At 36.2% G+C, this 107590-nt stretch overlaps 1 protein-coding gene across 1 annotated transcript; it reads right to left on the bottom strand.

The window, feature by feature from the left end:
- Nucleotides 1-466: 466 nt before the first annotated feature.
- LOC149791881 (uncharacterized) lies at nucleotides 467-69953 on the bottom strand. Its single transcript, XM_089969490.1, has 38 exons — nucleotides 69770-69953; nucleotides 68767-68883; nucleotides 60159-60272; nucleotides 52107-52229; nucleotides 47335-47448; nucleotides 46278-46391; nucleotides 45716-45829; nucleotides 44674-44787; nucleotides 43389-43502; nucleotides 42732-42845; nucleotides 41454-41567; nucleotides 40789-40902; nucleotides 38619-38732; nucleotides 37582-37695; nucleotides 37036-37149; nucleotides 35950-36063; nucleotides 34658-34771; nucleotides 34021-34134; nucleotides 32076-32189; nucleotides 29894-30007; nucleotides 28849-28962; nucleotides 28303-28416; nucleotides 27233-27346; nucleotides 25953-26066; nucleotides 25320-25433; nucleotides 24034-24147; nucleotides 23369-23482; nucleotides 21205-21318; nucleotides 20168-20281; nucleotides 19622-19735; nucleotides 18560-18673; nucleotides 17271-17384; nucleotides 16634-16747; nucleotides 15354-15467; nucleotides 11478-11591; nucleotides 10928-11041; nucleotides 9915-10019; nucleotides 467-2704 (listed from the first exon to the last, which is right to left on the bottom strand). Exons 1-38 carry the CDS (start codon nucleotides 69951-69953, stop codon nucleotides 2475-2477), a joined length of 4521 nt encoding a protein of 1506 aa, XP_089825616.1. The 3' UTR covers nucleotides 467-2474.
- Nucleotides 69954-107590: the final 37637 nt, after the last annotated feature.

Raw genomic sequence — 107590 nt, 5'->3', positions numbered from 1 at the left:
AAATTATTATTATAAATAATGCCACTAGTGATCTTATTTCCCAGTTTTAAAGAAAATTGCATCCAAGAAAAGCTATTGTACCTTAAAAATTGCCAAGAGGAAAACAACATATTATTGCCGGAAACGATAATGAAATAGTTGTCGCAACTTGCAGATGTCTACTTATTCGTAAGCACTTTAGTACAACTTGATAATCTCTCTACAGTTTTTAGATGACACTATCTGCTATTGGTCAGTATATGTTAGATGCTAGAATATAATGGAAAGAAGAAGAAGAAAAAATCCTCTTCATATTCGCTCAACACTGAAAGATCCCACGAAATGATGCGAATAGAAGGACGAAAGATCCCATTACATGATGCGAATAGAAGGACTATCTCCGATCTTGAAATTGTTGACAGTAATCTTGGTATAAATTAAATAGGTGTTCATGCTTCTAATTGAAAATGAAAAACATGATAATGTAGAAGATAAAGTAGAAGTTTATTTCTAATAATGGACCCACAATTCGCAAAGATAACAACAAATACAACGAAAGCCGAAGAAAGCAATAAAATACAAGATCTAATAGGAGACAACATGTGGTATGGGGAAGATGTACCCACCCAAAAACACATCATGCAATGATATTCACACACATACAAGATAAGAAGTTTATTCCGTAACAGAGATTTAAGGTAAGTAAATACAGTTATTCCACATATTGTTTCAGAGAAACTTAAACTTCTCCAATGTAAACCCTATCCTATATGACTCCTGCTTGAAAACGAGACAAACTCAAAACTGAAAGAAAATTGGACAATTTAACAAAAAAAGTAGTGGATTTGTAAACATAGGTGAGAATAAATGAACGACATGTTAAACTGATGTTTGGGTCCATGGGGAAACAAGAGAACAACCCAATTTAATGCTTCTAGTTGTAGATATCAAAGAAATGATGTATGAAGGTAGTAACATAGCACAATAATGGCTATATGGTGCCAACTAAAGGTAGAGAAGGGATGATGATCATGTACAAGTTTCATTCGATTAAGAGATTTGTTGTAATCGTAAATAATAATAATAATAATAATAATAATAATGTGGACTTAAATCAGGACTTAATCATTAGAAGAACCCAGTGCATTACAATATTAATTACCCCATAATAACATATCTAGAGACAAGATTAAAAAAACAACCACCGTAAAAATAAAAACCAAAAACAGGCTGAACATAATTAAGGTAAGGAAACATTCTAAAATCATATCACAGTTCCTGATGTCAAAATATGTGCATTTTTATAGCACTCTCAATTCAGATAAGGGTGTCATTATGTCTAAGGTTAATAGGCAATTTGTTCCACTGTTAACTGGACCCTAGTATGCGAATTAACTTTTTCTGTAGGTTTTGATAACTGCAATAACAAAAACTACTAGTGTCAGAAGAGGAGCGTAAGTATCAAGAGAGGGTAAACACGTGGATAACGTTAGATAGTCATTTTGGACTGGATGCAGTCAACGAAATGCAGCATAGAGAGCTTCTAGAGCAAACGGATAGCCAGTGAAATGTACAGAACAGAGCAAGGGGAGGAGGTCGGTGTGCTCCCTTCTCGGAAATCTAAGGAGATATGAGTAGTTGTGTTTTGAACTTTCCGAAATGATATTTGTAGGTACTGAGACGAACCAGACAAAAGATAACTACCATAGCCTAGTCTACAAAGCACTAAGGAGTACAAAGTTGTTTTAGTGGTATCAACTGAAGAAAATAACGAATGAAGCTGATGCTACTCAGTTCCAAATACGCAACCTCGCGTATGTTCATGACATGTTGGTATATTGAGATAGTACTGTTGTGACTGATACCTAGGTTTTGTACTGATTGTGTGAATTTAATTGTTGGTATTTGTTATACTTAATGTTTGAGGTAATGGATGGGAATGAGAAAATCTTTGTGGAGTGATCAAATTGGCTTCAGTTTTATCATCATTCTCTGCCATTTCTTACAAGTCATCCATGAAGTTACATTGAAATGCACCTTTTCTTGAATGGTAGCAACAACTTCAGCTGGGTGGCTAGATTTGTATATTTAGGTGGCAACAGCATACAGTTGGCTAGACAATCAATGACAATTGAGAGCAGCTGTGTGTACAGAGTAAAGAGAATGGGTTCAAGAACATAGCCATGTGGAACACTACAACACAGATGAACTGGGGAGTCCTGTACGGAACCTCTTGTTTCAAACAAATTTTGTAATAGTACAATGAAATCAAATATATGCGTCTGAAGGCTAAACTCAGCCTGCAAATATAACTTATATCTAGATGCATACAAAAAGTTTTAAAAATAAGAAAATAAAACACTAGGGTTGAATACACCGTGAAGCATTTAAGTTATATTTAACTAAACTACTTTTGATGACGTGATTCATGCAGCTGCTGGTGAAGTCTTCTTAGTTAAGATTCAATCTATTGCATCTCTTTTAAGATATTTCTGTCACTGGTCATACCCTACCCTGGTAGAGTCCATTTCTACTGACACACAATACTGGTCCTCATTGCCCGGATCAGTCGCTTGAATATAACGTCCTTGGAGGAAAACCAGAAAGGCTTTACGTTTGCCATGCACAATGACATAGACACACACCCCTAGAATGACAATTACTCCAAGAATTCCAACACTTATACCAACTATTTGTCCTGGTCCCAAAGTCATTCCCGTGTCTTCTGAAATTATTGAAAAATATATGATTAACTCACAAACATGGAAATTAAACAATTCTGTCATGCACATATTACTCCAACAATGTTAAATTTATGACATTCTTCCATGGTAAGCAAATTATCATCTAAAAGTACAAATTTTCGATTTGTTTTAGGAAAGCAGTTCTTTTTAGTAAAATATATTTTTAGGCAACAAAGGTAACTGACCACATAGGCGCTGGCAAATAAATAGAGTGATCTTCTCTTGATACAAGAGTGGTGCCGCATCTCATGAATGCTTCAGTTGGTGCTATAGTGGAATGCATGTGCTCTTAGAAGGATGTAACAGCATGGAGATTACAAGGGTGCATCCAAGTTATGATCCGGTAAGTATTATGAAGAAACTTCTTTTCACTAGAGAGGTAGGATTAGATGGTGTTTCCTTCAATGTACTAACTGAACTCGTCTCAGGTACCATTTCAGAGCTCTCGCTCTCAACACTGAGACGAAAGGTTCATGGTAGAAAGAGGTTTCACTAACTAAGACTGTTTACCCATGAGTGGGAGCCGTTTTTGGCAATGAAAGCAGGGAAACTCAACGTATTTTCAGTCAAACAACAAGGCATGCATTTCTTTGTTTATGTCTGCCATTGCTTGAGCGAGTAGGAAGCGGGTATTATACGGAAGGGAAAGAAATGAAGCTTTATAGAGTGGCTCCAGTGGTGGCTTATTCAGCTAAATTAAAACTCATGACAGATTCCACTTAGGGCATAGCACCAAAACCTTTGGAAGTGTTAAATCAAACACTGACAGATGATTGGATAAGAGGCCCAATATCCTCTCTTTCATGTCATGCAGAGTGTCAGAGATCAATGAATTATAGCCTTTTATTATACCTGCAGCTGTTTCTCATTACAGAAATGAAGTAGGATGCTTGCTATTAGAGCTATCAATAATTTCAGCAGTGAAATAGTTTTACGCTCACACCATTGGGAGAAAACTCTCTACTTTCTTTAGTATGGTTTCAAAAAGGGAGGTGTTCTCATGATTCTCTCCACTATTTGTTGAGGAACTGTTTGATCTTGAGGGCTTGTTAAATTTAATCCAGATTTGCAGGTTCAACAACTCTGTACTGGGACAAAATGTCCGTCATTGTGGTTGCTTCGGAAAATGAGAAAAGGACTCTGTTTTCCTTTGGATTTCTCCCGCTAGATTTGTTTTGTCATCTTTCTGTGATTTTTCCCACCTGAGTGTAGACATCAGGAGGAGACGACACTCTGTTTCTCTTTCCTTCTATATCATCTTCGGAATTAGAGGTGATGAGGGTAAGCATATACGTCCACGCCATTCTTATCTATGGAAAAAATCATTGACTGCTCAGGCCTTCAGATCTGGACTGGTGAGACCAGCGTGGGGCATTTTACATTCCACCTTGTCACAAAAAGGTCTACCAGTGATAGATCTCAGCATGCACATATGCAAGTGAATAACAACAGAATGAATGTATTAATGGACAGCATTGTCAGCCCTGACACCACCTTAGAAAATCCCAAACAATAAAAGAAAGGTCTGGGGACTTGGTTTGCCCTTAAATTTTTATACTATTTACCACAGTGGACTTCTTGGACAGAATGAGAACACCCTTTCCATTGTAGTTTGTGCCACCAATGAAGCTTCTTTCACGACGGCTTTCATCTTGAAGATATTGAAAAACAAACCATGATCCTAAGTGGGTTACACTCCAATGGCCTCCTGGAAGTATGCAAATGATATGCGCTCTATCCCTCTATGCCTGCATCATACCATCCGTCATTTCCAGAGGCTGTACCAGCAAGGGAACACGTGACATGAACAAATTGAGGTACTCTCATCTTCTGCGATGGAACCAGATGTGCACGGAGATTGGTACTGGTTGGTCCAGGGGGCGAAGTCCCAGCATCCATTGCGACAACAGAACATTTGTAATGGTCTCATAAAATGGCAACAAAAAACAATGAGGTTCGATGCTGTTTTAAGATAACCCAAGAGAAGGAAAATGAATTATTGGACTGCGAGACTGTCCTGTGTAAGAACTGAAGCCATGATTGAACAGATTTTCTTTTGACGTTTTAGAGTGAGACACACTCTGTTTAAATGAGTTTTGAACGCCATATTCATTAGGATAAAATGCCCAGTTGATATGATCTCTGGAGTTTTCTTTCTTGACATTGAATCTAGGGCTGATAGGAGAGTAACAAGGGAGATGATGTCTTGCTGCAAAATATAATTCTTCTGCTGTTCTTGAAGATTACCTCCAAGTTAATTGGATGTTGCTGCTATGAAGATAATCCTGAAATAGGCCATTACAATGTCCATTAGAAGTATTATAACCCAGAAATTGATATCGATTATGAAAGGGAATTCCTTCAACGGGTAACTTTTGTCTTGAAAGAAAACAGCAGAAAGATGATAAATTCTAGACTGGTTGAAAACTAACCTTTGGGACTAGGAGCAGTCATTAATAAAAAGATTGATTTATCATTGTGAATGATCTCTGCTGCTCTTTCTGGAGAAAGGTTGTCAATTTATTACTGCATAGCATCTGACATGAACAGATCTTTGTGGAATTATGTAGATGAAGGCGCCTGTACAATTGAGGAGGTGCAATGAATGTGATAATGAAGCTATCTGAAATCACTAGATGGGTCCATTGACCATTCCGGCAAATGCTTTCTCATTCAACAGAGAAGTATAGGAGACTCACCACCATGAGGATATCTGACAAGGGCGGTATGAAAATGGTGTCATTTGTTGTTACATATAAAGTCTCTATGGCAAAAACAATTGCTTGTCTCTGCCTCTTAAGCACTTTCAATCCTAAGAACTGTGGCACTTTACGTGGTATAGGATTGGAAGGACTGCCTCTCTGTCTGGTGTGTCATAGGGGCATCTTTACTATCCTTTTATTGACTTCCCTGAAAAGTCATCCTCGGTCTTCGAGGCTGTGTGAGAGGGACATTCTCTCTTTGTGGTTGTTTATGTATTTCTTTGACCTAACTACTGAAGAGGAGGTTCAAAGGGAATGGTTGTCATCACAGCTTGTGGTGGTCTTTCACAAAGTTGAAAGTGGCGAGGACAGTACCTCTTTTTGTCTAATGATGGTCTTTCGCTGCTATTTATAGGATTGATCAGGGTGTACTTAGCAGCCCTGTTGAGGATGCGTGCCATCTGAGAATGAGACTCCCGTGTATATGATGTGGGATTCAAGGTGGGAGATGATAAACTGTTTTATGCTTGATGAAAGGTTGCCAACAAGTCCAACATAAAAACAACTGTCTTGTATATCATAACGGGTCTTCTAGTCCAGGCATACGGAGCAGGGTTCTGCCATTACCAAAGTTGCAGTGTCTCTGTCTACTGCTGTGGAACACAAGTGAAACACACAAGTGTGAGTCGTATAGAAGCTCATACAACATTTTTAAAGAAGGCCTCACTTTGAAACATAACTTTCTGTTCAGACTTGAATCCTATATCTGTATAAGCGACCCAAAACGTCAACAATGCTACCAGACTGTGGTTGCAGTTTGAACACCAGTTGTTCTTTTTTACCAATAAGTAAATTGATGCCACAAATTTATACCAGGTTGTTGAGTGAAGATCATGGGTTAAAGCTCCTTAGACAACAAGCAAAAATCTTCTTCAATGATAAACAAGAATGCAGAATCTTCTTTTGTTATCGTGAGATCTGGCAAAAATAATAGAGCTTGCGACCAAAGATCATCCAATATATGCAAATTAGGTGATACCAACACCTATTCTGCAATCTGAGAGATAGCTGGAGAAGAGTGTCTAAAGGGGAGGCCCATAATGCTTGCAGAAGATCCTAATTGGGACACGGTTACTTCTTAAAACGATCACTAAGTAAGTGCTCCCTTTGAGTACCAAACGCATGAGAGAGATGTGAATCCACACACTGTCTGCACTAGGCTGCATTGAGTGACTTGAGGTTCTATTGTTGTTGTTGTTGTTGTGGGGTTTATCGCCATATTTCAGCACACGATAGGCTATGCATGGCGGCCAGTATTAATGGTGGTATTAATGGTGGAGGAAGAACCCGGAAAATCCCCGGGAAGAACCACCGACCCACGAGAAGCTACTGGCGAGCTTTCTCACGTGTCACTATAGTGTGAATGCTGATGCAAGAGAATGCCTTTGTGGTGTAGGAAAGACATTCTCAAAGACGTTTTTTTCTTTTGGCTTAAATTGTAAGATTGACAGTGGTGATAACCTGCTGTGATCTGATAGAAAAATTATATTTATCCTCCATGACATTATACAATTCTTTATGTTGAGACGGGCAATTGGAAATATGATCCAAAGTACTTCGCAACGTTTCCCGCAGGAAGGATCCGTGTGGAAGTATACACAAGTAAAAGTACTGAAGGCTCGCTATTAACACTTCTGAAGTGGATGCTGCAAAAATAAATTCCAATATAATCTGGCTTGTAGGAGAGGCCAAATAGACTGTCTATATAGGTAAAGTCACCGACGCAACGCTTTTTAATAACTATGAAGTGGACACCATGCTTACATATGTATAGAAATCTTCCCATTCCCCATTAAAACATTCAAGCATATATGTCAAAAGGAGAAACATTAACACATTCATAACAAACGTATGGGAGAATAGATCGAAAATTATCTCCTTAATATTTTGGAAGAAAGGTACATACTTCGTCAATTAAGTATGCAAAAGTACGATTGATATCATCAAAAATGAAAAATGATTTTTAAAAACATTCATTCTGGAGACCGGGGCAGCAGAAAGAGATTCGGGTGTTCTTTAAAGGCAATCTGTTCAGAATTTCGAAAGCAAAGTTGTATGAAATAGTTTTTCTGAATTACTTAATTCTTACCATGATCGTTTTGGTTTTGTTTAATTATGCGTCCATAGGTTTCTAAATATCCACAAAACTACTGCATCGTTCCAAGCTGCATTAATCAATATTCAGAAGGCATTCTACATGTATATTGACAAAACTGCATATGTGTTTTTCTTTCAATCAGATGGAGAGAAAGTTTGATACTACGTAGGAATGGCGATGCCTTAAAAAGCAAATTCGTTCCCGTGCTCACAAAAAAATACTCATAAGGTTTTGTACATATCCCTTTTATTTTCACAGGTTATTTTAAAAACTATACAATGTATATATACTACTAAACAGTGGAATTTTTAGTTTCATTAAAGATATTATTAAACCCTCAACATGTATACGTACGTAGCCGGGGATAAGTCTATATATACATATGGATCCGAAAGACAATATCCTATCAGACGAAAGTGATTATCGGAAGCTTGCAAAGAACATCTTATGGAAGAATACAAGTGTTTAGAAGATTTATCTTGATCCCACACATTTCATATCAGCAAATTTCATAAGGATTACCTGTCGAAAAGTTCTTTCCTGGGCAACCACTTGGTCAATTGCATGAGTAAGAACCATTGCTATTAATGTAGTTGAAATCATGATTGCATGGAGAATTCAAACATTCATTAACGTCTGAAATTATGTGGCTTCACAAATGATAAACGTTCAAAGACAGTGACCTGAATATGACACACACACACACACACACACACACACACATTGTTTACATTCTGTGAGATCATACTCATAAAAAATACAAAATTCCATGGAATGAAACATTTCTGTTATTACAAAGTTTTGAAATGCTGCACCGCAATCAATATAATTCAAAATATTTTATCACAATGATTTTTTATGTTTCTTTAAAATGTCAATATATGTGAAGTCTTAGTAAAATGTACATGCATTAAAAATACTGCTATCCTACATTGCTAAATACATACATACCTACCTTGTCAACCTGATCTATCTACCTGCCTATCTACCTACGCACATACATAGAACGGATCCTCTTAACATGCCCTGTTAGAAGTATGACATTATATGAACCTACGAAAAATAAATCCTACGTTGTACTAACAACTCTTTGGAAAATGCAACTTCATTTCATGCTGACAATAAGTTTCTATAAAAATCAGCAGATTACATAAGGTTTGCCTGTCGAACAGTTTTTTCCATGCCAAACGATTGGACAATTGCATGTAAAGAACGGTTGGTTTTATTACAGTTGCCACCATTTGTGCAAGGAGAATTCAAACATTCATTAACGTCTGAAATTGAATGGTTTCGTAAATGTTAAATTTTGCAAAGAGAATAATCTTAATATAACGAAAATATACTGATCTACTCCACGGAACAACTCCATATAAATAATGGATTCCACAATCAAGAAACGAACTGTTGTTATTATGAAATTCTCAATGTGATGTTTTGCAACAAGAGAACGAAAATGCATTTTGTAAGAACGTTTTCCAATCTTTCTCACTGTCGACATCAGTGAATTCTTACTAATATCTATCCTCGCCAACCAATTGGACAATTGCATGTAAAAGAACCGTTGCTATTTATACAGCTGCCACCATTTTTATACGGAGAATTCAAACACTCGTTAGCGTCTGAAAGTATATGGTTTCACAAATATTGAATGTGCAATGAAAGTCACCTGAATAAGACAAATATATATTTGTTAAATACATTACGTAGGATCACATACAAAATTAATTCCATCATCATAATTCAATGTCTTATTCAAAATAATTTGAATGTGCTGAAGAACAATTCAAATTACGAAATAACATTTTTTTCAGAATATTTCTTTAACGTCGATATCTGTGAAGTACTAGTAAAATACGACATACATACATACATACATACATATGATCTGATCGATGAATATATAATAACAGACGTAAGAGATTCTAGAAAGTTTGTAAAGAAAACCTTATGATAAAAGTTGTCCTTTAATCGAAAGAATATATTGATTTCATTCTAAGTTACATCCATGATGTAAATACACTCTTAATATCACTATACCACATTGATGTGCATACACTGTTAATATTTCAATCTCACGTTTCCAAAAACACACATAACATACCTACGTTACCTACTCACCTGCATACCGTCCTCCCATCCTAACTAACTACCTACCGACCTACCTAACTAGCTATCTACCTACTCTCGATAACATACCCTGTTAGAAATATGACATTACAGAAACCTACGAAGGCATATCCTCTGCTGTAATAACAACTCTTTGGAAAATGCAGCTTGATTTCATGCTGACAATAAGTTTTAATAAAAATCAGCGAATTACATAAGAATTACCTGTAGAACAGTTCTTTCCTTGCCAACAATTGCATGTATAAGAACCGTTGCTATTAATGCAGCTGCCACCATTTTTGCAAGGAGAATTCAAACATTCGTTAGCGTCTGAAAGTATATGGTTTCACAAAATGGAATAAAAGATAACTGAACACGACAAATGTATATTTATTGAATACATTACGCAGGACCACATACATAATCAATTCCATCATCATAATTCAGTGTGTTATTGAAAATAATTTGAATGTGCCCAAGAACAATTTAAATTACGAAATAGCATTTTATCAGAATATATCTTGATCTGTCTTCAACAATGTCGATATCTATGAAGGACTAGTAACATAGGACATACATACAATCATACATGCATGAATGCATGAATGCATGCATGCATACATACATACATACATACATGCATGCATTATAATTAAGTGTGTCGCTCATAAGAATTTGAGCGTTCTAAAGAGCAATTTATATTACGAAATAGCATTTTATCAGAATATTTTCTCATCTCTCTTAAACAAAGTCGATATCTGTGAAGTACTAGTAACATAGGACATACATACATACATACATATGATCGGACCTCGACGAACATATTATATCATACGTGAGATTTTCTAGATACTTTGTAAAGAAAAACTTATGGTAAAAATTGTTTTAATGGAAAGGACATATTGATTTTATTGCAAATATAATATTCAGCCATTATGTACATATACTATTAATATTACCATCTCACATTGATCTACATGCACTATTAATATTACTATTCCACATTGCTAAATACACACATACCTACTTTACCTACCTACCTGACTACCTGACTGCCAGAATAAGTACTTTCCAAAATGCCTACCTAGCTATCTGCCAACTCTCGAGAACATACCCATATAGAAGCAAGACATTATGTAAACCACTAAAGAAAATCCCTCGCTGTAATAACAATTCTTTGGAAAATACAGCTTTACTTCATGCTGACAATCAGTTTCAAGGTTTAACATAAGGTTTACCAGTAGAACAGTTCTTTCCTTGCCAACCGATCGGACAATTGCATGTATAAGACCCGTTACTATTAATACAGCTGCCACCATTTTTGCATGGAGAATTCAAACATTCGTTAACGTCTGAAAATATATGGTTTCACAAATATTGAAGGTGGAATAAAAGATAACTGAACACGACAAATGTATATTTATTGAATACATGGCGCAGGACCACATACATAATCAATTCCATGATTATAATTCATTGTGTCGCTCATAAGAATTTGAAGAGAAATTTATATTACGAAATAGCATTTTATCAGAATATTTTATCATCTCTCTTAAACAAAGTCGATATCTGTGAAGTTCTAATAACATAGGAAGTACATACATGCAAACATACATACATACATACATACATACATTGTTTGGATTCTTCATAACATGTCCTGTTACAAGAATGAGATTATCTAAACCTACGAAATGAATCTGGATTGTAGAATGAGGATATCTGGAAACTTCAATTTGATTTCATCTCTTTCACTAAAACTTAATCAGCAAATTGCGTAACGCTTACCTGTCGAACAGTTCTGTCCTTGCCAACCGATTGGACAATTGCATGAGTAAGAACCATTGGTATTTGTACAGTTACCACCATTTTTACATGGAGAATTCAAACATTCATTAACGTCTGAAATTGAATTTTTCGTAAATATTATATTTTGCAAAGAGAATAATCTTAATATAACGAAAATATGTTGACCTAATCCACTGAACAACTGCATATAAATAATGGATTCCACAATCAAGAAACGAACTGTTGTTATTATGAAATTCTCAACGGGATATTTTGCAACCACGAGAACGAAAATGCATTTTGTCAGAATGTTTTCCAATCTTTCTCAATGTCAACATCAGTGAATTCTTGCTAATATCCACATACATCATCACACTTATCAGCCTCGTCAAAATTTATTTACAAAGATTTCAATTATTAATTTATTGTATCCATTCCAATCATTTATCTATTTTCAAAGTATATGCTAAAGGTTTGAACCTCGAGGAAATCGTTTTGGAAGTGTGTAACCCATCTTCGGATTTGGACTGTGCATTGCATTTGTTTCTTTCAGAAATATATTTTGAAAATTTGTGACTATTTTATATTTCATTTTATTATGCTATGCTTGATGTTTGCACTTTATTCAAATGGTTCATGAATCATCTGCACGAAATGTTCTCCTCAAATCCTAATTGCATATTATGAGCCTTTGTCTTTATTTTGTTTAATATGACCACCATTGTGGTGTGCTTTGGTAAAACAATTTCCCTTTCCTACTAATCCACATACATACATATATAAATACATACATACATACATACATGCATCCATCCATCTATCCTTCATACATACATACATACATACATACATACAAACATACAGACATACATATATACATTGCATGGATTCTTAATGACATGTCCTGTTACAATAACGGGATTATCTAAGCCTACGAAAAGAATCTTGTAGAAGGATTATATTATGGAAACTTGAATTTGATTTCATCTCTTTCACTCAAGCTTTATCAGCAAATTAAGTCACGGTTACCTGTAGAACAGTTCTTTCCTTGCCAACCGATCGGACAATTGCATGTATAAGAACCGTTGCTGTTAATACAGCTGCCACCATTTTCGCACGGAGAATTCAAACATTCGTTAGCATCTGAAATTATATGGTTTCACAAATATTGAAAGTGCAATGAAAGTCACCTGAATAAGACAAATATATATTTGTTGAATGCATTACGTAGGACCACATACAAAATTAATTCCATCATCATAATTCAATGTTTTACTCAATGTAATTTGAATGTACTCAAGAAAATTGAAATTACGAATCAGCATTTTATCAGAATATATCTTGATTTCTCTTCAACAATGTCGATATCTGTGAAGTACAAGTAACAGATAACATAGTTACATACATACATACATACATACATACATACATATATACATACGTACGTACGTGCGTACGTACGTACGTCCGTCGGGGCCCCGAGTGGCCGAGTGGTCTAAAGCGCTCACCGTTCTGGATCACTGCCATCTCACCTCTGTCTGCGTGGGTTCGAGTCCAAGGCTCGGCTAGCGTGGGTATGTGGGAAAGCCTGCCAGTAGCTTCTCGTGGGTCGGTGGTTCTTCCCTGGGTTTTCCAGGGTTCTTCCTCCACCAGTTATACTGGCCGCCATGTATAGGCTATCTTGTGCTGAAAAATGGCGTTAAACCCTAGAACAACGTACGTCCGTCAGTCCGTCAATCCGTACATAAATACATACATACATACATACATGCATTGTTTGGATTCTTCATAACATGCCATGTTACAAGAATGTGATTATATAAACCTACGAAATGAATCTGGATTGTGGAATGATGATATTTTGGAAACTTCAATTTGATTTCATCTCTTTCACTACAACTTCATCAGCAAATTAAGAAACGGTTACCTGTGGAACAGATCTGTCCTTGCCAACCGATTGGACAATTGCATGAGTAAGAAGCGTTGGTATTTGTGCAGTTCCCACCATTTTTACATGGAGAATTCAAACATTCATTAATGTCTGAAATTGAATGGTTTCGCAAATATTACATTTTGCAATGAGAATAATCTTAATATAACGGATATATATTGACCTACTCCACTGAACAACTGCTTATAAATAATGGATTCCATGACCAAGAAAAGAATTGTTGTTCATATGAAATTCTCAATGTGATATTTTGCAACCAAGAGAACGAAAATGCATTTTGTCAGAATGTTTTCCAATCTTTCTTAATGTCAACATCAGTGAATTCTTACTAATATCCACATACATCATCACTCTTATCAGCCTCGTCAAAATTTATTTACCAAGATTTCAATTATTAATTTATTATATCCATTCCAATCATTTATCTATTTTCAAAGTATTTGCTAAAGCTTTGAACCTCCTCGAGGAAGTCGTTTGGAAGTATATAACCCATCTTCGGCTATGGACTGTGCGTTGCATTCGTTTTTTTCACCAATATATTCTGAAAATTTGTAAGTTTTTTACATTTGATTTTATTATGCTATGCTTGATGTTTGCACTTTATTCAAATGGTTCATGAGTCATTTGCAGGAAATCTTCTCCTCAAATCCTAATTGCATATAATGAGCATTTCTCTTTATTTTGATTCATATGACCACCATTGTGGTGTGCTTTGGTAAAACAGTTTCCCTTTCCTACTAATCCACACACACACACACACACACACACACACACACACACACACACACATACATCCATACATACATATTATCTGATCTCGATGAATATATAATAATAGACATCAGATATTCTAGAAAGTTCGTAAAGAAAACCTTATGGTAAAAATTGTTCATTTAATCGAAAGAATATATTGATTTCATTCTAAGTTACAGCCATGATGTAAATAAACTATTAATAATACTCTCCCACTTTGATATGCATATACTATTAATATTACTATCTCACATTGCCAAATACATACATTACATACATACGTTACCTACTCACCTGCATACAGTCCTCCCATTCTACCTAACTACCTGCCGACCTACCTAACTAGCTATCTGCCTTCCCTCGATAACATAATGTGTTAGAAATATGACATTATAGAACCCTACGAAGATACATCCTATGCTGTAATGACAACTCTTTGGAAAATGCATCTTGATTTCAGTCTGACAATATGTTTTAATAAAAATTAGCAAATTACATAAAGATTACCTGTATTACAGTTCTTTCCTTGCCAACCGATCGGACAATTGCATGTATAAGAACCGTTGCTGTTAATACAGCTGCCACCATTTTCGCACGGAGAATCCAAACATTCGTTAGCGTCTGAAATTATATGGTTTCACAACTACTGAATGTGCAATGAAAGTCACCTGAATAAGACAAATATATATTTGTTGAATACATTACGTAGGATCACATACAAAATTAATTCCATCATCATAATTAAATGTGTTATTCAAAATAATTTGAATGTGCTCAAGAACAATTTAAATTACGAAATAGCATTTTATCAGAATATATCTTGATTTCTCTTCAACAATGTCGATATCTGTCAAGTACATACATACATACGTACATACATACATACATACATACATACATTACTGCATGCATACATACATACCTACGTAGGTACGTACGTACGTATGTGCGTGCGTGCGTGGGTGTGTGCGTGCGTGCGTGCATGCATGCATGCATAAATACATACATACATACATACATTGTTTGGATTCTTCATAACATGTCCTGTTCCAAGAATGAGATTATCTAAACCTACGAAAAGAATCTGGATTGTAGAATGAGGATATCTGGAAACTTCAATTTGATTTCATCTCTTTCACTAAAACGTCATCAGCAAATTAAGTAACGGTTACCTGTCGAACAGTTCTGTCCTTGCCAACCGATTGGACAAATGCATGAATATGAACCATTGGTATTTGTGCAGTTGCCACCATTTTTACATGGAGAATTCAAACATTCATTAACGTCTGAAATTGAATGGTTTGGCAAAGGTTAAATTTTGCATAGAGAATAATCAGAATATAACGAAATTATATTGATCTACTAAACTGAACAACTGCATATAAATAATGGTTTCCATGATCAAGAAACGAACTGTTGTTATTATGATATTTTCAATGTGATGTTTTGCAACCAAGAGAACGAAAATGCATTTTGTCAGAATATTTTCCAAATCTTTCTCAATGTCCACATCAGTGAATTCTTACTAATATCCACATACATCATCACTCTTATCAGCCTCGTCAAAATTTATTTACCAAGATTTCAATTATTAATTTATTATATCCATTCCAATCATGTATCTATTTTCAAAGTATTTCCTAAGCTTTGAACCTCGAGGAAATCGTTTTGGAAGTGTGTAACCTGTCTTCGGCTTTGGACTGTACGTTGCATTCGCTTCTTTCACAAATTTATTTTGAACATTTGTGACTATTTTATATTTCATTTTATTATGCTATGCTTGTTGTTTACACTTTATTCAAATGGTTCATGAGTCATCTGCACGAAATCTTCTCATCAAATCCTAACTGCATATTATGAGCCTTTCTCTTTATTTTGTTTCATATGGCGACCATTGCGGTGTGCTGTGGTAAAACAGTTTCCCTTTCCTACTAATCCACATTCACACACACACACACACACACACACACACACACACACACACACACACATATACATATCATCGCATCTCGATGAATATATAATAATAGACATCAGATATTCTAGAAAGTTCGTAAAGAAAACCTTATGGTAAAAATTGTTCATTTAATCGAAAGAATATATTGATTTCATTCTAAGTTACAGCCATGATGTAAATAAACTATTAATAATACTCTCCCACTTTGATATGCATATACTATTAATATTACTATCTCACATTGCCAAATACATACATTACATACATACATTACCTACTCACCTGCATACAGTCCTCCCATTCTACCTAACTACCTGCCGACCTACCTAACTAGCTATCTGCCTTCCCTCGATAACATAATGTGTTAGAAATATGACATTATAGAACCCTACGAAGATACATCCTATGCTGTAATGACAACTCTTTGGAAAATGCATCTTGATTTCAGTCTGACAATATGTTTTAATAAAAATTAGCAAATTACATAAAGATTACCTGTATTACAGTTCTTTCCTTGCCAACCGATCGGACAATTGCATGTATAAGAACCGTTGCTGTTAATACAGCTGCCACCATTTTCGCACGGAGAATCCAAACATTCGTTAGCGTCTGAAATTATATGGTTTCACAACTACTGAATGTGCAATGAAAGTCACCTGAATAAGACAAATATATATTTGTTGAATACATTACGTAGGATCACATACAAAATTAATTCCATCATCATAATTCAATGTGTTACTCAAAATAATTTGAATGTGCTCAAGAACAATTTAAATTAAGAAATAGCATTTTATCAGAATATATCTTGATTTCTCTTCAACAATGTCGATATCTGTCAAGTACATACATATCTACATACATACATACATCCATTAATGCATACATACATACATACCTACGTTGGTACGTACGTGCGTGCGTGCGTGCTTGCATGCATGCATGCATACATACATACATACATACATACATACATACATTGTTTGGATTCTTCATAACATGTCCTGTTCCAAGAATGAGATTATCTAAACCTACGAAAAGAATCTGGATTGTAGAATGAGGATATCTGGAAACTTCAATTTGATTTCATCTCTTTCACTAAAACGTCATCAGTAAATTAAGTAACGGTTACCTGTCGAACAGTTCTGTCCTTGCCAACCGATTGGACAAATGCATGAGTATGAACCATTGGTATTTGTGCAGTTGCCACCATTTTTACATGGAGAATTCAAACATTCATTAACGTCTGAAATTGAATGGTTTGGCAAAGATTAAATTTTGCATAGAGAATAATCAGAATATAACGAAATTATACTGATCTACTAAACTGAACAACTGCATATAAATAATGGTTTCCATGATCAAGAAACGAACTGTTGTTATTATGACATTTTCAATGTGATGTTTTGCAACCAAGAGAATGAAAATGCATTTTGTCAGAACATTTTCCAAATCTTTCTCAATGTCCACATCAGTGAATTCTTACTAATATCCACATACATCATCACTCTTATCAGCCTCGTCAAAATTTATTTACCAAGATTTCAATTATTAATTTATTATATCCATTCCAATCATGTATCTATTTTCAAAGTATTTCCTAAGCTTTGAACCTCGAGGAAATCGTTTTGGAAGTGTGTAACCTGTCTTCGGCTTTGGACTGTACGTTGCATTCGCTTCTTTCACAAATTTATTTTGAACATTTGTGACTATTTTATATTTCATTTTATTATGCTATGCTTGTTGTTTACACTTTATTCAAATGGTTCATGAGTCATCTGCACGAAATCTTCTCATCAAATCCTAACTGCATATTATGAGCCTTTCTCTTTATTTTTTTTTCATATGGCCACCATTGTGGTGTGCTGTGGTAAAACAGTTTCCCTTTCCTACTAATCCACATTCATACATACATACATACATACATACATACATACATACATACATACATACATACATACATACATATGATCTTATCTCGATGAAAAGATGATAACAGACGTAAGAGATTCTAGAAAATTTGTAAAGGAAACATTATTGTAAAAATTGTTCATGTAATCGAAAGAATATGTTGATTTCATTCTGAGTTACTTCCATGATGCAAATACACTATTAATAATACTATCCCACTTTGATGTGCATACACTATTAATATTTCAATCTCACGTTTCCAAAAACACACATAACATACCTACGTTACCTACTCACCTGCATACCGTCCTCCCATCCTAACTAACTACCTACCGACCTACCTAACTAGCTATCTACCTACTCTCGATAACATACCCTGTTAGAAATATGACATTACAGAAACCTACGAAGGCATATCCTCTGCTGTAATAACAACTCTTTGGAAAATGCAGCTTGATTTCATGCTGACAATAAGTTTTAATAAAAATCAGTGAATTACATAAGAATTACCTGTAGAACAGTTCTTTCCTTGCCAACCGATCGGACAATTGCATGTATAAGAACCGTTGCTATTAATGCAGCTGCCACCATTTTTGCAAGGAGAATTCAAACATTCGTTAGCATCTGAAAGTATATGGTTTCACAAATATTGAACGTGGAATAAAAGATAACTGAACACGACAAATGTATATTTATTGAATACATTACGCAGGACCACATACATAATCAATTCCATCATCATAATTCAGTGTGTTATTGAAAATAATTTGAATGTGCCCAAGAACAATTTAAATTACGAAATAGCATTTTATCAGAATATATCTTGATCTGTCTTCAACAATGTCGATATCTATGAAGGACTAGTAACATAGGACATACATACAATCATACATGCATGAATGCATGAATGCATGCATGCATACATACATACATACATACATACATACATGCATGCATTATAATTAAGTGTGTCGCTCATAAGAATTTGAGCGTTCTAAAGAGCAATTTATATTACGAAATAGCATTTTATCAGAATATTTTCTCATCTCTCTTAAAAAAAGTCGATATCTGTGAAGTACTAGTAACATAGGACATACATACATACATACATACATACATACATACATACATACATATGATCGGACCTCGACGAATATATTATATCATACGTGAGATTTTCTAGATACTTTGTAAAGAAAAACTTATGGTAAAAATTGTTTTAATGGAAAGGACATATTGATTTTATTGCAAATATAATATTCAGCCATTATGTACATATACTATTAATATTACCATCTCACATTGATCTACATGCACTATTAATATTACTATTCCACATTGCTAAATACACACATACCTACTTTACCTACCTACCTGACTACCTGACTGCCAGAATAAGTACTTTCCAAAATGCCTACCTAGCTATCTGCCAACTCTCGAGAACATACCCATATAGAAGCAAGACATTATGTAAACCACTAAAGAAAATCCCTCGCTGTAATAACAATTCTTTGGAAAATACAGCTTTACTTCATGCTGACAATCAGTTTCAAGGTTTAACGTAAGGTTTACCAGTAGAACAGTTCTTTCCTTGCCAACCGATCGGACAATTGCATGTATAAGACCCGTTACTATTAATACAGCTGCCACCATTTTTGCATGGAGAATTCAAACATTCGTTAACGTCTGAAAATATATGGTTTCACAAATATTGAAGGTGGAATAAAAGATAACTGAACACGACAAATGTATATTTATTGAATACATGGCGCAGGACCACATACATAATCAATTCCATGATTATAATTCATTGTGTCGCTCATAAGAATTTGAAGAGAAATTTATATTACGAAATAGCATTTTATCAGAATATTTTATCATCTCTCTTAAACAAAGTCGATATCTGTGAAGTTCTAATAACATAGGAAGTACATACATGCAAACATACATACATACATACATACATTGTTTGGATTCTTCATAACATGTCCTGTTACAAGAATGAGATTATCTAAACCTACGAAATGAATCTGGATTGTAGAATGAGGATATCTGGAAACTTCAATTTGATTTCATCTCTTTCACTAAAACTTAATCAGCAAATTGCGTAACGCTTACCTGTCGAACAGTTCTGTCCTTGCCAACCGATTGGACAATTGCATGAGTAAGAACCATTGGTATTTGTACAGTTACCACCATTTTTACATGGAGAATTCAAACATTCATTAACGTCTGAAATTGAATTTTTCGTAAATATTATATTTTGCAAAGAGAATAATCTTAATATAACGAAAATATGTTGACCTAATCCACTGAACAACTGCATATAAATAATGGATTCCACAATCAAGAAACGAACTGTTGTTATTATGAAATTCTCAACGGGATATTTTGCAACCACGAGAACGAAAATGCATTTTGTCAGAATGTTTTCCAATCTTTCTCAATGTCAACATCAGTGAATTCTTGCTAATATCCACATACATCATCACACTTATCAGCCTCGTCAAAATTTATTTACAAAGATTTCAATTATTAATTTATTGTATCCATTCCAATCATTTATCTATTTTCAAAGTATATGCTAAAGGTTTGAACCTCGAGGAAATCGTTTTGGAAGTGTGTAACCCATCTTCGGCTTTGGACTGTGCATTGCATTTGTTTCTTTCAGAAATATATTTTGAAAATTTGTGACTATTTTATATTTCATTTTATTATGCTATGCTTGATGTTTGCACTTTATTCAAATGGTTCATGAATCATCTGCACGAAATGTTCTCCTCAAATCCTAATTGCATATTATGAGCCTTTGTCTTTATTTTGTTTAATATGACCACCATTGTGGTGTGCTTTGGTAAAACAATTTCCCTTTCCTACTAATCCACATACATACATATATAAATACATACATACATACATACATGCATCCATCCATCTATCCTTCATACATACATACATACATACATACATACATACATACAAACATACAGACATACATATATACATTGCATGGATTCTTAATGACATGTCCTGTTACAATAACGGGATTATCTAAGCCTACGAAAAGAATCTTGTAGAAGGATTATATTATGGAAACTTGAATTTGATTTCATCTCTTTCACTCAAGCTTTATCAGCAAATTAAGTCACGGTTACCTGTAGAACAGTTCTTTCCTTGCCAACCGATCGGACAATTGCATGTATAAGAACCGTTGCTGTTAATACAGCTGCCACCATTTTCGCACGGAGAATTCAAACATTCGTTAGCATCTGAAATTATATGGTTTCACAAATATTGAAAGTGCAATGAAAGTCACCTGAATAAGACAAATATATATTTGTTGAATGCATTACGTAGGACCACATACAAAATTAATTCCATCATCATAATTCAATGTTTTACTCAATGTAATTTGAATGTACTCAAGAAAATTGAAATTACGAATCAGCATTTTATCAGAATATATCTTGATTTCTCTTCAACAATGTCGATATCTGTGAAGTACAAGTAACAGATAACATACATACATACATACATACATACATACATACATATATACATACGTACGTACGTGCGTACGTACGTACGTCCGTCGGGGCCCCGAGTGGCCGAGTAGTCTAAAGCGCTCACCGTTCTGGATCACTGCCATCTCACCTCTGTCTGCGTGGGTTCGAGTCCAAGACTCGGCTAGCGTGGGTATGTGGGAAAGCCTGCCAGTAGCTTCTCGTGGGTCGGTGGTTCTTCCCTGGGTTTTCCAGGGTTCTTCCTCCACCAGTTATACTGGCCGCCATGTATAGGCTATCTTGTGCTGAAAAATGGCGTTAAACCCTAGAACAACGTACGTCCGTCAGTCCGTCAATCCGTACATAAATACATACATACATACATACATGTATTGTTTGGATTCTTCATAACATGCCATGTTACAAGAATGTGATTATATAAACCTACGAAATGAATCTGGATTGTGGAATGATGATATTTTGGAAACTTCAATTTGATTTCATCTCTTTCACTACAACTTCATCAGCAAATTAAGAAACGGTTACCTGTGGAACAGATCTGTCCTTGCCAACCGATTGGACAATTGCATGAGTAAGAAGCGTTGGTATTTGTGCAGTTCCCACCATTTTTACATGGAGAATTCAAACATTCATTAATGTCTGAAATTGAATGGTTTCGCAAATATTACATTTTGCAATGAGAATAATCTTAATATAACGGATATATATTGACCTACTCCACTGAACAACTGCTTATAAATAATGGATTCCATGACCAAGAAAAGAATTGTTGTTCATATGAAATTCTCAATGTGATATTTTGCAACCAAGAGAACGAAAATGCATTTTGTCAGAATGTTTTCCAATCTTTCTTAATGTCAACATCAGTGAATTCTTACTAATATCCACATACATCATCACTCTTATCAGCCTCGTCAAAATTTATTTACCAAGATTTCAATTATTAATTTATTATATCCATTCCAATCATTTATCTATTTTCAAAGTATTTGCTAAAGCTTTGAACCTCCTCGAGGAAGTCGTTTGGAAGTATATAACCCATCTTCGGCTATGGACTGTGCGTTGCATTCGTTTTTTTCACCAATATATTTTGAAAATTTGTAAGTTTTTTACATTTGATTTTATTATGCTATGCTTGATGTTTGCACTTTATTCAAATGGTTCATGAGTCATTTGCAGGAAATCTTCTCCTCAAATCCTAATTGCATATAATGAGCATTTCTCTTTATTTTGATTCATATGACCACCATTGTGGTGTGCTTTGGTAAAACAGTTTCCCTTTCCTACTAATCCACACACACACACACACACACACACACACACACACATCCATACATACATATTATCTGATCTCGATGAATATATAATAATAGACATCAGATATTCTAGAAAGTTCGTAAAGAAAACCTTATGGTAAAAATTGTTCATTTAATCGAAAGAATATATTGATTTCATTCTAAGTTACAGCCATGATGTAAATAAACTATTAATAATACTCTCCCACTTTGATATGCATATACTATTAATATTACTATCTCACATTGCCAAATACATACATTACATACATACGTTACCTACTCACCTGCATACAGTCCTCCCATTCTACCTAACTACCTGCCGACCTACCTAACTAGCTATCTGCCTTCCCTCGATAACATAATGTGTTAGAAATATGACATTATAGAACCCTACGAAGATACATCCTATGCTGTAATGACAACTCTTTGGAAAATGCATCTTGATTTCAGTCTGACAATATGTTTTAATAAAAATTAGCAAATTACATAAAGATTACCTGTATTACAGTTCTTTCCTTGCCAACCGATCGGACAATTGCATGTATAAGAACCGTTGCTGTTAATACAGCTGCCACCATTTTCGCACGGAGAATCCAAACATTCGTTAGCGTCTGAAATTATATGGTTTCACAACTACTGAATGTGCAATGAAAGTCACCTGAATAAGACAAATATATATTTGTTGAATACATTACGTAGGATCACATACAAAATTAATTCCATCATCATAATTAAATGTGTTATTCAAAATAATTTGAATGTGCTCAAGAACAATTTAAATTAAGAAATAGCATTTTATCAGAATATATCTTGATTTCTCTTCAACAATGTCGATATCTGTCAAGTACATACATACATACGTACATACATACATACATACATACATACATTACTGCATGCATACATACATACCTACGTAGGTACGTACGTACGTATGTGCGTGCGTGCGTGGGTGTGTGCGTGCGTGCGTGCATGCATGCATGCATAAATACATACATACATACATACATTGTTTGGATTCTTCATAACATGTCCTGTTCCAAGAATGAGATTATCTAAACCTACGAAAAGAATCTGGATTGTAGAATGAGGATATCTGGAAACTTCAATTTGATTTCATCTCTTTCACTAAAACGTCATCAGCAAATTAAGTAACGGTTACCTGTCGAACAGTTCTGTCCTTGCCAACCGATTGGACAAATGCATGAGTATGAACCATTGGTATTTGTGCAGTTGCCACCATTTTTACATGGAGAATTCAAACATTCATTAACGTCTGAAATTGAATGGTTTGGCAAAGGTTAAATTTTGCATAGAGAATAATCAGAATATAACGAAATTATATTGATCTACTAAACTGAACAACTGCATATAAATAATGGTTTCCATGATCAAGAAACGAACTGTTGTTATTATGATATTTTCAATGTGATGTTTTGCAACCAAGAGAACGAAAATGCATTTTGTCAGAATATTTTCCAAATCTTTCTCAATGTCCACATCAGTGAATTCTTACTAATATCCACATACATCATCACTCTTATCAGCCTCGTCAAAATTTATTTACCAAGATTTCAATTATTAATTTATTATATCCATTCCAATCATGTATCTATTTTCAAAGTATTTCCTAAGCTTTGAACCTCGAGGAAATCGTTTTGGAAGTGTGTAACCTGTCTTCGGCTTTGGACTGTACGTTGCATTCGCTTCTTTCACAAATTTATTTTGAACATTTGTGACTATTTTATATTTCATTTTATTATGCTATGCTTGTTGTTTACACTTTATTCAAATGGTTCATGAGTCATCTGCACGAAATCTTCTCATCAAATCCTAACTGCATATTATGAGCCTTTCTCTTTATTTTGTTTCATATGGCGACCATTGCGGTGTGCTGTGGTAAAACAGTTTCCCTTTCCTACTAATCCACATTCACACACACACACACACACACACACACACACACACACACACACACACACACACATATACATATCATCGCATCTCGATGAATATATAATAATAGACATCAGATATTCTAGAAAGTTCGTAAAGAAAACCTTATGGTAAAAATTGTTCATTTAATCGAAAGAATATATTGATTTCATTCTAAGTTACAGCCATGATGTAAATAAACTATTAATAATACTCTCCCACTTTGATATGCATATACTATTAATATTACTATCTCACATTGCCAAATACATACATTACATACATACATTACCTACTCACCTCCATACAGTCCTCCCATTCTACCTAACTACCTGCCGACCTACCTAACTAGCTATCTGCCTTCCCTCGATAACATAATGTGTTAGAAATATGACATTATAGAACCCTACGAAGATACATCCTATGCTGTAATGACAACTCTTTGGAAAATGCATCTTGATTTCAGTCTGACAATATGTTTTAATAAAAATTAGCAAATTACATAAAGATTACCTGTATTACAGTTCTTTCCTTGCCAACCGATCGGACAATTGCATGTATAAGAACCGTTGCTGTTAATACAGCTGCCACCATTTTCGCACGGAGAATCCAAACATTCGTTAGCGTCTGAAATTATATGGTTTCACAACTACTGAATGTGCAATGAAAGTCACCTGAATAAGACAAATATATATTTGTTGAATACATTACGTAGGATCACATACAAAATTAATTCCATCATCATAATTCAATGTGTTACTCAAAATAATTTGAATGTGCTCAAGAACAATTTAAATTAAGAAATAGCATTTTATCAGAATATATCTTGATTTCTCTTCAACAATGTCGATATCTGTCAAGTACATACATATCTACATACATACATACATCCATTAATGCATACATACATACATACCTACGTTGGTACGTACGTGCGTGCGTGCGTGCTTGCATGCATGCATGCATACATACATACATACATACATACATACATTGTTTGGATTCTTCATAACATGTCCTGTTCCAAGAATGAGATTATCTAAACCTACGAAAAGAATCTGGATTGTAGAATGAGGATATCTGGAAACTTCAATTTGATTTCATCTCTTTCACTAAAACGTCATCAGTAAATTAAGTAACGGTTACCTGTCGAACAGTTCTGTCCTTGCCAACCGATTGGACAAATGCATGAGTATGAACCATTGGTATTTGTGCAGTTGCCACCATTTTTACATGGAGAATTCAAACATTCATTAACGTCTGAAATTGAATGGTTTGGCAAAGATTAAATTTTGCATAGAGAATAATCAGAATATAACGAAATTATACTGATCTACTAAACTGAACAACTGCATATAAATAATGGTTTCCATGATCAAGAAACGAACTGTTGTTATTATGACATTTTCAATGTGATGTTTTGCAACCAAGAGAATGAAAATGCATTTTGTCAGAACATTTTCCAAATCTTTCTCAATGTCCACATCAGTGAATTCTTACTAATATCCACATACATCATCACTCTTATCAGCCTCGTCAAAATTTATTTACCAAGATTTCAATTATTAATTTATTATATCCATTCCAATCATGTATCTATTTTCAAAGTATTTCCTAAGCTTTGAACCTCGAGGAAATCGTTTTGGAAGTGTGTAACCTGTCTTCGGCTTTGGACTGTACGTTGCATTCGCTTCTTTCACAAATTTATTTTGAACATTTGTGACTATTTTATATTTCATTTTATTATGCTATGCTTGTTGTTTACACTTTATTCAAATGGTTCATGAGTCATCTGCACGAAATCTTCTCATCAAATCCTAACTGCATATTATGAGCCTTTCTCTTTATTTTTTTTCATATGGCCACCATTGTGGTGTGCTGTGGTAAAACAGTTTCCCTTTCCTACTAATCCACATTCATACATACATACATACATACATACATACATACATACATACATACATACATACATATGATCTTATCTCGATGAAAAGATGATAACAGACGTAAGAGATTCTAGAAAATTTGTAAAGGAAACATTATTGTAAAAATTGTTCATGTAATCGAAAGAATATGTTGATTTCATTCTGAGTTACTTCCATGATGCAAATACACTATTAATAATACTATCCCACTTTGATGTGCATACACTATTAATATTTCAATCTCACGTTTCCAAAAACACACATAACATACCTACGTTACCTACTCACCTGCATACCGTCCTCCCATCCTAACTAACTACCTACCGACCTACCTAACTAGCTATCTACCTACTCTCGATAACATACCCTGTTAGAAATATGACATTACAGAAACCTACGAAGGCATATCCTCTGCTGTAATAACAACTCTTTGGAAAATGCAGCTTGATTTCATGCTGACAATAAGTTTTAATAAAAATCAGTGAATTACATAAGAATTACCTGTAGAACAGTTCTTTCCTTGCCAACCGATCGGACAATTGCATGTATAAGAACCGTTGCTATTAATGCAGCTGCCACCATTTTTGCAAGGAGAATTCAAACATTCGTTAGCATCTGAAAGTATATGGTTTCACAAATATTGAACGTGGAATAAAAGATAACTGAACACGACAAATGTATATTTATTGAATACATTACGCAGGACCACATACATAATCAATTCCATCATCATAATTCAGTGTGTTATTGAAAATAATTTGAATGTGCCCAAGAACAATTTAAATTACGAAATAGCATTTTATCAGAATATATCTTGATCTGTCTTCAACAATGTCGATATCTATGAAGGACTAGTAACATAGGACATACATACAATCATACATGCATGAATGCATGAATGCATGCATGCATACATACATACATACATACATACATACATACATGCATGCATTATAATTAAGTGTGTCGCTCATAAGAATTTGAGCGTTCTAAAGAGCAATTTATATTACGAAATAGCATTTTATCAGAATATTTTCTCATCTCTCTTAAAAAAAGTCGATATCTGTGAAGTACTAGTAACATAGGACATACATACATACATACATACATACATACATACATACATACATACATATGATCGGACCTCGACGAATATATTATATCATACGTGAGATTTTCTAGATACTTTGTAAAGAAAAACTTATGGTAAAAATTGTTTTAATGGAAAGGACATATTGATTTTATTGCAAATATAATATTCAGCCATTATGTACATATACTATTAATATTACCATCTCACATTGATCTACATGCACTATTAATATTACTATTCCACATTGCTAAATACACACATACCTACTTTACCTACCTACCTGACTACCTGACTGCCAGAATAAGTACTTTCCAAAATGCCTACCTAGCTATCTGCCAACTCTCGAGAACATACCCATATAGAAGCAAGACATTATGTAAACCACTAAAGAAAATCCCTCGCTGTAATAACAATTCTTTGGAAAATACAGCTTTACTTCATGCTGACAATCAGTTTCAAGGTTTAACGTAAGGTTTACCAGTAGAACAGTTCTTTCCTTGCCAACCGATCGGACAATTGCATGTATAAGACCCGTTACTATTAATACAGCTGCCACCATTTTTGCATGGAGAATTCAAACATTCGTTAACGTCTGAAAATATATGGTTTCACAAATATTGAAGGTGGAATAAAAGATAACTGAACACGACAAATGTATATTTATTGAATACATGGCGCAGGACCACATACATAATCAATTCCATGATTATAATTCATTGTGTCGCTCATAAGAATTTGAAGAGAAATTTATATTACGAAATAGCATTTTATCAGAATATTTTATCATCTCTCTTAAACAAAGTCGATATCTGTGAAGTTCTAATAACATAGGAAGTACATACATGCAAACATACATACATACATACATACATTGTTTGGATTCTTCATAACATGTCCTGTTACAAGAATGAGATTATCTAAACCTACGAAATGAATCTGGATTGTAGAATGAGGATATCTGGAAACTTCAATTTGATTTCATCTCTTTCACTAAAACTTAATCAGCAAATTGCGTAACGCTTACCTGTCGAACAGTTCTGTCCTTGCCAACCGATTGGACAATTGCATGAGTAAGAACCATTGGTATTTGTACAGTTACCACCATTTTTACATGGAGAATTCAAACATTCATTAACGTCTGAAATTGAATTTTTCGTAAATATTATATTTTGCAAAGAGAATAATCTTAATATAACGAAAATATGTTGACCTAATCCACTGAACAACTGCATATAAATAATGGATTCCACAATCAAGAAACGAACTGTTGTTATTATGAAATTCTCAACGGGATATTTTGCAACCACGAGAACGAAAATGCATTTTGTCAGAATGTTTTCCAATCTTTCTCAATGTCAACATCAGTGAATTCTTGCTAATATCCACATACATCATCACACTTATCAGCCTCGTCAAAATTTATTTACAAAGATTTCAATTATTAATTTATTGTATCCATTCCAATCATTTATCTATTTTCAAAGTATATGCTAAAGGTTTGAACCTCGAGGAAATCGTTTTGGAAGTGTGTAACCCATCTTCGGCTTTGGACTGTGCATTGCATTTGTTTCTTTCAGAAATATATTTTGAAAATTTGTGACTATTTTATATTTCATTTTATTATGCTATGCTTGATGTTTGCACTTTATTCAAATGGTTCATGAATCATCTGCACGAAATGTTCTCCTCAAATCCTAATTGCATATTATGAGCCTTTGTCTTTATTTTGTTTAATATGACCACCATTGTGGTGTGCTTTGGTAAAACAATTTCCCTTTCCTACTAATCCACATACATACATATATAAATACATACATACATACATACATGCATCCATCCATCTATCCTTCATACATACATACATACATACATACATACATACATACATACATACAAACATACAGACATACATATATACATTGCATGGATTCTTAATGACATGTCCTGTTACAATAACGGGATTATCTAAGCCTACGAAAAGAATCTTGTAGAAGGATTATATTATGGAAACTTGAATTTGATTTCATCTCTTTCACTCAAGCTTTATCAGCAAATTAAGTCACGGTTACCTGTAGAACAGTTCTTTCCTTGCCAACCGATCGGACAATTGCATGTATAAGAACCGTTGCTGTTAATACAGCTGCCACCATTTTCGCACGGAGAATTCAAACATTCGTTAGCATCTGAAATTATATGGTTTCACAAATATTGAAAGTGCAATGAAAGTCACCTGAATAAGACAAATATATATTTGTTGAATGCATTACGTAGGACCACATACAAAATTAATTCCATCATCATAATTCAATGTTTTACTCAATGTAATTTGAATGTACTCAAGAAAATTGAAATTACGAATCAGCATTTTATCAGAATATATCTTGATTTCTCTTCAACAATGTCGATATCTGTGAAGTACAAGTAACAGATAACATACATACATACATACATACATACATACATACATATATACATACGTACGTACGTGCGTACGTACGTACGTCCGTCGGGGCCCCGAGTGGCCGAGTAGTCTAAAGCGCTCACCGTTCTGGATCACTGCCATCTCACCTCTGTCTGCGTGGGTTCGAGTCCAAGACTCGGCTAGCGTGGGTATGTGGGAAAGCCTGCCAGTAGCTTCTCGTGGGTCGGTGGTTCTTCCCTGGGTTTTCCAGGGTTCTTCCTCCACCAGTTATACTGGCCGCCATGTATAGGCTATCTTGTGCTGAAAAATGGCGTTAAACCCTAGAACAACGTACGTCCGTCAGTCCGTCAATCCGTACATAAATACATACATACATACATACATGTATTGTTTGGATTCTTCATAACATGCCATGTTACAAGAATGTGATTATATAAACCTACGAAATGAATCTGGATTGTGGAATGATGATATTTTGGAAACTTCAATTTGATTTCATCTCTTTCACTACAACTTCATCAGCAAATTAAGAAACGGTTACCTGTGGAACAGATCTGTCCTTGCCAACCGATTGGACAATTGCATGAGTAAGAAGCGTTGGTATTTGTGCAGTTCCCACCATTTTTACATGGAGAATTCAAACATTCATTAATGTCTGAAATTGAATGGTTTCGCAAATATTACATTTTGCAATGAGAATAATCTTAATATAACGGATATATATTGACCTACTCCACTGAACAACTGCTTATAAATAATGGATTCCATGACCAAGAAAAGAATTGTTGTTCATATGAAATTCTCAATGTGATATTTTGCAACCAAGAGAACGAAAATGCATTTTGTCAGAATGTTTTCCAATCTTTCTTAATGTCAACATCAGTGAATTCTTACTAATATCCACATACATCATCACTCTTATCAGCCTCGTCAAAATTTATTTACCAAGATTTCAATTATTAATTTATTATATCCATTCCAATCATTTATCTATTTTCAAAGTATTTGCTAAAGCTTTGAACCTCCTCGAGGAAGTCGTTTGGAAGTATATAACCCATCTTCGGCTATGGACTGTGCGTTGCATTCGTTTTTTTCACCAATATATTTTGAAAATTTGTAAGTTTTTTACATTTGATTTTATTATGCTATGCTTGATGTTTGCACTTTATTCAAATGGTTCATGAGTCATTTGCAGGAAATCTTCTCCTCAAATCCTAATTGCATATAATGAGCATTTCTCTTTATTTTGATTCATATGACCACCATTGTGGTGTGCTTTGGTAAAACAGTTTCCCTTTCCTACTAATCCACACACACACACACACACACACACACACACACACACACACACACACACATACATCCATACATACATATTATCTGATCTCGATGAATATATAATAATAGACATCAGATATTCTAGAAAGTTCGTAAAGAAAACCTTATGGTAAAAATTGTTCATTTAATCGAAAGAATATATTGATTTCATTCTAAGTTACAGCCATGATGTAAATAAACTATTAATAATACTCTCCCACTTTGATATGCATATACTATTAATATTACTATCTCACATTGCCAAATACATACATTACATACATACGTTACCTACTCACCTGCATACAGTCCTCCCATTCTACCTAACTACCTGCCGACCTACCTAACTAGCTATCTGCCTTCCCTCGATAACATAATGTGTTAGAAATATGACATTATAGAACCCTACGAAGATACATCCTATGCTGTAATGACAACTCTTTGGAAAATGCATCTTGATTTCAGTCTGACAATATGTTTTAATAAAAATTAGCAAATTACATAAAGATTACCTGTATTACAGTTCTTTCCTTGCCAACCGATCGGACAATTGCATGTATAAGAACCGTTGCTGTTAATACAGCTGCCACCATTTTCGCACGGAGAATCCAAACATTCGTTAGCGTCTGAAATTATATGGTTTCACAACTACTGAATGTGCAATGAAAGTCACCTGAATAAGACAAATATATATTTGTTGAATACATTACGTAGGATCACATACAAAATTAATTCCATCATCATAATTAAATGTGTTATTCAAAATAATTTGAATGTGCTCAAGAACAATTTAAATTAAGAAATAGCATTTTATCAGAATATATCTTGATTTCTTTTCAACAATGTCGATATCTGTCAAGTACATACATACATACGTACATACATACATACATACATACATACATTACTGCATGCATACATACATACCTACGTAGGTACGTACGTACGTATGTGCGTGCGTGCGTGGGTGTGTGCGTGCGTGCGTGCATGCATGCATGCATAAATACATACATACATACATACATTGTTTGGATTCTTCATAACATGTCCTGTTCCAAGAATGAGATTATCTAAACCTACGAAAAGAATCTGGATTGTAGAATGAGGATATCTGGAAACTTCAATTTGATTTCATCTCTTTCACTAAAACGTCATCAGCAAATTAAGTAACGGTTACCTGTCGAACAGTTCTGTCCTTGCCAACCGATTGGACAAATGCATGAGTATGAACCATTGGTATTTGTGCAGTTGCCACCATTTTTACATGGAGAATTCAAACATTCATTAACGTCTGAAATTGAATGGTTTGGCAAAGGTTAAATTTTGCATAGAGAATAATCAGAATATAACGAAATTATATTGATCTACTAAACTGAACAACTGCATATAAATAATGGTTTCCATGATCAAGAAACGAACTGTTGTTATTATGATATTTTCAATGTGATGTTTTGCAACCAAGAGAACGAAAATGCATTTTGTCAGAATATTTTCCAAATCTTTCTCAATGTCCACATCAGTGAATTCTTACTAATATCCACATACATCATCACTCTTATCAGCCTCGTCAAAATTTATTTACCAAGATTTCAATTATTAATTTATTATATCCATTCCAATCATGTATCTATTTTCAAAGTATTTCCTAAGCTTTGAACCTCGAGGAAATCGTTTTGGAAGTGTGTAACCTGTCTTCGGCTTTGGACTGTACGTTGCATTCGCTTCTTTCACAAATTTATTTTGAACATTTGTGACTATTTTATATTTCATTTTATTATGCTATGCTTGTTGTTTACACTTTATTCAAATGGTTCATGAGTCATCTGCACGAAATCTTCTCATCAAATCCTAACTGCATATTATGAGCCTTTCTCTTTATTTTGTTTCATATGGCGACCATTGCGGTGTGCTGTGGTAAAACAGTTTCCCTTTCCTACTAATCCACATTCACACACACACACACACACACACACACACACACACACACACACACACATATACATATCATCGCATCTCGATGAATATATAATAATAGACATCAGATATTCTAGAAAGTTCGTAAAGAAAACCTTATGGTAAAAATTGTTCATTTAATCGAAAGAATATATTGATTTCATTCTAAGTTACAGCCATGATGTAAATAAACTATTAATAATACTCTCCCACTTTGATATGCATATACTATTAATATTACTATCTCACATTGCCAAATACATACATTACATACATACATTACCTACTCACCTCCATACAGTCCTCCCATTCTACCTAACTACCTGCCGACCTACCTAACTAGCTATCTGCCTTCCCTCGATAACATAATGTGTTAGAAATATGACATTATAGAACCCTACGAAGATACATCCTATGCTGTAATGACAACTCTTTGGAAAATGCATCTTGATTTCAGTCTGACAATATGTTTTAATAAAAATTAGCAAATTACATAAAGATTACCTGTATTACAGTTCTTTCCTTGCCAACCGATCGGACAATTGCATGTATAAGAACCGTTGCTGTTAATACAGCTGCCACCATTTTCGCACGGAGAATCCAAACATTCGTTAGCGTCTGAAATTATATGGTTTCACAACTACTGAATGTGCAATGAAAGTCACCTGAATAAGACAAATATATATTTGTTGAATACATTACGTAGGATCACATACAAAATTAATTCCATCATCATAATTCAATGTGTTACTCAAAATAATTTGAATGTGCTCAAGAACAATTTAAATTAAGAAATAGCATTTTATCAGAATATATCTTGATTTCTCTTCAACAATGTCGATATCTGTCAAGTACATACATATCTACATACATACATACATCCATTAATGCATACATACATACATACCTACGTTGGTACGTACGTGCGTGCGTGCGTGCTTGCATGCATGCATGCATACATACATACATACATACATACATACATACATTGTTTGGATTCTTCATAACATGTCCTGTTCCAAGAATGAGATTATCTAAACCTACGAAAAGAATCTGGATTGTAGAATGAGGATATCTGGAAACTTCAATTTGATTTCATCTCTTTCACTAAAACGTCATCAGTAAATTAAGTAACGGTTACCTGTCGAACAGTTCTGTCCTTGCCAACCGATTGGACAAATGCATGAGTATGAACCATTGGTATTTGTGCAGTTGCCACCATTTTTACATGGAGAATTCAAACATTCATTAACGTCTGAAATTGAATGGTTTGGCAAAGATTAAATTTTGCATAGAGAATAATCAGAATATAACGAAATTATACTGATCTACTAAACTGAACAACTGCATATAAATAATGGTTTCCATGATCAAGAAACGAACTGTTGTTATTATGACATTTTCAATGTGATGTTTTGCAACCAAGAGAATGAAAATGCATTTTGTCAGAACATTTTCCAAATCTTTCTCAATGTCCACATCAGTGAATTCTTACTAATATCCACATACATCATCACTCTTATCAGCCTCGTCAAAATTTATTTACCAAGATTTCAATTATTAATTTATTATATCCATTCCAATCATGTATCTATTTTCAAAGTATTTCCTAAGCTTTGAACCTCGAGGAAATCGTTTTGGAAGTGTGTAACCTGTCTTCGGCTTTGGACTGTACGTTGCATTCGCTTCTTTCACAAATTTATTTTGAACATTTGTGACTATTTTATATTTCATTTTATTATGCTATGCTTGTTGTTTACACTTTATTCAAATGGTTCATGAGTCATCTGCACGAAATCTTCTCATCAAATCCTAACTGCATATTATGAGCCTTTCTCTTTATTTTTTTTCATATGGCCACCATTGTGGTGTGCTGTGGTAAAACAGTTTCCCTTTCCTACTAATCCACATTCATACATACATACATACATACATACATACATACATACATACATACATACATACATACATACATACATATGATCTTATCTCGATGAAAAGATGATAACAGACGTAAGAGATTCTAGAAAATTTGTAAAGGAAACATTATTGTAAAAATTGTTCATGTAATCGAAAGAATATGTTGATTTCATTCTGAGTTACTTCCATGATGCAAATACACTATTAATAATACTATCCCACTTTGATGTGCATACACTATTAATATTTCAATCTCACGTTTCCAAAAACACACATAACATACCTACGTTACCTACTCACCTGCATACCGTCCTCCCATCCTAACTAACTACCTACCGACCTACCTAACTAGCTATCTACCTACTCTCGATAACATACCCTGTTAGAAATATGACATTACAGAAACCTACGAAGGCATATCCTCTGCTGTAATAACAACTCTTTGGAAAATGCAGCTTGATTTCATGCTGACAATAAGTTTTAATAAAAATCAGTGAATTACATAAGAATTACCTGTAGAACAGTTCTTTCCTTGCCAACCGATCGGACAATTGCATGTATAAGAACCGTTGCTATTAATGCAGCTGCCACCATTTTTGCAAGGAGAATTCAAACATTCGTTAGCATCTGAAAGTATATGGTTTCACAAATATTGAACGTGGAATAAAAGATAACTGAACACGACAAATGTATATTTATTGAATACATTACGCAGGACCACATACATAATCAATTCCATCATCATAATTCAGTGTGTTATTGAAAATAATTTGAATGTGCCCAAGAACAATTTAAATTACGAAATAGCATTTTATCAGAATATATCTTGATCTGTCTTCAACAATGTCGATATCTATGAAGGACTAGTAACATAGGACATACATACAATCATACATGCATGAATGCATGAATGCATGCATGCATACATACATACATACATACATACATACATACATACATACATACATGCATGCATTATAATTAAGTGTGTCGCTCATAAGAATTTGAGCGTTCTAAAGAGCAATTTATATTACGAAATAGCATTTTATCAGAATATTTTCTCATCTCTCTTAAAAAAAGTCGATATCTGTGAAGTACTAGTAACATAGGACATACATACATACATACATACATACATACATACATACATACATACATACATATGATCGGACCTCGACGAATATATTATATCATACGTGAGATTTTCTAGATACTTTGTAAAGAAAAACTTATGGTAAAAATTGTTTTAATGGAAAGGACATATTGATTTTATTGCAAATATAATATTCAGCCATTATGTACATATACTATTAATATTACCATCTCACATTGATCTACATGCACTATTAATATTACTATTCCACATTGCTAAATACACACATACCTACTTTACCTACCTACCTGACTACCTGACTGCCAGAATAAGTACTTTCCAAAATGCCTACCTAGCTATCTGCCAACTCTCGAGAACATACCCATATAGAAGCAAGACATTATGTAAACCACTAAAGAAAATCCCTCGCTGTAATAACAATTCTTTGGAAAATACAGCTTTACTTCATGCTGACAATCAGTTTCAAGGTTTAACGTAAGGTTTACCAGTAGAACAGTTCTTTCCTTGCCAACCGATCGGACAATTGCATGTATAAGACCCGTTACTATTAATACAGCTGCCACCATTTTTGCATGGAGAATTCAAACATTCGTTAACGTCTGAAAATATATGGTTTCACAAATATTGAAGGTGGAATAAAAGATAACTGAACACGACAAATGTATATTTATTGAATACATGGCGCAGGACCACATACATAATCAATTCCATGATTATAATTCATTGTGTCGCTCATAAGAATTTGAAGAGAAATTTATATTACGAAATAGCATTTTATCAGAATATTTTATCATCTCTCTTAAACAAAGTCGATATCTGTGAAATTCTAATAACATAGGAAGTACATACATGCAAACATACATACATACATACATACATTGTTTGGATTCTTCATAACATGTCCTGTTACAAGAATGAGATTATCTAAACCTACGAAATGAATCTGGATTGTAGAATGAGGATATCTGGAAACTTCAATTTGATTTCATCTCTTTCACTAAAACTTAATCAGCAAATTGCGTAACGCTTACCTGTCGAACAGTTCTGTCCTTGCCAACCGATTGGACAATTGCATGAGTAAGAACCATTGGTATTTGTACAGTTACCACCATTTTTACATGGAGAATTCAAACATTCATTAACGTCTGAAATTGAATTTTTCGTAAATATTATATTTTGCAAAGAGAATAATCTTAATATAACGAAAATATGTTGACCTAATCCACTGAACAACTGCATATAAATAATGGATTCCACAATCAAGAAACGAACTGTTGTTATTATGAAATTCTCAACGGGATATTTTGCAACCACGAGAACGAAAATGCATTTTGTCAGAATGTTTTCCAATCTTTCTCAATGTCAACATCAGTGAATTCTTGCTAATATCCACATACATCATCACACTTATCAGCCTCGTCAAAATTTATTTACAAAGATTTCAATTATTAATTTATTGTATCCATTCCAATCATTTATCTATTTTCAAAGTATATGCTAAAGGTTTGAACCTCGAGGAAATCGTTTTGGAAGTGTGTAACCCATCTTCGGCTTTGGACTGTGCATTGCATTTGTTTCTTTCAGAAATATATTTTGAAAATTTGTGACTATTTTATATTTCATTTTATTATGCTATGCTTGATGTTTGCACTTTATTCAAATGGTTCATGAATCATCTGCACGAAATGTTCTCCTCAAATCCTAATTGCATATTATGAGCCTTTGTCTTTATTTTGTTTAATATGACCACCATTGTGGTGTGCTTTGGTAAAACAATTTCCCTTTCCTACTAATCCACATACATACATATATAAATACATACATACATACATACATGCATCCATCCATCTATCCTTCATACATACATACATACATACATACATACATACATACAAACATACAGACATACATATATACATTGCATGGATTCTTAATGACATGTCCTGTTACAATAACGGGATTATCTAAGCCTACGAAAAGAATCTTGTAGAAGGATTATATTATGGAAACTTGAATTTGATTTCATCTCTTTCACTCAAGCTTTATCAGCAAATTAAGTCACGGTTACCTGTAGAACAGTTCTTTCCTTGCCAACCGATCGGACAATTGCATGTATAAGAACCGTTGCTGTTAATACAGCTGCCACCATTTTCGCACGGAGAATTCAAACATTCGTTAGCATCTGAAATTATATGGTTTCACAAATATTGAAAGTGCAATGAAAGTCACCTGAATAAGACAAATATATATTTGTTGAATGCATTACGTAGGACCACATACAAAATTAATTCCATCATCATAATTCAATGTTTTACTCAATGTAATTTGAATGTACTCAAGAAAATTGAAATTACGAATCAGCATTTTATCAGAATATATCTTGATTTCTCTTCAACAATGTCGATATCTGTGAAGTACAAGTAACAGATAACATACATACATACATACATACATACATACATATATACATACGTACGTACGTGCGTACGTACGTACGTCCGTCGGGGCCCCGAGTGGCCGAGTAGTCTAAAGCGCTCACCGTTCTGGATCACTGCCATCTCACCTCTGTCTGCGTGGGTTCGAGTCCAAGACTCGGCTAGCGTGGGTATGTGGGAAAGCCTGCCAGTAGCTTCTCGTGGGTCGGTGGTTCTTCCCTGGGTTTTCCAGGGTTCTTCCTCCACCAGTTATACTGGCCGCCATGTATAGGCTATCTTGTGCTGAAAAATGGCGTTAAACCCTAGAACAACGTACGTCCGTCAGTCCGTCAATCCGTACATAAATACATACATACATACATACATGCATTGTTTGGATTCTTCATAACATGCCATGTTACAAGAATGTGATTATATAAACCTACGAAATGAATCTGGATTGTGGAATGATGATATTTTGGAAACTTCAATTTGATTTCATCTCTTTCACTACAACTTCATCAGCAAATTAAGAAACGGTTACCTGTGGAACAGATCTGTCCTTGCCAACCGATTGGACAATTGCATGAGTAAGAAGCGTTGGTATTTGTGCAGTTCCCACCATTTTTACATGGAGAATTCAAACATTCATTAATGTCTGAAATTGAATGGTTTCGCAAATATTACATTTTGCAATGAGAATAATCTTAATATAACGGATATATATTGACCTACTCCACTGAACAACTGCTTATAAATAATGGATTCCATGACCAAGAAAAGAATTGTTGTTCATATGAAATTCTCAATGTGATATTTTGCAACCAAGAGAACGAAAATGCATTTTGTCAGAATGTTTTCCAATCTTTCTTAATGTCAACATCAGTGAATTCTTACTAATATCCACATACATCATCACTCTTATCAGCCTCGTCAAAATTTATTTACCTAGATTTCATTTATTAATTTATTATATCCATTCCAATCATTTATCTATTTTCAAAGTATTTGCTAAAGCTTTGAACCTCCTCGAGGAAGTCGTTTGGAAGTATATAACCCATCTTCGGCTATGGACTGTGCGTTGCATTCGTTTTTTTCACCAATATATTTTGAAAATTTGTAAGTTTTTTACATTTGATTTTATTATGCTATGCTTGATGTTTGCACTTTATTCAAATGGTTCATGAGTCATTTGCAGGAAATCTTCTCCTCAAATCCTAATTGCATATAATGAGCATTTCTCTTTATTTTGATTCATATGACCACCATTGTGGTGTGCTTTGGTAAAACAGTTTCCCTTTCCTACTAATCCACACACACACACACACACACACACACACACACACACACAAATACATCCATACATACATATTATCGGATCTCGATGAATATATAATAATAGACATCAGATATTCTAGAAAGTTCGTAAAGAAAACCTTATGGTAAAAATTGTTCATTTAATCGAAAGAATATATTGATTTCATTCTAAGTTACAGCCATGATGTAAATAAACTATTAATAATACTCTCCCACTTTGATATGCATATACTATTAATATTACTATCTCACATTGCCAAATACATACATTACATACATACATTACCTACTCACCTGCATACAGTCCTCCCATTCTACCTAACTACCTGCCGACCTACCTAACTATCTATCTGCCTTCTCTCGATAACATAATGTGTTAGAAATATGACATTATAGAACCCTACGAAGATACATCCTATGCTGTAATGACAACTCTTTGGAAAATGCATCTTGATTTCAGTCTGACAATATGTTTTAATAAAAATTAGCAAATTACATAAAGATTACCTGTATTACAGTTCTTTCCTTGCCAACCGATCGGACAATTGCATGTATAAGAACCGTTGCTGTTAATACAGCTGCCACCATTTTCGCACGGAGAATCCAAACATTCGTTAGCGTCTGAAATTATATGGTTTCACAACTACTGAATGTGCAATGAAAGTCACCTGAATAAGACAAATATATATTTGTTGAATACATTACGTAGGATCACATACAAAATTAATTCCATCATCATAATTAAATGTGTTATTCAAAATAATTTGAATGTGCTCAAGAACAATTTAAATTACGAAATAGCATTTTATCAGAATATATCTTGATTTCTCTTCAACAATGTCGATATCTGTCAAGTACATACATACATACGTACATACATACATACATACATACATACATTACTGCATGCATACATACATACCTACGTAGGTACGTACGTACGTATGTGCGTGCGTGCGTGGGTGTGTGCGTGCGTGCGTGCATGCATGCATGCATAAATACATACATACATACATACATTGTTTGGATTCTTCATAACATGTCCTGTTCCAAGAATGAGATTATCTAAACCTACGAAAAGAATCTGGATTGTAGAATGAGGATATCTGGAAACTTCAATTTGATTTCATCTCTTTCACTAAAACGTCATCAGCAAATTAAGTAACGGTTACCTGTCGAACAGTTCTGTCCTTGCCAACCGATTGGACAAATGCATGAGTATGAACCATTGGTATTTGTGCAGTTGCCACCATTTTTACATGGAGAATTCAAACATTCATTAACGTCTGAAATTGAATGGTTTGGCAAAGGTTAAATTTTGCATAGAGAATAATCAGAATATAACGAAATTATATTGATCTACTAAACTGAACAACTGCATATAAATAATGGTTTCCATGATCAAGAAACGAACTGTTGTTATTATGATATTTTCAATGTGATGTTTTGCAACCAAGAGAACGAAAATGCATTTTGTCAGAATATTTTCCAAATCTTTCTCAATGTCCACATCAGTGAATTCTTACTAATATCCACATACATCATCACTCTTATCAGCCTCGTCAAAATTTATTTACCAAGATTTCAATTATTAATTTATTATATCCATTCCAATCATGTATCTATTTTCAAAGTATTTCCTAAGCTTTGAACCTCGAGGAAATCGTTTTGGAAGTGTGTAACCTGTCTTCGGCTTTGGACTGTACGTTGCATTCGCTTCTTTCACAAATTTATTTTGAACATTTGTGACTATTTTATATTTCATTTTATTATGCTATGCTTGTTGTTTACACTTTATTCAAATGGTTCATGAGTCATCTGCACGAAATCTTCTCATCAAATCCTAACTGCATATTATGAGCCTTTCTCTTTATTTTGTTTCATATGGCGACCATTGCGGTGTGCTGTGGTAAAACAGTTTCCCTTTCCTACTAATCCACATTCACACACACACACACACACACACACACACACACACACACACACATATATACATATCATCGCATCTCGATGAATATATAATAATAGACATCAGATATTCTAGAAAGTTCGTAAAGAAAACCTTATGGTAAAAATTGTTCATTTAATCGAAAGAATATATTGATTTCATTCTAAGTTACAGCCATGATGTAAATAAACTATTAATAATACTCTCCCACTTTGATATGCATATACTATTAATATTACTATCTCACATTGCCAAATACATACATTACATACATACATTACCTACTCACCTGCATACAGTCCTCCCATTCTACCTAACTACCTGCCGACCTACCTAACTATCTATCTGCCTTCTCTCGATAACATAATGTATTAGAAATATGACATTATAGAACCCTACGAAGATACATCCTATGCTGTAATGACAACTCTTTGGAAAATGCATCTTGATTTCAGTCTGACAATATGTTTTAATAAAAATTAGCAAATTACATAAAGATTACCTGTATTACAGTTCTTTCCTTGCCAACCGATCGGACAATTGCATGTATAAGAACCGTTGCTGTTAATACAGCTGCCACCATTTTCGCACGGAGAATCCAAACATTCGTTAGCGTCTGAAATTATATGGTTTCACAACTACTGAATGTGCAATGAAAGTCACCTGAATAAGACAAATATATATTTGTTGAATACATTACGTAGGATCACATACAAAATTAATTCCATCATCATAATTCAATGTGTTACTCAAAATAATTTGAATGTGCTCAAGAACAATTTAAATTAAGAAATAGCATTTTATCAGAATATATCTTGATTTCTCTTCAACAATGTCGATATCTGTCAAGTACATACATATCTACATACATACATACATCCATTAATGCATACATACATACATACCTACGTTGGTACGTACGTGCGTGCGTGCGTGCGTGCGTGCTTCCATGCATGCATGCATACATACATACATACATACATACATACATACATACATACATACATTGTTTGGATTCTTCATAACATGTCCTGTTCCAAGAATGAGATTATCTAAACCTACGAAAAGAATCTGGATTGTAGAATGAGGATATCTGGAAACTTCAATTTGATTTCATCTCTTTCACTAAAACGTCATCAGCAAATTAAGTAACGGTTACCTGTCGAACAGTTGTGTCCTTGCCAACCGATTGGACAAATGCATGAGTATGAACCATTGGTATTTGTGCAGTTGCCACCATTTTTACATGGAGAATTCAAACATTCATTAACGTCTGAAATTGAATGGTTTGGCAAAGATTAAATTTTGCATAGAGAATAATCAGAATATAACGAAATTATACTGATCTACTAAACTGAACAACTGCATATAAATAATGGTTTCCATGATCAAGAAACGAACTGTTGTTATTATGACATTTTCAATGTGATGTTTTGCAACCAAGAGAATGAAAATGCATTTTGTCAGAACATTTTCCAAATCTTTCTCAATGTCCACATCAGTGAATTCTTACTAATATCCACATACATCATCACTCTTATCAGCCTCGTCAAAATTTATTTACCAAGATTTCAATTATTAATTTATTATATCCATTCCAATCATGTATCTATTTTCAAAGTATTTCCTAAGCTTTGAACCTCGAGGAAATCGTTTTGGAAGTGTGTAACCTGTCTTCGGCTTTGGACTGTACGTTGCATTCGCTTCTTTCACAAATTTATTTTGAACATTTGTGACTATTTTATATTTCATTTTATTATGCTATGCTTGTTGTTTTACACTTTATTCAAATGGTTCATGAGTCATCTGCACGAAATCTTCTCATCAAATCCTAACTGCATATTATGAGCCTTTCTCTTTATTTTGTTTCATATGGCCACCATTGTGGTGTGCTGTGGTAAAACAGTTTCCCTTTCCTACTAATCCACATTCATACATACATACATACATACATACATACATACATACATACATACATGCATACATACATATGATCTTATCTCGATGAAAAGATGATAACAGACGTAAGAGATTCTAGAAAATTTGTAAAGGAAACATTATTGTAAAAATTGTTCATGTAATCGAAAGAATATGTTGATTTCATTCTGAGTTACTTCCATGATGTAAATACACTATTAATAATACTATCCCACTTTGATGTGCATACACTATTAATATTTCAATCTCACGTTTCCAAAAACACACATAACATACCTACGTTACCTACTCACCTGCATACCGTCCTCCCATCCTAACTAACTACCTACCGACCTACCTAACTAGCTATCTACCTACTCTCGATAACATACCCTGTTAGAAATATGACATTACAGAAACCTACGAAGGCATATCCTCTGCTGTAATAACAACTCTTTGGAAAATGCAGCTTGATTTCATGCTGACAATAAGTTTTAATAAAAATCAGTGAATTACATAAGAATTACCTGTAGAACAGTTCTTTCCTTGCCAACCGATCGGACAATTGCATGTATAAGAACCGTTGCTATTAATGCAGCTGCCACCATTTTTGCAAGGAGAATTCAAACATTCGTTAGCATCTGAAAGTACATGGTTTCACAAATATTGAACGTGGAATAAAAGATAACTGAACACGACAAATGTATATTTATTGAATACATTACGCAGGACCACATACATAATCAATTCCATCATCATAATTCAGTGTGTTATTGAAAATAATTTGAATGTGCCCAAGAACAATTTAAATTACGAAATAGCATTTTATCAGAATATATCTTGATCTGTCTTCAACAATGTCGATATCTATGAAGGACTAGTAACATAGGACATACATACAATCATACATGCATGAATGCATGAATGCATGCATGCATACATACATACATACATACATACATACATACATGCATGCATTATAATTAGGTGTGTCGCTCATAAGAATTTGAGCGTTCTAAAGAGCAATTTATATTACGAAATAGCATTTTATCAGAATATTTTCTCATCTCTCTTAAAAAAAGTCGATATCTGTGAAGTACTAGTAACATAGGACATACATACATACATACGTATGATCGGACCTCGACGAATATATTATATCATACGTGAGATTTTCTAGATACTTTGTAAAGAAAAACTTATGGTAAAAATTGTTTTAATGGAAAGGACATATTGATTTTATTGCAAATATAATATTCAGCCATTATGTACATATACTATTAATATTACCATCTCACATTGATCTACATACACTATTAATATTACTATTCCACATTGCTAAATACACACATACCTACTTTACCTACCTACCTGACTACCTGACTGCCAGAATAAGTACTTTCCAAAATGCCTACCTAGCTATCTGCCAACTCTCGAGAACATACCCATATAGAAGCAAGACATTATGTAAACCACTAAAGAAAATCCCTCGCTGTAATAACAATTCTTTGGAAAATACAGCTTTACTTCATGCTGACAATCAGTTTCAAGGTTTAACATAAGGTTTACCAGTAGAACAGTTCTTTCCTTGCCAACCGATCGGACAATTGCATGTATAAGACCCGTTACTATTAATACAGCTGCCACCATTTTTGCATGGAGAATTCAAACATTCGTTAACGTCTGAAAATATATGGTTTCACAAATATTGAAGGTGGAATAAAAGATAACTGAACACGACAAATGTATATTTATTGAATACATGGCGCAGGACCACATACATAATCAATTCCATGATTATAATTCATTGTGTCGCTCATAAGAATTTGAAGAGAAATTTATATTACGAAATAGCATTTTATCAGAATATTTTATCATCTCTCTTAAACAAAGTCGATATCTGTGAAGTTTTAATAACATAGGAAGTACATACATGCAAACATACATACATACATACATACATACATACATACATACATTGTTTGGATTCTTCATAACATGTCCTGTTACAAGAATGAGATTATCTAAACCTACGAAATGAATCTGGATTGTAGAATGAGGATATCTGGAAACTTCAATTTGATTTCATCTCTTTCACTAAAACTTAATCAGCAAATTACGTAACGCTTACCTGTCGAACAGTTCTGTCCTTGCCAACTGATTGGACAATTGCATGAGTAAGAACCATTGGTATTTGTACAGTTACCACCATTTTTACATGGAGAATTCAAACATTCATTAACGTCTGAAATTGAATTTTTCGTAAATATTTTATTTTGCAAAGAGAATAATCTTAATATAACGAAAATATGTTGACCTAATCCACTGAACAACTGCATATAAATAATGGATTCCACAATCAAGAAACGAACTGTTGTTATTATGAAATTCTCAACGGGATATTTTGCAACCACGAGAACGAAAATGCATTTTGTCAGAATGTTTTCCAATCTTTCTCAATGTCAACATCAGTGAATTCTTGCTAATATCCACATACATCATCACACTTATCAGCCTCGTCAAAATTTATTTACAAAGATTTCAATTATTAATTTATTATATCCATTCCAATCATTTATCTATTTTCAAAGTATATGCTAAAGGTTTGAACCTCGAGGAAATCGTTTTGGAAGTGTGTAACCCATCTTCGGCTTTGGACTGTGCATTGCATTTGTTTCTTTCAGAAATATATTTTGAAAATTTGTGACTATTTTATATTTCATTTTATTATGCTATGCTTGATGTTTGCACTTTATTCAAATGGTTCATGAATCATCTGCACGAAATGTTCTCCTCAAATCCTAATTGCATATTATGAGCCTTTGTCTTTATTTTGTTTAATATGACCACCATTGTGGTGTGCTTTGGTAAAACAATTTCCCATTCCTACTAATCCACATACATACATACATACATACATACATACATACATGCATCCATCCATATATCCTTCATACATACATACATACATACATACATACATACATACATCCATACATACATACATACATACAAACATACAGACATACATATATACATTGCATGGATTCTTAATGACATGTCCTGTTACAATAACGGGATTATCTAAGCCTACGAAAAGAATCTTGTAGAAGGATTATATTATGGAAACTTGAATTTGATTTCATCTCTTTCACTCAAGCTTTATCAGCAAATTAAGTCACGGTTACCTGTAGAACAGTTCTTTCCTTGCCAACCGATCGGACAATTGCATGTATAAGAACCGTTGCTGTTAATACAGCTGCCACCATTTTCGCACGGAGAATTCAAACATTCGTTAGCATCTGAAATTATATGGTTTCACAAATATTGAAAGTGCAATGAAAGTCACCTGAATAAGACAAATATATATTTGTTGAATGCATTACGTAGGACCACATACAAAATTAATTCCATCATCATAATTCAATGTTTTACTCAATGTAATTTGAATGTACTCAAGAAAATTGAAATTACGAATCAGCATTTTATCAGAATATATCTTGATTTCTCTTCAACAATGTCGATATCTGTGAAGTACAAGTAACAGATAACATACATACATACATACATACATACATACATACATACATACATACATACATACATACATATATACATACGTACGTACGTGCGTACGTACGTACGTCCGTCGGGGCCCCGAGTGGCCGAGTAGTCTAAAGCGCTCACCGTTCTGGATCACTGCCATCTCACCTCTGTCTGCGTGGGTTCGAGTCCAAGACTCGGCTAGCGTGGGTATGTGGGAAAGCCTGCCAGTAGCTTCTCGTGGGTCGGTGGTTCTTCCCTGGGTTTTCCAGGGTTCTTCCTCCACCAGTTATACTGGCCGCCATGTATAGGCTATCTTGTGCTGAAAAATGGCGTTAAACCCTAGAACAACGTACGTCCGTCAGTCCGTCAATCCGTACATAAATACATACATACATACATGCATTGTTTGGATTCTTCATAACATGCCATGTTACAAGAATGTGATTATATAAACCTACGAAATGAATCTGGATTGTGGAATGATGATATTTTGGAAACTTCAATTTGATTTCATCTCTTTCACTACAACTTCATCAGCAAATTAAGAAACGGTTACCTGTGGAACAGATCTGTCCTTGCCAACCGATTGGACAATTGCATGAGTAAGAAGCGTTGGTATTTGTGCAGTTCCCACCATTTTTACATGGAGAATTCAAACATTCATTAATATCTGAAATTGAATGGTTTCGCAAATATTACATTTTGCAATGAGAATAATCTTAATATAACGGATATATATTGACCTACTCCACTGAACAACTGCTTATAAATAATGGATTCCATGACCAAGAAAAGAATTGTTGTTCATATGAAATTCTCAATGTGATATTTTGCAACCAAGAGAACGAAAATGAATTTTGTCAGAATGTTTTCCAATCTTTCTTAATGTCAACATCAGTGAATTCTTACTAATATCCACATACATCATCACTCTTATCAGCCTCGTCAAAATTTATTTACCAAGATTTCAATTATTAATTTATTATATCCATTCCAATCATTTATCTATTTTCAAAGTATTTGCTGAAGCTTTGAACCTCCTCGAGGAAGTCGTTTGGAAGTATATAACCCATCTTCGGCTATGGACTGTGCGTTGCATTCGTTTTTTTCACCAATATATTTTGAAAATTTGTAAGTTTTTTACATTTGATTTTATTATGCTATGCTTGATGTTTGCACTTTATTCAAATGGTTCATGAGTCATCTGCAGGAAATCTTCTCCTCAAATCCTAATTGCATATAATGAGCATTTCTCTTTATTTTGATTCATATGACCACCATTGTGGTGTGCTTTGGTAAAACAGTTTCCCTTTCCTACTAATCCACACACACACACACACACACACACACACAAATACATCCATACATACATATTATCGGATCTCGATGAATATATAATAATAGACATCAGATATTCTAGAAAGTTCGTAAAGAAAACCTTATGGTAAAAATTGTTCATTTAATCGAAAGAATATATTGATTTCATTCTAAGTTACAGCCATGATGTAAATAAACTATTAATAATACTCTCCCACTTTGATATGCATATACTATTAATATTACTATCTCACATTGCCAAATACATACATTACATACATACGTTACCTACTCACCTGCATACAGTCCTCCCATTCTACCTAACTACCTGCCGACCTACCTAACTATCTATCTGCCTTCTCTCGATAACATAATGTGTTAGAAATATGACATTATAGAACCCTACGAAGATACATCCTATGCTGTAATGACAACTCTTTGGAAAATGCATCTTGATTTCAGTCTGACAATATGTTTTAATAAAAATTAGCAAATTACATAAAGATTACCTGTATTACAGTTCTTTCCTTGCCAACCGATCGGACAATTGCATGTATAAGAACCGTTGCTGTTAATACAGCTGCCACCATTTTCGCACGGAGAATCCAAACATTCGTTAGCGTCTGAAATTATATGGTTTCACAACTACTGAATGTGCAATGAAAGTCACCTGAATAAGACAAATATATATTTGTTGAATACATTACGTAGGATCACATACAAAATTAATTCCATCATCATAATTCAATGTGTTACTCAAAATAATTTGAATGTGCTCAAGAACAATTTAAATTAAGAAATAGCATTTTATCAGAATATATCTTGATTTCTCTTCAACAATGTCGATGTCTGTCAAGTACATACATACATACATACATACATACATACATACATACATTACTGCATGCATACATACATACCTACGTAGGTACGTACGTACGTATGTGCGTGCGTGCGTGGGTGCGTGCGTGCGTGCGTCCGTGCGTGCATGCATGCATACATACATACATACATACATACATACATACATTGTTTGGATTCTTCATAACATGTCCTGTTCCAAGAATGAGATTATCTAAACCTACGAAAAGAATCTGGATTGTAGAATGAGGATATCTGGAAACTTCAATTTGATTTCATCTCTTTCACTAAAACGTCATCAGCATATTAAGTAACGGTTACTTTTCGAACAGTTCTGTTCTTGCCAACCGATTGGACAAATGCATGAGTATGAACCATTGGTATTTGTGCAGTTGCCACCATTTTTACATGGAGAATTCAAACATTCATTAACGTCTGAAATTGAATGGTTTGGCAAAGGTTAAATTTTGCATAGAGAATAATCAGAATATAACGAAATTATATTGATCTACTAAACTGAACAACTGCATATAAATAATGGTTTCCATGATCAAGAAACGAACTGTTGTTATTATGATATTTTCAATGTGATGTTTTGCAACCAAGAGAACGAAAATGCATTTTGTCAGAATATTTTCCAAATCTTTCTCAATGTCCACATCAGTGAATTCTTACTAATATCCACATACATCATCACTCTTATCAGCCTCGTCAAAATTTATTTACCAAGATTTCAATTATTAATTTATTATATCCATTCCAATCATGTATCTATTTTCAAAGTATTTCCTAAGCTTTGAACCTCGAGGAAATCGTTTTGGAAGTGTGTAACCTGTCTTCGGCTTTGGACTGTACGTTGCATTCGCTTCTTTCACAAATTTATTTTGAACATTTGTGACTATTTTATATTTCATTTTATTATGCTATGCTTGTTGTTTACACTTTATTCAAATGGTTCATGAGTCATCTGCACGAAATCTTCTCATCAAATCCTAACTGCATATTATGAGCCTTTCTCTTTATTTTGTTTCATATGGCGACCATTGTGGTGTGCTGTGGTAAAACAGTTTCCCTTTCCTACTAATCCACATTCACACACACACACACACACACACACACACACACACACACACACACACATATATACATATCATCGCATCTCGATGAATATATAATAATAGACATCAGATATTCTAGAAAGTTTGTAAAGAAAACCTTATGGTAAAAATTGTTCATTTAATCGAAAGAATATATTGATTTCATTCTAAGTTACAGCCATCATGTAAATAAACTATTAATAATACTCTCCCACTTTGATATGCATATACTATTAATATTACTATCTCACATTGCCAAATACATACATTACATACATACATTACCTACTCACCTGCATACAGTCCTCCCATTCTACCTAACTACCTGCCGACCTACCTAACTATCTATCTGCCTTCTCTCGATAACATAATGTGTTAGAAATATGACATTATAGAACCCTACGAAGATACATCCTATGCTGTAATGACAACTCTTTGGAAAATGCATCTTGATTTCAGTCTGACAATATGTTTTAATAAAAATTAGCAAATTACATAAAGATTACCTGTATTACAGTTCTTTCCTTGCCAACCGATCGGACAATTGCATGTATAAGAACCGTTGCTGTTAATACAGCTGCCACCATTTTCGCACGGAGAATCCAAACATTCGTTAGCGTCTGAAATTATATGGTTTCACAACTACTGAATGTGCAATGAAAGTCACCTGAATAAGACAAATATATATTTGTTGAATACATTACGTAGGATCACATACAAAATTAATTCCATCATCATAATTCAATGTGTTACTCAAAATAATTTGAATGTGCTCAAGAACAATTTAAATTAAGAAATAGCATTTTATCAGAATATATCTTGATTTCTCTTCAACAATGTCGATATCTGTCAAGTACATACATACATACATACATCTATTAATGCATACATACATACATACCTACGTTGGTACGTACGTGCGTGCGTGCGTGCGTGCCTCCATGCATGCATACATACATACATACATACATACATACATACATACATTGTTTGGATTCTTCATAACATGTCCTGTTCCAAGAATGAGATTATCTAAACCTACGAAAAGAATCTGGATTGTAGAATGAGGATATCTGGAAACTTCAATTTGATTTCATCTCTTTCACTAAAACGTCACAAGCAAATTAAGTAACGGTTACCTGTCGAACAGTTCTGTCCTTGCCAACCGATTGGACAATTGCATGAGTATGAACCATTGGTATTTGTGCAGTTGCCACCATTTTTACATGGAGAATTCAAACATTCATTAACGTCTGAAATTGAATGGTTTGGCAAAGATTAAATTTTGCATAGAGAATAATCAGAATATAACGAAATTATACTGATCTACTAAACTGAACAACTGCATATAAATAATGGTTTCCATGATCAAGAAACGAACTGTTGTTATTATGACATTTTCAATGTGATGTTTTGCAACCAAGAGAATGAAAATGCATTTTGTCAGAACATTTTCCAAATCTTTCTCAATGTCCACATCAGTGAATTCTTACTAATATCCACATACATCATCACTCTTATCAGCCTCGTCAAAATTTATTTACCAAGATTTCAATTATTAATTTATTATATCCATTCCAATCATGTATCTATTTTCAAAGTATTTCCTAAGCTTTGAACCTCGAGGAAATCGTTTTGGAAGTGTGTAACCTGTCTTCGGCTTTGGACTGTACGTTGCATTCGCTTCTTTCACAAATTTATTTTGAACATTTGTGACTATTTTATATTTCATTTTATTATGCTATGCTTGTTGTTTACACTTTATTCAAATGGTTCATGAGTCATCTGCACGAAATCTTCTCATCAAATCCTAACTGCATATTATGAGCCTTTCTCTTTATTTTGTTTCATATGGCCACCATTGTGGTGTGCTGTGGTAAAACAGTTTCCCTTTCCTACTAATCCACATTCATACATACATACATACATACATACATACATACATACATACATACATACATATGATCTTATCTCGATGAAAAGATGATAACAGACGTAAGAGATTCTAGAAAATTTGTAACGGAAACATTATTGTAAAAATTGTTCATGTAATCGAAAGAATATGTTGATTTCATTCTGAGTTACTTCCATGATGTAAATACACTATTAATAATACTATCCCACTTTGATGTGCATACACTATTAATATTTCAATCTCACGTTTCCAAAAACACACATAACATACCTACGTTACCTACTCACCTGCATACCGTCCTCCCATCCTAACTAACTACCTACCGACCTACCTAACTAGCTATCTACCTACTCTCGATAACATACCCTGTTAGAAATATGACATTACAGAAACCTACGAAGGCATATCCTCTGCTGTAATAACAACTCTTTGGAAAATGCAGCTTGATTTCATGCTGACAATAAGTTTTAATAAAAATCAGCGAATTACATAAGAATTACCTGTAAAACAGTTCTTTCCTTGCCAACCGATCGGACAATTGCATGTATAAGAACCGTTGCTATTAATGCAGCTGCCACCATTTTTGCAAGGAGAATTCAAACATTCGTTAGCGGCTGAAAGTATATGGTTTCACAAATATTGAACGTGGAATAAAAGATAACTGAACACGACAAATGTATATTTATTGAATACATTACGCAGGACCACATACATAATCAATTCCATCATCATAATTCAGTGTGTTATTGAAAATAATTTGAATGTGCCCAAGAACAATTTAAATTACGAAATAGCATTTTATCAGAATATACATACATTACATACATACATTACCTACTCACCTGCATACAGTCCTCCCATCCTAACTAACTACTTACCGACCTACCTAACTAGCTATCTGCCTTCTCTCGATAACATAATGTGTTAGAAATATGACATTATAGAAACCTACGAAGATAAATCCTATTCTGTAATAACAACTCTTTGGAAAATGCAGCTTGATTTCAGTCTGACAATATGTTTTCATAAAAACACAGCAAATTACATAAGAATTACCTGTAGAACAGTTCTTTCCTTGCCAACCTATCGGACAATTGCATGTATAAGAACCGTTTCTTTCACATATATATTCTTTCTCATATATATTTTTAAAAATTGTGACTATTTTATATTTCATTTTATTATGCTATGCTTGATGTTTGCATTTTATCAAAATGGTTTATGAGTCATCTGCACGAAATCGTCTCATCAAGTCCTAATTGCATGTTGTGAGCTCTTTTCTTTATTTTGTTTCATATGACCACCGTTGTGGTGTGCTGTGGTAAAACAGTAATCATTTTCTACTACTCCACGTACATACATACATACATACATACATACATACATACATACATGCATATGGGTGGATCTCGATGAATATATAATAACGGAGGTAAGAGATTCTAGAAAGTTTGTAAAGAAAACCTTATGGCAAAAATTGTTGTTTTAATCGAAAGGATCTTTTGATTTCTTTCAAAATATAAGTTACAGCCATGATGCACTTACACTATTGATATTACTATCCCACATTGATGTGCATACACTATTAATAGTACTATCTCACATTGCTAAATACACACATACCTACGTTACTTACCTACCTTCATACCTGCCTGCCATCCTAACTAACTACCGGCCTGCCAACCTAGCTATATACCTACTCTCAATAACATTCCTTGTTAGAAATATGACAGTATAGAAACCTACTAAGGTAAATGCTATGCTGTAATAACAAATCTTTGGAAAATACAGCTTGACTTCATGCTGACAATAAGTTTCAATAAAATTCAGCAAATTATATAAGGATTTCCAGTAGAACAGTTCTTTCCTTGGCAACCAATTGGACAATTGCATGTATACGAACCGCTGCTATTAATACAGCTACCAACATTTGTGCACGGAGAATTCAAACATTCGTTTTCGTGAATGTGCAAAGAAAGTCACCTGAAGAAGACAAATATGTATTTGTTGAATACATTACGTAGGATCACATACAAAATTAATTCCATCAGCGTAATTCAGTGTGACACTCACAAGACTTTGAACGTGCTGAAGATCAATTTATATTACGAAATAACATCTTGTCAGAATATTTCTTGATCTCTCTTAAACAAAGTCGATATATGTGAAATACTGGTAACTGATACATACATACACACATACATACATACATACATACATACATACATACATACATACATACTTAAATACATACATATAAATATAGATCTATACATACTTATGATCGCATCTAACAGATCAGACGTAAAGGATTCTAGAAAGCTTCTAAAGAAAACGTTTTGATAGAAAAACATATTATTTTAAATGAAAGGATATGTTGATTTCATCATGAATATCAGTTATACCGAAGATGATTAGAACAAATGACATAAGGATTACTTGTCGAACCGTTCTTTCCTTGCCAACCGATTGGACAATTGCGTCAGTAAGATCCATGGATAATTGTGCAAGTGACTCAATACGGATAATTTAACCATTCGTTAACGACTGAACTAAGAAACGTACAAAGAACGTTATCTGAATTTGACATACATACATACATATATATATATATATATATATATATATATATATATATATATATATATATATATATATATCTGAAATGAAGTTGAATTTTCCAAAGAGTTGTTATTACAGCGTATGATTTACTTTCTTAGGTGTCTATAATGTCATACCTTTAGCAGGGTATATTATCGATAGTAGGTAGATAGCAAGTTAGGTTGGTTGATAGGTAGTTAGTTAGGATTGGATGACGGTATACAGGTAGATAGGTAACAAGGTATGTGTGTATCTAGCAATGTGGGATAGTAATATTAATAGTGTATGTACATCAGTGTGGAATAATAATATTAATAGTGTATGTACATTAATGTGGGATAATAATATTAATAGTGTATGTGCATCAATGTGGGATAATAATATTAATAGTTCATCTACATCGATGTGGGATAATAATATTAATAGTGTATGTACATCAATGTGAGATAGTAATATTAATAGTGTATTTACATCAGTGTGGGATAATAATATTAATAGTGTATGTACATCAATGTGGGATGATAATATTAATAGTGTATGTACATCAATGTGGGATAATAATATTAATAGTGTATGTACATCATTGTGGGATAATAATATTAATAGAGTATGTACATCAATGTGGGATAATAATATTAATAGTGTATGTACATCAATATGGGATAGTAATATTAATAGTGCATGTACATCAATGTGGGATAGTAATATTAATAGTGTATGTACATCAATGTGGTAAAGTAATTTTAATAGTGTATTTACATCATGGCTTTAACTTACATTTAGAATCAAATCAATATATCATTTCGATTAAAAGAATAAATTTTACCATAAGGTTTTCTTTACAAACTTTCTAGAATCTCTTACGTCCCATATGAGATATTATTTTCACTGCGATCCGATCATATGTATATGTATGTTTGTATATATGTATGTATGTATGTATGTTTGTATGTATGTATGTATGTATGTATGTATGTATGTACGTGGATTAGTAGGGTAGGATTTGTGTTTTACAACAGCACTCCACAATGGTGGCTATATAAAACAATATAAAATTCACAATATGCAATTAGGATGTGTATTATCTAGTCTTTCGTTCCCGGAAAATCCCATGGATTGTTATAACTGTGCAATATATTCATTTATCAAACATAGTCAAATGAAATTAATGTCAATAATGATATAATTTTTTTATATTTGCTCTTTTACAGTGTACACATTCCATGATAATACGCATATGATTAAATAATGTATTATAAATTAAATTATTCAGCTAATGACTATGATTTTCATTACTCGTTTTTTCATGACCATTCTTGTGTGTTTGCATATACATGTGTGTGTGTGAGAGAGAGTGAGGGCAAGAGATTGAGACAGGAAAGGAATAAGAATGGTCATAACAAAAACGTTTTTAGAAAAAGAAACTGGAATGGAGGGAATCTTTTGAGGTCTATCTTTCACATCTCTGCCATTGTTCATTTCCTGTTTTTTGAATGTTATATACCTGTCTTTTTATAAATTAACATTTATATATGTGCTGTATGAGTGCTTTTGAGTTTATCATTGCTGCCATTTTTTCAAATAAAATTATAAACAAAAAGTTCAATGGCAGACCTAACCACTTGTCTAGAAATATCCTTATATTTGAGTAAACAACATATTTTATAAAATCGTGATGACCCTGAAATCTGTGTGTGTACACTGTGTGAATGTGTGTGTGTGTGTGTGTTTTAGCCGGACACACAAATGCGAAAATGTAAATAAATTTATTTTATGCATGAATTCCATATTTATGCATGCACAAAATATTTAGACCATTTTTCACACCATAAATGTTGACAAGTTTCCTGTTTAATTGATCATTCTAACATTGATAAACGTGCCATGCGTCATTCTATGTTTACATAATTACAAGAAAACAGATGTCACCATGTCAACTTGAAATTCAATGCCATATGACCTAGTTCATTAAATGTACAAGGGTTCGGGAATGCAAATCTCATAAGGATCAAATGCTATTGTGTATAACTGTACATTTATAATGTACCATCTGTAATTTCAAAGTCATTTAAAATAAAATTTCATAATTCCGGGGACATATGTGCAGTTACGTGGCACAATTTTCTACAAAAGCTAAATCTAGAGCCGTTTCCTGATTATGTTTACCGCTGCATATATAGAAGCTTAGGTGATAAAATACCATGTATAACTTCTCTTAAAAATTAGATAACGTTGAGTTCTAATTGGGTATACACAACAATGATGTCGGTGACAAGATAACGTGTAGGGTAGGCATTGTGCACTGGAAGAAATACATACAAACTATTTTGTCTTAATCTAATTTTTTTTTATTTATACCATCCAGTTTGGAGACCCATTTGGTATATAATATAAACATGTACCAGTTCCCTATTCCTTTTGACAAAACATGTACAAAATAGATACTCTCGGTCGCTGCCATAACAAACATGTGTCATATATGTTGAATAAGTGCCTCACGTACTGGATATTTTACCGTTGTTTAATTCTTCCCCCCCCCCCATTCTCTCTCTCTCATATAAAAATAATGGAAATATATCAAAATTGAGGATTGATTATCATCAAAAGGAATATTTTTGTTTAAATGATTAATAACATAAACTAAATTTATCCCCCAATCGATAAATCAAAGCAGTTTTCATGGGCAATATTTTCAACATCTTTCATTGATCTCTATACACCGTATTAACATTTCGCACTTTTTTTTTGTTTGAAGAAAAGGATCAATAAATACATAAATTGTCTTTTCTGGGGCGATTGTGGAAAGAATACAACAAATGGCTAGTGATAAAACATAGAGGTGTGAAGCATTTTAAATGAATTATACCTTGTTTCAAAACAACAAAAAATTCTTTTCACCTATCTCTCATATTTACAGTTTACAGTGTCTTTCCCTATTATTATGCAAGAAACAAACTTTTGTACTAAAATATCTTTCTTTGATAATACCTACCCGATCATAACTCCTTATGAGTCCTAAAATTACCTATGAAATCCAGCTCTCCCAGGCTAAATTATTGCTATCTGCCCACATGGGTGACATTCAGGATGTGATCCCCCCTTGATATACAGAATGGCGATAAATCTCATGAATTTAGTTATAAGTTATAACAGGAGCAGCATTCAAGTTCTCTATACTTATAGAACGGTTAAGATGCAGCAGCGGGGTGGGGGTGGGGTGGCTGTGAGGGTGTATGTGTATTATGATCAGGTATCATCGAAGAAACATATTTTACTCTAAAATTTGATTCTTTTTAAAATATTTTACCCAAGACGAAGACAGTAGAAAATAGACAAATAGGAAGCGGTAGAAGAAGTTACATCGACTTTTTTAACCTGGTGAGGCTCACTTGGGTCTCCAACGGAATGTGAGGGATCCTCTACATTGAGAACCTCGCTGGAGAAGTGACCACGTATGATGTGACATGAAAAGGGAAAAATTGTCCTTCCACAAATCCAGCAGAAGTCATTGAGCTGTCTCTGTAAGAAGCTGCCAAATGATCTCGCAAGGACATATACTGCACTGTAGTGATATATACCAATAAGTCTAAATGAGCCTTCAGGGATACAAAATCTCTAAGGAAGAAGCTAGAAAAAGTCAACCTTATCCTCTATGATAAAACTTGCATAAGGGCCGCTAAGGAACAGTGTCATTTGAATGCAATACTAGTTGTAACTACCTTAACTTAAATAAGGAGAATTGTTTAGCATTCTCTTTCTATCTTGGGTTCATACTCCTTATGTAGAATGGAATACCCATCTATCTAGGACAACATAGCCTGTACTGATGTATCTTCATTTCCCTCTTTCAATGGTTTGAATAGATGGGATATTCCTTTTCATACTGGCTCGGTAGTTCCTAAGTGCCTTTTCAAAGCTCTCGCAAGCTCCACTGATGACCTTAAGTTGAAGGGTCCAGGCTCAACAGAGGTTTCACCATAAAAGAGAGAGCGCCTGTGAGTGATAGCCTGCGCTGGGCAATGAAAGCAGGGGCCATCCTGCACGATACTAACATAACCCATCAGACATGTAAGTAATTTGGGGAAAGTGACAAATCGTGCATTTCGCTGACTCTAGCTGCTGATAGGAATACAAGTAGGAAGCAGGTGTTATGTGAGAGGTGAACAAATGAAGCTCCAAACAGTGCCTTATTCAGCCAGGTCAGAACCCATAATAGATTCCACTTTGGAAATGTGAACTGAAAGGCATAAGATAGGAGAAGCTTTTGTTATGTTCTATATCCTCTCTTCCATGATGATGTAGCATGTCATATATTGTAGATCAATAACCATTATCATGATTGGAGCTGTTTCTGTTCAAAGATCCAAATTAGGGAGTACTCGCTTTGGGGTATTGATGCCCCAAGCTTCAAACAACGCTATTATTTTTATGATACTGACAATGAATTGACTTGGATCACTTGAATTCAATGTACTGTATCAGTGCTTGAATATATTTGTATGAAACGGGTTAGGGTTATTACAATTTTCAATTAGCAATATTGTTTCTGCTTTAATTCACAATGAACTCATTCTTGTCGTGCTTGGCATACTGTTTCTGAACTAGGAAAGCTTTAAAAAGAATGGTAAAATGTAAACCCTTGTTTTCCTGGCATAGTACAAAAAATACAAGTTACCTTTCTTCTTGCAGATGTAATCCAATTCTTTGTTGCATGACAGATCATTCCATTTATATTCACCGTATGACTCTATTGAACCACAATTTTCTACATGTTGATTATTGGGCTCCCCTGAAAATCAAAGCAATAGTAAACATCCTGTTTATATCATGAAACTATGAGGACGTTGAGTGTACCTTTTTAAACTAATTTAAAATTAGAGCAACTACAATGGTTTGCTTTGCAAAGTCTCACACTGTTAATTGTATGTCATACCTTACCTCCCCAAGCACCCACAGATAGTGACTCAGGTATCATAATATAAAATTAGACATTTATATGATGCATCTTCTGATATGTACAGCATATGTGAATTTCTGTCAAAACATTTGGAAACTTTCATTGTAATACAAATTTTTGCACACCTGACCTTTGACCCTATCTCCGGTGCCTGGAATGTGAGCCACAAACGGTACCACTCTTGCTGATGGATACAGCATGGGCAAGACGACTACGTAGTTTTGTGAATTTCCACTGACTAGTTTAAGAGATAACAAAATAAGTAACGAAATGACAGATCATAGTACAATGTCCGATGATTCTCTAACCAACATATCAATACCACAGTAATAATGGGTAAATTGTGAATAACAAAACTGATGATGTACACGAAGTTCTGGAAGCCAAATATGTGTACAAAGACACATGAGCCCTTAAACAAATCTTACATCAGCATTTCCTAGTCACCTTTTGTTTACTGTGGGTAAATGTGTATCCCCTTATTTTTATAATTTATAGTGTAAACTCGTACTTCGATAAAGACTTAGCGGCCTGTTATCAACCATTTTTGATTATAAACAAAGCACAATTTTATCAGAGATGCATGAACTTTTATAAATTTTCAATAATTCGTGGAGATTATATATAAACTTGAGATTCTGGAAATGTAAATTAATCAAATAACCACGTCTTAACCACACCACAACATTCAATTTCGACCATACATCGTTTGAACTAGTCCAAACCACACTCACACTGGAGCAAAGGTCAGTCCATTTTTTCTGCCAATTACCGCCTTCCTCCTAGTATAAAAAAAAAACCAAGCTAGCCGACTTTCTCTTTTTTGAGACGTTTCCAAATCTCCTGGACTATGGAAATTCGATAGGTGGCAATCTGATTATTCTTGGAGATTTCAACTGTCATTTTGACTGTCATGGAAACCCAGATACATAAAAACTCATATATTCCATTAATGTCTTCAACCTCAAACAGTCAGTTAACCAACCTACCCATAAACATGGTCACATTTTAGACTGGATTCTTCATAGACCTGATGATAACATTTTACGGTCCTCCCTGGTATCCCATGACCTTGCATCAGATCACCTCTGCATTATATGCCATCTTGACATATCAGTCCCTAACCCTAAACCTTCATCTACTACTAAGAGAAACATCCGTATGATAAATAGAACCAAACAAATGCAAGACATCCAAGCTAACCTAACAACTTGCTTACCTCCTACCGCAGAACAACTTGATAACTGCTTGCGTTCATTGCTTGACAAACATGCCCCAGCTACCAAGTGCAGATTATCAATTCAAAAGTGTTCTCCAGTGCTAGGGACCAGCTTCGCACTGCTAAAAGAGACCACCGTAAAGCTGAGAAGCTTTGGCTTTCCACCCGACTCATTATTCATAAGCAAATCTATGAAGCCGCTAAGAAGCATGTCACAAATATAGTCCATGAAGCGAAATCAGCCCACTATACTACTAAGATCATGGAAAGTTCCAGCTGGAAAGAGCTCTTCGAGATTACTAACAAGCTGATGTCAAGAAACAAATCTACACCAGTTCCAGCTACCTTCTCTCCAGTCGACCTTCCGGACCTGTTTGCAAATTTCTTTCGTGACAAAGTACAAACAATTAGAGATAACCTTGACACCACAGTTTCAATTGACTCGTCGTCACCATACAGTTGGGATACAGAATTTAAGCGGCAACCATTAGCAGCATTTGAACCTGTCTCTATGGATTTCGTACGTACAATCGTGATGAAGAGTGCACCAAAGTCATGTGAACGTGATCCAATTCCATCATCACTGCTGCTTGAGTGCTTAGATCCAGTATTGCCTTCATTAACTGATGTTATTAATACCTCTCTCTCTCATTCGGGGAATTCCCATCGTTTTTCAAAACTGCCATTGTAAAGCCTTTGCTGAAGAAACCAATGCTAGACCATAACGATTTAAAGAACTACCGCCCAGTTTCTAACCTCTCATTAGTATCAATATATTAGAAAATGTTGCTATATCCCAGCTTGTATCTCATCTAAATTCAAACAATCCTTTTAGAAATGTACAATCTGCATGTCGCCCTTGCCACAGTACTGAAACTATTCTAATAAAAGTAGTTAATGACATTTTCTCTGCGTTGGATAGCGGAAAGATTACGGTCCTCGTCCTCTTTGATTTATATGCAGCATTTAACACAATAGACCATGATATATTACTTCACCGTCTCTAGAATGTATTTGGCATTCATGCTACAGCCTTACTGTGGTTCAAGTCCTACTTGGTCAACAGGACACAAATTGTATCTGCAAATGGAATACACTCCAACCCAGTTGATCTATGTTGTTTTGTTCCACAGGGGTTTGTTCTTGGACCTGTTTTCTAAATTATGTACACTCAGTCGCTCTCAAGTGTCATAGATCATGATCGAGTGTCTCACCAATTATACGCTGATGACACCCAAATATACAAATCTAGGCACCAAACTGAAGTTGATGCTACCATCCAAGGTGTAGAGAGGTGCATTTCTGATGTGAAATCATGGATGACATGTAACAAGCTGCAGATGAATGATGATAAAACTGAAGCCATTCTGATAACAACATAAAGACTTTCTCATTCACATCCTTTACCTCAAACAATAAATACCAGCCACACCAACATTAAATTCACACAATCAGTACGAAACCTACGTGTTACTCTGGTCAGTACTTTCATATTGCAAGAAAATGTCATGAACATATGCAAGGCTGCATATCTTGAGCTTAGACGCATCAGCTCAATTCGCAAATATCTTTCAGTTGATGCCACTAAAACACTTGTGTGCTCATTAGTACTTTCACGAATGGACTATTGTAACTCAATTCTGACTGGTTCATCTCAATATCTGCTCCAGAAACTTCAAAACGTTCAAAACACAGCTGCTCGGATCGTGCTTAGAGTACCACGATCAGAGCACAACTCCCCGCTGCTCTGTACCCTACACTGGCTATCCATTCGATCCAGAATCAAACACAAAATTTGTTCTCTGTGCTACGTTTCACTGTCGGACTCTAGTCCAACATACCTATCCGATCTCACCCATGTGTACACACCAGCAAGATTCTTACGCTCCTCTTCTGACAATCGTATACTCATTATTCCCACCATGAAATCAAAGTAATATGGACGGCGATCTTTTGCATACCAGGGCCCAGCAACGTGGAATCAATTGCCCACTGAACTTAAACACAAAGACACAGTAATCACATTCAAGAGGGCTCTCAAAACTCACTTATTTCGACTGCAAGAACAAACTTAGGGACCTAATATTGTTTTCTACCTTGAATGTTCTCGGCATGTTTTTTTTAATGTTTTCTAATTTCATGGTGTTTGTTTTTGTAATCATATCATTATATGTTTTTTATGTTATATGTGTTGTCTAATGTTGTAAAGCGCTTAGAACTTCTAAAGATTAGGTGCTATACAAAGTCCTCATTATTATTATTATTATTATTATTATTATTATTATTATTATTATTAGTTTTAAAACAGTCAGCATACAGGATAATCTCATAAAGGCTAGTGAATGATATTAAGTTGTACAAACATTCAAACATACAAATTTTGGATCATATACAAGAGGAACCAAACATAATTATTTTATTATAACAAAGCAAGAAATGTACATTCAAGTCAGCTAGTGGCTATATAAGATTTATAAAATTTGGAGTGTGTAGAAAAACAATTTCAGCCCCACCTTTAATACCGAAGCAAGATACTTTTGAAGTAGCATTTGGGCATTCTTATTTCAAAATTAAACGGAACACTCATGTCTACTTCTGATGAATATATTTATATATTTATCAATAGTTTGTATTGGATATGATCAGACATTTAACCCATGCTGCACTGAATTATATAATCTACTTGTATTAGCACCTGTAAATGGATTTGAATGGATGCATGACAATTGTGCAGAGATCTTGTCACGTCATTATGATTTTGCATAGGTCAGCAATTCCGCTTATTCAGTTATTAACGAGAAGAATGAAGATCCTCGCCTATGAAGACAATTTGTAGCCTAATGAACAAACTTGATATCTGTCATTATCAAAACTAGGTTAGATTTTTTTATTTTGAAGATGCTAAAGTCAGGATCAATAAATATCAGCAATTCAACATGGAGGTGGCGCAATGGTACATGTCAGTTAATATCTTGATATGAATAACACTGGAATATCAACCCTAGCTAAACTAGAAATGCTCGCATTGGAGTTAAAACAATTAAATGTTTCCATCTGTTATAGATCCGTAACATCCTCTACGGAATGGTATGAAACTTCTCAATGAGTGCTGAAAGATTGCAATACAAAATGTAACAATCTAATTGTGATGGGAAATTTCAAAACTAATCAATTTAATAAATTTAAACTTAAAACACGTCAGGAATACTCATAAGCTGTATCAACTAATTGCAAGTTCAAATGATAAAATGAAGTATGCAGTTTAATTGATGATGTCTACATGTTTAGCATATACGTGTGTCGATTCTGGAGTTAATTCCTTTGGGATTAGTGATTGCCATATGGTGTATTAACTTAGGAAAAGGACGAAGTTAAGGAAAGCACTGAACAAAGTAAAACAACAGAATATTCTCCATTTCTTTATCTGATATCTGGTTTTATTTTATACTCAAGAGGTAGGCATTATAGGTCCACTCACTCACGCAAAAACTACAAAGTCAAAGTTTAGAAGTTGTAAGAATATAACACATATAGTATCCTAGTTATCGTATAGCTAAAGTTCATCTACATTCCCGAAGCATGACAAGGTCTATACCTGGATGCGTGATTGCAGGATCCAAGCAAGTTGCTAGTAAACAATGTGCCCAAAGATCAGCTGAATGTGTGAAACTTAATTTACCAACTCAAACTCTATATCATTGGTAAATTACTCATATATTCAGGAAAATCGCCACCTTTTGAAACTGAGGGGAGACTTTCAGTTCTAGAATATATCCAGATCTTAATCTTCAAGGTTCTATAAATTCAAGACCAGGGTTGGAACACCAAATCAATTGTCATTACACAATATAAAATGTCCTTTGTATGTATGTATGTATGTATGTATGTATGTATGTATGTATGTATGTATGCATGCATGCATGCATGCATGCATGCATGTATGTATGTATGTATGTATGTATGTATGTATGTATGTATGTATGTATGTATGTATGCATGCATGTACAGGAGTGTATTGGAGGGGTACCACCTCTGGTTGGGGAACAGTCGTGCCTCTTCAGGTTGTAGCTTGTCCACCGTTGGTCCCCTTATGCACCCAGCTCTCACTTGCAGCTCTTTCTTGTAACATGCCCTGCAGGCACACACCTTTAAACCGCTTCAACAGGCGGGCTCAACCAGGTGAGCGTAGCAATAAGGTCTTAAACACCACTGCTGTATGTATGTATGTATGTATGTATGCATGCATGTACAGGAGTGTATTGGAGGGGTACCACCTCTGGTTGGGGAACAGTCGTGCCTCTTCAGGTTGTAGCTTGTCCACCGTTGGTCCCCTTTTGCACCCAGCTCTCACTTGCAGCTCTTTCTTGTAACATGCCCTGCAGGCACACACCTTTAAACCGCTTCAACAGGCGGGCTCAACCAGGTGAGCGTAGCAATAGGGTCTTAAACACCACTGCTGCCAGTGAAGAATGATATTATGGTCTGAGCTTCCTGTGTGCAGATTTGCGGCTACGACAGTCACTGTATCCAAACATGACGCTTTGTCGCACGTCCGACTCCACCTGACTTTGGGAAGAAGGGTGAACAAGTGACATGAGCATTGCCTTTGTTTAAAGTGACGAAGAGTTGAGCGTCATGGACCTCACTCACTCACTCGTCTGTCTTGGATCCAGTAGCAAGAGAATCTCAAGACGGCTGGAGACGGAATCGGATGCAGTTGATGACCAGGAATACCTGTTTCTTCCGCGCAGTCAGCCAAATCCAGTCTTAAGATGGTTGGGTAGGCAAGCCCTAACTCACCAAGGGTTGAAGACCCTATTGATACGCTCATCTGCTTGAGCCCGCCTTGGCTGACTGCGCGGAAGAAACAGATAGCTAGTTGTACGGGCAGAAAGACGATTCTCAGCAACTTGTTGTGGAACGCATATAGTATGACGATGCATTTAGGTATTCCTGGTCATCAACTGCATCTGATTCCGTCTATTGCTTCCGACCTGTGCAGGACATGAAACGCTCATCATCAACACCATATTCCGTCTCCTTTCCCGCAAGAGTACGATAAGACTACATCTCCGATCTAGGCACTGTCATTTCATCGTATATGTCATTGTCAGAAAGAGAAACAGGCAGGATATATTTACATATTGGAGGGACAGGCAGGATATACGAGTAAAAACGTCTATGTGTGGTGCAGACTACTGGACTGACCACTGCTTTGTAGTCTCCAAGCTACACATCCATATCCTACCGAAGAGACGCTGGTAAGGCAAGATGATTCCAAACGTGCCTTATCGCTGGGACAACATTCCCCAGTTGAATCTCTTTATTCACATCAAAAGTGATCCCCATCCCTGAATGAGTCCATGAATCACTAAAAATGAATGCTCCTTATGAGTGAGTGGCAAACATATTTAATCCATCGCAGCATTAGCATTTTGTAAATCCAACCTTTCTTTAGAACTGCAATTATTGTACGAATATATATCATCTAGTCATCTTGAAATCTCAGACATCAATCAAAACAATTTTTGACAACTCCATTGTTTTGATTAAGCAAGCTCTGCCCATTGTGAAGCTACCCAATGCTAGTATGAAAACAAAACAAAAGAGAAAAGAGGTCACGTTTCTTTACGAATTTCAGCAGAGTACATACTCACATTACCTCATCTGTTGCTACTGCTTATGTTATTCACGCTTCTAAACGCATAAAAATAAACAAATCTCTCACTCTCGTTTCGTTAAGGCAAAGACGTATTTCTAGTCTCGTTGCTAAAATACTCTCAGAATCATAATTCGAATTTTTTTTCCTTGGTTTGTTTTTTTATTTACACAGAAATAAAACTTGTGGATATTTGTGAGGTAGATTTGTAATGATCACTGGTTAGCAGGGGGTTAAACAGTGGCATGAAAGATTACTAATATGGTAGTTATGCCTCAAAACACCAAAAATAACCATGGCTCTCATTCGTGTATGGCTGCATTTTCTTGAATTGGCTGTGCAAAATATTTACGTATCCATATTAATAATACCTTATCCTGGTCCAAACACTTTGATGCACTCGTTATTACAGTACCTGAGAACATAGGAATTATAAAAAGATCTAGACGTTTTATATTACATCATCTGAGTGTCAAATCGACAAATGTAGTTGATTGATAGAAAACAACGACTTATGCATGGCAAAAGATGAGCACAACTTAATAGTAATGAATTATAGAGCGAAAACCCGTACTTATTCTTGAATACAGTGGTTAATATATCTTACAGAAAGGAACAAATACGGTGATTTTAAATTTCAAAGGTAAAATCACATTTGTTTCATCTCTTTTTAACATTCTTAGATTGATACCAGTTAAGGATTACATTATTGTTTAGATAATTACAATGATTAATGAAAGAAATGTTTTGACTTTGCCTAACATAGCTTCTTGAAAAAGTTTGTGCCATGATATTTAACAAGGAGTCGACGTTTCAGGTTTTATTAACCTTTACAAATATTGTAATGTGTAATCCTGGTTTTATTACATTATAGTACATTGTAGTTTTCATATATCTGTGTGATAACATTTTCATAATCTTGTATACTTTGTACTAATTTATTTTATAATTGTTTTCTCTTATGCAGAAGATACTAACGTTGTAGATCTTTATAATTGCATGTGTGTTTGGTTCAATACAGGGACAAACATGTAAACTAGCTGTTTGGCAATAACCCTACCCTGGATAAATATAGGATATTATTATTATTATTATTATTAGTAGTAGTAGTAGTAGCAGTAGTAGCAGTAGTATCAAAGCAGTAAAGTTGAATTCCTGGTTCAGAGATGTAAATAAGTCACAAATGACATCTACGAGAAAATGGGTTGATAAATGAGATTATTACGTACAGGAATATATGTCAATTATGTAGTCTTTTCAAAGCGGGAGGTGTCTGTCAGAAGCATTTATGTTTTGCTTGTGCATATGAATGTATATTTGCACGCCTGCCCACAATCGTCATCAATAAGAACCAGATTGTATTTATGTAACTAAATTTTAGTGAAAACATCAGTAATAATTTTTCGAACATAGCTATTTCCACAGCCTGATAAATGTTTCATTCCTACCTGAGCGCCAGCCACGGTAGACAAATGGGTCGCCATTTGACCATCTCCAGACATTCTCAGCTCCAAGATCATTGGCTCCTATCCAGAATTCTCGTGTGCTCGGGGAATCCAAGTGCTCTACAAACGAGATTTTGTCTAAATATTAGGTTATTAGCAAATGAATTAAATGGAGATTGACAAATTACGATGTGCATTTCGCTGGATAATGCGTATGAAAATGTTTCATTGATTCGGTTTATGATGACTTCAGTGAAGTAGAATAGACACATCACGAGTAGTAACCTGCATTATACGTATTCGATGATAATACATTATTTTGTTTATAATTGTTTAGTTTTCTTTTGCTCATATTCATTAATTTGCAATTTGCTGGCTAATGAGCACGGCAAAACTCGCCAATTATTCTGTTCCATCCATTATTGTCTGATAGGGCAAGACTTTTATTCTGAGCAAAGTTGCTTAAATAATACATTTAAAGTAGCGAATCCCCCCTGATGAGGTGTATACACTATGACACTGGGCTATAAATTGTCTAAAAGATAGTTAAATACAAAGTAAGGATTTCTAACGAGAATGACGACACAATATAATAGATTATTCTGTGTCTTAATATATGGTTTGTGAATTCCTGCAAGCTATGACTAAAGATTTCAGGATGAATAATTAATATAGCAACCCCTTCCCAAAGAAAATGTATAGAAAAAAGATAAAATGAGACCTGCAAGAAAATATATCCATGGAATATTTGTTCCTTAATTGGAATGTACAGTAATGCAATGATTACAAATGAAACAGCAGTCTCAAAAGTATACAAAGTTGATAATTCAAACAGAGCCCTGATAGATGTCTCTAACCTTAAATTGAAGATCAACTTGAACCAAGCTTAATTTTCAAAATTACATTTATTACAGACAAACCACAGAGAACAAGTTTCAAGACATATTCATAAAGATCAAATGACTTTTAATTATATTTCACTCCTTTGACACGTAATGGGACTTACCATATATATAACGCTTTATATATTCCTGTTCATTCTCTGATGTAATGCTAAGCAGATCTCCCCCATCTCGTTGGCATCTAGTGCGAGCATCTGTCCAAGTTTTTCTGACATCATTAAACTGGTAGCAGAAGTTTTCAAACAGTATGGCTGAATACATGCTGCCACAACGTGAATCCCAGGCCATTACTAAAACGAGTATCATTACTCCAACATAAAGGATTTGTCTAGCAAGATGAAGTTTTCATTTGCACACATATATATATATTGATTCGTTGAAAGCAATATATAATGCTTTAGAAACAAAAGATTGCTTTTTTGTGCTATATTCAGTCGGAGCTTAATCTTTCGACTGAATATGTACGTAAAGAATCCATGCCAAAACGTTTGTGTAACAGAGATGAAAAGTGTCAACAAAAAATATAATAAATCCGATTCAGTAGAGCTTATTTTATTCAGCCCCTTTATTTTTTATATTTGCGAATCTGTGTACTTGCAAAATTGTATATCTACAAAGCTCTGATGTTGGACTACCTACGGCCTTACCTGTACAAGCCAACTTCAGTACTAGCCTACAAAACGTGTGCTGTGTTAAAAAGATTTTCTGCTCTCAAAACATTAAGGGACAATCATAATTGTTCATAACGATATCGTCTTAGTTATTCAAAGATGTTTTGTTTTAATGGCTATATCGATCCAAACAAAGTGTTACAAGATTGCAGAAGAACCCCAGATATGAAAGTAGTTACTGATTGTTTAACCTTTTTTCTAACATTTCTTAACTGGATGGAAAAGGACTAAATTTACAACATTATAGTGGCCCTCACTACCTTAAACTTTGTTCAAATCAACCAGACTGTCATGCAAATCAGATTGAAGGATTAGTGCTATAATTCCTCTCACCCCAATATACAGTCAATGAACGGTGTCGTTTCTCGTACCAACCACAGACTCGACAGACCAAAGTGTTCGTCAGTTATCATGGCAAATAACTACCAAACAATGTATCATCGCACCAAGACACGTATTCATAGGGTTTAACACTAAGGGTGGGGTGAACAGGCCAGAAATACGATAATATTTGATAGGTTAGAAGTGTCTGAAGCTTCTCTGCCGTTGTTTGCATGGAAAGGGGTTAATAAACCCTTGTATACGCTCAATATAATCTCACCGAGGGACAAATATAAATCAGTAGTTGAGACCAACGTAATCTACCAATACTCCTCAAGGCCAGCTTACAATAATCGCATTTGCACGCGAAAATGCCCGGTCGCTGAATACAACGTCAGACTTGAAAACATCCAGGGACTGCTTCTACGACGATGAAGTGGAAGTGGAATTCACCGACAAATCCACTACGATAGCATTCTCGTCAGTTATATCGAACAACCAATATCAACTCGATCAACTAAAGAAAATCCCAGACTAGTATTCACCAATGACACACTTGTCCATGCAATAGCTCTAGGTCAAAACGAAACCGATTGTTGGCGACACCAAGAAGGGCGTAATCAATGCATGAGACAAACATATTTCCCAGTGAAGAAACATAATTGATTGTAAGTGCATATTGCACCAGGCCGCGATGCGTCTGGACTAGGTTTACGTGTCGAATAATTCTACTTCATAGTGACATTATTGATCGAACTGTGATGGATCCTTAAGGCTTTCGACGCGAAATACTAATGAAGCAGAACAATAGCTGCGAGATGAAATCACCAAAAAGGCTGCCGTACTCGTGAACTATAAACGGTCCTGTATTGTCGTAAATGGTATTAGCGGAACCGCCGCCTCAACCACGGTTGGCCTTTCTGCTTGAAACGCTACCACGACAACAATCATAGGAACACGTGTGGGATTTTCTGTAGAAGTTATAACGATAGCAACCAGTGCTGCCTACGCGGCAGGCAAAATATTTTTAGTATTGTTGCATTCGCGAATAAGTGTCTGTTCGGAAATACTAGCTGTCGCCCTATGCCGTCTTAGCAAAATTACCAAGCCATACTCGCTGCCATGGATAAAACAATTACCGTGGCGGAGTCCGAAATAGTGCTAGCCTAAATGGAAAACTTCCGATGATTCCGTGTGCAAATATAAAACGGGATCGCTCGCGCGAGACAAAACTGAAACAAGGATGTTATTTACAAGCAGTAAAAGTCGAGTAAACGTTTGGTAAATGTAGTTTCCATGGAGAGGTGGCACAGGAGTTTTCTAGCGTGAGGTTCACCGCGAACGCGACATTGGACCTGACGGGACACTGGCGATAGTTGATAAAGGTAAAGTATGGGGATATTTAAAGCGTTGACCCAGATTAGTATACTGGTCAAAAATCCTATCAGCACACTACTACCCTCTTCTATTTTACTCCTTGTATCTATTTAACGTTTCTAATTTAGCACATGTACAAATCATATACAGTTTGTGCTTTTTTAAATTTAAAGTTTTAAATTAGTCAAGTCAACATTATTGGTCACAAATATGCAAAGCAAAGTTGCAAACTACTCAAATATGTCCTTCTGTTTTCACATTATTTTTATTTTCTGGTCTAACTTTAGATATGCACTAGTTTTTACCAACTGTTATTCGCCGTCTATGACTTGTGGCATTTTCCACAAATCAATTTTAAAAGAAATAATAAATAAATTTGGCATTTACTATTTTCTGAAATTATTACTATATTTTAACTTAGATAAATATTATTAATAAAGATTTGCCAAACTATGTAACCAATACCACAGAACTGGCCATGCATTCCGAATCAATCAGTGTATTGGTAAAACGTTAAAACATGCAAAAGCTTTATAAGGATTATCAGGGCAGCGCCTATACCTTGAGGCATTTTCGCTTCAATACATTTTTTTAAAATTCAAAGGTTGGCAAACTCCAATCACTATTAATAATTAAAAGAAAGGAATATATCTTCATAAACATCAAAATGTGAAACATTTGCAATGAAAGATAATACATGGTTTTAATAAAGGTAAAGTTTGTGGGTATGTATTCAATTATTCATCAAATCACACTTAGTTCTTGATTCAAAATATTTTATAAAATTTCAGAGAAATAGAATTTATCAAGCATTTTTACCAAAAGGTAGCACACGTTACAGATATATCTGTTCTTTAAATAGTTGTACTGGTCATACATTAACCATTCAAAAGTATTTTTCGAAATTATCTTGGTATGTTCGGCATCAACACATTTTAACAATAATTTTTATCTTTTTAATTTCATTATTAGCAACAAAGAAATGATTTAAAGTATGGAAATTTCCGTATATTCTGAATTATCTATTTAAGTCCATACATATTAAATAAATCTGGAAATGTGGGTCCATATCCACATACATGTAGAATGAAAGATACAATTAGTGCATCACTGAGAATTTGAAGAAAACAAGTAATAAATAAAATAAAAATATTTAATAAAATTCTGCTCCAAAAGTTGCATATGCTTAACAAATGGCATGCATCATTCATGTAGAAACCCTATAATTTTGCAGCGATTTTCGTTTTACATTTTTTTTTCGTCATAACAATAATACATTCTTGGTAAAAAAGTAAATGACCTTCATTTCCAATGTTTTCAGCTCATTTTCTACCACAAATGTTATTAATAATGTGATAAATATGAGCCATTGTCTTAAAGTGTTTGTTTCCTTTTAAATCACTTTTTAAATTATTATTTTCATAACAATTTTATATTAATTTTAGTCATCTTTCCATTATAAGATCGTTATTATTTATCAAAATAATTGCCAAGCAAAGTTGTAGAAACCACGTATCTACATCGTTCATTTCAAAATCAATCTTTGAAAAGTCACTTTCGATTAGGTCTTTGCAAGTCATTTGCAGACGATCTTCGAAATTTGTATTGTCATTCATTAAGAGATGCTTCTCGTAAAGTCTTGCTCGTCGCATTTCGCCAGAGTATCTGACCTGCCTAGTATATGTTACATAATCCCTTCGATGTAGTTCCCTAAATACCAGTAAATAAGTCTGAGAACTCAGTACAGTGTCTTACATTAATGAAAATATGCAAATATCATTGCGGATAAACTCACCATACGTGACAGCAAAGTGAAGAAACAAAGCCCTAGTCACCCTCATCATGCTCCTGCAGTCTTAGGACTTCATGTAAGAAATTATGTTCACTCTCAACTATGCCTGATTAATTATAGGCGGGTTTTTTGTCGTGACGTCATAAGCGATTGTTTCCCTTACCAGGAAAATCTCGTTATAAACTTATGTGCGGCAAAGGAACCGATCTTTACCGATATATACAAAGAGGACATTTTATTGAAACGAGTAAATAAAGGGCATATTTTCATCGAGTGGGTGAAAAACGTTCTATTTAAATTAAAGCGGTGAAGAAGTAAAATATCCGTTATTAACTTGCAGCAGGCAAATTTTCTTTTCATTTTATGCTCAAACGTATTAGCCAGCAAGATTTGTAACAGATATATATATATATATATATATATATATATATATATATATATATATATATATATATATATATATATATATATATATATATATATATATATATATATATATATATATATATATATAAGTTGTCAGACGTAGCCGTTTTCGTATAGCATCCCGCTCGATGTCATCGGTTTTCCATTACTTGCGCTGTGTTTTAAGCTTATTATCAAAGAAAATATAAACCGTAACATAATTCATAATTCTCCCTCCCGATTTAAAGTAAAGTACCACATCAAAAGGAAAACACGTCTTGTTGGATTTGAATTCGAGTCGTCCATAGTGGGAGGCTACCATGCTTACAGTTCTTCTCCGTAAGCACTCTGGATTAACTTTGAATTTCATGATTATCGTGTTATCTGTCTCTATTGACGGCCAGTGAAAACCTGAAATTTTATTTCTCATTCCAGCTAAATATCAAACTTTTTCTATGAGAAAATCCAGTGATGTACTTCCTAGAATAAAATAAAATGATATTTTCATACATTTTTAAAATCACAACATTCAAGTTTGGTACTAGCATATTGTCTTAAACCCTGGTCAAATAATAATGTATTATTTAATACTCGACGGAAAAGATCTAGCTTCGTAGTACCTATGCTCAAAGTTATTTTGAAAAAAATACGTTTTTAAGGAGTAATATTAACATTAACAGGAGTCCCAAATTTTCATATTCATATTTTCCACCATAAACTCTAACATAGTACGTCAGGAGATGGCCAAAAACTTGAAATCAAAAAGTAACAAGTTTCGGACATTTGAAGATCGGCAGTTTGTATCTTGTACGATATAGTACTTATTTTGCAGAATGAGTCTGTGCTCCATCTCTGCCTGGTCTGATTGGTGTGCCTCTGTTTGTAGGCTACTTCCCTTGGAGTTTTCACATTCCAGATCTCTGCTTGGGGTAATTTCCCCTTCCTCGTTTCATTCCTCCCCTACTCCCAACACACACTGCGCAAACTGCTTGCGCGCGAGCTTATGCAGTTCGTCTTTGAGAACTTTCAGTTCCAAAAGATCTTCTGCTGACTTTATCATTTTACCCGGCATATCTATGCCTAACTTATGTTTGGTGCAAATGATGCCACGCACAATAGCTCGGTCTACACGTTCTCTGAAATTTTCTGGCTTTAGTGTTTTAAGTTCCACAGCATGACTCGATCGCATCCCGCTTGTCGTAGGGATGATCTCGGTAACAGATATCGTGCTGCATGGCATCAACGCCGTTATAAGGATCCCGACCTGGCAGTGGTTGATCTTATTCATCTAGTTGTTGTTCTAAGGGATTCCACGGTCCGGTGTACTTATGACCTGGTAACTTTCTTCCTCCCCGAGGTATGCGAAATTTTCCAGTCAGAACGTCAACATCCTTGGCTTCCTCAATAATTTGCCATTGTCCACAGCCTGTTCAGTCTGCCAGGCATGGTGTTCTTTCTACTCGAAGGTTATTGCAGCTCGTGTTGATCTCGCCATGTCTGCAATGATTGATTTTGTATACAAAAGTCATGACATTAAGCTTTATCAGTGGCAATGTGTGTTTTTTTTAGAACCTCGCACATTTCAACTTGATCATGTGTCAACGATTTTTGGTGACCATCTCGACTTGGTCGAAACTCTCAATTTTGGCTTTCCATTTGAGACACCACGAGATCATGATGGTTATATGAGGAGTGGATTTTTTTAATGTTTTAAAACAACTTGAGCGGGAGATTGTCCATCTTGTCTTTTTTGGATGTAGTCGATGCATTCCCAGTCACAGATGCCATCGTTGACGTTTTAAGTTGTAACAAGTTGTACACATCTCCTGTATGCGCTGTTTTGAGATATCGCACGACTTCATTGGGAGAAGGTGAACCAAACGAATCGAAACATTCCACATCATCCAAATGAGGATTGTTGACGATGGCGACCCAGTGAGTGACATGTTCATCGTAATAATTTTGCAGGTTAATGACGTCGGAAGTGATATGAAAAGACACCTCTGAAATGGGAACACTGGATCCTAAGAGGTTCTCCAGGGCGAAATTGCTCAACACCATTTTTTCGTATACCTTTACCAAGCCTGGTTTCTGACAGCTCGTGTCCTTTTCGTAGTCCGAGTAATCCTGGCAGTAAAGGTCAAGCGATTCCTGCTGATGTCCAATAAATCATCATTGTTTGGATAGCTGAGATGCAGACAAGTTCAGAACGATACTTTTCCGAGCTGTCTTATGTTTAGTGACATAAATAGCTTGATGTGTCAGAATGATCCGATGAGTGCAGACGCTTTCAGTCGGATTGACGCAGGTCTTTAATGTGTGACTGCTACAGCTTTCCTTTTTCTGCTGTGCTGACAGCGTTACATGGACTGGACGTACGAAATGGCTATATCTGAAATGCTATTTTTTAAAATATTTTTTAGCATTGGTCAAGGTGGCTCGTTTGCCCATCACCGCTTTTGAGTAGCTCCGGTAATGGCTCCCGTGACTGCAGCCAATCATAAATGTGCAAGAACAGAAGCCAATAACTTGGAAGACATGGTCTTGACGAAAGGAATGATGGCATCCATTATTCCTTGACCGTCACGTTCGTGCTTAGATGACTTTTTCTGGGCATGGTTGTCTATACAATGATATTCATTTTTCCGTTGAGTACATACAAGGTCATGAATAGGCCTGATGTCACCATCGCATAACAGATGTAACTGGGATCGCCAACCTCATTATTGATAGTCAATCGGATCTCGATGTCGGCAGGAGAGTCTTTGAGACGCTCGGAATGTTTTGAGATATCAAAGTGGAAGATGGGATACAAGTTAGCGAAATCGTCCAGCCAGACTGGTGTGACTGTATCCGCGTCTTTATAATTTTGCATGGCTTCCGACAGCATCATGTATGTGCGAGAATAATTTCGGGTAGAAACGGCAAAATTGCACTCAAGTTCTCGCTCTTCATATTGTCTGGAGTTACTTCGTACGTGAACGCGAGGAAGTCCAAGATTCTTAAACACGTGCTTGTTGTTTGGTTTGGTCATCGAGTTTATCTGCACCCTGGAATGTGACGACTATGTGTCTGGTAGGTTCGCTGCCAGGATTCGTGGAGACTCCACGACGTGTTCTTATGGGTACCCTTGAAATGCGGAATGTAGAGGCCGTGTTGTTTGATGTATAGTTTCTATGTAAACCTGGCTAGCGTCGATTCCAGTTTTAGCATGTGCGTCGTGGAGGGAGTGATTTGGGCATCCACAATGACTAATATTTCATGTTGAATTGTCCATCAAAGACCTCCGCTGCTTTGTACATGTATTGTTGCATTACACTCTCAACATGATACGAATATCTCGACACAAGCCGGAGATGATGCTAATACAAAGCATGATACAGATCTTCTTACTGGTGTTGATCAGAGTGCGTTGAGCAGCGAATCCCACGTTGTAGGTAGATGTACGTGCCTGTTCCAACGCGGAAGCGACAGCGGTTCTCACAACAGCAAATCCTACAGCATTATCTGTCATATCAGCTAAAAGATAGCATCTGCTCCTCCAGCGGCTGGTCTGTATACTATAGCGTTGGCTGCTTCTGTCTCCGTCAGAGCAGGGGCAATGACTAAGGTTGCATCCATGCGAAATTCGTTTCCGACCACCGCTCCCTTATTGGTTTCTCTGAACCACTACGTTTGTAGGACACGATCGTATGTAGTCATTACTGTACATTGTTAAGTTCATGGTGGTGCTGGCTTGTAAATATCCATTGATTTCTTCTGTGGTCTGATTATTCTACTGGTATTGAGGCGATCTGAATAACAACCATCCTTTATTTTTCAGCGTGATCTGCGCATTGGCTGCATAGTCCGTTGGTGGGTTGGCGTTAATTTGTATTTGCTTATCAGAAAGGCCCTATGCGGGTACGCATCTTCGTCACGCGTCTCTATTTTTCAATGGGTGCTCCGTTCAGATTGGTGATGTTGGTGTCCTGAACCTCCACGATTTCGTAGTCGGTGGTGGAATCATCCAAATGAGTATCATCATTGAGACGACGATAATAGAAAATGAATCTCGAATACATGATGCAGTGCTACAATAGTGTAATATAAATTACCATAAACGTTTTAATCCACATGTGGATGTGATGGCACGCACAGAGGGTGTACTTGGTTTGATGAAGTTTCTTTCCAGGTCTTGTACAATTCTTTCGGATCGATCGCAGAGGACCCTTGCCGTTTTTGAGGAGCCTATTTAGCCTCCCTGGACAATTGTGCAGGCAACAGAGAGGGTGTAGCCACGGACGTGATTTTGCATGATACTTTTTGTACTATATCCATCTTTTGGCAAAGGCTGCTCCCATAGCACCCACTTTGTCTGACATGAAGGAAATCGGTGCGGCTTTGGGGACAATGCCTGGAAGAACTGCTCGTACGGTAGAAAACATAGTGGATAAAAACCCATCTTTCATTTTACGTTGATATACTCGTGAAAGTTTCGTCGCTATCTTTATATTATTTGCGAACATATTTTTTTCCTACTTGCGTCTCACATGCAGATAATATGTGGCTATTTCGTGATTATTATCAACATTTTTACACTGATCAGACACCTGCATGGTAATTTCCGAGATTGAGTACGTGTTCAGCATGGGATAGTAAATGAAATGATTAGGACGAATTTGCATAAGATGGCCTGGAGTCACGTTAATCGACATGAAATAAATCACATGGAAGCTAAACGTACCGATGAAAGCGATCCCTGAGCAATCGATCCCTTGATGAGTAGGCTATTGACATCGGTGATATTGATTTTATTGTTGGCCGACACATCTAAATTCCCAGTGAGCAATCGGGAGATTTCTTTGGCAATGTCCGTAATGTTGTAACTGCCTGGGGAAATCATGATAATTTTCTTGTTGAAGTGCGACCACGTACCAAAACCGATTGTTGCTCGCCATCAGGTTAAAGAAGCTATTCCAGATTTCGTTGGAGATCAACGCGAATTCGTACGACGATTGCGGGTTTTATTTCAGCGTAGGTTTATACCCAATCGTGGAGGTGACAGCTTTCGATTCGAACAAAAGCATGCTATCACTGAGAACCATTCTACATCAAGTCCTCTGTCGACGCTAGCTCATGGAATCGAAAAGACTCTAATCCTGAGTGGCCATAGAAGACTGCAGTTTCCTACCTAGGATGTAGTAACCTGTAAGCTTTTTCTGTGTTCTCAGACATTGCGCTGATATTTTCATCAGCTCTTCATATGTCAGCGAATTGACTCTTCTTGCAGCTTTTCTTAGTGAGAGGTTTAGAAGGAAGTTTTACCTGTTCTTTATAAAACTTCTTTCTTTCTTCCTCGATCCACTTTTCATGTAGTGTTTCCTCAGGATCTTCAACAACTTTAGACATAACAGATTCTTCCATGGGTTGTCTTGTGAGCGGCGGAAGATGTGACATCTCTACAACTCCTCGATAAACTTTTTCTCTGAGTTTACTTTCCCCATGCAGGGTATCATTTTATTCTCTTCACTGAACCCCAAGCTTTAACATGCGATCTCTTTCAGCCTCGTCCATTTTCGCTCTGGCTGAGGTACCAAAACACTGTGTGACGCAGTTTCTTATTTTTTCAGCTGCAAGAACGTTAAAGTAAATCGTTAGCGTAAGACACCGTTAATTTCACGAGATACTGAATGATGGGAAAATCGACGTACACAAATGTTTCTTGCCACTCGATATTGGGTTTGTCAAGCCTAAACTTAAGAGAGCTGGACATAGGGGAATACGCCTCATCAATCACCTTAATTTTACGTTTTCATTCTTCACCTCTGGATAGGTGTCATATCAGTTCCTTTTTCTCCGCTCTTCTGCTTTTTTTCCGCCTGGGCTAACATCTTGTGGACGCCATATTCAGGTGCTGCCCTAACTAACTTCTTCAGCAAGTCTTGCTGTTGTTGTTGAGTCGTTTTGAGCTTGTCCAATAACTGATCTTGTTTGACATCGTACATTGTTTTGGTCTCGTCGAGTTTAGTCAGAATGGGCATGAACAATTATTCAACCACGTCGCTCTGAAAGAATAGTTGGCCTATTTTGTCTTAGAGAAAGCGCTGACATAAATCCGCCAGTTGGTCGATAGACTTTTTAACAACATCCTCGATTTGACGACGACTGGTGATCTTTTCGAATGACATAGCAGAAAACGTTATTGTTCCTATACTAATCAGGCAGGTAAAATTCGTCAAAGGCTTCTAGATAGCGTTCCGGACAACGTCCGCATCACAAAGGTCAAAGTCCATGAAATCGTGCTTAGAACTCGACGTCGCTGTAGCATAGCAGTCTTTGAATTGGGGGGCAAAGATGTCGTGGCATTGGTCTCTCGCGATGGCGTCAATGTCTCGGTTATCCAGTTCTAAAAATAGCACGAAGCATCCCGTGTTTTGTCGTATATACATGGATATATCGTAGTTCGACTGATTGAGATAGAGGCTGTTACAAGGCTTGTGTTGCAATAACGAAATATAATCGTAGATCTTATTCATGTCTTCTCTATCGATTTTCTTGTCATCAAACCCGATGATATTGTACTTATCCGAATCGATTTCTTCTTCGGCCTGGATCACATCAGGATAGGCTAGGGTTAAGACGTCATCGTCTCCTGCAATGGTATTTCCAATCACATCCAGTGTTTGGTATTAGTCTTAATGAAGTTTAAAAGCATAAATCATGACACCATCGTATTTCAGCATGTTAATGAGCAGGAGATTCAAGAGTAGATTGGCTTTACCACGAATGGTCGGACCCACAATTATATAATATCAAAAAATGATGATAATGCTCTTTTGTTTTTTTTCCTTCGTGTAGAAGTTAATGATGTTCATGTTCTATTTAATTCACCATGTCGTTCACGTCCTTTGGTACTCGGAAGTAATTGTTCTGTGGATGAATTGGACAAGAAATGCAACAGCTCTGGAGATTCCTTGCAGGGTCATCTCAACATGAGCGATCACAGTCTTAACAATCTCGAAGATGCGGGTTATCCACCTCCGGGTTATTCAGCTCCGGACGAAAATGCCGCAGGCTGCTCTCACGTTTACCTACTGACGCAAACCAAATTATTGCTGACGGGTGTAACCGTGACGAAAAATCTCAAGATGGGTAGAATGAGTTTGTAAGGACTTTCTCCAGCATCAGCGCGTTCTTTTCAACCCTTAAGAGCTGCCGATATCGAGGCAACCATGGCTCTAAAATACCTTGAAATAGGGTGGATTCATTTCTGGAAATGTGCACGTGGCTGTAACGTTTGCAGGTCAGGTCCGATTTCTGTAACCACTAGAGAGACCATGGTCTATCACTTTGGAACTTCAGATCGTTTCCTCTAGTTTGATATAGAGGTGGGTGGATATTACCCTCCCATCACGATTAGAACCGAAGGAGGATTTCGCGTCAACAACTCGAGTTACTACTCATTGCTGAAGATCAGTGATACCTAAATTAGTCTACGGAACGACGTCTGTGCAAACTAAAAGTTGTATGGACTTCCTGCCACGTGGTTGATCACGGATAACACTCAAGCGATTTCGTAGTTCCACCTCAACTTGTTTGGAAAAACTAAATTATCAACGACGGTTGGAACACTCACAGAAACTCTCATCTCAGCAGCAGAAGCTAAAATGGTAGTGATGAATTATCTTCTCGCAACCAAACACTTAGTAGCTACAAATATGTACGTGGACACGCACCGCGTCAGAAACAATGCGGTATATGTTCCAACTCTCTCTGGAAACACGAATAATTGCTGATGCATTGTCGTTTCAGCGTCTTCCAAATGCTCGTCGTCGTTTAAGGCCTATCATGTATTTTTGACTGATCTTGTGACAGCTCCTGGAATTGGAAAGGAGTGGGCGACTTACAGTGCCATTTCTAAATTTTGGATGCAGATACAGTTTACCGAAGCAGTGGTGATTTGGAAATTTAGGGTCCGAGGACGAAATGGTGGCAGCGAAAGAATTCTCACGTGGTGACTCGACGGTGTCAAACCTCATAATACCTAGGATGCCTTATGTATCGGTAAAGTCACGATAGGATCTACAATGTTCGAATTTGTCATTGCTGCCTCAAGTACGTATATGTAATAGTCTACCTTTAAATTCACGGTACCCAGAACAGAACCCCCTGACCCCGGCTTGAGTTATTTTCAGATATTTACTCTGGATGATTTTATCTAGATCACCTTCAATCTTATATAGATCATGGCAGAAATTGTGTGCACAGCTTCTGAGTTGTACCAGTTGCTGTTGTACGATACTTATAGACAGGATGTGTCATACTCTGACAACGACCAGCACGTGCTTAAGCAGGCCACAGCAGTGCATGTGGAGTTGAACGAGGTGAGAAACGCACTTAAATCATCCTTGGAAGAAGCTCACGAGAGATGGAAACTTCAAGACGTGACACGGTCTCATCTGTCTGTGGGCGATATGCGATGCGACAACATTAGCTTTAAAAGGCCATCGATCGATACTGGACCGTCTTTAGGTTTTGCAACGATCGAGAGTCAGTACGGTTAGTCTCAACCATCGAAGGCATCGTGCACGCCATCATTCACGAATTGCATCCAGACCTCGTTGAAGACATCGTGAGAACAGGCTAAGTCAAACGACGAGGGTTTGGTAGAAAGGAAGACGACGAGGCCCACAAAAAAGATCACGACTGCATGGACAAAGTGGTATCAGAATCACGACTGCATGGACAAAGTGGTATCAGAAAAGCGCTTTCGCGGCAATCGAACATTTCGAGACAATATCGACAAGCTAAAACATTTCAGCACGTCGCGGTAGAGACGAGGACGTGGATGCGATCCTGTCGGTGATGGCAATCGATAGCCGCTCTGGCAGAGGTGATGAAGTCAGCAGTGATGAGGCTCCATTATTTTAAAACAACAAGACTAAGGAAGCATATATGTTTAGCATACATGGAAAGATCGAACCAAATGTGGCAGCTGCATCCTACACGTAATTGGGAAATTTTCATACAGAGAAAATTGAGAAAAAGCTCAATAGCGTATTCACAAAAGGAAGTGCTATTCCTCGAGGACACTTTGTCAATGTTTCGAAGGCATCTAAGGAACTTTTACATAAAATAAACGATCGAGAAATTTATCGAACTAGAGTCAGTGGGTTTTAATGAACAGAGATCTTTCTAGCGAGAAAAGAATTTGAAAAAAGTATAATCGAAAAATTCCTCATTTGCACGGATGAGATGTTGCGCGCCATAGAATCACATCAATATCTGGACCATGATGAAATGGAAGAGACTCCTTAAATGCTCTCTGATCTTGTGACGAAAATCACAAAAGGCTTAAACATATATCCTTTGTGGCTCGTTGGAGAAAAGGTGTCTGAGATTGACGACGATAAAGTTAACATGCACATAAAATTCTTGAAGAAAAACTTTCCAGAACTTGAACTGATGTGGAAGAGTTTAGTCGACTCAAAATTAAGCCCCTCCATGACTTTAACCAAATCGATCGGGATTTGTCGGTAGATCAGCGTCACGAGTTAGATATGCATTACCACTAATTGCCGTCGGAGAGTCTACGTGTACAAGCAATCATACCGACATTACAAATGCATATTGAGAGTCATTTCGATGATCCCTCTTGCCATGACGGTCACCGGAGTGATTTCCACGGGTGTACAGGCCCAATCGATGATGTTGAATTTGTCCTGATCTGGATGGCCATGCAGACTCTGATGAAACGCCTGTGGCCAAGCCTGAAGGCTATTAAATATCACCAAGCAGTCCATGCTGATCTATCTGAAAATGCTCAGGAACATCAGATCGTATCTGCGTGGAGGTTTCTTTGACATGTCATAGCTCATACATGAGAGGAAGACTGTCTACGACCTCATCGTGGACATTATGGAAACCAGTCTGGGCTGACGCAACTAAGCCGAATCGAAAGGTATTATGACCAAAAATATGAAACCCAATTCTCTAAAAGATGTCTGACGATGACGAGGTCTTTGTGACTGACGTGATTTTCATCAGCCCGAATCTCTCCATGAAGCAATCGTGACAGTGTTACGAAATAATGTAACACTGACCAAAACACAAGGATCAGTGCGTGGATAGGCATTACTCACGTGACATTAACGTGCGGAGATATCCCGAGGCAGCATCGTGAAGATCTTCTACGATAAACATCTAATCAGACAGTACTGGATGTAATGTATGATTGAAAAAAACGCTTAAAAAGATCTTCCAATTATCTTAGCATAGATGGAGGACGTAGAGATGACTGATGGCGTGGTCGATCAGACGCGATATCTCACGGATGTCCTAGTGGAAAATCGAAAATAACTCGAGGGTTCTATCATGAATGCGTTCCATCTCAACATAGCCATCAACATGTCTCTCTCAATCACCAAAGTATTGGGAATAGGAAATGATCTCGTATTGCTCACGGCACAGTAGAAGGATCTCTAAAACAATGGCACGCTAATCATCGTCAATGATAAAGAACTAGTTTCTTGCATGCATCCAAAAGAGCTGCTTAAGTTGATGTACAGATTTACCATGGGATAAAAAAAATTGAGAAAACATAGTTTTCTAAATATTTTGGTTTGCTATCCGTCAGGTCTTATCTCTAAGTCGCACTTCCGATTATCCGATTTCTTTCCGTTGAGATGAATGACGGAATATCCTATGGGAACCAATCCCCGATCAGCTTCAACACACAAAACGATGACGGTACGTACACCGTAGCCCTCATTCCAAGGACAAACACATGAACGATGGAGTAACAAGTAGTGCTAAATTTCACCACATGCATAATTTTAGTGCGCACGCCACGCACTTCTCCCTCCGTGTTAGCTTCATAACGACTAAACACGGGATGCACTTTCCACAACACTGTTTACACAGCCATGCGTCTCTGTGTAGTTCTTGCTTTTTCTAGTAATATGCAATCGTCCTGATCTTTCGTCCACATGGAGCTGACCTCGAACACCTTCCTGGCAACCGGGTTTCATTCATGGTCTTCCACGGTTGATAAGAGCATGATGCTGTGCGCATTACTCTCTCGTGCATGATATTTACGTTCTGCCATGAGGTAATCACACAAACTTATGCGTTGTGCTATATAATAGATTAATTATTTTTCACATAACAAACAGTTGAAGAAATGAAAAATGAATATGCAATTAAAGAAATGAAATACTGGACTATATTGTATAGCATCTCTAACATCACAAGGAAAGACTAGATTCTTGCTCAGCATCGGCGTATAACAGATCCAGGGAAAGATTGTATCCTGCTGCGTGGCATTGGTCGTCTACTGAGTAGCATCGCTCGATAGCTACAGGGTGTCCACGTGCTCTATCCCAGATGGAATGCCACTCTGCACGAGTTAACTCTCAAGTCAGAATGTCCACGTACGCTATGCTAGATCGAATACAGCTCTGCATGAGTTAATCAAACAAGTAAGAGGAGACCTCAAGGCGATGAAGCTAAAAACAAACATCCTGCGCGTTGCAAGCTCGCCAACGTGTACAAAGAACTGAGGGCACGAGAGATCCTCACCAAGCAGCATTGCATGAAACAATTGCTAGACAAATACTAAGCGTTCACGGGAAAAACCGTTAAGCCTTCCAAACCTCTTCGACTTCAGCATGAAATCCTGAACAAATCGTAAGGAGCAGATATGGAGAAAAAAACTACCCAAAATCGGTCCGCACGCCTTCAACGGCAACGCGATAAGACAACACGTCTTCCACCACCCCGACGCACTGAAAAAGCATAAAGAGTTGCTGACAAAGTATTTATTTACGATCATTCCCATGTCCTTCGGCCCCAAGTCCATCAAAAACTCATGTGCACACACACATCCATCAAACTTGGAGTAGCTCTGAATATTCATCTAGTCAAGGAATACAAGAGCATCGACGTGTGGATCAGAGCCAAATCGCTCATCGTGTATAGCAGCGACGATTTCAGTCTCAGTCTCATGTCGGAGTCAATTCTATCTCGTTTAAAACTTCCAAATATTCACCGCTACGTGGAAGTAAGTACGTACCACTGCCCAAGCAAATCCTAGTTATCAAAGCGTGCATCAACGTCAAATACAACGATGACTTCAGTCTCGTCTGGGCGATCCTCTCCGCATGTTTGTCGTGTCTCCCACTACAAGCCCTATTTTGGTACACTTCATACCACTGGAATCACCTCTCAAGCATCGGTCAAACATGTTCCTAAACTGGAAGCTCTCAACCAGGGACTCTCCATCACAATGTTTAGACACGATTTCAAGAAGGTGGGCGATAAGCGGTTCGTGGTCTATACCATGCTGGTCTGCAAATCAGCCTCAAAACGCATCCTCATTTTTACTTTATTACCCAACTGTTTTCGTGTTTCGATGCGTGGTCGAGATTCGATGTAACTTCGTTGTCGCCTCAAGACACCTTTTATTCCCATCTACATTTGTCAGGCTTCACCGACGACAAATACCAGTAAGCCTGCAAGATATGGAAAGAGCTGGATTGACAAACTCTCGTAGATCATCATGACCTGTACCTGAAAACTGACGTACTCCTACTCACAGACCCACATGCGTAGACTATTACCAACTCAATCCACTCTGGTATTTATCCTCACCAGCACTATCCTGGAATGCCCTCCTCAAAACGTTTGGAGTGACCCCAGACGTGTTCATTTTCACAGGGCAGATGGTGCAATGAGACAAGTCCGTCATCAGCAAAAAACACGCCGTCGCCAACCAACTACGATCCCACTCAACCTTCCACCTACATCCTCTATCTTTTCACTAACAATCTGTATGGCTGGACCATGTCACAACAGCTTCCTATACGAGATTTTTGCTAGATCACCGGTGAACAGTTTCTTAAAGTTACTATTTGTCAAAATCGATTATTAGTATCCACAATATCTACTCAACGCTCATAACGCTTAAAAGACTTATCCGGTGGCCTAAGTGGTTACATCGTCCGCTTCAGATGAGGGAGGTTGATGATTCGAACCCCAGCAGGCTCATACCAAATACTTATAAAAATGATACTAACAGATGTCTCGCTTGGCGCTCAGCATTAAGAGGTTAGTGTTAGTGCTGGTCGGTCTTGTGTCAGGATAATATGACTGGGTGGGACACAATCCTACGTGTCTGCGGCATGATGCCCCAGTGCTAGACATCACTATAAACTGCCAGACTGCAGACATCGTAGCTATATGACTGAAAAATTCTTAAAGCTGCGTTAAAAGTCCAATTCACACACACGCTAACTTCACACTTACACTATGTATGGCTGGGCCATGTCACAATGGCTTCTCATAGGAGATTTTTACTAGATCACCGGAGAACAGTTTCTTGAGGAAAGACAAGCGGGATACCATGATGACTAGATGGCATTCACACACTCACTCATGGACACAGAGAAACACGAGACTAAAAAAAGCCAGGAAATAAAGAGAGTGACAAAACAGAAAGAGCCAGTTGCTCAGAACCCCCATCACTCAGCAACATAGATCCATGGGGGACTATTCTGGGCACTTTATTATCACGGTTAATAAAGGTGCCTCAGAACCCCCATTTCAATACTACTTATATTTCCCATTTGGTAGTCGATGTTTCCTCTCTTTCGGATATCGAAAGGATCGCCCCTCCCTCCATTTCGAAGTGTATGTATTCCTTCTAGTTGTATTCCATTTGCTTCTAATGTTGTGAGGATATCCGCTTGTCTGGGGCAATTGGGAGTGTATCCGAAGTCTATCAATTGGCGTCCAAGGGCATATTATGGCACTGATCTTTGTTCCCCCTCTCCCACCACCTTCTAATCTTGTCTCAAAATATGTTCTGAGTTGGTGCCTATGTTCTAAATTATCAAAACTGAAATTTAAGGTTACTTGAGTATTACTCACTAATTGAATTACAAAATGTTGAAGATGTTGCTTTCAATTAGAACATGTGTTAGAACACATTTTTCATGAGTGAATTCACACAGATTTTGCCGTAAATAAAATTTAGGTGATTCATGCATGAAAAGAAATATTCAGAATAAATTATACAAGTTGAAGGTACAAGTAATTTATGTAAAATCAGAAATTCTTCCTGAGCCAAAAGCGGAAGGAGATGCTTGATTCCAAATTACTTCAACGGGGAAAGAAGCATAAATGGGAGTACTAATGCAATAAAAAATTAAAACTATGCAAAATGCAATGTTGCTAAAAAGAGTAAGAAAATAGAAGGAAACAAATGTTCGCAAGTGTTGATATGTGTGCGAAAATGTTTAATCACCAAAGTTTGGTAACCATATGCTTTCTGGAAGCCTTGCTGAGACTTTGCTTAGCACGAGCCTTAGCTGATAAATAATGCGAGACTTTCTTTCTCAAGAATGAGTATCCATTGTTCTACGCGAGTCTCTCTTCGTCTTTGTGTGCGTTACGTTTGATAACTCATGCTGTGTGTCATTATGTAATATATAGCTTATATTTTACAGATAAAATTATAAAGAAAACATGGTATGCAAGAGCATTAATTAACTCACTAGTGCAATCCTAATGAGGTCAAAGATTATTCTTAATGCACAATATTATTTAGGATCTCGGGTTAACAAGTTACACATTCAGAATCCTAAACAGCCAATTCAATAGAAAAGAAATTAAAGAAAGTATGTCATTTTTCTCAACTTGGTCAATCAGAGACAAAATTCATTACATCTAAGTAAATTGGAAGTTAAAGGCATTATCGATTGAACCAGAAGGAAAACAGGAAAAGGAAATTAAAGAAAGAGGATGAATTTATCGGAGATGACTGTCTTGATATCTTAGTATGAGAGGACTTTCTATCTATCTAAAAGTTCCAAAAGTTCCTTTGGAACAAGACGGGCACACTCTTTCTTAAATTTAATTTCCCTCTTCCCTTCCTGTTTTAATTGGCAATTTTAAAAATTCATGTATGCAGTTTGATAACTTTATATCGCAAACTAAACATCATATTTAGCAGACACTGTTTAAATCCAATTTCTTTAAATATATCGTAAATCAAACCATTAGATGAATTTTTTAAAATTCCCCTAGATACCTCACAATCGAAGGATTGTGGCCCTTGGACTCACCGTCAACAATTTAACTGTTCATAAAAGTGCATCCTAAATACTAGATTAAACTATAGCTAGTATAGCTGTGTCAGAGGTTTTAGGAGGAGCGTGGAGGGTAGGGGTGGGATTTGGATTTTTAATGCAGCTTTAACAATGTTTCAGTCATATCGCTACGATGTCTGCAGTGTGACAGTTTATAGTGATATCTAGCAGTGGGGCATCATGCCGGAGACATGTAGCATGATGTTCCACCCAGTCACATTATCCTGACACAAGACCGACCAGCACGAACACTAACCTCTTAATGCTGAGCGTAATAGCAAGGCAGCTAATAGTACCATTTTTAATAAGTCTTTGGAATGACTCGGCCGGGGATCGAACCTATGACCTCCCGCATACGAGGCGGACGCGCTAACCACTAGGCCACCGGAGCGGTCGGATGGGGTGGGTATATGAATATAGTATATATAGTTATATTATTAAAAGTTTATGAATTTTCTCATCCATGTATGTATGTATATATATATATATATATATATATATATATATATATATATATATATATATATATATATATATATATATATATATTCACAGCATAACATCAACAGTAGTAGAAGCAATCGCAGTAGTGATGGTGATGAGAAGAATAGTGGTGGTGACGATGTCAGTTGCGTAACTAGCCTTATGTTTTTCATTCTTTAAAGAGGGTGGATATTCTGATACCGCCTGCCTGTCCGTTATCTCACCTCGTCCTAATTTGTGAGGGAGGGAGTGCATTTCATGCAAATTTGTAGTTATGTTACCCGGGCCCCGAGTGGCCGAGTGGTCTAAAGCGCTCTTCGTTACGGATCACTGCCATCTCACCTCTGTCTGCGGCGGTTCGAGTCTAAGATTCAGCCAATGTGGGCATGTGAGAAAGCTTGCCAGTAGCTTCTCGTGGGTCGGTGGTTCTTTCCGGGGTTTTCCGGGTTCTTCCTCCACCATTAATACTGGCCGCCATGTATAGCCTATCGTGCTGAAAAATGGCGTTAAACCCCAAAACAACAAAAGTTATGTTACCCCTGTGGTAAATATCTGCAAAAGAGGTGTCATCCTTACTTGTCATTCATGAGGTCCACGGAAGTGTCGAATGTCAAATATAACAAATAATTGCAATTGCAGTAATATTTTTAAAACTATTTTTCAATTCAAACGTTAAATGCGAAACCACTGTAGAAATACACATCTTATATTTAATGGCTTTTGCATTATGTATAAATGTAAGAGGGTAGTGGATGAGAACAGGGTGAGGATGTGGGAGTAGTTGTTTTGATTATAAAGTGGGAAGAGTGGTACGGATTTGTATTGGAGAGTCGTTACATTTGCTCGAGTGTGTGGGAGTTGAATTATATTTACGCTGCTCTTACAATGAACGAAGTGAAAAATGCTCCACTTAGAAATTGCATATAAGTAGTATGTAAAAATGCTGGTTCTAGCCCAACACAAGACACATTAACATAAACAGGTTCATTTTGATAATGTAAAAATGCTGGTTCTAGCCCAATACAAGACACATTAACATAAACAGGTTCGTTTACATAATGTAAAAATGCTGGTTCTAGCCCAACACAAGACACATTAACATAAAAAGGTTCATTTTGATAATGTGAAAATGCTGGTTCTAGCCCAACACAAGACACATTAACATAAACAGGTTCATTTTCATAATGTAAAAATGCTGGTTCTAGCCTAACACAAGACACATTAACATAAACAGGTTCATTTTCATAATGTAAAAATGCTGGTTCTAGCCCAACACAAGACACATTAACATAAACAGGTTCATTTTCATAATGTAAAAATGCTGGTTCTAGCCTAACACAAGACACATTAACATAAACAGGTTCATTTTCATAATGTAAAAATGCTGGTTCTAGCCCAACACAAGACACATTAACATAAACAGGTTCATTTTCATAATGTAAAAATGCTGGTTCTAGCCCAACACAAGACACATTAACATAAACAGGTTCATTTTGATAATGTAAAAATGCTGGTTCTAGCCCAACACAAGACACATTAACATAAACAGGTTCGTTTTCATAATGTAAGAATGCTGGTTCTAGCCCAACACAAGACACATTAACATAAACAGGTTCATTTTGATAATGTAAAAATGCTGGTTCTAGCCCAACACAAGACACATTAACATAAACAGGTTCATTTTGATAATGTAAAAATGCTGGTTCTAGCCCAGCACAAGACACATTAACATAAACAGGTTCATTTTGATAATGTAAAAATGCTGGTTCTAGCCCAGCACAAGACACATTAACATAAACAGGTTCATTTTGATAATGTAAAAATGCTGGTTCTAGCCCAACACAAGACACATTAACATAAACAGGTTCGTTTTCATAATGTAAGAATGCTGGTTCTAGCCCAACACAAGACACATTAACATAAACAGGTTCATTTTGATAATGTAAAAATGCTGGTTCTAGCCCAGCACAAGACACATTAACATAAACAGGTTCATTTTGATAATGTAAAAATGCTGGTTCTAGCCCAACACAAGACACATTAACATAAACAGGTTCATTTTCATAATGTAAAAATGCTGGTTCTAGCCCAACACAAGACACATTAACATCAACAGGTTCATTTTGATAATGTAAAAATGCTGGTTCTAGCCCAACACAAGACACATTAACATAAACAGGTTCATTTTGATAAGGAACTACCATGTTATGGTGTGCCACAACCGGCATCCCTCTTTTTTTTTAGACTACCGCTGAGGGCTCCCCACAGTATATACAAATGCCTGGTCTGGCATGGCACACGATAACAGGATCATTTTCATAATGTAAAAATGAAGGTTCTAGCCAGCACATGATAACAGATTCATTTTGATAAGGATCACCCTTGTGCTAGAACGCGCATTTCTCCTTTTGGACTACGGCTGCCGTCCCCGTTGACGTCCATGTGTTGGCCTGTATGGACCAAAAAACGATCGATGCAGATTTCATAATTTCCACTGCCCAGATTCAACGTGTACATACTGCCGGCACCGCCGCCACACTCAGAAAAAATGATACAGGTGTTATTTTGTTTTCCACATTTGGGAATGTTGCCGATCTGCACCTGGAATTATATTTCGGTGTAATTGCGCGTGTTTTCGTAGGGTTTGTAATGATTTATCCGGTCAGGATTTCTTTCCGCGGAATAAGGTGTGATTAATACTGCCCACATGAAACATTTGTTCTCATTGTTTTTAAATTTACACAGCATTTTGTGTTTTGCACGTAATTTGGTAGCGGTAAACGCGAGCTCCCCTGATCGGATTGTATTTAGCCGTGTTGACGATGAGCTCCGTTATTCCGACAATGACCCACTCCAAACCGAGCTGTTAGAACTTTTCTATGTTCTCCGCTACTTTGTCGTAAATCGATTTCACATCGACATCTACCGCAGTAAAATAAAAAAGAGCTCGTTGCCGCGTGATACATATGGATTCGATCTCGTGCTCGTGGTAGGTTCCGGGCATCAATCTGAAGAAAAAAAAACACTTGCACGATGACGTTAAATTTAATGCTGCGATGTTCTGAGACGCTAAAAACCCAGCGAATTCCCACCTCTGACATAGCCGTCATGCTATCAAGTGGAACAGGGTCTTCAAAAACAACGTTAAAGCTCTTATCGAAGCCTGCAAAAGCCTGGAAGAGTTACCGAAAGTGCGCTGTACTTTCCAACTCCATTGCTTATTCTAGTGTTTGTTAACTTAAACAGCTTCGGTAATGATATAATGGACGCAGCAAAGTTTGATCCTCGTAATCTTTCAGATGTGGAAATGGTGGCTGAGCTCGTCGATAAGCATCTCCTGCATACATGTACGAAATAATAGCATTGACGAATAACAATTTGAATTACATGCCCGAGCTGATTTTTTCCGATGAGCCCGATCCCGAGCCGGAACGTTCTGTTTACGCTGAGTATCAGCGGCAGGTGCAGCGATATAAGCAGCAATACAAATCTAAAATAAATTCAAAGAGTTTAATCTGATCGCACCACAACTAGAGCAATTTTACGTGTTGCTCAACTGCATCACACGCACTCCACTCGCCGAATGAAATTTATTAAATTTGTTTTCGTTTTTAAACGTATTTTTGACGTGATGCGATTATCCGAGTGCACTGAGAAATGCTGGGCAGTATCAGGCAAAAATTTTTCAGCGGCTTACAATAAAATAATTTCTGCTGCTCTTGCGTCTCTGATGTGTTCTCACGCCAACGTTACGTCAGCGTTCATGACCAGTAAATCTTTGCAGATTTATAAAGACCAGATTACTTAGCATGAAGAGGTTTTAAAATATAGGCAGTAGAGCCAGAACTCTATCACCTGGCTGAAAACTCCTTTCCTTTCTTTCTTTGTCATACCTTAATATCGCTGATTTCACTAATTTTGACTGAGTAGAATGAAGATTAGTTCTTCTCATTTCATCAGCCTTTGACAACTTACATTTGAAACAAGAAATATAGTCCAGAAAATTAATTTCTGAATCTTTGGTTAAAAGTGGTTTCTCACTTAATAACTTAAATTGTCCACACACAGTATGTCAAAAATTACTTCAAACAGAGTAAAACGCAATGATTCTTGAACTGATTCCCTAACAACAAACAACACTAAATGAACACCTTCGTGCCAGTTTTTTTCCTGTATTAAAGCAATTTGACCGAATCATATTCTTCAAAGTTTGATGAAGTCTTTCTAAAGCAACTTGACTTCCAGGGTGATAGGCAGAATACTTAAGCTATTCGATGTCTAATTCACGAATGGCTTGTTGGACAATTCTAGACATAAATTTGAACCTTCATCAAATTGAACATATTTGGGAAGGCCAAAAACTGTTTTAAAACAATTATCAATGTTTTACTATGGTTTTAGCTTTAATATTACTCAAATGAGTTGCCTCTTTAAATCTTGCGAACGCACACTTCATGGTCGACAAGTATTGGCTGCCTGACTTGGTCACAGGCAGGGGACCAACACAGTCTACCTTTATTCTGCAGGAATAGGTTGCAGATGAGCCTTGCGTTTCTTCCTATTGCATTTTTCTACCATTTGACAACTCCATTTGGCGTTCCAAAACCAGAAAAGAAAAGGAATCTTACTGGATACGTCGCCTTAGAACATTGAAACTAAGCGGTTTAAACCAAGAAGACTAGAAAAAGACAGCCATTCACAAATCAAATTACCTTTTTGCAGCCGGCATGTTCTCATTTCAGTGATTCTCTAAATTTGCTTATTAGTCACCCAATAACATATAATTACAACTATAACAATGAAAAATGCGGGTTAACATTTTCGCGTACATAAATGTACATAAAATAACAGATGATGTAATGGCTCATCGATTTCTAGGTCAATATAAAATATTTTTCAGCATCCTCAATATGTCATAGTCATGTAAAGTTTTACAAAGACAACGGTTTGCCTGTTTTATTTGTTTGTCTTGTCTATGTTTTGTATTCGCCTTTGAAAAAGACTCACTAAGACTCGAAAGCGCTTATGCTAGCTAGATACTAGTTTGGCACTGTTCGTAGTCATATACATATATACAAGGATGCATTCTCTCGCCGATCCTCTTCTCACTGGCCATTGACTGGATCATGCTCCGCACCACAGAGGGCAGGAGGCATGGAATACAGTGGACACTGACCTCAATGCTGGATGACCTGGATTATGCCGACGGCATCGGGTTGCTGGCAAGCAGACACCAGGATATCCAATAGAAGACACAACAGTTGGTACAGACAGCAAGCACCATAGGTCTTCGAGTAAACATAGGGAAGACACAAGTCTTGAGGAAGAACACTAGAGTGGGCGACCCAATCACCATCAACGACCAGCCTCTGCAAGAAGTAGACGAATTCACATACCTGGGCAGCAAGGTCGCCACGGATGGAGATTGCACAAGGGAAGTCACCACAAGAATCAGCAAGGCCAACCAGAATTCGCAATGCTAAAGCCCATCTGGAGGACAACAAACCTGAGCGCCCACACGAAGATTCGTATCTTCAAGAGCTACGTGCTCAGCGTCCTTTTGTACGGGTCAGAGTGTTGGAAGACCACTGATAACATAGTACGCAAGTTCGAAGTCTTCCAGACCACGTGCCTGCGACGGATCATGAGTATCTTCTGGCCAAACATGATCTCGAACGAGGCACTCCGGCACAGAGCGGGCGCAAGCACCATCGCTAATACCACTGCAACTCGTTGATGGAGATGGCTCGGCCACTTCTGCAGAATGCCCCCTGGCTCACTACCAAGGGTGGCACTGAGATGGACTCCACAGGGGAAAAGCAACCGTGGCAGAAACAAAGAGACCTGCGCCGAAGCGTGGAGCGAGAACTCAAGACCAGAGGCCTCACCCTGCAGACCGCCCCCATAACAGCAGCCGACAGACCAAAATGGTGCTCCCTTGCTGTCGCCTCAAGCACCTGACGGCAGAGAGGATTTATTGATGTGTGTGTGTGCGTGTGTTATAAAGGTGTGTATGTGTTATAAAGGTGTGTTTGTGTACTATAAAGGTTTATTCTGAAACTAAATGTTCTTTTTGGTTTATTATTATTAATAAAATTCATTAAAGAGAAAAATATTTTCAACTCAGGGCTCTCTTGTCAGGCAAGAAATCGAGCTGAAACTGGGTTAACGGGAGGCCTTTTGAACACTAATACCAATAGCTGCAGGTGGTCACTTGAGTCACGGATCCAGAACAACCTTTGCAGATGGGGCTTAAGATTTTAAATAAAAGGTTCACAGCAAGACCTCAAATTAATACAACAATGAAAGAAGTGTCATAACAAAACTCACGTCGTGGATCCGTGAATGTACACTTCTAAGTTCCTAGTGTCCTCTTGCCAGAGAAACATCACACTAAACGTTGTCAGTTTTATTTTCACAGCTGTAATAGAATGAGACAAATATTGAAGTTATTTCAGCAACGTATAACGGAATCATGTGGCATGGATCTATTTTTAGTTTTAACGCTAAACTGCAGGCAACCAAACTGCATTGGTTCCGGCATTCCAAACTGATTTTTAGCAGTAATTGTCACGGAATTGTATAAATCTATCGTTTCCTTTCTATTAAATACATGTACTCGGGTTTTATTTTTGTGTACAGCGTTACCCGAGGGTGTTTTATTTATATCGCATTTTTTTTCGAAACAGTGAGTTCGGTTCATCCTATGCTGCACGAACGAAGTGCTTACAAGGGTTAAACCAATATTCCTCAAGCGCACAGACGATGTACGGCTACATAGTCGGTGTATAAATTACCTCACCGTAGAGCATATTGATACAAAACAAGAAGTCTTGTCAGTGAGAAGTCTACTTTAACGACTCGCGTTCTTCATCTGGTGAGGTATGTGAATTGTATATTAGTTTCCTATTTTATGTTACATGTTTGGGCTCTAATAAACAGTAACTAAGAAAGAGGGAAAACAGCAAGCTTTGAAAAATCTAACAGATAATTTATGTCCCTGGAAGAACAATGTAAAAATGAACAAATAAGACCTTACGGTTTTAAGAAATCAAATCCAGAAATAATCAAAGAATAGTCAACGAATTAAAATTTAGAAGTCCTAGCAATGACATGTTATAATGACTTCAAGTTCGACTCTTGACAAAAATTCCAAAATGGAAGGCGATGACGTATATTGTACCTAGTATTGTGCTGTTGTATCAACAGTTATATGTTGATTCACAAACACTATTCCGGTGATTGAATTTCCGAACAAAATTTCAATGAATGTCTTTGTCCAAGAATTCTGTATAAGCACTCAAATATTTCCAGGAAAAGAAAAAAAAATATTTTAGAATCCAAATAATTTGAATAAAAATTAAAAATGTAACTCCAAACGAACACTTTCCAGTGTAAAGGCCCAACTAACTTTTTTCTATAAACAAAGGTTATACAGTCAAATAATAGGCAAAATAGATACCCTTATGAGAGTCACGTGATCACATTCCAAAACAGTTTAGAATCTATTTACACGTCTAAGGTCACGTATTCGAGTACAGACTCGATCTAACTCTATGCATTACACAATAAAAAATAAATTTAAAATGAAGTTGTTTACTTGACTTTCATTCAAGGCCAGAAACTAGGTCAGCAAAAAGATACAAAGTTCTATTTTTTTAGGTGCCTTCGACTAAGCAGTCAGGTCAAACTAATTTCTGGAAAATATCAAAATTCCTAGCAAACAAACTTGCATTACTTTCACATGTAATGAAATTAAAAATAAAAAGATTTTAAAACTTACAAACAATTACATCAAATCAAATATACGTTACACCTATTTGTATCATAGGATATAATTATTGTACTACCACGTTTATTTTGTGTTTTTGGTAACTCCGACTTGTTTCGTATACTTCAGTGTTATAGTCTATTTCCTAATTTACCTGTATGTGCTGTAAGAGAACGATTTATATTTGCAATAACACTGCATTTATTAACGGACGTTAAGTACTGAAGGATTAGTATTGGACACAGGTTCACTTCTGACCTGTTTATCACTTTGCATAGTTGTCCCGATAATATGAGTATAAGAGAATTAACCTAATTAAGTTTACATTTCATAACGTCATTACGTGTTTATTATACATGCTCTTGTAATTTGTAGTACACGGATTTGGATATATTTTCAGCTGACTGACTGGTTGATTGACTGGTGGAATGTTTGACCACTGTTTGACTGGTGGGTTGACTGACCAGTGACTGACTGTTGGTTGATTGGCTGGAAGAGTTGTTGTTGTCATAAGGTTTAACGTCATTTTTCAGCACAATATAAGCTATATATGGCGGCCAGTATATATGGTGGAAAAGAACCCAGGAAAATCCCTGAAAGAAACACCGACCCACAAGAGGCTACTGGCAAGCCTTCTCACGTACCCACATTGAGAGTGACGGAGCGATATGTTGCATTTCCATATATGCACCGCATTGTAGGTGTCGTTTAGCCGTTGGCTAATTTTGGTTATGTTATACCCAGTGTGCTGCTGTCGGAGAGAACATTGGCCGGAAGAAGATTGAGGTTGTTTATTGGTGAAGAACCAGGGTTTCTAGACCAACGGGTTTGCAGAGAACATGATTGTACGGATTTTTAGGCAGACCAGGAGGGGCGGACAATTGACGGTGGCTCCTCAATCTCCCGTCATAACGTTGGGGATGATTTCGCATTTCATTAGTTGAATAAAAAAACTCATTACTTTCACTGAGTGTAAAGCAACAATTTACTATTTGAGTAAAGCATATCATATTTCATTGAACCATGTCATTTATTATTATTTGTGTAAAAATTGTCGACGTCTACGTGAATCGTTTGATTTCATCGTGTGAAATCATTCTGAATCGTAAATCTCTGTACTATTTAAATTTCCTTTCTTACGTATCAATTCAAATTTCATTTCCATTGCATTACATTTTCAGGTTCGTGCATATTATGTTAATTTTCAAATATTTGGATCTTGTATGCGCACAAATTGAAGTCAATTTTTCCATTGAACCATTCATAAATAAACATTGTAATTTCGTTACCATCGTTATAATCCGACCCCAACCTGGTTATCTTGTTACAGTAATAAATATCACCATGTCGGGTAATTCTGCTCAACGATACGTCATTTATGTAAACATTGGATCACGTGTTGTTTTTGGTGGAAAAACCGATTTGTATCAAGGACGATGGTCCTTATATAAAGGAAATTGATTTTCATAGTGTACCAAAATTCCCCTGTTTTACTCTAAATGCGTGTGAAAATGTCATCTCCAAATGTCACCATGAAGACCCACTCCATAACGTTATTTCCCCTTATAAACGAGACGTTGAAAACACAATACATCCTATTCATTGTTGTTTATTTCACATAATAACTTATTTTTATAAAATGTTTTATAAAACTTTTACTAATTTTTAACAAGGTCGGCTTAGTTTGCTTAATATTTCTCGTCATTTATTGGCATTGTATACGTTGAATTTTGTAAAACCAGCTTTAAACCTGACCTAATTACTCGACTTAAATGCATTCATAAACAGTCCAAAGTAATGTATTTCATTTCCATCGCCCGATGGATTAATATTACATCTTTTCAAAACTGTGCGCAGAATAGGCCGACATATATCGAGTCGTGAAAACACAGGGGTGGTAATTAATATTAATTTGAACAGAATATTGTGGTGACTTTCGCCATTTTTCAAATGGTAAGCATTGCAATATTTATTTTCGTCAATCGGTCGAATTCGGTATGCGTTTTGCGCCAATATTGGTGACGGAAATTTTGGATGCGCAAAAATGCCCGACCGCTGTGTATATTTTGATTATTCTTTTCCCAACGAATTTAACTCGAAGCGTCCGCTTCGGATGCGGATGGTCGCGGTTTCCAACCCAGGCCGAGTCATACCAAAGACATACAAATGGCGCCCATCATTAAGAGATTAATGTCACGATTGGCAAGCCAGGTGTAGGAATAATGTTACTGGGTGGGACATGATGCCCCAGTGCGAGACGTAACTTGAAACTGCCACACTGCAGACACTGCCGATATGGTTTTTTATTTATTTTAAAGTTACGTTAGAAATCAAAATCACACACACACACACACACACACACACACACACACACAGACACACACACACACACACAGCTTCTGACTGATCGGGATACGTGCGCGGTGGTGTCATGTAAAAAACTGGTAAAAAAAGAGCGTTACTATAAACGTTTTTAAAAATATCAATGAAATATTAATACATAAAAAAGCAAACTACGCATATTTACAGAGTATTATTTATTTCCCTAATTTAGATCATGTTATCTTAACAAAACTTGTTAGTCTTTCAATTTTCATAATAGCTATCTCTCTTATTCTCTCTTCTTCACCACTCTTTATCACTTTACCTTAAAGTCAAGGCCCTGAAGGGTAAATCACATTGATCTGGACTTATTTGGGGGTTCAATTATTCGCCCATTCACAATCGGAACTTGTGGGGGAAAAATCAACTTCCATTTCTATATTGACTTTGGGACAGAATTTTGATAATGATGGTAGCAATTTATATAAATAGTTCAAATAACCTTAGCTAATACCCTCCCCCACTCAAAGTACAAAACATAGACCAACAAAAACATAAAACGAGCGTGAAGCAACTGGAAAGTTTCCTTCAGTAAATACTGTCTCGTAATAACCAAATACGCCATTTTCTTTCCTAATAATGCAATGTTATCTCGTAATAGTGCAATGTTATCTCGTAATACCGCAATGTTTTCTCGTTATAACGCAATGTATTATTGTAATAACATAATGATATATCAGTAATGATATATCGTTATAACTCAATACTATTTTGTAATAACAATGTTTTCTCGTAATAGCACAATACTATATCGTAATAATGCAATACTGTCTCGTGTATCAGCTACTTTTATTTTTCTCACCTGGCATTAACGGGCGTCTGTACGCATCACTTAAATTAGAATGTTGGTGCTGTTAGCGGCTAAGAACGCAGGATACATACTCATACGTTTGGAAAGATTGGAGTATGCTGACAATAATTACATTATATGAATTCGCTACGGTTATCAATCTGGGAAATGTTATTAATAGAGCAATGATTGAACGTTAAAAATAGTGGGTGTGTGTGTGTTTGTGTGTGTAATGTGCAAGTGTGTATATGTACGCATGTAAGTGGATGAGTGTATGTACATGCAATTGTTATATGCTACTTTTTCTCCATTATCTTTACATTGTGAGAATCGTTTCGTACTTTTCCATATTGTTTCATGCTACACGACACGTGTGCCTAAAAATAATATAGTGTATTAGGAATTGCTTTGTAAGCAATTAATGTGCCTTCGTTTAATACAGGCTTTAACTTTTGGTTTATTCGATTTGTTTGTGGATAAACTAAACAAGCTATTTCGTCCATTTGAAGGTAGGGATGATACAGTTAACGATGTGGACAAGGTTACAGACTCGCAAATGAAATTATCAAAAAGCCAACAAATAAACGTGATATTCGCAATGTCAAGAGCAAACGTGAGAGACGCAATAATTGAATACAACATGCTGATCCTTTAAACAGTTTCTTAGAGACTTTCCATTCATCTCGACAGTTTGAAGTCCCCGTTTGGACCGAGTTTAGCAGTCCGTCAGAATTATCACCTTCCAAAGTGATCGACAAGATTCAACACGTGCAACAATCCAGTGATCACCGATGGAAGAGCCACATTGTTCATGAGGCACGTTTCTCTTCCCCAAGGGACCGGACAACGCACAAAGCTGTTACTGGTCGACAACCTTCGTAGCATCAAGCGTAGCCTTGTTCAAATTAAAAATCCTCAAGACCAGATGTTTTAGCCCGTGCCATCGTGGTGGAACGATTGTATGCCGACAAGAACGACACGTTAAAATGGAAAACAGCCTGGAAAACAATTCAACAATCCAACCGAGTCAAACAACGAATAGAAGCAGAACTCCTGTTACAGCAAGGTGGTCTGCCCAATGACGCATTCTGTGGCATTCCTGACATGCAAAAATTGCAAGATGTACTGGCTCCACGCTACACCTTAAAGTGCACCCTCAAGAAGTGCGCGGACTTCTGTTGTTTCGAGGCAAAGATTTCAAAGATGGAAAATCATTCACGTCTATCATCACGATGAACATTTCGATGCCATCACCAGTATTACTGCATTCCTGTGATACGGTTATAACTGTGAGAAATGTGACTATGGCTATAACAATCGAGAGCAACACAAGAATTGTGGATCGAAATGCTCAGGATGTTTGGCCTCTCAATCTTGTCTGGACGAAGGACAAGAACGCGTGCATTGCCCTGCTTGTCAGCGCACTTTTATTAGCCCTGCCTGTTACCAACAACATTTGAAGACGCAAGGTTCACAGCAGAAAAGTGCTTGTCAACTCTTGTGATTGTGCCCAACTTGTGGATAAGGCATGCATACCAATAATGCCAAGGCACACGTATGTTCAGGGATGAAACTTGGAACACGAATGCTTTTCAAAAATAGCATTACAAACATGAGGAAGAATATGACCAGAAGACAAGCAATTTTATCTTTTTCGATTTCGAATGCATGCAAGTGACCGGCATTCATATTCCTAATTTCTGCGTGGCTCACCTAGCGTGCGAGAAGTGCATCCAAGAGCATATCTTTAGTCATTGCCCTCACTGCATCAACATTCCTGGAGGACTTGAAAAGATCTTTCGGGGACCGAAAACTCTAGCCGGATTCTTTCAGATGATTCACGACAAAACCAAATACATGAAACACGTGGACGACCTTCGTGTGGATATGATCTTAGTCAATTACGAAGAAGAACTCGACTTTGCATAAGCCGACGAATTTGAAAATGTCATCATTGCGGCCTACGTGACAGACCATGCTCGCTTAAAATTGTATGAAACTTTAGAACTGTTAGGTGATCGCGTCCTGTACTTTGACACAGACAGTTGCATCTGCTCGCTTAGAATTGTATGAAACTTTAGAACTGTTAGGTGATCGCGTCCTGTACTTTGACATGGACAGGTGCATCTACATTGATCGCCTTGGTCAACGTGACCCTAAGATCGAGTGAGACAGCTTAGGAGCCTGGACAGATGAACACCCCGACGACAAGATTTTAAGTTTTGCTAGTTGCGGCTCTAAAGATTACGGCTACGAATACCGGGACAAACAAGGAGAAGTGCAATTCTCGCAACAGTCGAGTAGCGAACTTTGGCGTAATGAAAAAAGGCTTGCAGTCTGGACTGGATGGAAACTTTAAAGTGACCACCTTCGAACTGCACAAGATTGTACGTTTACCCACTCACCAAATCGTCAGTCGACCCTTAGAATAATTGTATCAAATCGTGTACCATAAGCTAGAACGGCTTGCCAAGCACTTCACTTAACCGTACGGTCACGTCGATATTGGTCAGCTTATAAAAAGGGACAACGTCTAAGACCAATAGTTCATTGTCACTACCAAGACCAATCGAAAAAGATGAATCCTTTTACACAGACATCATTGAAGTTTAGGAATTATCAAGACGAGTGCAGTGCTGTACATTGCGATGAGAGCGATACTGTACGTTGTGATCTCAGCGATGCAGTACCACATCATGGGTACTTTCATAATACTACCACTACTACCGTACCTACTATGGAGAGTGATGCTGTGCGTGTCAAACATGACTGATGCGAAATCGATGCCTCTCGTTATCGTGGACTCTACTGGTTTTCATGGTCGATGTCATTCTCCACGTGACACCATTCAGCTACCACCCTACGGATGTCATCCAAAACTGAGCAAACACCTTCGGATTTAACCGTACTCTCATCGGAATGAACCTATGAGAGACGAGTATTCGTTCTCTGTGCGTTTGCTTGAATGCTGCAACTTTGAAAATCGATTCCAAACCTTCCAAGGAACATGGCCTAAATATATGGGAGATCCTACCTCCGATGAATTAGCCAGAGCCGGATTTTTCTACTTGGGCGAAGGGGATAAAGTCAGGTGCTTCAGTTGTGGTGTGTCACTTCACAAGTGGGAGCAGAAAGATCCGACTTACCTGGAACATACTCGATGGTCTCCGGATTGTCACTACCTACCTTTAAATTGTCTAAGATCAAGCGTTAGACAACACCTAGACAAATATTTCAACCCCATTAAAAAAAATAATATTCAAGGATTGCCAAACGAACTGCAAAAGAAGATCTACAAGGAAGTTTGGCAGGGACTTGCCAGAGCAAAATCTGATTTGTAGAACCTTTGTGTCGAGAAATTCACAAGAGGAATGTGAAAAAGTGAAAAAAGCGCGTCAGATTTCTCTGGATCGAGTATGTGTTCATACAATTATTCCGCTTTCAACCGTTTACACCAGAAGATTTTATTGATATTCTTGACCGTTACCCTGAATGGCAGTGGTTAAAAATTATTTGCTATGTCCAGTACTTTACTTTCGCTCTATGAGAAGAATTTAAATAAAATAATACTGACTGACATGATCATGGATACTTTGAACATTCGTGGTTTGTATGTGGAGTTGAGAGAACGCATTCACCAACGGCTGATCAAAACACAACTGAAACGCAAAGAACGATTGAATCTGTTACGTCACCGATGTTTAAACAACTGGTACCTGAATGTTATAAGACGACTAATTCAGATGAAAGTATTCCAGTCGTCAGATATTGTTTAACTGGACGTGGGCGAGAAGGATTGGTTAGTTGTGACTCATTCTTTTTAGTAAAAGGTAGACATACTGCAACGAATTCCAGAAGAAGAGTTTGAGGATTACCAAAATCTTTTACAAAACGTAAGCTTAGTTCAAGAGGAAACTTCTGACCGGAGTGTGATGTGCAAGTTTGTGACTAAATCTTTTAGATTCGCCACTAGAGTAACATTATCCCTGTTGTGAAGAAAGTACAATTGTTGCCTCTGACAGAAAGAGAAATAAAAACAGGCTACCATGCCGTTATCAGAAGTGATACAACATAATCCGTGGAAGAAAATCAATTAGAGTATTAAAACAGTGGAAGATTACGAACACTTATTACGAGCACTGTGTCCATTGAATTGGGGTCGACGTGTGGTGTGTGTCTTAGTGATTTGCTTTCTGAGATTTCATTTACCAGGCGATTCCTTCTGGACTCTTTAAGAAAAGTACTTGCCACCGAATAAAACATGAAGTGGTCCCTTTAAATGTCCACGAGGTACTCAATTTGTTAAAAGCCTTGCGTTTTTATCTGGATACTTCTCGACCTCTACGGGAAAAAAAGATTCGTCAACTTTTAGGTACTGAAGATGTGTACGGCGACGTGTGTGTAGATTGTGACTTACACTCTCATTGGACAAATGTACGTGACTGGAAAAGTTGTGGTTATAATTCTTGGACCAAAGAAGTAGACAATTATGCCTAAGAGTTGTGATCCTCAATTCAATCGTCCAGTGACAAAAGTAACTTTTAAATCTGTGTTGGTGACAGTGCTAGAAGAACGAGTCACCGAGAACCACTACTCCCTTCAGGACATAACTGTCATAGACATTCCCGAAAGACCATTCCTGGAGGATACCTATGTGACTGTACCCAATTTAGAGACTGTAAGAACATTACACATTGTCCCTAGGACACATTGGTTACCAAAATCATGTTGTACAGCGACTTGTTTATATTCCACTTTGATCGTTTTTATGTGTTGTTTATCACTGTTCTTAACCATATGGCTTTTGTATATTTTTGTCTTTCGTGTTGTTCTATTTTAAGTTGCAATAAGCGTGCCGTTACAAAAGGATAAAAAAATCTTGTCTTGTTTGTCTTCGTGCCAAAAGTGACATTCCCTGCGCTATGGCCACTTCTACCGTCTCTGCTTCCTCTTTCTCCACTTTCAAATTCATCGACAAACACTTAGATCGTGCCAGTTAGGATCATGTGATGTTACAAAAGTGGCACTCGGCGAACAGTCGCTTGCGAGAACGTCAATGCGATTCCATCGTGTTTGTGGAAGGCATACCTAGTCAAGACGACGGGATCGCGTCTGATACGAGTCTAACCCATCTAGTCATTCTCGACGACATGTTAAGAGACGACAAAGAAGAAATTAAACTGTGGTTTAATCGCAAAATGTATCATCATAATGCCAGTGTCATTTCGATTACCCACAATTTGTTTCAACAAAGTAAAGCCCGTCGCACCAATGCTCATTACGCGGTCTTGCTTAAAAGCCCAAAAGATAAATAGCAAGTGCAAGTCTTAGCCAAACAGTTAGAAATGCCTTGGCTGACTGATGCGTACGACGATGCCACTCAAACTCCACACGCCTCTTTACTAGTAGATTTAAAACTTACCACCCTCGATTATGTGCAATTTCGTACCCATCTGTTTCACCACTGGTGCCAAGACGGAGGGCCTGTCCAGTACACGTCCTCTTCGTTGACTTAACAAAAAATTATCTACAAAAACCTCGGACACTGTGGATCTATCTCACACATCTTTAACATGACGTCCCTTCAGTCTCATCTTCCCGTCAAATTGATTCGTGCTTTGTACGGCATCAGTCGCGAAAAAATCCACAAGTACGTGACCGTGTCTTAGAAGCCAGTCACAAAGAAGTCTTACGATGGTTTACGGTGACAGCACGTCAATTACTGCAAGGCATCATTCACATTCCTCGGTTGATGAAACAATTGAAATCCGCGTCTCCAAGAACTTCTCCAGCGGTGACACCATCCTCCTCTTTAGCTGCAGTGACAATTGCTGACAAAGTACCTGTTCCCAAAATCAAAGTCCAAGAGAGATCGGGAATGTTACAGAGTTTACTGGATATTTCCAAGCAAGAACTCTCCCGATATAGTCCGTTGCGAACCAATCCACAACTCGTCATACCTGTCATCAGGTTCATACAACGTAAAGACTATCAGTGGCGACGCGTTCCAGTATAAAAAAGACCTGTGGCAAAGGATGGGAATCAGCGTTTTTGTGCTCCTGAACACCCAAATATATCACCCACCAGAAGTCATCTCTCTTCTAACCCAAAGGGAAAGAAAAGGAAAGGTCTATCTCCTCGTTTAGTCAAATATGGGGACATGTTGTCCGTCCTGTCCAAAGCTTCTCCACCCATGCAAATTGTTTTTAATTCAATCCGCCTCCAAAGGTGTCATCGATACCGTGTGCGAATGTTGTTTGAACGTCTTGAAAGGCACGATACCTTTGTCTAAACACCAACAAAAAAATGCTTGCACAAACATCGTCACGTTCTTCGTCAAATGGTTCAAAAGAAACTACCCATTCGTCAAAATAAGAATATGTTGGTAAAACGTGGAGGAATTTTGCCCCTGTTGTTAGGACCCTTGCTGAAAGGAGCATTGGTAACAATGCTGGGAGAACTCATGGGAGCAAGATAAAAAAAGGACCAAGAAGACAAAAAGGACCTCTGGAGTCCAAAGATCTCAGACGTGACTCTTGAAATCGAATGGAAGGACAAGAAGTGGCATTATTGCCTTACAAACGATGAATGGAATACCATCGTTGGCACGAACAACATACCCCGCATTTGCCTCCCAATCCAAATTTGACAGATGTCCCGGTTACAACACGAATTGCATTCGTTGATTGATATCCTGCAACGACTATAACTCTTTCACCAGAAAGCTTTAGACGAAAAAGCTCTACCCACTCGGAAAGATTTTACGGCCTTGATGAAAAGGCCATCACCATCACGACCACAC

The sequence above is a fragment of the Sinohyriopsis cumingii genome, chromosome 9, assembly GCF_028554795.1.
Source record: "Sinohyriopsis cumingii isolate HCF-2022 chromosome 9, ASM2855479v2, whole genome shotgun sequence".
Lineage (NCBI taxonomy): Eukaryota > Metazoa > Mollusca > Bivalvia > Unionida > Unionidae > Sinohyriopsis > Sinohyriopsis cumingii.
The sequence above is the reverse complement of the archived record's forward strand: the minus strand, read 5'-3'. Positions and strand labels throughout refer to the sequence as shown.

What these genes read in the sequence shown, in the direction of transcription:
- LOC149791881 (XM_089969490.1), bottom strand. Translation starts at nt 69,953, where the DNA reads ATGGCCTGGGATTCACGTTGTGGCAGCATGTATTCAGCCATACTGTTT. An exon ending in CTACCGTGGCTGGCGCTCAG is followed by an intron (nt 60,273 to 68,766) that starts GTAGGAATGAAA and finishes TTTGATTTTCAG; the next exon opens with GGGAGCCCAATAATCAACAT. An exon ending in AGGAAAGAACTGTAATACAG is followed by an intron (nt 15,468 to 16,633) that starts GTAATCTTTATG and finishes ATTCAATTTCAG; the next exon opens with ACGTTAATGAATGTTTGAAT.